The sequence below is a fragment of the Ciconia boyciana genome, chromosome 2 (genome assembly GCF_034638445.1).
Source record: "Ciconia boyciana chromosome 2, ASM3463844v1, whole genome shotgun sequence".
Classification (NCBI taxonomy): Eukaryota; Metazoa; Chordata; class Aves; order Ciconiiformes; family Ciconiidae; genus Ciconia; species Ciconia boyciana.
Genome location: NC_132935.1, coordinates 166,222,819 through 166,366,997, shown reverse-complemented (window position 1 = coordinate 166,366,997; position 144,179 = coordinate 166,222,819). Strand labels below are relative to the sequence as shown.

General features: G+C 45.4%; 1 protein-coding gene and 1 long non-coding RNA gene across 2 annotated transcripts; both read right to left on the bottom strand.

The window, feature by feature from the left end:
- Positions 1–35,521: 35,521 nt before the first annotated feature.
- LOC140647201 (uncharacterized) lies at positions 35,522–38,413 on the bottom strand. Its single transcript, XR_012040696.1, has 4 exons — positions 38,136–38,413; positions 37,674–37,840; positions 36,464–36,550; positions 35,522–36,344 (listed from the first exon to the last, which is right to left on the bottom strand). It is a non-coding gene; the product is annotated as an uncharacterized lncRNA (long non-coding RNA).
- A 36,624-nt stretch (positions 38,414–75,037) lies between these two features.
- WNT9A (Wnt family member 9A) lies at positions 75,038–136,648 on the bottom strand. Its single transcript, XM_072854877.1, has 4 exons — positions 136,519–136,648; positions 99,101–99,360; positions 94,867–95,129; positions 75,038–81,924 (listed from the first exon to the last, which is right to left on the bottom strand). The coding sequence occupies exons 1-4, from the start codon at positions 136,611–136,613 to the stop codon at positions 81,451–81,453; spliced, it is 1,092 nt and encodes a 363-aa protein (XP_072710978.1). The 5' UTR covers positions 136,614–136,648; the 3' UTR covers positions 75,038–81,450.
- Between the last annotated feature and the right edge of the window lie 7,531 nt (positions 136,649–144,179).

Sequence of the window (144,179 nt, the reverse complement as noted above, 5' to 3'; positions counted from 1 at the left end):
ACAAGAAAGTTTTCTAGAAGAAGGACATAATTCACAATTTGGGATTTTTTTTCATGTTGCTGTTATTCTACTGGGGAAATAAAGTCCCTCCAGTCTGGGACTCTGTAAGTCTCATGAAGGAAGAAGGGGCGGGGGGAACATGTAGAAATTAATAATATTTTTAGAGTAAGAAGAAAAAAAAAATCTCAAACACAGATCAAAGCTAGTGACTTTTTTGTGAAATGCTGGTACATGTGTGCAAATGGACTGCGGTATGGTGCCATTTAATATTTGGAGGTGTTCTAGGTCCATGAAGGAGTGTATGTGGGGACTCACAGTGGTATCCACAGCGACTGGGCTCTTCTGAGGTAGATTCCTTCACAGTTAGTATTCAGTAGAAACTTCCAGGGATCAGATCCTCAGCTGGTGGGAACCAGAAGTTCTGCCACCTGTCCAAAGCCCATTTTCCATTGTCTGGTCCTACCAGATCACTGAATATTGGTAGTTGAATTTCTTACTGCTTTAGAATCGGAGACAGCATTTGCTCAAGTAATTGCAATGTTTTATCATCCCCCAAAGGGGACTTTAATTTCAACAATTTAAATGTAAGCACTATGTCTGTAGTCCTTAAAACAAAAGTAATCCCGCTCAGTGCTACCTGTGTGGTGCAGCTATTACTCACACATGGATATCATTTGTGCAAAGACTGTGGATCCCATCCTGAGCTTCAGGTCACTCTGGGGAGGAAAAGGTGGAGAGGGCTTTATCTGGGAAAGCTGAGAGGAAAGAGCAGTAACTTAAATATTTCCCCAGCCAATGTGCTGCTCAAAGGCTGAGATGTAAGAGGGCTTGTCAGTCTAGAGAAGATGGATTAGCGAGCTCATGTAAGTGAAGTTGCATAATAAATGCAATTTATCCCTGGATCCGCAATCTGCATGGGATTGACCCTCCAGGGCTGCCTGTCTCTCTGCACGGTGCATCAATGCACACACATACCCCTGTAGAGAATGCATTTAGGTGTCAAAGGGTTGCGGTCAATCAATCACTCCTTTGGCCACCACCTCTCTTCCCCTCCCCTCAGGGGGGCAACGTTCTGTGTTTTATTCTTTCCAGTCATCATTTATTTCTTTTGAAAGAACAAGCCTTCTTTGTTTGGGGCTCTTACAAGTTGCACTAGATGGGAAGGGTGGGGGGATTCTCTCACAGGGTCTCTGAGGCAAACCTCACAGCTGATTTCTGAGTACACCACGTACCATGGTGTCACAAAGATACCACAAACAGAGAAAAGTCATGCAGCCATATGTTATGGGAGCTGGCCCCATATTCATGCCAAGATTCTGGATTTCCTGGCGCTCTAAAGCTCTTTGGACCATAGGGATTATACATTGCACAAGGTATCAGATGCCAAACACTGACTTTTAAAAAAGCACATGAGAAACAAATCAAAATGACCTCTTAAAAAAAGGATCTTATAGATACGTTTTTAACAACAACAGAGCAGGAAACTTTGCCTTATTAGATATTTACCCATCTTTTCTCCCTGCTGGCATTCCTCAAGTACACTTGAACACATGCTGGGCCACCTAGGTCTGGGATCCTCTCTGATTTCACAAATCAAGCAAGGTCAGCTGAGGGCAGAGGTTGGATAAGATTCCTCTTATTGAAACCACATTATCCATCACAAATGGTGCTATTCCATCAATTGGCAATGAACTTCTTTTTCAGTCAAAGATTATTCCAGAGCTGGGAACAGCTGGAGCTGTTCTTCTGAAAAAAAGGTCAAATCCTTGTCCTTCTGACTGCCCGTCCATTGAAGACTTGGTACACTTTGCACAACACTGAAAATTTTCACCCCAAATGGACTGGTCAAAGTTATTTTTAACTTACTTTCCACCACTCAGCAATGCCTTTGATTGATAAATAAAATGCTACACACAGTATCCATCTTACTGACCACTTTGAGAGGGAGGAGATACAGTAACCCTGGATACAGTTTCCTGGCCAGCAAAACCCTTGCACACTTGCTCTGCTTTCAGCACGTGAGTAATGCTATTAAACTCGATTGCTGAATTCGAACCACACATTTGTGGCAACATCCACACAGGTATTTCAGGTCTTGAACTGTATTCAATGGGATTCAAGTCACATAAATATAGATGGCTACAGTATAGAAAGCTGCCTGAGCTTGTAACCCTCAGCTCTTCTTAGATTCCACAGGAAAAAAGGGCTTCTTAGGACATGATCCATATAATCTAGTGAATGCATACACTTTAGGATGAATAAAATGTGGAAAAGTGTTTGAATGAATTCAGTAAGTTTGTTTTTGGGAGTCAGTAAGCTGCAGCATTTTTTGTTCAGCGCTGGGAGCCCTGAAGTTTGTTTTAGCATATTCTCAAGCAGTGGCATCAGGCTGTGCGTTTGTTCTGGTTTTGGCTGGGATAGAGTTAATTTTCTTCCTAGTAGCTGGTATAGTGCTGTGTTTTGGATTTAGTATGAGAATAATGTTGGTAACACATTGATGTTTTAGTTGTTGCTAAGCGGTGTTTACACTAGCCAAGGACTTTTCAGCTTCCCATGCTCTGCCAGGTGCACAAGAAGCTGGGAGGGGGCACAGCCAGGACAGCTGACCCACACTGGCCAAAGGGCTATTCCATACCATATGATGTCATGCTCAGTATATAAACTGGGGGGAGTTGGCCGGGGGGTAGCAATCACTGCTCGGGGACTGGCTGGGCATCGGTCAGCGGGTGGTGAGCAGTTGCATCACTTGTTTTTTTGCTGTTTTTCCCTGAGTTTAGTTCCCCTCTCTCTCTCACACGCATTGTTTTCCTTTTCATTACAATATATTATTCTTATTCTTATTACTTTTTAAAATTTCAATTATTAAACTGTTCTTATCTCAACCCACGAGTTTTGTTACTTTTGCTCTTCAGATTCTCTCCCCCATACAACCAGGGGAGGGGGCGGAGGGTGAGCAAGTGGCTGTGTGGTGCTTAGTTGCTGACTGAAGCTAAACCATGACAGGGTTGATTAACATTTTAAACCTGCACTGTCCATGAAGGATTCAGTCCCATTCACCCTTGTCCTGTGCTATCCATTCTCTCTAAAGTCACCAAAAGGACTCTCCATCCCAATAACTCAGAACATGAAGAAGAATTAACTACTCATTTTGGGTTTAAGCAAGGAAAACTCAGACTGGGTGAGATTAGAAACAAAAAGTGTTGTAAACAAATCTCTCCACCAGCCCTTTCTGGTCCTACTTGCCCGATGAATTCTTATGCACAAGCTTGCTTTCAGTCCAGCAACTGTCAGCAGCATCCTGGATTGCAAACCAGTCCATACAGTCCCCTTTGGCACCCTAGGGGATTTGTCACACTGGAAGCCTGCACTCTTGTTCTCACCAGTCTTCTCAGCCAGGACCCTGCTCTTTCTGCGGGCTCCATTCTGTTCATGTCTGTATCTCACCCTCTACCTGCTCTCATAAATGTCTTTTTCCTAGGGAGGCGTTGCTGCTATCAGAAGGGTTATAATTTCCATTTCCTCTATTTGGCCCAAAGAGTAGCATCCAATACAAGACAAACAAGCAGTCTTGTCTCCTGCTGCTCATCTACAGCTTTTGTAAAGGACTGTCAGTTATAGCACATCTATAGTTCAATTTCCACCCTTTTTAAAAACTGTTAATTTTTCAGCTGGCCTGTTTGTTTGAATGGATTTATCCTTAGGCTGCTGCCTGACATTAACAGTGCAAGAAAGAGAAGGGAACCCATAGTCCGTAAAAGACATGATTGCAGTCACCTTGACTTGGGTCAGCCCATGCTGTTGATCTACGTTCCAGGCCTCAAATTTGTGATTTTTGTTCAAGGTCAGAATCTACATTAATTACAATCAGAACCCTACTAGACAAAAATGTTTACAAAAAAGATCCAGAATCCTATTAGAGGAGGGTGATTTATTTTGCTAGGCACTCTTTAACATCTGTTGCCTGAAATCTTATTTTCATGCCTGCCTTGGAAGAATACAGACTGTGAAGTTCAGGGTTTCATTGGAGCATCACCACCAGGAACAGTCAAGGTTATGATGACAGCTCGAGCCATCTCAGCATAAGGACCACTCGTACTGAACTACACCATAGTGCCATAGACCAAACAAACATAAAATCTAGATCCAGATTCTCCTTTACCCTTGGACACAACCAGAAATCCCACAGAATGGGGGAAACTCATGGAGACAGACTACAAATGACAGCTTTGGCTGCAATTGGATTAAAGAGAGAGAAATTATTATGGTATCTGCAAATACCTGAATAACTGCAGCAGCAGCAAGTGAGAAGGTTGCTACAGCAGTGATTTGTGTTATGCAAGACCCTGTATCCTTGATAGAGAGTGCAGGGAAGGGCAGGGATCTGGGAAAGGGAGGGGATGTGGGAAGCCAGATGAAAAGTTTTATTAGGTGATTATTAAACTATTCTGCAGTGCCAAGCACAGCGCAAGGCTGCCAGCTTGTCTCACTGCAAAACCAAAATTAAAATAATGAGAGGGGCCCTAATCACGGGGTGTCTAATGGCTGATTTTCTATCTGTGCTGGCTGACAAGCTTCACCACCGTCATCAGTCTGAGAGAGAAACCCAGAGGTGGCAGAGAAGCTTCCCCCAAGGGCAATACTCCTTCAGTTCACTGTGGTGCCCTTCGTAGATACAGGCTCCTAATCTGCTAATGAAAAGTGTGATGAGAACCCAAACTACCCAGCAGCCAGGGCTACCAGAGGCTGGCTCCTTTCCCAGTGAATGGAGAGAAGATGGGACTGTCTTTCGACCACCTACTCGTGGAGCCTAATTCTTTTGTCATGACTGCTTCATTCCATAGACCCAGGGGCAACATCTAGGAGCCTTGAGAGTGGGTGGTCTGGATTATTCATCACTGCCACGTAATGAAATACCATCTGGGGCATCTTCATCCATTTAGGCACCTTAATAGGTGGTCTGAATATAATCCACTCTTCACGTATGGGATACAGACGTCTACCATGGAAAGGAAAACTTTCTCCTGAGAGGTGGAAGTAGACACCTTTTCCATTGTCCTCGGCTTCAGTCCTCAGGGGAGGTAGTCAGGGTCATGTCAAGAGCATCAGAGTTATAAACATGGGTTCACAATATCTGCATCTAGACCTAATGACAACTGCAAACAGCATGTGGATATTGAGTAAAAAAGATCCAGGTCTTGATTCAGCAAAGCATTTTATCACACATTTTGAATGTGACTGTGTTTGCTGGGTCACAAGCATGCGTTTGGCAGGGGCTTGTCCAAGAGAGGTCTCAGACAGAAAAATGTACTGCGACTCAGCAGCAATGTGGCCCAGATCCTGAGACACGCATGGGCTGGATGGACCCACACCATCCACCTGGGAACATCGTACGGATCAGGATAAGGCCTTCTTCAATATGAATGGATCTTGTCTCTCCAAAGGGCTGGTAGAAGGTTCCCTTTCTCTGACAACATCAACCTTATGATTCTGCATGCTGTGGCCAGCCTATTTTTAAATAACACAGGCAATACAGCCCTGGCTACATCACATCTCCGGGGACATTTCTGCCATTTTAACTGAACTTCTTCTCTCTTGAAAGAAGCTTTCTCCACATCTAGCTTTCATTTGCCTTGACCTCCTTTTCATCTCATTACTATGGTGATGGTGACCTTCTCAAGTCCCTGCACCTAGTCCAGGGACCTGAGAAGGTCACCGTCACCATTTCAGGTTGGCACAGAGGAGGCAGTACAAGACAGACTTCCTTGACCTATGATGTTGTCCACCTATCTGAACACAAGTATTCTGTGGGATGTGTTAGCTGGCTTTAGGATCTGGCAGCAGATTTCCTTGCCTAGAACTAGCGGTTCTGGTAATTCTCCAAGAGACGAAAGGGAGGAATATATAGCGCTGAGCAGAAAGGCAGTGCTGTTCTTAGAGAACTGTGTGGGGCTGATGTAATGTTCTGTGCTATATTCCCAATAGGAACATATGACTTTGGGTCACAGGTTTGCGGGTAGCCATCTTGTTAACGTAATGGCAGCTCAGAGCAATCCAGCCTCCGTTTTTCCACTGCGTGTGCATATGTGCATCCATGTGGTTTCGCCTGCAAGCACGGAATCAATATGACTGGCGCTGCCTTTTATAAAATCCATGCTTTGTCTTGGTCCCTTCCCAGTAAACTATTGGCTCACCATTAGTGGATCTGGTAAGCTTCCCCTGTACAATTAATGGCTGGACGAGTTTGTGGGGTGGATGGAGAAAGAGACCTCAGGGCTTCAGCACTTGTAAATCCCACAGCAAGTTCCTATCTACTCCCACTCCTGTAGGAACACCATGGCAACGAGCTCAAACTGTGCAAATTGGCTGCAAAGTGTTTTTCTTCAGTCAGTAACACAATACTTTTTCTTTCTCCACTGTACGCTTGCACCCCCCAAACACCCCTTACCAGCTCCCAATGTGATAAGCAATTAATTTGGCTAAGGCTTCCTTTTTTAGGAGCTAAAGCTGTTAGAGTTGCTGGTCTTGGAGGAGATGTTAAATCTGCTCTCTCTCCTACCAGACCATTCATGCAGAACACCACCACCTCGCCTCTTGGACACTAAGATCCAAGTGATGTGAGAGCAGCTGTTGAGCTTGCAAAGCCTATTGAACCTGCCTGCCATGCCTGAGAAGCCTTTTCTGCATTGAAGGTATTTCTTCTACTGATCTTTAGAGCAGGAAAAGATTTGGGTAGGCAGGTGATTTGGACCCTACCCTACAAAGCCCTTTTCTGAGGAGCCATAACACTGCAGATCCATTTCCACTGTGATTCAAATCCTCTTTCTCACAACAGGTTAAAAAGAAAACGCCAAAATGTGCCTCGGCTCAGTAAAACACAGCAAGGGTTGCTAATTTCCTGCCTGGTGCTCCTATTCCACATTCTCAGCGCAAATTCTGGGCTCCCCTTTAATTCAGTCTAAGGTGTTCGGTCTCAAAAAGATATCCAACTGTACTGTAGATTCAGGACAAACTAATGCTTAGCCTGTCTGCTTTCTCCACCAGAAAGCCATCATGGGCTTGGTAGCTGGCATGCCCTCGTTCAGACATACTTTTCCTATCTTTTGCAATCCCTCAGGTGTATTGCAATTTGTATTACAGAAGTACTGAGATGTCCTCTGTAAAATGAGGGCCCATTTGGAAAAAAAACCAAAACAAAACAACCAACTAATAAAACATAGTCTCCACGATGAGGAGCTTTCAAAAACAATACAAGTAGGTAAACTAGGAGGTGAAGGAAATGAGACATGGTGGGGTGAAGCAATTTGTTTAAGGACACATAGTCTCTGCTGCATCTTCTTGCTCAGATCCTCAAGGTGGCTGAGATGATTCGATACTCCCAGTGCTTTTTTCTGAAATTAAAAGGAAAAAAGGCCAACATCACAGCACATACCAAGGGCATGATGCACAGAGGTTCAGGGTTTGTATTGGGAAAGAAAGATTATGATAAACACATGATGTTGAAAGGCTTTGATTTAGGGTGATGGGAAGGGAGGAGAGAGGGACAATTGCAGTTAGAGCACAGAATAAGGTATAAAGCCAAATGGAACAGAGAAAGAAAGGGACAAATAGAAGTAGTAGGACAGATCAGCAGCATCGATGGAGATGTTATTGTCTTTGAACAGCAACAGGGTGCCTCTAGACAGAAAAAAAATCATAAACGATGAAAGTTGTGTCAGCAGCAAAAAGTTGGCAGGAACTAGTGCCTGCACTGAGTGGTGCTGGGCTGCACAAGAAAAGCTGATTATCATGCAGAATCACTTACTGGGCCCTCAAATTTGATTCCCTCACTCCTACTACAGCAGCCTTTCTCTGACCTGAAAGGGTGACAGTCCCATGATGCCTTTTAGGTTTCTTTTTCCACCAGGCTCAATGATTCTCCATTTTGAATGCAGAACTGGTGCACCTAATCCAAATCAGGAAGGTCCGGTCATGAGTAGACTCACTTATTTCTTCATTGGCAAAGTCCGAAAGGCATCGAAGTAAATGGGACAAAGAAGATCAAGTAGTCTGGGGACAAAGTCCCTGAACTGGGACTTCTTGTACAATATTGGGCAGGTCTTTAACACATGTAATCAGTTACACTAACTGTGCCTCACTCCTTGACTTAGAAATAAGAGATAAAGACATTTCTGTTTGTTTGGATAGCAAGCTTTGATTGCAGCTGAGTTCCTAGATGCTCCCTTGGACATAACATTTACCTTTCCAGGAGGCAGTGTTTGCTTGGTTGTGCTCAGAGAGAGCATCCATTTTCTTCCTGGGACCATTTTTCACCCTGGAGAGGAGTCTCACACATTGCTCTCCTGCTCCTTGTGCTTGCGCTCATTCTTGTTCATTCCTCTCAGATAAAGTAACGTTTACTTAAGACTGGAAAATCTTACTTTATGAACCTTTTACTTCATGGCTTGGGCTCGGCTCAGCTGAAAAATTAGAGGCCACATCCTCACGTAGTATAAAACGGGAATCGGGCCAGTTTCCACCAGGGGAGAATCCAGCCTTCCCTGGCAAGAACAACACTGCTCGGATTGACCAGCGAGGGTTAACGGGCTGTCATGCTTCACTTTTAACATCATCTCTAACAAAAGGAGAACACAGGAGACATAGAAAGGGAGTGAGAGATTTTCTGAGGGAGCATAAATATAATTGCAGTCAGAGGCCAATATTTTCCATGGTTTGCAGCAGAGTCATTCACAAGCCTCAGACATCAATAAATGAACCTTTAACTTGCCTCCTAGCTCTGTTATCCATTCCACACAGTGCTTTAATTACTTGGTGCCTAAGAAGCATTTTGGACATTGAAGTCTGTCACCCCTTAAGCTGTCTGCCCGACTCTTCATTTCACGAACAAGATACACACAACCTCGTTTAGCCAATGGCAGGCTGGTCACACAAGTATTATGTTTTTCCTCTCGCTGTCTACTGTTTCACCACTGTAGGAATTACACAGCCAAGAGCACAGTAGGAATAAAGGCTCTATTCATTTCCCCCTGGGACTAATTCTTACAGATGGCAAGCACTGCAATGGGGCAAATTAGCTTCTTATTTCATTTGGAGGCTTAAAGTTATAAGCTCATTTTGTTGTTGTTTACGGGATAGCTCACTGCAGGACGGTGCAACCCTGTACATTGCTGTTAGAAGGAAAGGAGGTAAATCCTCTACCAACAGTAGTCAGGGGGTAGGAAAGGGGATGCTAGGAGGACCCTGTGACTGCTGAGCCCATACTCATCGTGTGCTCAGATCTGCAGCCAGAGGAAAGCTTTCTGGCTGCCTGGACTCCCAGTCAGGTGCTGATACGAATGGGAGGCTTAGCAATGCTGCAGTCCAGGATCACGGCCACGGCAGTTTGGGAAATCAGGATTTGTGAGTGCTCCTGGGGAGAAGCGGTAGAAAAATAAGCAGTTTCCACAAACAGGCTTGGCTGCTGTTAAATTACTTGGAAAAGTGCTACAGATGAAAAAGCGGGAGATCCTTGTTTACCTATAAAGACTGACAAACAGACGTACACATGAATGTTTTCTTTCACAGTCATTTTCCTCTCGAGACACACGAGAGAGCAGCAGTTTCAAAACTCAACAGAAGATCCTTGCAAAGGGAAGGCCATCTTTTTCCCTTCGGTAATCACTGTGTGGTTTGTGATTACCCACTGAACTATGGCCATGTGCACCACCGTACCTTTACCAGATGGCATTTCCAGACAGGGCTGGGCCTTCACGTACATCGTCGTTTGTCTAATTTTCCAAGCAGAAAATAGAAGGATATATCCTCAGTTTTGAGTGAATCAGCACCTCTCTGGAGATTTTAATTTATACCAGTCACTAATCTGGCCCATAATGTCACTTTTTATGGGAGATTTAATGGTCAAAGTCTCTTCTCATGAGTAGTAATGTACCACGAGTAGTAATAGAAGATGTTGGATGGGATTTTATTTGCTTGCAAAAACCATGTATTTGTGTCTCAGACAGAAATTGTCAGTGAAACGAGTAACCATTGTCCATCAGAGATGTTATTTAGAGATGCTTTCTTGCAACTGCTGGCCAAAATAAAGGGTTTATTTTCTGCAGTGTCTCAGAAGATCATAAGAGATGTCTAAGCTCTCCTTGGAGAACCTGAAGGAGAGTAAGTTCAGCCTCACATCAGAGAGGTACTGACTTGAATCATACCAGTGAGATGGTTTGAAATGCATGACAGATTCAAGCCTCAGATTCCTATCCTCTTTAGTCTTTATCAACACTGTAAAGAGCTCTGTGAATTTTCAGTATTTCAGCTAAAATTGCATTTTGGCTAAAATTACATTTCAGCAACTGCTGAAGCTGGAATACACATGACTCTCAATTCTGTTCCATCTAGAGGTCTATCAACATCACTGTTCATGTGTCTTGATTTCTTATCTCCCTTACCTTTCCATCTCTCCCAAAAGTTACCTCTGCTCTGGCTTATTCCGCATTACCTATTCCTGTGTCTATCTCCTACTTAAACCTTTCTGTTTTATCCAGGAGAAATATGAGAATAGGAACTTGCCTCCCTTCACTTTCAGTGTTTACATCTCCATCTGAATTGGTCTCCCTCAACCGTTTTTATAGTCTTGGAGAGAAAAAGGTACTTTCAGAGCATGATCCATCTGATCTATTTTTAGGGATGAATTGCACTCTAGATGCTACCTGTTGTATTGACTAGATCTCTGCTCATTATAAAAGACCTTGGTATGTCTTGCTCAGACATGCACATCTACATTATGGATGATCTTCACATCCTTTCAAGCATCCTCATGCACTGAAAAGTTCTTTGTTCCCTTCCCACCATATTCCTTATGCCCTTTCTACCATTCAGCTATGTCCACCGGACATCTATTGCAGCCCCATGCTCCTGACATCCATGGTAATTTCTCTTCCTTAAGATGCACAATACAGCATTCCACAGTCATCAGACACCGAGCCTTTTTTCCACAGTATCACATGTCCCAGAAGGCACAAAACAACATTTGGACATGATCAAGTGGAATTTAGTTTTTCAGGTTCTTCACTCTCACAGTCCCTCATTGACCCTGAGTCCTTATTCTGCTGTTCTTCAGGATGGAAACTGGGATGGAAACTGGGAGATGTCTTCATGACACAAGGCAGAAGAAGTCCACTATGGCAGAAAGCCACATTTAGATAATCACCTTGCTTCTGGTCCCTTAACTAGACCAGGATTTCCATATGCCACAACCTTGCTTGACTTTGCTCCTTCTCCATACCCTGTGACCTTACTCTATACATTCTACAGCTCTGGTAATGTTCTACCATTCAGTTAAAGCTTACTTCCTATTGCATATTTTTTCTGTAGAATGCATGGAGCAATTGCTGGCCATTGACTCTACTACTTCATGCTGCTGAGAGTTAGAAAGACCTCATAGCTCATAGGTTTGATATCAGCAGTATTCACATAAGGCTTTTATTGTGCACGTGGCAAAAGTGCACAGTCTTAGATCATGTCGAGTAATTTCCACCCAACTGTTAATGAGGTTTTGATGGTCACCATAAGCAGCAAAGTGGCATATATCTTGTCTACATCTGAGGTGTTTCTAGGTCTGCATAAGAATATGAACTTTTCTGAAATAGTTCAAAATATTCAAAATGAAAATCACTGTCAACACTATCAAAATAATCTGAAAATGACTTTTTGGGGGAAGAGTACACAACAATTTGGATTAAAATCAAAAACTTCCACATGTATGAAATAAATATAGCCTATTATAATAATTTAAAAATTTATAATGACTCTTACAGCATATAAAACAATCTTCAAAATGAAAAGTCACGACGATGTGAAAATTCATAATTCTCTTTTCTGACAAGATTAAGACAGAATGTTTCCATCCTACAAAATGGTACATTTGCATATGTACAGACACACACATATGTTTGCAGAATGCAGCCTGCTAGCAGACACAGGAGTTTTTTTCTGAAAGTTTTATTTGTGGAAAAAGAAAAATAAATCCTATTTTCCACACAGAAACAATCTCTTCAGAAAGCTTCCAGCCACAAGTGAATAAATTGGTAGAAAAGCAAACCTGATGGTTCTGTAAAGCCACCATACCATGACGTAATATCCTAGATGGTTTAAACTACCCCAAAACTGTAGGTAGCCTGGAGTAAGTATGGACGATTAAAGTCATGTGTGAGGCAACATCTCCTCCATAGCTTTTCTATACATATCCACCACCAGCACCTTGGCTTTAGAGAAAAGGTAGCCTACCTGTTCCTTAGGCCCATGGTTTTGTTGGCTCTACTGTACAAGTGGGATGTATTTTTTGAGCAATCCTGAGCTTGGCTGCACTCATGCTATAAATCTCTGATCTGCTGCTTTCCCTGCTGTGGCAGGATGGAGCTTTGTCGCAGTTTGCCCTCGGCTCTGCAGAGAGATCTCGCTCTCCGTTGTAGGGTGACCACTTCCATTTTCTTCCAAGACAGAAAAAAAGAAGAAAAAACCCACACATTGATTGTATTGAATCACAAAACCAATATCATGCTGTGGTGGAAATTCCTTCCTCACCCTGATGCCTCCCCCACTGGGTTTCTGTCTTCACTCGGAGCCAGTGGTTACTGGAACCACCAAGTCCTACATGTCGCCGGGCCAAGTCCTCGCCTGAGTCCACAATCACTCAGTCCCAAGCCCTTGAGGGGGAAGCCCAGGCTAGCAAAGCCATGCAAGCACACTGATGAAAGCCCATATCAGCAACGTACACATACAGCCCTCCCTACCTTGCTGGATTAATGATTTCTATGGCAGACTCATTGCTGGTTTTACAAGCGTAGACTCAAGGCAGGAAAGGGGAGGAGGGGCGGGCTGAGAGACGAGGCATCAAAGTTTAATGACAAAATCATGGCTGGCTTTGCCAGGGCATTTCATTATATAAGTTGAGCGGTAAGATCGTTTCCTACGCCCCTGTGACCAAAGGAATGCAGGGAGCACGCGGCTCGAACCAGCCGGTGAAATGGATAGCTTACTGAGTCCAGGAACACGCGTAGGCTGTCCCAGCCACCGCAGTGTAGAAGTGCAGCCTCGCCAGTGAATGAACAAGCTGCTCCAACATTTCTCTAACTCCGGTCCAGGGGATTAAACGATTCACTCCAGGGTTTGCAAGGAAAAGCCTGGGTAAGCCAGCCAAAGGCAGAGTGCAGTAAGCATGCAAGGAGTTCAACTAAGGATTCCTTATTAAAGGAATAGAAATGAACAACAATAAAGTAAAATTCCATCAGCTAAAAAGCAAAAGGTTCCATCTTTCTGAAGACTCCAGGCTGAAGGGCTTGTAATGCAATGCTGCTGCTTTCTGTGTTATTTCATTTTTCCAAATCCATCCCCCCCATCACACACACAAACTCTCTCTCTTCCTTCTCCTAACCTTGCACACTGAGGTGTCTGAAGCTAAATTGGCATTATTACCTATGCATGTACTGCCCAGTGTCCTTAGTTCACTGAATTATAAATTGCAAGTGATAACAGCAAATATTAACAGACTGTTCAAAACCTATTTTCCTCCTTAAGGCAAGAAAAGAGACGTATCAGCACTTATCTCCCCAGAGGTACCTCTCCAGGTAGGGGCCAGCTTACTCGGATCAAGCTGTTTTCAAAGACCACTGTAGAGGTCAACAAGCTTCCATGACTAATGTCAAACTTGTGGACTAGCATCTGCACAACCTAGAACAGCACCCTAAAAGTTAAGCTGTAGCCTGGAAGTCTACACATATCTTCCCTCCTGTTAATGTTGCATCAGGCTTGCAAGATTCATGGGGCTTGAAGAACAGGCAGCAAAGGGGAGTCTGGCTTTATAATCTAGTGGTTAGTGGTCTCTGCTCAAGGCTGCTGGTGTCTAAAATAACATATGAATACCCTTTGCATAAATCTCCCAGAAAGCTACTCAGAGCAGGAAAATGTTTTATGACCTGTCTTTTTTAGTAGTTATAGCCCTAAAACAGCACCGATGACCTCCCAGTATCCCTCCCTTTATTATTTCAATTTGATAAGGGCAGATATCTCATCACCTGTAATTCTGGCTTTGGGAATTTAATTCTAGGGACTTAACTCTCCTCATCACCCATTATAGAGGCAAGCAAGGTGTTGAAATCAGCCATGTGCATCTCACTTGCAATGGTTGCTGATGTTTCAGCAACCAGATGTTTCACCACGTTTGTGGAAAGACAATCTTGCTGCAACAGTGCAATCAGCAAAGATTGCAGGGAGAGGCAGTGTTTTTTATTAGATTGGGCACACAGAGCTGAGGAAAAACTAAAACTAGAAAGGCAAGTAACAGACAAGTTCCTTGGTAGGCAAGCCTTTCTTTGAGGGTGAAACAGGACCAGCAAGTTTGTGCTTGGGTTCTAAAGTATACTTCACTTGAGCAGTTGGTTCACATCCAAACTGCTGAAAAGAAATGTTTGGCATCATATCACGAACCATTAGCTGTTCACGGGTGATGGGGCAGGAGCAAGAAAACACTGCTCCTGCTCTTGACATAAAGTTAGGAGTAACTAAACAGAGACCTCTTGTTTTAGGTAATGATACATCTACTGTCAGTCCCTTTTATTTGTATATGCATCATTTTTAAAAAAGATTTAATACAATTATCAATGGAGGTATACATTATACAAAGCCATATCTGAACTTTGGAGAAGCTTAGATCTCAACACAAATTCTAAACCGACCTCCCACATCTAGAGTCCCCATACTCTTAAGGCAAGTCTCATGTGTTAACTGAATAGATGGTGACCCAGTGTCATTCCCTAGAGGCCTCCAAAAGTGCTTAAAATAAGCAGAGGCTATATAATTTTATTTTTCCTAGATATTCTTTTTATCCAGAGTTGCTTGCTTCTGTTGGGTTATGAGGGTTTCTCGTTGCTTTTGCTGCCTTGTTTGCAAATGCTCCTGAGGATTTTCATCCAGAATATGACTGCCACTATGAACAGACAAAGATGTGCAGGAAAGATATCACCTGAAATCCAGGGCTGTTCAGTATTCACCTTGTTTAGGCATAGAGGACAGAATCTGGTTTAGACTCCACAGTCTTGGACATTTGAACCAGCCTTCGTTGACTGAGGAATTATTGACCAGGACATGTAAGTGATAAGCTGTTCTTTTCAAAATGTGCTCTGAGTTTTATTTTCTTCCTGAATCGACCCCAGAAATGGGAGACCTATTTCTGACAGAATCACCCCTCTGAGGTCAAGCAGCATCCATGACTCACTTTGCCCTGCTGAACCCTACTTTTCATCCTGCCTCAGCCCAACAATTATTATTATGACTGTTAATTCATAACGAAACCATTAACATCATCCTTCCTGGTATTATGACTACCAGTTTGCAGAATTTCCTTTAATCTCAGAATACTTTGAGTTTGAGAGGACTGCTGCATTAAGAAAAATGTCTCAAAGGTTTTGGGGCCCCCAAAAAGGAATAGAAATGCCCAAATCATGGAAATGACCCTTCATGGCTGGTACAGAGGCCCCAGAAACCCGGTGACAAACAATTTTCTGTTACTCCATTCTCTGTGTTAGTAAGAGGAGCTGCATTATGCAACATCAGCTATGAAGGGCTATGCATGAAAAAATATAAAGACAGTTTCAGGGAACTTCTTCTATCCAAATATGGATAATCTTTCTCTGTGAGCTTCTATTCTAAAAACTGCATCTAGTCCCAGCATATTGCATCCCTCCTAGGAAAGCAAGCTCAGCCCAGAGTACCTCAGAAGCCTTTATTTTATATTACTGCTACACTTGCATGGAAAGTCCCAGCGAATAATGAAGTCTTGCTATGCCAGCTGGTAAATAAATGTTAGAGGTAAGTGAACTGCAGGATTTCTGCAATATTGCATATCAGTTTATCAAACCTGGCTGCAGCGGTTATTTTCAGATCAAGTGAAAATCAATTTTCTCCTTTTTTGGTACTATATTCTGAAAGTCCTAGTCCCTCTTTTTCTCCTCTGAGCCAAGTTCATGCACCAGTGATTCATCCACTCACCTGTTTTACCTGGTTTTCAGATGGAGAAAAGCATGTTGCTTTCTAGAGAAAAGGAAAGTCCCAATAGGCAGGCCAATTTCAAGCTGAGATAAAAATGCAGCTTAATATGCTGTCAAAAATGGTTTGAAACAGACGTCTTTCTGCCAGCAGATAAAACTGAAATGTCTGCTTTGGGCTGAGCCACCCCAGGTTGGAAGCTGACATTTTAACCTTTTCTAATGAAAAAAAACCCCAAAAAACAAAAAAACCAACACACTTCTTTTGGGCAAAGTAAAAAAAAAAGTCAATATTCAAGTCCTGCCTTGAAGCATTTATAAAACTACCGACATGAGACAAAGCAGTGGAGTATGTAAGGCCCGTGTCAGAACCAAGAAGACAAGGCAGGGCTCCTGGGTATGACTCTGCTGACGCCCGATGCCTTGGTTTTGATGCCGTAGCTACTGCAGCAGACTACCACACATCTCAGTCATGGTTTGCAGGAATTCATCCAACCACAGCCTGACGTGCACAAGCATGCAAGAGCAACCTACAGCCACAACAATGTAGTTGTGCGTTCAGCTCCTCGATCTGCCCTTTGTGCTGACTGACAAAAAGGATGAGCTGCGCGGTAAGCAGATATCCTCGTTTGATTTATCTTAAGCCGATAACTTATTCCACTTATGCTACAGCATCAAGGTTTAAAAAGAGATGACCTAGCTGACCTCCAGCAACATCCACCCAGCCCCTCTCCCTGTTGGCTCTCGTCAAAGTCCTGTCTGTCAAGCACTTGCAGACTTTCAGCTTCTGCAATCTCGGTATCGCGGGCAGCAAGAGTTTGTATACAAAGCTGTCACCACTCTCATGAGTGGATGGATTTTCCAGCTCATCTGTAACCTGAGTGGCACTTCAGCCCTGGGATCTTTCTTCCTAGTGTCAACAGCATGCAGCGCTGCGCTATCCCGTTACACATTATCTTCGATCAAGTTGATGGGCAGGAGGGAACAGAGCCAGAAGTAATTGTGACAGGCTGGGTGTTTTTACAGGCACAATAGTTAATGGGCTGGTTAATGTAAAGGATTAGCCCCTTCATCCCTGGGACATATAAGAGGGAAGGAAGGGGGTGGTGCTACTCAGTGAGCCCCAGTAGGAAACACCACGATCAGCTTGTAATCAGATAGAAGCAAATCAGAAAAATCCTTTAGAGTATCTTGTTGTTGGTACAAGGGCTGGCATTTCGAGGCCCTGATGCTCATGGAGTACACACAGCATCCAACACAAAAACGAGAGCCTTAATACAAGTCATGCTTCAGGGGAGCAGGGAAGGAACGAGAAGGCTAAACAGATGCTCTCCATCCTCAGCCAGCAGATAACAGGAGGAGGCAAGGGGAAAGCTCTCAGCTGTACTGCAAGGACATCAGGCCTCCTCTCCCAGAAACTCCTCCCAGCAGACAATGCAGTGTTATGTCTCTGTGTCGGGGGGTTCGATAAGCAGTTGCCCAGAGGTATTGCTGCATGCTGGAGCTGGCTGTGTGTACGGTGGACATTTGCCACATTGCCTAAGACGGCAAAGCCCGTAGATCCGACCCTGAGGCTCCAGTCTCTCCCTGCTGCATCCACCTTACATTACACCAGCATTACCCAGAGGAGTCCATCAAGTGCTATTGTATCACCACTAAGTGCCCAAGCTTATAGGATTTATGGCCATATGCTCGTATGGCTTATGCATCGAGAAGTTTAGAGACCCGTCCTCCAAATTCTTCAGGCAGGCTAAAACCTCCTGCCTGACGGCTGGATCAGCTTACAGCACAGAGACAGTCCTAGTGAGACACTCCCCAGAAAAGCTGCTAAACACCAGAAGAAAAGAGACTGCCGTCGGAAGAAATCTGGGAGGAGTTAGAGCTGGCTTGATAACATCCCAGTGAGAAAGGTAAATCACAAGGAGGTAGAAATCTGGCGCAGTAGACAAGACTGTTTTCCCTTGTGTCACTAAGCCATGGAGATATGAATTTGTCTGTGGCCAAATACTTTTCAGGTATGCTTTATCATATAATTATTCGAGTTTTGCATTAGGCTACTGGGATTTAACCATGTCCACAGGCCAAATCGCTATCATCTGCATAGCAAAGTGATGTTTAGCATCTTCCTTTACCACAGTAACTTTCGCTGTGTCACGTGGTCCCAACTGCTTCAAATTTAGTTTAAGTTGGTGAAAACTCAGGAAAAAATCATCTCCTTCCTTCACCTCTCACCCCAAATCGCATCCTAATTTCAGCAGCAAGAAATATAGGAAACAAAAGAAATAATTTCTACTTAGCTGCTTTTCTTTTCCTTTTTTGATATAATTTAATTATTATTCCATATTCTGATATTTAGGTGGAGGAGAAAATATACAGGAAAAGGTTTAAAAGTAAGCTAGTGATTTTGATTGGCCAGTTCACATTAACTTCAGCAGCATCGTGTTACTGTCATTATTACCATTAGCACCCAGTTAATTCCAAGGATCCAGTCACTGTGCTACCTTCTGTACAATCACTGTCTTCCCTTGTATAAGTATCTGTAATTAGGATTAGGGTATATGCTAAGATTAGGGTATGTCATTATATTATGTCTGCACAGATCTTCAGAGCCCGATGCCACAGAGGACTGCAAGTTGGCTGGTGGACCAATCCCTCACACATTTTTCAGTCAAATGGGGACTGGGTTAAGGGGAGGTGGAACAGCAGAAAGTTCACATGACACCAGTTCAAGTGACCTGGTTTAGAAACCATCTGAGGTCCTTTGAGGCTGATAGTCTCAAACCACTCTGAGGAGGGCAGGTTCTTGGTCACTACAAAAAAAGCATCTCAGGAACTGTACATCAGAGCAGAAATTAATTCACCAAATTCTATGAGGGTCCAAAATTCAGGTGAAAGGGCTGTTACTGCTCCATCATTGCACCAAAGTCATTCCCACCAGCCTCACTGAACATGGAAGGCACCAAGAACCTCACAAGAGATCAGGTCCTCTCTGAGCCAACCACCCACTTCATTGCAGCCTTCAAAAAGCAATCAGCACCGTCATACTGTTGAAAAGATCTGGCTGCCCTTGGGTCAGATATTTGCTCTCCATCATATCTCCTCCTCCAATGACACTTCTCTTATACTTTAGCAGGGTTTTTTCCAGCAGACTGGCTCCTGTGGGAATTGCTTATGGAGTCTCACAGCCTGCTCTGGTAAGTGAAATAAAGATGGACTTGCACCAGCACACTTCATCTGAATACCCTCGGGATTTGATGGCAGCAGGGATTTGAGTGCAGGCAGGGGAGCTGATGAAGCCTGGAGTATGATTTTGGAGTTGAGAGACAGCAGCTCAGCTGAAGCAGTCTACTCTATAGATACATAAATTGAGAAGAGATTAATCCAACCCTGTTAGTATAATTTACTAATTATAAGAGAGGATTGCAGAATTTGTATTATTATATTTTTGCTATTATTTTGTAATGATGGTCTGTAGTGACACCTGCTAAGAAACAGCCCTTCGTTTCTCCACTGGGGACGCTTCTTCCTCTTTCCCAAACACGCATGTAAATTCTGTAGAAAGTCAAACATGGTTTCTGATTCTGGTTCACGTGCACAAAAAGATCCAAGTTAACAGAACTAAATTTTCTGCTCAGGGCATGCTCCAGCTTAGGAAATTTTCCATATGTCCACATACGCAAAAAGGTTGAAAGCAACCACATTACTGTTGTGAAATATGAGTGTCACAGAGAAGTCAAAAAGGAAAGTGATTGTTCTGTTCTCAGATCAAGGCTTGAGCAGCTTTCAGAAAATTAGCCAGGGGCAAAACCCCAAACGTGTCAATAATATATAACATTGAATAGCCAGTTTCTAAGAGGGACCCATTCATTTTTGGACACCGAATGGTCCAGGAGTTGTACTTACAGGCAAGTACATAGTTTCACAATACCAGTTAGAGATTAGACATATGCTGTGGTTTAGGAAATAGTGAGTGTTGTAGTAGGTCCAACAAAGAACAAGGTCCTCACTCAGCAAGGGACTCCCAAAAGCAATGGAGCTGGAAACCACCCTGCATCAAAGAGCTTAGAGACAAAGCAAGTACTATCATGGTCATTACAGATCAAGGCATCAAGAGATTAAAGGCTTGATTCTTTTTTATATATATATATATAAATGTGTACGCTATTCTGGCATTGTAAAGGGACCCTTAAGTGACACCCAACTACAGATAGCTATTATAAAGCATGTACTAAATCTGCCCTGCAGAATGGCCAGTGTTGAGAGATAAGACAAGGGGACTTTTTCATATTTTCCACCAATTCATAAATAAGGTAAAGAGGTAACATAACATGCCCAAGTTACAGAGGAAATTTGTGGCAAAGCTGTTAATGAAGCCTAAATAACCAAGTTCTGATCAAAGACTTGTACTTTTCAGGGGTTATTTTTGTTATTTTTTTTCTGTAGAAGTCTTTTAAACAAATATATATTTTAGCAAAGATTAGAGCTGTTTCAGCTGGAAGTGGACTTTTTAAATGGCCTTTCTATAGAAAAATAATGTCCCAACTCTCAGTATAAGTGGGGAAAAGAAAACAAAGATCTTCAGGAAATAGTTGCAGCAAATTTGTCACCAATAAAGCAGTCAGTAGTTTAGATTAGGCACACCTCATTTATAGATCTATGTTGATTTCACCTGTGAAGGCAAGAAACAAAAGAGAAGAAAAAATCACGTAGAGATCACACACAGTTTTCAGCAACCTTTGCAATACCTTGTTTTGCCAAGCAAAACCCACTTCAGTTCTTTGTCAGACCAAAAGCAAATCTATACTGCATGAATCAAGATAATGTTTTAATTTAACAAAGGAGCAGGGGGTGGGGGGACAAAAAAGAAGGAGAACAGCTAAGAAGCACAGTTAATAACAAAGTTACGAATTTGACCGGATCAATCCACATGTTCGTTTCAAGCTACTAAGCTTTGGGCTTCTGCACCTGGACCATTCAGGTTGCCTTCCACACTAACAAAACAGCAAACCTGATTCAACATAAACAGTGTTCCGTAACACAGACAAATGACGTCAATTTAGGATTTATTTATACAAGGCAAGCTTAGATTAGAAGTAGCAGATGAGAAAAGGGATGAGAAAGGATGAGGGGGAAACAAAAAAATAATTGAGATCAAAGCCTTCGTTCAGTCAAAGAATCTAAGAATGTGCTGCATGTTAAGCATATGCTTAAGTCCTTCTGGAAAAAAACACATGCAAGTCAAGTGTGATCCTTAATTCCAGAAGAAAACCACATTTATTCCAACAGAACTGAAATAATTGTTGTTCTTGATTAAGAAAACAATTTATTTATTTTTTTAGCAGCTTCCATGTGGTTGAGAGATGTCTAAACATGCAGAGAAAATTATATACACTTACATGGTGTTAACTTACGGTGTCGTAGAAAAAAGAAATAGGAAAATTACTATCGGACAGCCATACCTGCCCAGCTCAGATATCTGTTTTCCCCGGCATCATGTCTCCTACAGCTGCCATAGTCGTAGAGCCTGAGCCCACGGCAAGCACTGAGTGATGTAGCTCAAAGATGCTCTCCCACTACACAGGGATTTGTACCTCAAAGGTTTCAAGAGCTCTGAGACTGTCTGCCAGGATGCCCAAACTAATGACCATTTCCACTGAGAAAGCACCTGAGTCAGAAGCCTCAACCCCCTCCATGGAGACCCCAGCTTGGATCTAGTAAAGAATCACGGGATATTGGTGCTCTCTCCTGCTCTCACAATCACATTATTATTACAGCTTTTGGTCTTTGCTAGTAGGTCTTATGTGTATTGTGGTACACTGGGAAGTGTCTTCTAGCAAGGCAGTATAAAGGCAGCCTGCTGTGATCAGGCTAGACTGAGACACCTGTCTTTCAAACATCTAAGATTTGAAGACACAAATCCAAAACAGGGTCATTAAACAGTCAATTTCAGACTCAGACAGTGCTTCCCAAACATGGTGCAAGATTTGATTTCTACCCAGACAAGTTATTAACCTCTTATAAATTCAACAATGAGTATCACATGGATTTTCCAATGCCCTCCATAGCACACATCCAATGAGCTCAGATTCATGACAACAAGACAACAATCTCTCACTGGCTGAGCAGGACAAACTTCATGGTCTGAATTTCCCCCTTCCTTCATGTGGAAAGTGGTGATGTCACTCGATGGGATGGGAGCTCTGCGTGAGTCAAGACAACAGAAAGCCAGAACCAAGTACTGTACTTATAAAACCACCTGTCATGTCGAGGGATTTGTATGTCCTTTATGAAGCTATTTAAGGAAGATATGAAGACAGCATGCAAATACCACTAAGGGGAAATTGAATTTAAAATGAGATTAATCCAGAGCAGTATCATTAATGTAACCTATTGGAAAGTGCATCTTACAGATTCCAAACATATTTGTCTTCAAGTACCACGTGAGCAAACAGATTCAACAAAGTAAAATGCAGGAACATAGAAATTAGCATATAAAGGCCAAAACAGCAGGCCATGTAGTCTCTTCCTCTCAAATAGTAGCTACCTTAGAATAATACAGGACAAGATATGGGTATACATAAACATATGTGCATGCACCTATCCAGATATAACCATATGCAAAGACACACATCACAGCTGAGAAGGTGTGAGGACTTACAAGGTGCTGTAGCTCCAAGAAGATGAAGATTTAGCAGGTAGAGGAACAAATATCCAAGCAGCATGGGATTAGGTGACGCTCATCTCTTAACTGCCTGTGGCTGTTACAGATACTTTTGTGCAACTCTGCATGGGAAAGTGAGCAAGGGTTCACTAGCCTCATTCTAAACCCATCGATGCCAGCTGTTTCTTTTCCAGAAAAACTCATAACTAGGCAGACAAGATCAGTCTGAAATGTAATGTTTCTGTTGGAAAGCTCAAATGGAGTGAAATCCTCCCAGATGCGGGTCTGATCTGCATTTCATGATGAAGAATCAGAGTGAATCCTGAAGATAATGCTCTGGATTTGTAAAATTATTCATTGACTCACTGGGAAAAAAGTGGTATTCCATGGTTAAACATTGTAAACTAAAACAAAATAAAATGAAGATCATTAAATGGTTAATTCCCAACCTTTTGCCAATAATCACCTGAAAAACCACTTTTTTCTGGCTAGCCCGCATAGTTGTCTAGACAACCAACACCTGCTCTTAATTAATGACTAATATCCCAAACCGGAAACAGTGCTCCCTTGTAACACAGACATGACCTCTGATCATCTCCTTCTACCAGCAAATGTTCAAAACAGCTGAAGACGGCCAAGCCCAGTTAACATTGCCCACCTGCTGCTGCAGCTACTGAAGCCTGGACCGCTCTGCTGTGCTGAGTTCCTTAGGGTTTTTGTTTTGTTTTTTCTGCTGTGCTGTGTGCAGTGACCTGAATTGGCACAAATCCGGCACTCACACACTCACAAAATTGGAAAGAAAGAGAAAAAAATATCCAGGGTGTTTGCTGTATGTTTTCTTTCCAGAGGAAGGCATGCCTCCTGCATTCCACTAGCACAGCTGACAGTAGCTTGTCTCCTGAGACCCTCGGATGACTGGGAGCCCTTGATTCACAGTGGTCTACAACAAGAGATATCAGGGTCTCCCTCCAGGGACCATCTCCAGAGAGCCAGTGCAATAATTATTTTAAAGTTGACCAGACTCTGCCACCAGCCCAACAACCCAGGAGAATCCTGATAGCCAAGATCTGGGTGAATCTGGCTGTCAGACTGGGAGGAAAAGCTCCTCCTTCAGGAAAAGTGAGCAACAAATCTGGTCACCTCCAATGAAACTTGTCTTTTTAGCTCTAATCACAGGGATGTGTCAAAAGAAGTCAAGCTTTGCCTAGCCATTATACAGAGGAGCACAGACCATTGAGGTCCTACCTCCAGTGATGCTGATGCTGACATTGGTGCTGATGACTGAGTGATGTTGCTTTCCTAAAGAAAAAGGCAAAGTCTTTTGTGGAGGCCAAATGCACAGAGGGTAGCTAATGATGACCTTGCTCCCTGATAAAATGGGCCAAATGTAAGACCACAATGTGAGAAAGCCTCAGCTGACATTTTTTATCTAATAAACTGTCCATTTATTTCCAGTCTAAAGCCTGTATCTCCAAGTCTGTTTAATTAGCACTGAATATTAAGAAGTTACAACTTTAACTGAGGGAGCTACCATTTACACAAAGCTTTACCTCTGCTTCCCAGTATCTCAGACTCCCACTAGCAGCAAAATAAAGAGTTAAAAGACTGTCTCTGGAGGCTGGGAGTTGGTTGTCCATAGAACTCTTTTATTAACACTGACCACAGGACAATATTAGCCCAGATGAAGCAACAAACATGTAAGTAACCCTTGGGTGCTGTTTAGGAGTTAGCATGGAAAGGAAGCATTTCCAGGAGGTAGTTTCCATGCAGCCAAGCAGTTTTGAAGGGTAAGAGTGTCTACCAGTATATACAGAAGTTATTCCATCACAACTTGTCCCTATGCCAGACTATGAGCATAAATGTAACCTGAGGGTCATAACAAAGAACCCACTGGATCCATCTAAGACAGATTTTGATGCTTCCTGTGATATCTCAGTTCAAGAAAGCTTTGACTCAGACATCCTGTCCAGCACTGCCGAACACTGGCTTCTCATGCTGTCCCCACGCTGCTGTCATAAGCCCTCCACAGGGCAACTAGCATGGGGCAACTATGATCCCAACTTTTCTTGTACAAACTGTTCATCCTTTTTTTGACATCAGTCATCTAGGTCTGTTCAAACAACACCATGCTAGGCATTCCTTGGTAATAAGAGAAGGGAATGGGCATATAATTACCCAAATAAGTGAAAGTTAGCTTGTTAGCTCATATGGACCCATGTAACTGTAGATTTCACACCAAGCAGAGATGTGACCTGTAATTCAATCTAGTGCCTGTGAGCAGCAGAACTCTTCTCCCTAAGGGAAAAAAAACATAACTGAATGCAAAGAGCCGGGGTGGAGATTGAAATAAAAAATTAAATGAACTGAAAACTTGCAGTTGTTCCCATTCCCAGACGGATTTCCTCCCAAGCTCTCCACCCCTTCTGCAACAAGATGCAAACCTTGATGCAAACGCAGTGTTTTCACACATGCGCACATGCATTTGCACATGTGTGTGCGCACATATACTTTCTCATTTCTAGTTGCATGCTGTGAACAAGGCTCAAGCTTATACGACTGGTTAACAGCCTGGGGAAAGGACATTATTTTTTTCTGGGCTGGGAGGGTGTGGGGGTGGTTTGTGAGGTGAGTGGTGAAGAGCAGCAGAAGAGAGATGAGATGGGAAGGCAAAAAGAGGAAAGAAGAGGAATTTGCAGGATTTGTTCAAGTTCATCCACCTATTAATAAAGGGAAAATGGGGAGTGACAGGGAGATAACACTGAGCAGGCCTCCGCCACTTCACAAACCATTGCCTATAATTTCAGGGAGTAGGAACTCCGGCTGACATATTTTTGGAGTCAGCTACAGTGCTGTCATGGGGCTGGGGAGAGGAAGAAGAGGGGGGTGACTGGAAAGGGGCAGAGCTTGCAGAGAGGAGAGGGAGGCAAGCAAGGCTGAGGTCAACGGCGAGGTGTTGGTGGCAGCTCATGTTCTGTGGTCTCCGGTCGCAAGCACAGTTTGGATGCACTCGGAGAAGGAGCACTTCATAAACTCTGTGCTCAACCGTGGCAGAGCTGGGAAAAGCCGACCAGCTAGTCTCCTCTGGGTTGGCTGCTTACGCTGCATTACCTGACATTTTCCCCGACCCAACTTTACATGACTGAAGTGCCAGAGGTTGCATTAAGGAGGTGTGAACATCATGAGTCTGGATACCAGCCAAAGCTCATGAAGGTCAAGAGAGGATTATTTCCACCAACTTCAACTGGACTTTCAATCAGTTCCAGGTTCAGCCTGAGACTTTCCCTGCATGTACCCAAGAAAATGAGGTGACGTGCCATGTAATGAGTGGGACCACACAGGGGTGACTCACTTGGGGTTTCTCTCTCATGGCAAGTTTGCCAAAGACATCTGGGAACATTCCTGTTTGGGGTGCATGGAAAACAGGTGTCCTAGCAGGTTTTTTGCTATTGTCTCAGAAGAAGAAGTGGCAAGACAACCTAACTGGCAGGAAGATGTTCAAAATATGGAGACAACATGCAAAATTAGGGCTGGAAAGGTAATAAGGTGATTAGCAAATCTTGGGATGAGTTCCTTGCTTTGGGGACCTTTTCAACCACCAAGGACAGACTGCTCAGCCAGCCAGGAAGTCAAACCTCAGCTGCTGCTCCTTCACTTACAAATATAGGACCAGAGCAAGTTTCTAACCCAACAAGGGGTGCTGGGAGGGTAAAGGCATTGAAGTCAATGAGGCAATTCAATGTTGAGATTGAAAAGGAGTTGCTCCATTAGCTTGGTAGGTCCTCATCTGGTTTAACTGCCTTTGCAGATCTCACCCAATGTGCTGAAATGCATCTTCAGTTTTGCCATCAGCCCTCAAATAAATTACCATCGAGAGGTGTTTAGAGACCCCATAGTTAGCAATGTGTTTTGAGAAAAGCACTAAAGAATGATGAAGAGTTGGTGAAATTTTATGTTACAAATATTTTTACAGCTTTAGCCCTATTTTTAGTTAACAAATCATCTATGGACCAATTATAATTTCCTTCACACATATTAAGTACACACAAGAATTTGCCAAACACACTGGTGCTAACCCCAAACATTCAAAAAACATGAGTCAGCCCTCTCTCTGCCTTCTCCCCTCCCATCCCAGTCATATTATCAGCTTAAACTTCATCAGACTCTTACAAAAATAAATGTAGGCTCTTTTTATTTGCCTTCTCGTACTGGAATTTTTTCCATTTTGACTTTTTAAGGTTTCTTCTGCACTTCTGAGCATTATTACTTTATTTTCTTTTTAAAAGAAGCCTGATATTTTCTCATAATTACTTGTCTTTCAGAGTGAAGGATGCATAAAAAACTCTCCAAGTAAAGACTGGGACAAAAGCACATGCAATCTTTGGATTTCCCCATTCTAGTTGTACCCATGTGGTCTTAGCTGTTCTTAATTCATTATGTGGAACACGCAAGTAAGCCAATGCTATGATTACTGCTTTGTCTTCCCAGCTGGGATGGCAGTTGGATTGAGGTCATGGTCAGACCCTCATAAGTGTATGTTGGAGCAATCTGAAAGCTTTCAGCCTTTTTAAAGGGAGACTCATTCCCCCTTCCTCCAAGCTAGCCATGATGATTAAAGGCCATTACTAATTTGCCTAAACATAGGCGTCCAATGCCATCTGAGATGCTCTAGGGTATTCCAGCTGGTCTCCAGCATGTGGAGGGCCATGAGTCTTCTGCAAGACCTGTCTGGTATCCACCAGTGGATGTCTTAGACTCCCAAGAGCCTCGAATGGCACTAGACATCTATTTTTGGGGAACTGTGTGCCCTTTTTCCAGTGTAGTGAGGTCCATGTAAATGGTCTCTGAAGATGGCTTAAGCAAATTAGTACTTTGCATTATAGTAGACTTGTGGTCAAGTTACCACTGTTCATCTGACAGCATGACAACTTACTAAACCATTTACAATCCTCTGCCCCCCGACCCCAGGAAACCATGGTTGCTGGAGTGGTGGTTTTGGCCAAATAATCATATCTATTTCAATTTGTGAAACTTCTGTGACACAGTCATCTCCCCCTCTCCCATGTGTCAAAACAAAGGAGATGTCTCTCTCTTGTTTATGGAAACACTGCAAAGCCCCTTTGGACAGATTTGGGAGCTTTCCTCTGCTGCTGCCCATGTAGCTTGTGTTAGACAAGTACTTTAACCATAAGTTTCTCAGCAGAGGGACTACAGTTGTGTACAGTCATGTTCTCTTGGTTGCAGAACACAAGATGTGCTGCTTTTATTCTTCCCCAAACCCTGCTCAATACAGCCTTTTATTTTTTTATGTAGATTAGAGTATCTCCTAGACTGTTCAGACTGATGGCTGCTCAGAGCTACAGTTTGCCACAGACTTCCCATCCATTAACCATTTTGAAAGCAAGACCCATCAGAGGGCTCCATCACACGGTGAGCTGGACCATCGTTTTTGAATGACAATAATATATGCCAAATTTTGTTCTTAGAGGTCTTTGGAGTAGATTATACATTCAGCTCGCTGTCAAACTTGTCTGACAAGACTGCAGATGTATCAGTTAATATTAACTATTTTAGTAGGGTTTTGTGTATTAAATAGTGTAAACTATCATTGAAAAAAATGCAAGAAAGCAATCAGAACATGAATAAAAATAATAGAGGTGCATGCTTAGATTTTCTTTAGATATGGTAGTAGGAAATGTTAGATGAAACTGTTAAGTAAAATATATAAGTAAAAGTAAAATATATGTTATAGTAAAATATAAGTAAAATATATGTTAAGTAAAAGATATAAGATAAAGATAATTAAATAAATAATTGGCCAACAACACATCTTTAAGGAAAATATTGTTAGTATTTCCCTGGCAGAGATTAGAAAGCTAGCTTGTTCAAAACAGCAAAGTATATATTTTCTCTTATATCAAATAAAAGAATTATTTTAGCAGTAGATATACATGCTTATCTAATACAAGTTATATATGCTAGTAGTAATACTATCCCGGCGTTTTATATTAGTGATGAGATAGTGAGAGAAAGTCCCCATTTCACTGCAGTGCTCCTCAAGTCCTGAACCTGTGCTCACCATGAACTTTCATCTACCATCTCCCCAAAGCTTTCTTTGTACCTTGTTACTCAACTAAAGTTACAGAGCATTTTGCATATCCCCTAAAACACCAATCACATCTTACTTTTCTGGAAAGCCAATCTTTAATTTTGGACATCAGCATTTACTTTTTTATTTGTGTTGTACTTCTTTCTAAACATCAAATATCCATAAATGAATTCTCCATGAGTTTCCATTTTGCTGATGGGATCATGAAGGAAAAATGCTCAAGAAATCCTTGTCCCCTTTGCTGTCCCCTATTCCAGAGGACCACAGTTTGTAGATGCCTATACCAGAGGAAAAGTCACAGCCTCATCAGCCATCACTAAGAGAAGTGGAGCAAAACCCTACCAGGATCCCAGCCCTCTTTACTAGTGTGCACCCAAACACTTTGACAAGCAGGAGCAGTGAACTGGATGAGTGCTTCTGGATAACCAGGTCCAGGACCATGCACGCGTGGGGAAGGACCAGATGCGTTGCAGGAAGAGAAGAGCCCAAGAGGCAAAGGGGAACAGGATGGGTCTCACAGCTCCAAATCAAGAGGAGCTGTTCCTGTCCAACTGACTAACTTTACAAGGATATGTAGAGGCTTGACTCTCATTTTAAGGTCATAACTTAAATATATGTTTAACTACCAATATAGACAGAGATATGCATGAACTGCAGTCTGGCTTTCTACATGGCTGAAGCTTTAGAAAAGCATGTTTGGTGCTCTTTGCACTTCAAGACTTTCTTTCTCATCTAATTGAACAGGGCCACAGAAATGCTCAGCACATATAACATCATCTGTAAAAAGCTTCTTTTTGGACCAGTGTTCATTACCGTGCACTGTGGCAGACACTGAAGTAAATCCCTCCTGGCCTGTGTGGTTTTGTGAGAATCCAGGAAAAAAAAAATGAAAAAGCAAAATTCACCAGATCAGCTTTCTAAGCAGTGTCTTTCCTTGCGCTTTCCTAGAAACCCTGCTCTGCTTTTCCCATCTCCTGCCAAGCTGTATAGAATTGGATGAGCATAATTTTTCTTTTTCTCCTTCTACATGAGCTAGTGCCAGTGCAAGTAAGTTTATTATTGTAACTTAACCCTCTCTTGCAAAGTGCATTTAAAGCACCTGGCTTTACATTTTGAATAAAACCGGAACTGCCCTACTTTGCTGAAAATTTAGCTGCTCTTTATTTGACTTGCAGGCGTTTAAGTCAGCTGCAATGGATTGGGGTTAAGAGGGTCTCTGGTGAGAAAAACCTATGAGAGGAGAGAGCAGCTGGAGGTAAAATAGACTTACGAAATCCTTGAGAGACTCAGAGATAGTACTGTCTGGCAGTCTTCAAATTCTACCTGTCCTGCTGCAAAGGAAGACCCATTTGGGGGCTTGGGGTTTTTTGTTTGTTTTGCTTTTTTCTTTTAAACAGGATTATAGAAGCCTTTAATGAAATTGAACCTGGAGGCCAGGGAGTGAATGGGTGTCTGGAGGCTGCCTTCACTATAAAGAAAGAATTGACTAGCACAGACTTAAATAATTTGCAGACATCTGATATTAAAATGAGAGAAATCCCACCCCCACGTCTACTGACTGGGAACTGTGCCCTGCAGACATTTTTAATGGTTAATGTGGCTCCATGCACCCTAACCTTCCAGGAATGCTTTTTGCTGGGATATTTATTGATTTTGCTGGATCTAAACAAAAGCAGAGGAAAGAAAAAAAAAAGAATAATAATAATTAAAAAGCCAGATCAGATGGAAAACAGCTGATAGTCCAGCTTTAGAGAAATCCCTAGAGGAGCTGTCTGCAAAGTCATCCTGAAGATGTGGCAGCTTTGTAGATCTGGTACAACCAGGTCAGGACATCAAGCTGAGTTAGGGAAGTTAGAAAAATCACTGAGAAGGAGTCATTAAGGATACCCATCACACTAAGCCTGGTAAACACTTCTGCAGTGTCCTCTGCCCCCAGCGAGGAGCCTGTGATCAAGAGCAGTGAACAGAATTTGCAAGTTTCAAAGTTTTTCATTGGCAAATAGGGTTATATGAGAATCTAGAGTGTCCAAGGACTACTAAAATAATAAACTAATTTGGAGGCTTATGTAGTTGTTATTATTACTGAATGCATTAATCCTTTAATGTTGAAATAGGAATTACAAGCAAAACAGGTCTTTCAAATCAGAGGCAATGTTTGGAAACGATGTATTTAGCTCACTTTGCATCATCCCCCTTCCATTTAGTTCTGATCATCGGAATGATCCTCTGACAAAGTCTGACAAGGATTCATCTAAGACAGATTCCTGTGAAATCAGTTAATTTGTCCTCTAAATATGTGTATCTAGCTTCAGCTTCTGCAGAAAGAGTTGAAATGACCAACTTAGACAAGATATCAAGTTTTAGATTGCTAATATTGGCCGAAATGAATCCTACTCTTTCCTTTATACCGTCCCCAGTTTCCACTTGGAAAATGAGGATATTAGCATTGCCACAATTCACATGGTGTACTGGAAGGTTGCAAGCCATAAAAAATAACGCAGTGGTTATTTTTTACCACTTAATGCAATGAGCCTTTAGTTCAACAAGGCTCAGTGCAAGGTCCTGCACTTGGGCCACAGCAACCTCATGCAACGCTACAGGCTTGGGGAAGAGTGGCTGGAGAGCTGCCCAGCAGAAAAGGACCTGGGGGTATTGGTCGACAGCCGCCTGAACATGAGCCAGCAGTGTGCCCAGGTGGCCAAGAAAGCCAATGGCATCCTGGCTTGTATCAAAAACAGTGTGGCCACCAGGAGCAGGGCAGTGATTGTGTCCCTGTACTCGGCACTGGTGAGGCCGCACCTCGAATGCTGTGTTCAGTGTTGGGCCCCTCACTACAAGAGAGACATTGAGGGGCTGGAGTGTGTCCAGAGAAGGACAACGAAGCTGGTGAAGGGTCTGGAGCACAAGGCTGATGGGGAGCGGCTGAGGGACCTGGGGTTGTTCAGCCTGGAGAAAAGGAGGCTGAGGGAAGACCTTATCGCTCTCTACAGCTACCTGAAAGGAGGTTGTAGTGAGGTGGGGGTTGGTCTCTTCTCCCACGTAACAAGTGATAGGACGAGAGGAAATGGCCTCAAGTTGTGCCAGGGGAGGTTTAGACTGGATATTAGGAAATTTTACTTCACTGAAAGGGTTATCAAGCATTGGCACAGGCTGCCCAGGGAAGTGGTTGAGTCGCCATCCCTGGAGGTATTTAAAAGACATGTGGATGAGGTGCTTAGGGCCATGGTGTAGTGGTGGTCTTGGTAGTGTTAGGTTTACGGTTGGACTTGATGATCTTAAAGGTCTTTTCCAACCTATACGATTCTGTGATTCTGTGGCCGTGGAGACCTTGAAAATACTTTCTCTAGCAGCCAGGCTTAAGCACTGTTGTCTTCATGTTAACTCTGTTCTAGATCTTTCATTCTGCTTGCAGAGGTCCATTTTTTTATTTCATTGTCTGTAAATGGGGAATGATAGCCAATTCAGATTAATCCCTGAAACCAGGAAAACAAGGGCTGTTCTTCACAGCTTTGGTTCATTTTTAAATCAGTGGCTTTTTCAGTGTTTGAAAGGGTCTTCTGGCCGGAACACGAATGCTGCCAGATTGACGTCGTCATTTGTCACAGCATTGGGGATGAAAAGCAAAATGCCATCCCCCTTGATTCATGAAAGGCTGTCCTTCATGTCAGCTGCTAGAGAAGGTTCATTGCCCTTTCTGAAGCACTGAGCTTAAGGTGAGAGCTCATGTCACCCAACCTCTCACTAGCAGTGGGTTGTCCCCATCTCTGATGCTGCTTTGAGCAAGAGGTTGGACAAGGTGACCTGCAGTCTCCTCTGACCTGAATTTGCCTATGATATAGTATGGCTTTCAGGGAAAAGGATGTCTTGGAAGTGAGGAGGAAAGGGAGACCATCACCACAGGAGACTGAGGCTCACACATGCAGTGATTTGGCAGGGAGCCTGACAAACCAAGCAAGCTCCCATCAGTAATCCAGCAAAGCTTACCTTGGTAAGACTGAACCCCAAGGGGACAAACCCCATTCCAGTTCCTGCGAGGAACAACTGTGCATGGATGAGTCACTCCAATTGCTGCATTTGAGTCTTGCTACTGCAGCTGCTGATCCCATTGCTAACTTCATAACCTTTGTCCTGCCTCAAAACTTTCCATTTGGTGTCTGCACCACGATTCCTGACCTTTGGCTGCTGCACCAAATTTTTCTCCTACTCTATCACTCCATATCTGAGATGCAAACCTCAACCACAGCATGGTCCCCTGCTTGAAATTCATCAAGAGAACATATGGCAGACCTGCTTTTTATATTTGGCCACCAGCAATAACCTCAAAAGTTTACCACATGCTAAGACGAGACAGCATTCATTTTCTGAAGCCATCTTTCCTGTCCTTATTTAGAGAGATATTTCACCATTGGCTTGTTGCTTTCTTGGTCAGTACTTGAGTAGTCAGGTCATTTAGTGCCATCAGGCTCATAGGGCAAGCAGTCAAGGCTGTCAAACTTTCTTTGCACATCATTGTTAATCAGAGGTGCATGATCTCTTTACAACACCAAAGGTGCTGTGAACAGTGCTGGCAAGTTTTAATTATGTACTGACCCTTAGAAACACTAGTCCCTAGGGAAGGCTAGAACTGCCCTCTTTATATCTGTTCACTCATCAAGATTTAAAAAAAAAAGGAAGGGGAGGGAAGGAGTGAAAAGCATTCGTGACAGTTTTGCTAGGAATATCCCAGCAGAGGAAAAGGCCAAGTTCAAATTTTTTAATGTATTTTCCTTTTTAAAAGATCAGAAATGCAAGGCAGCTTCTATCCAGAAGGAAAATAAGCTATCTATGGCAGCAGGTTGAAGGGGACTTACAGCAAAGATGGTCCCATAGTCTAGTTTACTAAAATAAACAGCAAAATCTGGAAAACCAAGGCAGCTGCTTCTGAGAGAGGGGATGGGTCTTTGCATGCTGATCCCTGAGAAGGAAAGGCACATTTCCCACCCCAGGCATAACTGAGCTTGCTTAGAGTAGAGATAGAATAGATTGACAGATAGATAGATAGATAGCCAGACAGACAGACACTTTGTTCATAGAAGAAATCGCAGCACTACAATCTTCTGCCAGAAATCTATGAGGCCAACATGTTCCAAGTACTGCTGAGCAAAGCCCTACAAAATAAGAAGTAGAAATGACCACAAATATGCCTGTGTTTTAAATTCTAGAGGAGTTGGCACTGCCTGGTAGTCTGCTGGTTGGAAAAGGAGCAGCCAAACCTATACAATTGCAGCGAGGCACCCTTGCGTTCTCTGCAAGGGGTGAATTTGCTGCGCAATGCCTGGCATCCAAGCCAATGCTGCAGAAAGCCATTTGCAAAAGTGATCTTCCTTTTACAAAGCAACTTGGAAAAGCTGTGCATGTCACTTCAAAGAACAAAAACCACTGCTGTGTGACTCGGGCACCCAACCAAAGCTGCTCACCCGCAGGGACTGCTGAACCCCGTATAACCAACGTCTCACTAACAAGTGCTCACTCTCAATCTATTGAGACTCAAAGCTGGAGCATCAATTCAAGGAAATCATAACCCATGGAGACAGAAAGTGATGAAAGGCAGCCAATAGGTTATTCACCACAGAATGTTTTCCTAGATCTAATTTCTTCCCTTGTCTTTAAATACAAAGAGTTTGGGGAAAAAATGGGCCACTTTTCTTGGGCATTTAATTCTGAGGCTAACACCAAGCACACCAAGTAGGGCACTTCCACACAGCAGTGAGGATTGCTGGTTTGGTTGGGTTTTTTTTAGTAAGGATGCTTACATATGGAGAACAAACAGTCATATTTCAGCCCCCAGCTGCAGCACGTAAGATAGACACAGGCCCCATAAACTCAGGAGAGTAATTCCCTGCTCCTTTAGTTGTCCATCCTTCCTCAGAGTCTGGATTTAGAGCTGACTCCCAAAAGGAGCATCAAAGCCCTTGATTAGGTGTCTGTTTATATACACCGCGCCTAATTGAACATGTCTTTCTCCAACCATTTTAACCCTGTAAGAAGCACCTACCACACCATTTTCTGGCTAGGGAGTGAGAGGACCCACTGATGCTTCCCACTTCCACACTACAAAGTCTACAGTTAGTATCTTCAGTGGGTAGGCCAAATTCAGAGAAATACTCTTTCTACACGGGCCACCACAGAGAGGTAACATAGCAGTGGTCAGGCTGAACTTAGGTTTCTATTTCCACCAGCGCTGAAAGACATGAAGAAAGAGCAGGTCTTTGATGAACTCCTTGAGCATTTAACATCATTTTATGCTCATATATTTCCATGAGGGCTGGGAGTGAAACTTCACCATGGGGGAAGGGTGGAAGGGTTGCATGTGCCTTTTACTAAATTTGGGAAGTGGGCATTTTAGTCATGACTAATATTTTTTCTTCTCTCTGCTTCCTGTCTCCTAACCTCAAGAGCATCAACCTTTTTACTCACCACTCGCCTGTGGAAAGAGCTGAAAACCCATTTGTACTAGATAACATACTTTGGATTGTTTGATACTACATTGCTGTGTTTCCAATTAGGTTTCCTTGCTTTTATCTTCTTTGTGTAATCTCCTCAGTCCCTCCCACTAATTAGAACCTTATTTGCCTTCTTCCCCCTTTCAACAGTGTTTATCCTTCGCATTGTTCCTTACATCTCTGCTTAGAAAGATTGACTTCTGTTATCTTTGTTTTTTAAATGTATGTTTAGATTTTATTGGCACAGATGCTTGTTAAAGCGATCCAACTATTCATTACAGACCTTATGATTTTCCATTGTAAATTTTCTAGACAATCAACTCAGATCAACGTTATTTTTTGTCTCATTCTACTTTCTTTCAGAGAGTTATGTTTTATGAAAAGCCCAATACTTCAGATTATTACCTTTCATACATAACATTCCCTCAGAATCAGTGGATATCTGATGATATTCTGATGGCTAGACCTCCAGATGTTTTATTTTCTTTATCATACTTGGCTTGTTTTCTAGGACCAAGTCCAAAACAGCCTCTAATCTCAGGGGTTGCTCAACAAATTCTGTGAGGGGCTGTGAAAAGTTATTAAGGGGGAAAAAAGTCTTTACACAACAAATAATTCTGCAAATCCTAGTGTTGTCCTTAGGTACTTAAAACACATGTTGATCAATAATGACCTTGTAACAAGATTAATAAGGAATTGTAACATATACTTTTGGGAGGGCATGGAAACTCTCAGAATAAACTGATTTCTTGCTAACGCAAGTCAGGAAGAACTTTCCAAGGGCAGCTTTCCATAATTGTTGATTAGGAGGTTTTCGTGCTTTTTTCGTGCTTTTTTTCTGTTGCAGATGGCACTTGGCAGTGCTCAAGATTCAGAACAGGTTCTGGATCTGTAGTCTGAGCCAGGATAGCAGTCTCCATGTCCAGAAAACAAATAGAACAAAGATGAGAGGAACCGAATGTGTAACATGCTGCAATGCTCTCCTGCCTCTGTGGAGCTTCGCAAGGCTCAGAACCAAAGAGCACCTTTCTGGAAGGACAGACCACAGCCACCTCAGCTAAGGGGCATGCCTAGAGGTAAACAAAAGGTAAGTGAAGACCAGGAGTCCCAAATTAGAAGAAGTGAGCCAGTAAGTTTGCAATTAACAATTTTGGTTCAGTGGGTAAAGACATTAACAGATTTAACTTACTGATAGGTAAGAGGTGTATTTCCATAATAAAATGGTCTCTGGGAAGCAGCCATTTTCAGTCCACCCTATTTTCCCTGTAGTTCCAGCCTGGTTTTGGTAGCAGAGACAGATGAGAGAACTCAGAGGCTGAGATTTAAGCATTTGCATTCAGGTGGAGGGCTCCCATGTCCAGTAACATCAAGCCTTCTTCCACTGGACAAATTAGCCAACCCTACTAATGACTGATGCTATCAAAAGAACTTAGTGGTGTCGTTATCCTGAGTGAACCTACATTGCTTGGCAGTGCTATCGAGGCACCATCCCATTCCCTGGAGCTAATGCTACCTACACCATGGGCTGTGAATCTCCCCAGATAGTGCTTCTCCTTCTCCTGCCCATGACAGTACCAGAAAAGGGTATCTGCAGCCAGTTCAGGGCTAGGAGGAAAGTCTGTGGTGGTGCTGCCTTACCAGTTGTCCAGGCCCAGGTAGGAGGGAAAGAAAAATGATAGGACAAAGGGTAATGGTTTTAAACTAAAAGAGGGCAGATATAAGGAAGAAATTTTTTACCCTGAGGGTGGTGAGACACTGGCCCAGGTTGCCCACAGAGGTGGGAGATGCCCCATCCCTGGAAACATTCAAGGTCAGGTTGGATGGGGCTCTGAGCAACCTGGTCTAGCTGAAGATGTCTCTGCTCATTGCAGGGGGGTTGAACTAGATGACCTTGAAAGGTCCCTTCTAACCCAAACCGTTCTATGATTCTATGATTTTATGAAAAAGGGGTCTTATGGCTTCCCATGCCATCTCTCGCCAATGCCATCACTGTGAGACGAAAGCTTCTCTGAACAGGTCCCACACTCCAGGTGAGGTCAGAGAAAAGAGAGAGCAAAAGAGAGTTTTTCCACTCTAATTTCACCCAAGCATTGTGTTAAACTTCAGCTTTTATGAGATCTCTAGGCTAATTAAGTGAATAAGAAGTTTTGCAGCAACATGCATTAAATAGCAGAATGGCCTTTGCTATTCTGTTCAATCCATTTTACAGAAAGATTTATCAGAAGAAACAGATGAGGTTTCACTTTTCCAGTTCTTAATACAATCTTTAGATAGTCTCAGGCCACTATTTTTTTTTATCTGTCTTTCCTTCTACTCTGTTTCCTTCAATAATTGATACTTCAGTGGAAATCACAAGTTCAGTGTCCCAGGCAAATCTCTGTTCACCTGCAAGTATATACCTTTCTTGATTCCTATAGATCTTCAGCTGAAGTCCCAAAGCATGAAGGCAAGCTGAACTGCATAACTAAGCACACAGTCTAGTCTTGTCAAGTCACTCTGAAATTCCTCTCGTCACGTTTTGTATCCTTGATTTCTTGCAGACGGGCTCTCCAATATCAGCAGTGCTCTTGGGAAAGGCAGTAACGGGACAAACAAGACAAAACCAATCAGAATTTTTTTGAGATTTCAAGGAAGTTTTGAAACCTTTTTTTCTGTCTTAAGGCTCCCCCCCAGTTTCATGTAAATTTGTTTTCTTTCAAATCAAGTTCAAAACTGACAGGCTGAAATTCAGAATACAAAAAAAAAAAAAAAAGAAGTAGGAAATTTGAGGATTTTCCCACCCCACCCCACTTTCAACAGTTTCCAAACCTTTTTACTACGACAGTCTGAGAGGGCTCTTTATTTTTACAGCTGCTGCATACCTAGTTCTCCTCGCTGGAAGACGCACACGCAGCTCCAGCGATTCTAATCTTTTCATTCCAGGAAAGGAACCAGCTGTAAATCCACTGAAGCAAGATCAGGATACAGCACCAGGACTGTTGTTCTGGCCTCCTGCTGGTTAAGACTTCCCTTGAACTGCTCTCACACTCAGTCCTGTCGTGGGTCCAGGAGCCTCTGTTTTAAGAATCCTTTCCCACCTCCCAGTTCTGACCTCAGTAAGCCTCTAAAGGCAGTGGTATTATGATTTTCATGATCTGGTGAGACACCCCTGCAAAGCAACAGTTGAGTCAGATTTGGAGGAGCGGGGGGGTGCTTGGTTTCTCCCATCCTGAAAGCACCCGAGAGAGGTGCTATGTTTGCATCCACTCCCAATTTCCAAACAAATGGTAGGGATAAAGTTACTCCATGCACACTCCCTGTCCCTGGGTGATGCTGTAAATGAATTTGTGTGATGATAGCGCAGCTCCTTCCCTCTTTTACTCCAAGCAGGGCTGCCACTATCCCTGTTGACATCATATCCCTGCTGACATCAGATCAGCTTTCCACTATATGGTAGGCGATAAGAACAGCAAAAATTTTGGCACTGTTTAAAACAAATCAGATCAATATTTGCAAAGAGTGACAATTTCCCTGCACCCGTGGAAAACTACTCGGGGAGTCACCTCATGGTGGTGAGAATGTCACCTCCAGGACGGGTCTTTCCCAAATCTTTTTGGTAACCTAGTGCCGGAGTGTATACAAACACTCACAATGACTGCTTAGCAACATCTCCTGCCAACCCAGGCAGTGGCAGAGCGAACAAAAATGTGTGCCGCATGCTCCAGCTATTCCTGCAATGAAAATATATCATCAAGGAACAGTAAAATCTATGTTGGGCTGACAGGGATGAGGTGAAGCAGGACCTCCCGCCCCTCTTTCCATACCGCTAACACAAATCTGACTCTGTCTTCTTGGACTTGGCAAGTCTCATTTGGGCTCCAGCGAGCCTCGTGTCCCCAGTAAAAGCTGGCACATGTGAAAGGTATATATATTTATATCTGTTGTGTGAAGGTTGGGGGAGGACGAGGCAGTTCTGCAGTAGAAGCCAGCAGCCATTCCTATAGCCCAAAGGTCAAGAGATCTCCAGGATTTTTCCAGATGTGTGCTGTCCCTTCTTATCCTGTCTAGATCAAGGGTGACCCAGCAAGGGGGAATGTGGCCATTTGGCATGGAAAGACACTATTGCTCTTAGGGCCAGGGAATGAATAGATCCTGAGACCAAAGGCCACTATACACTCCCCATAGCAACCTTGTGACCTTCTGCAGTTTGTCCTTCAGTACTGTTCAATGTATGGCAGGACAGGTCACCACTGAAGGCTGGCCATGACTTAGCTCAGGCTTTCCACCTTTGGAGTATCCATCATGATTGATTTTGGTGAGTTTTGGAGGTGGGGGTGCCTATGCCAGCCATGAAAGAACAATCCAGAGGGGCCTGAGCTAACACGGGGGTGAGCTTCCATGTAATACAGCCCTTTGCTATGCAAAGGTATGCAAAGATATTGACTCCAGTCTAAAAACCTACTGGCCACTTTGTGGGGACGCTACTAATCAACCACATTGAAAGGAAATAAAGTGCCTTGTTCCAAACCCTGTTGACATTGTCACATCATTCCTAGCTTGGAGGCAACCCTGTACATTGCTGAGCCTTTCATCCTCACACCATACCTCACCATAAAAAGGTGTTTCTTTGGTTTTCTGAGAGGCCAGGCAGAAGACTTTCCTCACTAGAGGACAGCTATGGGATATGGGCATGTGTGTCAATAGGATAGTCTCCATTTGCCACCAGCTTAGCTGACAGTGGGCTGCAGGTCTGTTCTTTCCTAGACTCTCCTGAATACATTAAACTGGCTTAAAATCCAGGGCCTAGTATGTGAAACCCTGCTGAGTGGGTGTTAATGAGTCCTAGTCAAAATTCAAAAACAAGGCATCATGCAGTTTCTTAACAAGGATTTAATAAGCATAGAAAACCTTGAAAGTCACGTTTGGAAAAAACCTCAAATTTTTGGGACTTGCAATAAATTTTAAATGACTACTATTGGGTAACTCCTCCAGACATCCTTCTTTCTATTGCTGTTAAATATATACCACCGATGATCCTTCAGCGGTAACTTCCCCAAATCGAGAGCGTGACTGTAGGACACCCTCAGAGCTGGAGAAGAATGGCAGGATCTCAGATGTTCACCTGTTGAAAGGTGGACACCTCTAGCAGAACCTATAATAGTATCCTTTTGTGGAACAGTTTAGCTGAAGACATTTAAATTTATTCCCATTGCTAGCAGCATTTCAGTCTTGGGTTTAATACCTGCCTTAGCTTCATGTAGATAATATGACATAAATCTATAAAAACACAACCTGGACCACACAACACGTATTTCCTGGTCCTGCATCCACCAACTCTTTGTCCATAATTTGTATTTCCTGCTTCTGCATGTGCTGTATGTGTTTCAGTTTTACGAATGTCAGCTGAAAGTGACACCAGCTGCTCTACAAGCTTCAGAGGTAATTTCTAAGCACAGCTCATAAATACCATTTCTTACATTTGGCTACGTCTGAGCCTTTCTAGCCATGATACGCAGCCCTGCTCTCCACGTCTGCGAGAATTAAAGCTCCCCAAAACCCCTGCCCCTCCCTATGTCTTTGATCCTTTTGTCTGGACTAAAGAAATCCAAGCTGATATATAAAGCATGTGTGATACATCAGCCTGGTAGAAAGCTCCTTCGTGTATTAGCCCTCTTCTGGAGGAGTGAGATTCTTGTGGTATGATGCACAGAGCCAAACCTGCCAGCATTCCCTGGAAAGCAGGAATAAGGGGGAAAAAAATCTGAGCTCATTATTTGAGATCTGGTCATATTATTATACATATATATCTTAATTATTAAGCAAAACATCCACCCAGCTAATTTCCTCTTTGCCACCCTGGCAAAGGCACCCTGGGAACTGAGTATTGGAGTGGGGGAATATTGATCCATTGGGAGGATAAGGGCTGGGTTTGTCCGTGCCAGTGAGCAGGAACATCTGGAGGGAAAGGAGGGTGTGTTCCTGAGCGGAGCAACAGCTGGCTGCCCTGTGCATCCACCCCAGCCACAGCTGGCACAGGCACAGCAGCACCGCTGCAGAGCTTCAGCCTCCCTGCATCGGCACTGCTGCCACATGCTATTGCCCTCGCATCGTATCCTCAGCCGCTCCGTGTGCTACTTGTCACTTAGACCATCCCCACATGGCAGTGGCACAGCGCAGCCCTGGCCTCTGGCCCTATGAAGCGTAAGGATACGGGGTGATGGGGGAGCCAGGAGTTGTATTATTTGCATCCCGGAGGCATGAGTAAGACTGTTTCCAAATACAGCAGCAACTTGCTGTCAAGGGTTGCAGGACCATTCATACCAGAAGCAGATGATTTGTGTATACTGTCATACGACATTACTAATGCTGTTGGGTTCCCTCCCAAGTGGAATACCTCCCCCTTTGAGGCAAAGCCCAGCTGGTATTTAACCGCACAAAGGATCCCTATCAACTATCCCTTCTGCTAAAGCTCTGACAAATCACTTTCCTCTCCCCATGCAAGTCACAACAGGCTTGTCAACCTCCTCCTCCCAACAGCATCCCAGAAACCCTTCTCCCACCAGTCAACCACCGGTGGTCAGAGCCAGCCCATAAAACCAGCTCCCCTGGGATGTGCAGATGACTTCTCTCTGAAAGAATCCCCATCCCACCACCATGCCACAGAGGAGGGGGTCAGGTCTCCAACCCGTGAATCAAGACCCTCCTGTACTTGCTAGAAAGCCACAGGGCTATTTGATAATACAAAGATTTCCTTAATTAAAACTAGAAATCAAATTCTCAAAATAGATATGATTCTATTTTGGACTGAGTCCTGGGTTTGATTTTGATCTTCCTAGTCAAACTATCTCCTTCCCTTCCACTGGAAATCACTGGCTGGAAGCCTTTGGCACCCAGTGGAGCAGGCTTATTATGAAAGTGCTAAACAGCAGACCAATAATTCCTGAAATCTGAAGTGATGGGACAGGAATCAGTTAAATTGCTGATTTTAGTGCTCTTACTTAGCTTGATAGATGTGTTTGTCACCATGAAGTGTGGAAAGCTGGTGTACTGCTGAGGTGCTAAAGCACTTCGTGCCCACTGAAACACCATGCAAGTTGCTAAGGACAATAAAGCAAAGTCTTTAAAGCCATGGACAATATTACAAAGCAAGGCTGACAGCACATGCCTTTTTTTTTCATGTTGGGGAAACTGAGGCAAGACAACTGACTTATCAGAAGGGTGTGGTGCCAGTTTGACAAGCTAAAAATCTCTCCAATGCACTAAATCCTTCAGCTTCATTATAAACCAAATGAGAAATGGATGAGCAGGAATATTACTAACATTTACTTCTTCTAATTTCACCATTGGAACGGCCCCTGGGAAAATCTGGGCCAAAGAAAAGATGTTCCCAACATCTGCCTTTACAAGGCAGCAGGTTGAGGAGTACAAAGCCCGCCAAGATGTATGCAATAAAGACAGGTCATGTAAGTCTTGTGGTTGACCTAATAACCGACCACAATCTGGAAGTGGCCTGAGCATCTCAGCTGTTAACTACATCACCCGTCCAAAGAACCAGGGGCTAAAATCTAGTCTCAGGTGTCCTGGGGGTAAACCTAGGGCAAATCTTGCTGATGACAAAAGACTCACTCCTGGCTGGGCTGAGAACCAAAACTGGGCTTGAACAGCTACATTCCAGCTCTACAGCCACCCTATCCTTAGGGTGGAAGGTCAGTGGAAGAGTCAAGGAAGGCATCAGGAGCTGCTGGCCGTCTCTTAGCATGACTTCCAGGTGGGTAGCTCCCCACTCCATCCTCCCAGTGCCAGTGTTTAATTTAGCCCATGACTCTTACACTTACACCAGATCAACCTTCAGCTCCTAGGTTACATGAAAATTTTGGAGCATTTTTTTTTTTCAAAAGTAGATATTGGCCCCTCTTGCTCCAGTTAATGATCAAAGTTGTGACAAAACTGTCACATGTCACATGGGTTGATCTGTAAGTGGGAATGGGAGAAGGGGAAAGGAAAGGTACTTAGGCATTGATGTAGTAAAAAAAGACACCACAAGACAATAAAATCTTTTTCCATTCTTTGTGTTGACTCTCAAGTCCCCTTAGAGCCTTATGGAACACATACCAAAGGAGCTCTTCTTGCCTGGGGAGCCTAGGCCATAGATGGCTTTCTACCTCCATGGCCTTTGACATATCTGGAGAACTGCTCATTGACTTCACTGAGCTTCACCTAAGACTTGAAGTTCTGAGTGTCCATGGGCATCCATGGATATAGCACACATGTTGAGCTGAGGACTGGCAGACAAGCAGAAATTAAGTTTCTGCTGGTTCTGGGCTAATGGCTGCCTTATCTTGGGAAGCATTTTCAGACTCTGATGGTAAATTCTGCATTCTACAAATTTCTCTTACAGAGATTATTTTAATTTTTAAAGCAGTGACTTTACCCATGGTTTCTCTTTGCTTTGTTTTATTTGGTTTGCCTTGGTTTTCCTAGAGGTTCAGAAATGGAGATGGCTTTATCCACAAACCCACACTTAATCAGGGTCAGAGCACTGTACCTCTTCCCACTTCCCAAACACTGCGTCTTCCTTTGCAAAGACCATTAATTAACCCCCTACACAGAGCAGGGTTTGGCTTCTCTGCCGAATACCCTGACAATTCGTGCCAGCTGTTAAGGATGACACAGCCCCTGAGTGTACAGAGAAATGGGCTGAGACCACAAATTCATTTCATGTCAGTCACCACTAGCACAGTAGAGCCTTTGACCACTGCAGCCAAAATAGACTACTCTCAAACTAGCCGTCTGGAAGAAATAGGAGAGGGGTATTTTACATTACATTTTCCATAAGACAAGTGGATCCAACTTCTTAGGTGGTAACGGTTGGATGTCAATATTGGGACCCTTTCTCAGAAGCTCTACAGATGGTATAACAGCAAATGCTGGCCTTTGCTTTCTGGCCAATGATAATCCAGACACAGGACAGGATGTATTTAGCTGCTGGACTCCATGCACTGCCTTCACAGCCATCTCTCCAAGGCAAATGCAGCAGGTTAGAGGGAATTGTCCTGGTGGCCAGATCCAACCCTCGAATCCCCAGCTGGGTTTCCAGCTCACTAACATTGCATGTGTGATCAAGCCAATTTATCCAAGGTAGTAACCAGGCCTCTGGAGCTGTGCAAAAAACCCCAAAGGTGATCCTTTCTGTTTGTCTAGTGGGCTGGAACAAAAATATACCAAAGGAGCAAAACAACAAATCCACAAGAAAGGCTAAGACCAGACTTAGAGCTGGTTCTTGAGAGTTGGTTCTTAAATTCCATGTTTTCTGGGAAGCATGGGACCAATTGGGATGATAGCAAAGGTTTCACCTCACTTTTTCCATTATCAACAACGACACTGCTTGGCCTATGGTAAGTTCCATGTAAACTGATCAGAGAACAACGTAAATTACCTCATTCGATTGCGTTGTGCTCTGTGCACTGATGTACTCAGCTGCATTTGGGAACTGCAGTAATAGTAAACGTATATGGAGTTTGGAGCTGATCTGGAGAACGCAGAAGGAGAACAGGCCCTTGATGGAAACTGCCTGATGAGCCATTTCTGCTCATATTCTTGGACATTTCATTTTGACCCTCCTTTCCTTCTCCATTTGGGATTGTTCCATACCCTTTCTCTTCAAATACAGATATTCCATGCCTAAAATCATCCCAGACAAAGCATATCTATCATCACCAGGATGTGCTGCACAAAGTCATCCTTTCCTGAGATCTCCCAGTGCTGGTAACTCCCTAACACATTCAATATACCTCTCATCTTCTTTACACTCTTATACAATTCCTATATGCTGCAGTTTTATGGGAATCAATTCCAGATTCACACGTCCCCTAAAAATGCATGAACCATGTCCAGAAAAAAAAAAACACTGCAAAATTTGCTGCAAAGACAAAACACGGTGTCTTCTGTCTTCTTCCTTTTACAGGACTCACCTTGGTCCATCACATATTTGTACGTGTCTTCAGTAGCCCCTGTCAAATGAACTAGTAAATTCCCAAGGAGAAAACCAGTCAATAACCCACATTAGGTCTTATGTCAAATCCAGGACCTAGATAGATGAAATATATGGAGGAAAATTCTGCTCTCTGTAGATAAGTAGCAACCTTTTAGTTACTAGTAGCCCAATTAGTAACCCTGACAGGATCTGACTGGTGCCCTTGCCAGGGAATCCAAGCAGACAGGCAACAGTAGAACAAACTAAGAAACATAATATGATTTTTGCCTGCAGTTCAGGTGTCCCTGCAGCAGGACTGAATCAGCCACAGTGGGGGAGGATGGAGGAGAGCTCCTTTGCTGCTGCTATGGTCTATTAGTCCTGTGGCTAATCAGAGGGTTTAAGGTCTCCAAGCCATCAGTACAGGCTTGGTATCACATTACAGGCTATAATATCACATTACGAATAGCATCAAACTCACAAATGTACACTGCACACAACATTCATGGAAACAAGTAATTCTCCCAGACTAATAACCATTCCATCATTCCTTCGGGTCTTGACATGCCATGGCCTCAGGCTCAGGTTAGTTCATGTTCATTTGGCTTCTTTGTGGCCCTGTGTGAGGTCTTTCTGGAGTTTAAGCTGGAGGACAGCCAAGGTGTCAAAGGGACACCTTTCCTCCGAGCTGTTGAGTGGAATGTCCTAAGTTTATGAACACTGGAGTAATTCTAGGTATATGGCCCTCGTGAGCACCATCAATCGCGGATTTTCATTTCAAACTCTCCCTACTTTTTATGGCACTTCCCATGGCTGGGTAGAAGAAATGCTGTCACTCCCACCAGATCACTGCAGCTTACTGAAGCTGCTGAGCTGGGTGCTAAGTTATTTTTAATACCCAGAGCGGAGACTCTAGCAGATTCCTGATGAGGATTGTAGAAATCTGAGAATGAAAAAGAACTTCTCAAATATTCCAGCTCAGTCCAGCTTTAGTGTAAAACTAACTGTCCTGGTGCCTGCTGGGACAGGACTTGTGTAACTAAGTATGACTGTGGACATTTCTCATGGAGAAATATATGTACATATTCCACAAAAACACAGGGTAGTGATAGATGGGAGTCTGTGGGACATGGTGCTAACATCTCGGGCACTTTTAAGTATACTGCTTTATCTATCTACTGATTTATCTATCATTTACAGAGCTCTAGAAATCAGTGCTGGGGTTACTGATTATCTCAAGGAATATTCTCCACGTTAAAATACTGTAACCAAGAAAAGAAACAAGGAAAAAGCCTGAAATATCAGTTTAAGGTTTTTCCAAACACCTACTATTATTTATTCTCACACTTTACTGAACATATTCAGATAGATGTGGATCACTTATAGACATCTTTCTGAGAATATTACAGGAATTCAAATAACCAAACAGGCGTGAGGGGTACCTAGTCCAGAGCAGGAGTAAGGATTGTTCTTATTTTATGAAACTACTCATGAAATAACCAGAGCAGACTGAACTACTTTATGTTTTGGAGATATTATCATTTATTGGAGATATTCCCCTTCAATTTCTGGCCTGGCAGAATCCAAACTTCCCAGTAGACCATGTCAATCCTGCTCAAACTCAGGGGCAATTAACAAGACAGGTAGACAACATGTAAATGCTTTCTCCTGTTTGCCACTCAGATAGGGTTGTTTGGGAACTTGCTGGTGGGGCACCTCTTGGTTTCAAAGGGCTGCTTGATTATTTGTTTTTAATGGGAAAATGTCATTTCATTGCAAAAAAACCCTTTGGTTTCCTGGCAGATACTGTCTAAGAGTCTCTCAGGTTCAGGATAAAATTTCCCATCAGAGCCTGAAAAAGCTTCTCAAGAAGTTAGCTGTAGGTTGATGCTTGGGAAAACAGATCAGATGAGAAAACCAGAGCCAGTGACCAATTTCTGAGATTTATCATGAAGCAGAATTTTTATTCCATAGCCAGCTCTCCTTCCTACCTTCTGGCCTGTGCAGCTCTTTGGCTTCCTGCAAGGTTCAGCTGACCAGCTCCTTAGACAAAGAAATATATAATTTCTCAATTTTACAGGTACGACACAAAAACACACTGAAAGCATCTATTTGACAGCTATGGAATTTAAGGAAAAAGCTGAACTCAGACCTGCATTTCCTTCCTATGATTCAGACCAGCATGCTAACTCCAAATTCAACCTGCTTCATTTTAACATGTGGCTCAGACAGGGGTATGAAGACATGCTTCTTTCCAAAGAGCACATGCAACTGTAGTCCTCAGTCCTAAGAGTGAGCTCCTTTTCAGAGGTGAGGATTAATGAGCAGAGCAGGGCTAAGGAATCCTCCATCCCAGCCTTGAGTGCAATAAGCTGCATCAGCAGCAGGGAAGCATGAGACCGCACATCCCTCCTAGGTGCTCTGGAGAGCCTTAGCCTTCCCAGGACACCCAGGGAACAAGAATATGAACCTCACCAGCTTAGACTCACCTCCCCATGCCAAGACCTATCCTTGCCAGTCCAGAGCCCTCCAGAATCAAGTCCCTGAGTTACCGTGCAAGGTGGCTTCAACAGTGTGGCTTCTTAGGCTTTCCCACCCTCCTCTTTACAACATGATCTCTTTCCTCCCCCCCTCTGCCTTCTGCTTAAGCCTGCCTTGAACTGTGGCCAATGACAGATGAAATGACAGAGGATTAGTTTCCCCCCAACAGGGAGGGGGCCAATGCTGGGCCAAGGTGCAGACAGGAATTTTCCCTAAAAGTGCTGCTACTCCTCCAGGCTTACCAGACATCCAGAGGCTCAGCAGCCTCCATCTCCCAAGGCTACAGCCCAAGGAGCCAGCGGCTTTGTCCAGCTACTCTGCTGCCTTGAGGGAAACAAGGAGGGTATTTTCTTTGCTTGTCCCTTAATTCAGTCAGCAAACATTCCCCACACAAAAAAACTGGGCTGGGAAGAATTGATCTATGCACCATCTTGCATTTGCCAAATGGATTAGCTAGTAATTGCTGGGTGTCTCAAATGCAAAAAGGCTCCTGACTCCTATGTATGGCAGGACAGGGCTTGGTCTTTATTTAATTTATTTATCATTATTATTTCCCTCCCCCTTTATCACCCTTGACAAGACAAGACCCTGACCTGTTTCCTAAATCCTTTTTTGGGGGGGAGAAGGGGGCGAGCAGGGGAGGGGTATGGGGTTCTTTCATTAGCAAAGCCTGTGAGCCTAAAAGTGACTTTGGAAGACAGGATATTAACCTTTATGGCTCCTAATGCCGCATTACAACTTCTAATCCTGCATTCCAGGGCAGGCTGAAAAATGAGGAAAGGATGGGTAGAAGAGAAAATATCACTCATTGTGCAAAATGCATTCACTCCAAAGGAAACAGAGGTCATTGTAAGGGAGATAAATAGAAAGGACAAAAATGGAAGCAAAATAGATTTGGGTGGATTTTTCTGGGGAGGTACAGAAATTTCCAAAGAGCAGAGGGGTTCTGGAGTGATTTATTGAAATTATAATTCCATCTCCTCTCCTTGGTTTCAAACCACTCCCCATGCCCTCTCAAAAGTTATCTGCTCATGACTGTTATCAAGCATTTATCACCCAGATGGTGGGTTCAGGGCAATAGCTGTCCCCATCAGAGCCAGGGAGGAGCTGGAAACGAGGAGGGCAGCAATATGGTTGTGTGGTGGGGTGGGAAAGTCCCACAGAATGGAGAGAGCAATGGGGCTTCACAATGGCTCTCAACAGCCCTTCCCTCTGGACGAAGCGTGGGGTGACCAAAACTATTTTTCCCTGTGGGATGACTGATAATGCTGTAAGACAGGTAAAGCTCTCCCTCTGTCCATGTTACCTTGCCAGCGGGCTCGACCCACCATTTCATCTCAAAGGGTGACAGTGTCTAGGACAAGCCAGCTCTGTCCCTATAATCTCCCTGCTGAAATATTTCACTCTTTGTACATTGTATGGATGCTAGAGTCTGATTTCGTGAGACCATACGTGTCTGAGCCATAACATCATTAGACAATATAAGTCTTACTTCAGGGTATTGCCACGCATGCACACAATGACGTGGGAATAGGAGGGATCTTGGAAGAGGAAGGAGAAACAGGTAACCCTGAGTAACAACGAAACATCAACCACAAAAGGAAAAAGAGAGAAGAAAGGAGGGTCGGCACTTGAAAATATCTGCATTTGAAAGTTAACATTGATAGCTGTGACCTGAAGAACATCTCAAGGCTTTGGTGTGTACCAAAATAGAACATGAGCTTGAGTCAGTGATGCCTTCAGCACAGTCTTTTCCAGTGGTGCAGAGTGGGGCACTACAACACTGTCTGACAATGGTGTGGTTGGTTTTACCAGTGCTTTTTAACCAGCAGCAGTGACAAAGCAAGGAATGGTGCCAAGAATTTGTTAGGACCTGGATAGCTGTTGAGCCTCTGGGAGGTTTTACTCTGGAATATTCGTTTTCAGAAGAAGAGATGGAAATATCACATGGGAATAAATTGATTTTGATAACATTTTGTTCCAGAAAAAAAAAGAAAATTAATGCTTTAAGATGAAAATTTCCTTCTCTGACACGTACAGGGTGGAATGATTCATGTTATTTGGGCGATCTGGGGGAGAGAGAGTAAGGAAGGGGATTAGCTTCTTGGTAAAGTTTACAGTGTTTTTTAAGTTACAGAATTCTCTTCAAAGCCGAAGTCAGATCCCACACATTTTGTGTGCCTTCCGGTCTGCGTCTCTGCAGCTGAATGCACTGATACATACCCACCTATAAACCCAGACATCTAACTAGTAGTTAGATTTCATTACTGTAGTCTCAAGAAAGCTCCTCGCATCTTGCTCAGAGTCCTGACTCCCCATCAAGTCTGATGGCAAGTGAGAAAACAGAGGTCCTGGCTTGAGATCTGAGAGCTGCGTACAAACACATCCTGAACGATCACCACCAGCTGCTGTAAAATTGCTCTCTATTCACGTTCCTTGATCACATTCTTGCTTGTCTGCTCAGACACTCCACTTCCAAACCTTTTTTCTCTTGGTTTACATTCACATGAATTAAACAAAATAAACCAAAGCAAATCAGCCCTGACTAGCTTTGGGTTTGCTCCCTTTCTGCAAGACACACACCAGGGCTTTGCTTACAGCATAGCCAAAACCAAAGGACAATTAGACTCCAGGTTCCCTTTTAAACTAAATGTTCCCATCCAGGTTGTGGGTTCTGCTCCAAACCAGAATACACCAAAGGGTAGGTAAAAGACTTCAGCATTGTGGCACTCAGTTGCACAGCTCCTTGCAAATCACCATCATGCTACGGACTTCAGGGATGCTGACCTGATGAACTTCTGGTTCAGGATCTGAACATCCTACTTTTTCACCTAGGTCTGCAGACAGGGAAAGCATGTTTGTTATTCTTGAGGACAGATTTTTTTTTTTTTCCTGGATTCACAACAGCTAGCAAGGAGCAAAGAGGGTTGGAGAAGCTCATTGCCTTGCTAATGTGTGGTTTGCAACAAGAGCTGCGGAAAGGCTTCTTGAAGGAAAACCAAACTGGCTTCAGGAATGAGCCAAACCCAAGTGTTTGGGAGGGATCCAGGGTAGAGGATGAAGAGTGGGGAGGGGGAGAGGTAAAGGAGGGTAATAAGAGCTGTGTGTGGTACTTCCACATAGAAAAAAAGTCTTGAGGAATGGGTTTGGGATTCCTCCCTCTGGAAACAGTTGAAAAAAGGGAGCAGAAGCCTGCATTTAAGAAGAGGTTAGAAATGTTTAAAAAACAAATAGACCAAAAAAACCCAAAACCATGTCCTTGAGGGTTTCTCTCCCATCAGCACTCCCATTCCAGGAGAGCACAGTGGGTAAGGCTACGTGACCAGTGGATGCATCCTGACCCCAAACGCACCACAAGAATAATAGATCTTACATTGCGCTTTCCTTTGGTAGAGTTCAGAACACTTTATGGGAAAAGTTGTGTTTTCCACAAAAAAAGTTTTCCAACAGGAACCGGAAAAAAACCCAACAAAAATCCCAACTTTTAGACATTTTCCATCTAAAATATAAAATCTAGAGAGAAAAACCTATTGGGGAGGGGGAGGGGGGGGGGGGGCGAGTTTTGTTTAAAACCAAAACATTTCATTTCTGAGAAGAAAGCCAAGGCATGGGGAGGTTAAAGTGGCTTGTCCAGAAACCCACTCGGGACTTGCACCTAGATCTCCTAAGCCACAAGCCAGTCTGTCTTCAGTTAAACTGTAATGTCAACAGAGATTTCAGGCAAACATCGAAAAAAGAGTGCGGTATTACTGGTAAAGTTGCTGGGCTATAAACCAGCCTCTTTAGAGATCTCTGTGCCCACACACGTACTATTCATCACTGGCGTATAACAGAAAAGCAAGGCAGGCTGGTCCCAGAGAGACCATTTACCCCTCTTATTCCCCTGTAATAACCAACCCACTAAAAGTGCCTACAGCATTCCTTGCGCAAACTGCTCATCTGCTTTGTATAATATCACACGTACTATGTACATAAGGTCAAGCTGAACACGCACAAGCCATTCCCAAGGCTCTGAAAATCCTGTATGCTCCACTCAGGCAACTTCTGTGAGTGAATTCCCCTGAATGACACTGAGTTTCAGTCTCTCCAAGACCTTGAGATTTTCTCCTAAGCAAACAGCATGTTAATCCTGCATGGAGTTTTTACAGAGCACACGGATCATGTCACGTATGGAGACTCAAGATGTCATCTGCCACTTAAGAGGTACTAAGAGAGCCAAGAATAGCAGAAACCCAGAGCAGTGCATACCCTTGGGTGCTCTACAGCTGTGCTTGAGTCTGGAAGACATGTAATTTTCACACCATTTCTCACCAACATACATTCAATCAACTCCATTTTCCCAGCTCTGTGGTCTAAACACACAGATCTCCAATTTTCACTTTGTCTTCTCATTCAAAAGAGTTGGCAGTGCCTGTAGGCAAAATGCTCTCAGTCCACTGCGTTTCTGTGCTCTGATTTACATTGGCTTCTGGAATTGGCTCCTCTATTTAATAACTATTTCATTAAGCAGAGAGTGGTGAAAAAAAACAAACAACCAAACCTACCTGCATGGATTGATCAACACTGGTTGATGGCTTTACTGCACCACATTTGGGAGTGAGAATGAGGTGGGACGCTGAGAACTGGAGATGAAAGAAACCACAGCACAGTGAAGCAGAAAATGTGCCACTCTACCTCCTTCTCACCTCCTCCTTCTGTGGTTGAAGAAGTCTTTGCAACTTTCAGCTCTTACCCATCTCTTCAACCTAACCATACACACTCCTCTAGCTAATAGAGGTAGAGAGGCTTTACCAAGGAGGTCATTCATGTCATCAGAAAAAGGAGGAATTCATTATTTGGGAGGTAAATTTGTAAATTGGCTATTGTCTGTCATTAGTCACCATATGCACGGTGACTAGCATAACTGGCTCTTCCCTCAGCCGGAACTAGTCACATACCATCAATACCCTCTCCATAAATGAAGCAAATCTGTTCCAGATGAATGGAGAGATTTTCATGAATTTACACCTAAAAACAGCATTAAGTGTAACCACTCTAAATTATCATCAAATTTGATAGTAGAAGATACAGAAAAACACCTTGTAAGGTGGATTTCTTTTCCTGACTTTGTGGGAATTGGAACAGAAATGTTGGATCTGCAATAAAACCTAGACACAAATCCAAGACTTGATCTCCACAGGAGAATATTGTTGCACTGGGTTGAGCGTGTATTGTACAGCCACACCACCACTGTGTGATCCTGCCAGTAGGTCCAGTCTCCAAGGCTTTCAAACCAAACTGGGCTTAGATATTTAGGCTTGACTTTTTTCCTGGGACCTAAGCAAGTTATGTGCTGAACTCTCACTGAATGCCCTTTCTACACCTCTTGTGGACCTCTGGAAGCCCTAGCTTTCTATTGCTGCTATGCTGTCCAACTAGCTAGTGTCCAGCTTGTGCTGACAGTGCTGAAATACAGCCTAACAACAAAAGGGTTAACACAATACCTAAAGCATGCTTTCAACAGATGAACAGATTCAAAGTTAGACTTCTGTGTGATTTACTGGTACTCAGAGAAATATCATCCTTTACCAGTCCCAATGGCCAATAACTCATTACACTCAAATCCTCCCAGGTTCAAGAATTTCATATATCAGATTCTTGATGCATTTATCTGCTTTTTTTAAAGGATGGGCCTACCATATAAGCCTTAAAACAAACTCCACATGAGGAAGAAACCTGTCAGCAACTGACAGCAAAGAGATAAACTGTAGATTAGTCCCTGACAGTCACCACGTCTGTCAGATATGCCTTTTCCAAACACCAGGTGATCAGGGTCAAGAGATCCTCTGTCTCCCATGATAAACCTGGCTCACAACAGAGGGGCCCATCCAAATCTGTCCTCTGGCTAACAGCCCCTGGGAGGCATGAGGGATGAAAGTCAAGTCCAAGGACCCCTATATCAGAGGAGGAACAAGTTGATACCACTCTGGCAGCCAAAATGCTTACTGCTGCTGGAGCCCTCTGTGGAGACATGGGGCAGGGATTTGCTGTGGATCTGTTGGCTCCTGCCTTTCTTCTCATACTTTTGGAGTAGAAGAGCTGGCTGAGAGGGACTGCACATCCAGCATTGTGTCTCTCTCTGCAAGGCACTTCACAAAAGGGCTCTTGCCTGCCAGCCCAAAGATGCCCATTGAAGTCAGTGGAAGAGCACCTGTTGAGACAATAGATGTTGGGTCAAAATCTAAGACAATTGGACTTCACTCTTAAAGATCCTGTATCTATCCATAAAGCACTATGTCATGTGTCAGCTACGAACAGAATACATAGGGTAGATGTGAAGAATAACATTTCATGAGAGAGGGTCCCAGAGATTGGAATAAAAAAAATTGCATTAATTTAAATTGGGACCAGACTTGCCCAGGAAAATTAAAGAAACAATGAAATCAATCTAGACACATATGTACTTTTCTCTAAACCTTAAAAAAAAGAAAAAAAAAAAAAATCCCAGTTTGGCTTGGATTGAACTGAGTTGAGTATGAAGACCAAAACCAGTCACTAATTAATGGTGTCTGGTTTTCTGGTATTTATGCACCATAAAAATTAATAAGGGACTTCTATGAGAAAATAAATGGTTAGCTGGAAAGCCAGTTTTGGCCTTTGTTTTCTTCTGTTAGTCATAGCCTCTCAGTGAGATTCCTTGAAACTTCAAGCCGGTTACTTCCCAGGAACTTTTAGTGATTTCCTGAAGCCAACATTTCAAACAAGGAATTGATGTAGTCTCACAGATATCAGCATACAGAGACTGGGTGTAAAATTTAACTGTTCATGCCGATTCCCAGACCTCATATTCTCAAGGTACACATATGCAGGAAGAGCAGGCACAAAACTTTAAAAAGCTACATGTATTTTTAGATGCATCTATATATATAATTTCATGGCTATCAAGATTTAGGCACCAAAGCCTCCATTCTTAGCAGTGGTAACCACCTGTAGTGGTCATATGGAGGTCAGCAGGGGTTTTTGTCTACATAAGAAGCTCCAAAGCTAGGGAACGTTTAGAGTGAGACGTAGAGTATGGTGTAGAGTCTTGCACTAAGTTCCAGCTAGTCTCCTCATATAATTCAGTCTGGTACCATGTACAGATACCACCTTAGTCATTTAAACAACATAGTACATGACTATGGTATTAAATATCATACCTGAGCTGAAAATTTCTGCTTTCCAGTAGGTTTAGCTGGTGCAGAGCCATGGAAGCGATAGGAGAAAGCTACTCAGACAGCAAACAGCAGATTTAGAGCACAAGCAAATTTTGCTTTGGCCTCACCAAAGTCTTGGATATCTGATATTACCCAGCTTCCTGGTGGAGTTCCCATACTCCTTATCAGCCCCCCAGTTTCTCAAGAGGCAAATCCATTGCACCATCCCCATCCCCACCCATGGAAACAACATATAGCAGCCTGGGTGGGCTGGCAAAGGGAAAGCGAGTGCATTGCTTTCTGCTGAGCAGACCTTGGTGCGGATCAGCGGAGCTCAGTGGACATGGAGAAAATGAACCCAAGAGCCGATGTTTAGGTCTTCATGAGAAAAAGCAGTGCTGACACCACATCCTTGCACAGCCACTGGGAGCCTCATATTGAAGATCCCAGGCCAAATCTTCAGCTGGAGTAAATCAGAATAGCTTTTGACGTTGACAGAGCTCTCCTAATTGACATCAGCTGAGGATCTGGCCCTCTTCTTTGTTTTTTGTTGTGGGTTTTATTTTCTTCCTCTTTGCAGTTCTCCTGGAATCTGTGACTTGAGTTTTTCCCCTTAATGAATCCACTTCTTGCAGCAGCATAGCATTGGAGAAGAAGTCCTGTTTGGGCATTTCTAGGCAGAGAGGTCTTCTTTGAGGCCTGTGGAGAGCTGCAGGTGTTTGGCTTTGGATGAAAGGAGGAACTAACAATGCTGTTTTTTTCCTGACATAAGTCTTGATATTTTGCTGAAGTATTTCAGTGATGTCAGAGCCAAACCTTAGGAAAAAAATATGTATGTAGTACACGGGGTTGGGAACAGTGGATGGATTAAAAGAACATGATTATTTTGATTACCTTGATTTAGAGTGCCAGCAGTGCTGAATCATGTTCAGCCAAAGAAATATCACAGAGACAAAATTTACTTCTCTATATGCAGAAAAGCAGAAGAGGAGGAAGGCAGAGAGGAGGGAGGAAAGAAAAATTACTCTGAATCAAAAGATGAAAATATACACCAGTTCTACATTTTCTTCTTGTAATGATTCTCTTTCTTAAGAAGGCAACCACAAAACACAGAGATGTTTAATCCATTAAAAGTGTAGTTTTCTGGACAGAATAATCTGAGTTTAGTCAACCTACCAGCCTGCTTCTCACTGGGTGGGCTCTGGCTGGGGAGGGGATAGTCTTTCACTTGACTCCCTCAGAACAGGTCAATGTGCCACAGGCTTTATAGATGGTATCTAATAACCTTTGCTGGTGGATTGTCAACATGAGCACTATGGGAAAATAGATCTTCATCGGAGAGTAACACAGATCTGAATGTCATCTGGTACCATGGTGGCAAGGGGGAGGATGACTTCAGGTGAGAGCATATACCTTGGGGAAGAATTAAATTCTGGTTCTCTTTTGATGGTTTCCTTCACCAGCCATTCAGCTCGTCCCATTTTCCTGAAAGGTTGGAAAGGCAGAAAGATTCCCCACTTTTTGCAAGGCACAGATGGGCGGAGAGAAGTTTCGAAAATCTGGCTTGAGCCAGAGCAAATGTAAAGCACCTCTGGAGAAAGAGTGACTTTCCTTAAGTATTAGCACAGGCAAGGGCAATGAAAGGATACAGAACTCTCCTGTCCCTTGCTCCTCTCCTCTGAAACAGGAAGGACAACACCAGGACCATTAAGTTACAGAAATCACATACAATCACTGAGGACCTGTTTGGCAGATAACCTGGGAAGATGAAGCAAAAAGCAAAGGCTTAGCTGTTATGGCACGAGCACCATCAGACAGTCACCTTCCCTCCAGCAGCTGTCATGTATGGGGCTGGCTGCACGTTGTCTTGGACATGGGAGGTCTATATTCAAATTTCAATATAGCTTTGGTCACTCTTAAATGTACCAGGTCTTTGGATGTTCTGCCATGGGGCTGCATGTGTCTCTTATTTTGTCACAAGAGCTCAGGGAGCTCAGCTTTGTCTTGAGGTAGAGTAAAAAAATACCTGAAAGCTCACAAAAAAGTAGCACATCTCTGGTATTTGAAAGAAAAATGGTTTCCTGCTCATATTATTTATATTCACTCTGCTTCCATTTATACGTAGGCTCACACAAACATGCAGGTCAGGTCTTGATGGCACAGAGCTGGAAGAAAGGTTGTGTCTGTGGTCCTGTTTCTGCTGAGTTTTCTGTGCACTGAGCAGAGCTCCATCCATATAGGGTATTTTTACATCAGAAAGCTGAGCTACTGTAGTATCAGTGACAAAGCCTAAGCAAATCTAGCTGTGATAAAGTGACAAGTCTAAGTACCTTCTTTCTTAAATGTACGTTTGCTTGCTTGTTTTAATGAAAAGAATGGGCTATAGAGTAATAGGAAAAATACACACACTCTCTTTTTCATTTGTTCAGTTAAAGAAATGTGGGGACTAGGTCTTTAGAAAAGCAAAAGAGGTTTTGCCCCTCTCTGCTCTGGCAAAAAGAGGGAAATACACTTTCTATCCCTTCACTTAATGATGATTTCCCAATTAAAAATTATTTTGTTCTCATCAAAGAGATCATTTGTACTCAAAAAACCAGCAAAGGCAACCCTTATATCCAACAAGCCCTGAACCAGCAGATAGGTGGGGAAATGTGGGCCAATATAGAAATGCTACATCTATAGGTCCCAAGAGGTCTCCACACTGAATCCAGTCCTGACACCTTCACATCTCTGGAGTGAGCAGACACCCAGCAAAGCCCCTACGTTGCTGCATCCTGCTCTGGCAAGGGTGATGCGTTAAGGGGGAAAGTAAAAAGGATCAACTGACAGAGGCTGAAGGCTGGGATTCCCTGTAAGGAAATTCAAGGAAAATCCCTTGCCTGAATCTCAGCCTGGTCTCAGGATCCTTCCTCACCAAAGTCATCCTAACCCTCTGCCCTGCATTTCTGCCTGCCTTTGGGCATGGGAGGGACGAGGCTTGTCCCACCCTGGAATGAACACAGAAAAACAGCCAGTTCCTTCTGTTTTCAAGGGTTTGAGGTTCAGCATTGCCCCTCACCTTAGCTGCAATAATGCTTTGAGTGAATGGACACCTTACTGGACTTAGTCAGCCATTACTGATAAGGTAAAATACGTGCAGGCCTAGGACCATCATGTACAGGCATAAACCTTGTGAGGTAGTCCCAAAACCACACCTGAGCATGGGGCTTTTCGGAGATGGAGCATATCTTGCAGTGCCAGTTAGACACCATGGGAAAGAGGTCTTCTTCACTGAGGATTTTCCCAGAAAGGCTACAACTGCCCCAAAAGCCCTGTGCATTACCCAGGCACTAAACCACCCACAAACTGAGTGCCAGAGGACACGGAGTTAACTGCTCATTTCCCAGAACCTTCAGGCAGTTTGTCACAGGCTAATAAAAAAAATAATGGATCATGCGGGAAAATCATAATTAGGCTTAGAAAACATAGTCTAGGCTTCTGGTTTTGTTTCAAATGTCAGTCCCACAAAAGAAGGAGTATTTTGTGTTTCTTAGACTTCCTGACTAAAACCGGGAGGAAATCATAAAATGCAAAAAACACCCACAAATGAAAAGTCCTTATCTTGACATGAAAATATTATTCAGAATCTCTGTGGATTGTTTTGCTAATTTCCAAAATGGATGATCAAATACTGAGTGATCCTTCTTTGACTGCCAATATTTTTAATAGGCATCTTAGTCAATGTTAGTACAGCTGTCCTTTCAAATCAACTCTTCTGATGACTCACACTTGGATTCAGAGATTTCCCGAGGTTTTATCTGCTCCCCTAATGCTCTTGGTGGACCCATCCTTGAATCCCATCACATGAGAGAGCAGGAGGTGCCTCCTCATCCAAAACACACAACCCACTGGACAGTGAAAAGGACACTCACAATTAAAAGAGGCAGGAAAGGAAAGGGGAAAAAAAAAAAAAGAGGGGAAAAAAAAAGGGAAAAAAAAATAGACCAGCAGGGCCATTTCATGCTCCAGCAGATCGGCATTTATATATAAAGCTCTTGGAACGCCGTACTTCACAGCCACCCTCCAGTCTTACTCATGTTGAGTTCACATCACCTGTTTCCCCTTTGAGTCGACATTTCCAAGGACTTTGGCTTCCTGACATGCAGTTGGAAAACTGAAAGGCAAGAAAGTCTTCACATTCTGAAGAAAACACGGCTGCTGCAAAGCCCCAGGGAAATGTCAACAGCCAACGGAAACGAAGAAGAGGAAGCCATGAGACACTATCCTTATTGTAGAAAACAACCGATGAATTAATAGTCATTTGAGGAATTTTATTTCTCCCTGATTAAACTTTTCCCATGTCAATTTGACTGAAGGTTGAAGGAGATTCAATAGTGTGGTTGTGAAGGGGAGAAAACATTGCCCTATAAAAGCTCATTCTTCAGGTAGAAAAGTGCTTTGTGGCCCAAAGTGTAACATGAGAAAGGTTTTGTGCAGATAACTGTAGTTTTGTTACTGCCCAGATTGCTCTTGGTCCTCCTGAAAAAAAAAAATATGGAGAACTCTCTGGGCTGAATACTTTAATTTTGAAGTCTCCAGTAGCTTGAAATATCTCCAAACCTATTAAACCCTGAAACCAAAATAAACATTTTGTCCTCCCTTCATGGAAGCATAAAGAATGTTTTAAGTCAACCTGTCCACTTGCCTGCCAATACCAAATTGCCCTCAAGAACATATTCTCCAGAGCTTTGTCAAATCAGCTTTAGCATTCCTCAAGCAACAGGGGGTTCTACCACATTCCTGGAAAGTCTATTCCACAATCTGTTCCCGTATCCTTTTTAAAAAGCACCATAAAGTGCCTGTTACCTGCAAGCACCATAGCTGGAGACGAATCAAATTTTCCGTTCTGTGGTAAATCCCATGCTTTCAAATATCTTTCCAGTCTGGATCCAAAGGAAAGCAAAATATTTTTTTAAATTTCCTACTAAACACAATTCTGAGACAAAGGGACACTTGCAGTTGATAAAACTGTTCATCTCAATAAATACAAATTTTTTGACTGAGTTTGAGGTTTATTGCTTCTATACAACCAATATGCTACGGCACCTAGAGTAAAAAATGGAAATGAAAATACATTCTGAAACTGAAAACCAAAACTTTTTTTAAATGAAAGTTCATCAGAATTAACAGTTGCAAACCATTTCAGTTTTATCAAATTGGCTTTTTCCAATAGGAAAACATTCCTTCAGAAAATTTCCCATTGGCTCTCAGACAGGTCCTTGCAATATCAAGGTCAGAAAGAGTGCTTTTTGTTTCTGCTCTCCAAGAATTTAAACTGCCCAACTATTCCTTTCCCAGAAGATGCATTTCACAGAAGATGATTATAGTGCAATTGAAGAATTCCTTTTAAATTGAAGGAATTTAAATATTTTAATCAGTGCATTTGGAAACAGTTCAGGATCTAAGGCTAAATTCAAACAGTCCTTAGGTAGAGCCAATTCTTTTTTATTTTCTCAGAATTTTAATTCTTGTAGCCTTTGTTTTCTAACCAAGTTTATCCAGTTAAGAACCTAAATGTTCCTTAAATTAAAGAAAGTGTCAATATAAAATTTGAGCTACTCCAGAGCTTAAAATTAACTCTAGGCTTGATGTGAATTGTCAAATATTGAAGAAGGGGGGGGGATCAAGAAAACAAAACAAGAGAAACCAAATGAAACCAAACAACTAAACAAAAAAACTCATCAAACCCCCCCCAAAAAAAACCAGAAGGAACTTTTCCCATTCAACAGTGGCACAAGTGACATCAGGTCCTGGGTCCCAACACAGGGCAGCGTTCATCCCTCTGCTCTCGAGATCATGCGAGCATATACCTGACAAACACATATCCCCTCTGCCAAAACCCAATTCATGCAACCTCCCATTCACTCCCATCTCAAAGACTTACTGCATACCCTTTGCCACCAAAGCCCCCCAACATTGATTAATAATTGTTTGCAGAGGGAAGCTGCTTGCACTGTCAGCCATTTAGTATTGATTAAGAAGCACTCTGCAAGGAAAGACTGGGTGGCTCCAGCTCTGGAAAGTGCCAACGAAAATAAAGCTGGTATTAGTGGTCTTCAGCTTCTTTGCTGGGCTGAGAAAAAGGCAGTATTGTGGGCTGGGAGACTGCTCACCAAGATGTCAATCTTTGCCAGTTACCTAACAACAATAATAAGCATTGCATAAATAGGTGGGATACTCACTAGGGCAACCAACAGAAGGAATTAAAAAATGAATAAAGAAAAAGGAGAGGAAAAAAAGGAAGGCGTTAGACTTTCCAGCATTCTAAGAGAACAAGGTTTTATCCTCAGTCGGGGGAAAAACAGATTTACTAAACACAGTGACCTCACTTGTTTGCATAGCATTCGGTAACGTGTATTTTATTACCTATGCTACCTCCATGCTAGCTTGCAAAGCCTTTCCAGTGGCCCTGTGAAGGATGCCGAGCATATGGAAAAGAAATAAACCAGCCTGAGGAAGGAATGGCACAGCTGGGTGAAACAAAAAAAATACAGGCTAGAAACACACTGGTTGAGTGTAAATAAAACTGAGCGGATGAACACTCTGGGAGAAAACGTTTCTCTCCTCTGCCCAGTGTCAGCTCACCAGTGAGGGTCATTTGTACTGGTGATGGGGAGGTGCAGATGGTGGTGAGAAGAGACCTCTCACTTCCCCTCCTTACAATGCACGCACCATGGGCATTGCCAGATGGAGGAGACGTGTTAATGGGAAGGGGCCTGGGACCAGGCTGTAGGGTGAGAAGGTCCCATCTAGAGATGCTCCTCTGAGGGATCAGCCTCTGCCTGCAGCACAACTTCTGCTCCAGGAGCAATCATGCCAAGCACTGCCAGCACTGGCTATAGGTGAAGGTGATCCGCCCTGCTTGATGTGTCAGCGCCAAAAAATCGGGGGTCAGGCCATTGCACTGCACTGCAGATGTGAAGCAGAGCCTGTCTGCCAGCTCATGTGAAATACGCTGGTTATTTTTGGTGAAGGAAGTACCATCATATGCAATCAGATGAGAGAGTCCCCCAAATGTGATTTAGTTGAAATCAAAGTTGAGCATTTTTATTACTGCAAAATTTGGACCCTTGGCTGTGGCCACAAGATATGACCATAACGTGTGAAACAGGAAAACTGGTGGTCTGCAGCCCGGAGACAAAGCCCAGGGAAGCCCCAACAGCCATTTCCTGAGCCCAGCTCCACCTTAGAGGTCTCCTTTTCCATCTCTTTGGACTGAGAGCATCTGTGAGCTGGAAGGAAGCAAATGAGAGCTTGTGAACTGAGTACTAAAGTTCAACAGCACTAAAAAATATAACAAAAGGAAAGCAAATCCCTCTGGAATAAAAATAATAATAATAAAAAAAAAAACAGGGAGGGGAACTGTCTAGTATGAGGTGAAGTTAAGAGATCTCAGGGTCAGTCCAGTTTAAAAAAATAAAAACAAGCCATCAAATGACTTGTCTCATTCCATGTGTTACAAGAGCAGAGGCTCTGATTGCTCCTGGAGCAAAGATCACATAGGAACCAGTCCAGGCAAAAAATCACCTATGCTGTTATTTTATATTGAGCCCAGAGTAAAAACAAGAGCAGCAGATGACTAGCAGGTAGGCTGTTGGACCCTGTGTGCCAGACAAATGGCATTTGGTCAGGGTAGGGTCACCCCTATCAGAGAACAGGGCACCAAATTACCCAGGACCTGTGCAGACCAGACCCATGCAACTGTCCGTGCATCACTTCTCCATCAGCTGATGAACCTGCCATGGATTGACCCAGACAGGAATGGAGGTCTGGCTGGGCAGAATATGAATAAGGGAAGAGTGCCTCCTTGAATGATCTCCAACACCTGACCTTGCCTTAGCCACTCTTGCTCCATTACACAAGCAATGTAAGGTCATGAGCTTGTGTAATGTATTTTCTGACCTTTGGTCTGTCCCAGGACCACGGTTTTTCTTTGCCTTCCCCTCTACTATCTCCTTGTCTCATTTCCTGGGGTTTAGTTTAACATGAAAGCCTCCTTCCCTGAAACCTTAGTTTGGTTTCACCCTCAGTTTCTCCAGCTCCTGCCCATGAATGGCCTGGACCACAGCACCACAATCCTGGCTCCAAACGGTAGTCCAACCTGCTGAGCTGCTTGCCCTCCTCCGTCCAATGAACCCCTAACAGCACATACAAGCAATGGACCCATGCTGTGACCTGCTGCAGGTGAATTGGGTCTTTTCTGGGCCTCAAATACTCATGTTACAGAAGATGTGACTCTCGTGGCATGAGCCCTGTTCAGAGGCAGTAGATATTAGCACAAATACAGCATTACGTTCACCTGTTCAAATGGCTTTCAGGTCGTGGTCCATTACGCTCTGACCTTCCCAGCATGGTGCTGGGGCAGACAGATATGAGCTGACTTCATCTGTGGAGACCTGGCAAACCTTGTGCAACAGATCTCCACTGCTGATAATGCATACTAATATTAGGTCTCATTAAGGTTCCTCAACACCAGGATAAAAGTCACAAAGCAGCAGCTCACAACAGTGAACAAGGCCAACAGAGAACGGCCGCATCGGATTTTATTCATGTAAATTGGGCCTGTGTGTGACCATCAGACTGGACAGTAGCACTGTGGTGGGGGTCGAGGGCAAAATATGCAGCCTAGAGAAAGGAGAGGCACAGCAGGATACTTTAAGTGGCTCCTATAAGCTGTTAAGTGGGAGAAGCTGTCTCAGTGTCTACTGTGGTTAAGAGCCTCTTATAGATGGGAGAAGTGCGTCAGTGAAGCATTTCCACGCGCTTCAGCTCAGGGCTGAAATAACAGAAGCAGTCAGCAACACTGCAGCCGTCACCCGACCAGCTACCGAGGGATGAGGGTAGAAGCTCCATGAGACTAGCTTGAACCCAGCCTCGTTCCCAGCAAGGCTGGGTGGGCAGCCCCAACCTACAAGGTGACCACAGGCAGGAGCAAGGAGCCAACCTAGTAATTGTGCATAGGATAAACAGCAACAACAGCGTTGTATTAGCTGTTCCTCCCAGCCAACAGTCAGCCATGCCAAGGTCTAGTCGCAGTGGCCAGATTTACATCTCGGCAGGAGTTCATTCTTTGAAAACGAAACCACACCCAATTCGCCCTTCTTTGATTTTCGGGCGGAAATGTCTCAGTAAGAAAGACATGAATTTCTTGGGCTGGGAGGGCGGGGGAAACAACCAAACAACCAAACAAAAATTCCTCTTTTCGGTTAGCCACAAGGATTGTGCAATCGTCCCAGGGTGTTGTCAGCTGGCCCATTCCAAGGAGCTCTCTCCCAGCTCCACCTGGTGGCAAAAAGGACATTCGGGCTATTGCTGTTGGCATCGGACTGGGCTCCAAGGGACAGAGCTTCAGTTTCTGCTGCTGCCATTTTGCATGAGTGCCTCCAGTTCTGCGTGGCATTGGCTTGCCTCCTCTTGTGCGGTGGGAACGACCCTTCACTGCATAGGTAAGTGTCATGGTTTAACCCCAGTCAGCAACTAAGCACCACACCGGCGCTCGGTCACCCTCCCCTCACCCCCCCCAGTGGGATGGGGGAGAGAATCAGAAAAAAAAAAAAAAAGTAAAACCCGTGGGTTGAGATAAAGACAGTTCAATAAGACAGCAGAGGAAGAGAAAATAATAATAATAATGATGACAAAAGAATGTACAAAACAAGTGATGCACAATGCAATTGCTCACCACCCACTGACCGGTGCCCAGCCTGTCCCCCTGCAGCAATCACTCCCCCCTGGCCAACTTCCCCCAGCTTTATATACTGAACATGACATCATATGGTATAGAATAGCCCTTTGGCCAGTTGGGGTCAGCTGTCCTGGCTGTGCCCCCTCCCAGCTTCTCACTGGCAGGGCATGAGAAGCTGAAAAGTCCTTGGCTAGTGTAAGCACTACTTAGCAACAACTAAAACATCAGTGTGTTATCAACAGTTTTCTTATACTAAACCCAAAACCCAGCACTATACCAGCTACTAGGAAGAAAATTAACTCTCTCCCAGCCGACACCAGGACAGTAAGTAAACCTTGTCTCCTGCACACTCGCGTGGTGAGTGTGGCGTGGTAGGGAAATCCCAGCTGGGAAGAAGGCACTTAGCAAGAAAGCACAGGGAGCCTTGGGCTGGCAGCCAGGCATAGCTGACAGCTGTTTGCAGTATTTGCCTTGGGTCTGAATCACTCCTGACTGTCAAAGATCATGAAAGACCATCAAGAGTCTTGTGTGAGTGTGGTTAGAGCAGTGATATCATCCAGCTTGGCATTTAGGAGGTCCAAGGCTGAACTCAGTTGCCCAGACATAGCCATCTCAAGTCCTTTGAGATGACCTGAAGTGTCTCACCTGCCCTGCTTTCCTTCTCACATGAAGGAGTGGAAGTTGCACCGCTACCTCATGCTGGTAAAGATACCTTCAGGTCTCAGTATATTTGACATGACAGTAATGGTAAGGAGTTGTAAAAAGATAAGATACAGATATAGTCATCTCCAGATAGCACTATATTAGTCCAGGACCCTTCAAAGCCTTGACCCTTTGAGTAAGTCAGATAACAAATCTTGATCAAGATAGCTTCAGGATTTGGTCACCTCCTGGTCCAAAATACAGCTCAGGCCAGGCCACAAGTTTCTCCAGCTACAACAATCAGAACAGCAACAGCAACATCATTGTCTGGTTTGTTTTTTCGCTATGTTACCTTCTGAGAGAAGGAAAGAAAAAGAGAACAAAAAAAAAGAGAAAGAGAGAGAGAGAAAGAAACCAAGAAGAAAGGAAGAAGAAAGCAAAGAAAATCCCAGTAGTTCCAATCAAATGCAGAGCATTCCTCCCCTAAAAGCAGGAATTAATTACAGCTCTTTTTCAAATACTAGAAATTTGATATTTTAAAATATATAACAGAATATATTTCCTGAGAAAACAGAGAGAAAAAAGAATCATGAAAAAGTCTCCATTATTTTCCTAAATATTAAATACCTAATTTCTAAACATTAAAAAATTATCAAAAATCATGAACTAACAAAAAGTCCTGGGACTGGGTTTTAGCTAATTAAGATGCTACAGACCCAAGCATGTAACACTTTGATTTCTAACATAAAGCTGATTACAAATACTGTTATTGATGGTTGCTGAAAATACTCTCGGGAAAGCTGCATGTATCCTTTGGGGATCTTTCCCTAGCTTACAAGTAACAGGCCTGGCTTATACATGCCAGGAGCTGAGGTCACTGGTATGAGAAACATCAGGGTGTGAGAAGTGAAGCTTTTGTAGGAAGTTATAAGAGCTATAGAGGGCTAATGCCAGGTTCAGAAACACTGATGAAGCTGTATAGAGACAATACAGCATAAGGAAGGGGAGGAAAAAAAGGAGAGGCAAAGTCATGCTGCCGGCACTTCCAAAAAGGGTTCATCCTACTGGAATCCTACCTATTCCGTAAATCGCCCGAGTAGATATTAAGCTAAAGCCATATGGAGATCAGCAAAGCAGATGTCCCAATCTAACCTCCACCCATCGGGATCCACAGGGCAGTTTGCTGTGGCTTGGTGTCCTCCACCCACTTGGGCAGATCCCTTTGGGAAGGGAGAGGTGCCGCTGTGAGCAGCAGCAAGGCACCAAGGATGCAACAAGAAATCCACATTTGGCTCTCTCCTGGGGCAGGGGACAGCATAGAGGGCATTTCCAACCCAAAAATGGAAGTACGAGAGCCACACTGTCTCCCCTAACTCCAGAATCAGCCAATATGTTTGGAAATAACCAAGGTGAAGTCAGTAATTGCTCATTAATTCCAAAGCAACTTTGACAGTGGTCATAATAATTCCCATAAGCTCTAGTTGAGTTACAGCTCAGGTGGGAGGCAGGCTTGACAGAGCATTTAGGAGGGAGCATTTAACAAAAAGTTAGCATTTGTTATCTACTCAGATTTTATGTTTTTCACAAGTGCAGTATTTTTTCCCTGAAAGTGATTAGGACTAACTGTATATCACAGCATCTGTTTCCTTCCATTAGTGATTCCTACAACAAATGTACCAGACAGATACTTTTAAATAGTGAACCAAGAGCCCTATGAAAAGCAAGAATGTTCCAAAATGCTTATTTGGGAAGAAAAGAACTGAAAAAAAAAAAAAAGATACTTTTTAAGCCAATGACATAGCTGATTAAAAATAAATAATTCCTAAAATATGGAACATATCTTCAGTTCTAAAACCTTTGAATACTTAAATTAGAAGGTTTTTCACACTGCTGTGTGGTTAGCATTTTAAATAAGTATAATCTGAGAGAAATCCAGAGCCCATTCTATCAGGATTCAACAATAAAGAATCCCAAAATAAAACTGAAGTATGGATTCACATGTAAACAACCTTCACTTTCTAAGAGTGCTCTAGCACATCCCATATGTCAAGTGATATCAGGTGAGTGAGACGTAAAACTGAGGTGGTGTGGGCAAGGTTGGCCTTGTGTTGATCTTGGCAACAGGAGCTAAGAGGTGGAATCAGGAGACTTCAGTATTATAATGATGATCTTCTCTGAGAATCCTCTTATCTGCAGATAACCATGGGTAAAATATTCCCGTAAATACTTGCTTTCAGTGGAGACTTTTGGTTTCAATTCAGTTCAAATATGCTCTGATTTCCACGGAAAATATTGCTATTTTCATCAAATTTCCTCCCTGCCATCCCTTCCTTTGCACTTCCATGCACTGAAAAGATACTTTTTCCCCCGCTCTAGCTTATGAGAGTTATAGTTCAAATGCCTCCTGTCCCTGCTCTGAGATGCAGACCAAGCTCCCTGGCCAATTCATCTCCCACAGTGCTGCCGGGGGGACATGCTGTGCGTCAGGGGAGTCTGGTGTGACCGGGAGGCCAGTTTACAGAGGAGAGTGGGAATAGAAGCAATTGAACTTTGATTTTCACAAGGCATCACAGCTGCATTTTCTAATTTAAAAAAATATCTTTTTGCAGTTTTCCAACAAAAAATTGCTTTTTGCACAGATGAAAAAGAAACTAAACAAAACATTATCCAATCAGCTGTAGTCACTAACACCAGTGGCCTGTTTATGCTGTTGAAATCACCCATTCCACCTCATTTTCTGTCACCAAACCTTGCTGAAGCATCAGGAAACTTCACTTGTGCCTTTTTCTCCCCACGTTTGTAGCTTCAAGCCATGACTGAAAGTGGAAACCTTCCCTCCATCAGGTAATGCAAAGCTTGCTTGTGTCCACCATCTTCTCCACAGCAAAGCCCTCACACTGCAGATCACTCCACTGCACCACTTCCAATTCACAATGCAATTTACTGCCGTAATAAAACAACAGCTGACTTCCCTGCATGGAACCAACCAGGTCTGCACAAAACAGACGTTTGCCATCTTTCCTTTCACTTATCCAGTATTTACAACCATTTCAATTTCACTCAGAGGCACCACTATCCTTGAGGGAATCAACAGCATGAGGCACCCACTGGAGTTCACGGGATTGCTTGACTGAAGATTTCCACCACCTCTAATGTGATGACCCATGAAGGAAAAGCAATTTATGACAAGCATCTTCATGCCAAGTCCATCATATGTGCTGTTATGTGCTGAATGCAGCCTCCATGCACACTTTGCTGTGACCTGGCAATTAGGAAACAAACCACTTGACTGCCTGTAAAGTAATTTCTCTTGATGGTAGATGATGAATAACATTTCAGTGCCATTACAGCTGTAGCAACTGAGATGAGCCAGCCCAGCAGGGAGAGGGAATCATGGAAGAGTCAACAAAGCATGGTTTGGGCAAGACCACAATCAGCCCAGGGCTTTGAGATAGGCTGCCCAGAGCATCCAAAAAACCTAAGAATGGCTTCTTCATGTTTTTTTCCAAATGTCACCCAGTAGAAGTAAGTTTTTTAAAAGAGAGCAAATTCAAAGTTAATAGCCAATGCAATCCAGAAATAAAACTCAGTTATAAATATACCCCCTCCTCACTGTGTCCTTGTACAGCCAGCCCCTGCTTCTGAGCTGGGTACATATCCCAGTGACCTGTCACAAGGAATAAAGAACGGCTAACAGGCACAAGTGAGGTCATTCTCACCTGGGGAAGGGAAAACTTGGTTTTTGTTGAGGTTTCCTTGCCTCAGAAGACAATAAACAGAAGAACAAGGGAGAGGTTGCTCATGGACAACACAATAGCAGACCAGCCTTGATGCTTGGGATAATTTGCCAGTCTGTAAAATTAAACAAAACACCAAATCAGGTAAAGGCCACCACTAATGCCTCAAATGCCTTTTTTATGGTTTGGGGATATTTTTTTTAATTTATTTTTTTTTTTAAGCTGTGTCCAAGACTTCAATTTAAGTGCTACCTTGTTAGGAGTAACTAAGCCCATATTTTTCATCTTTAAGCCTTACAAAAAGCAGTGAAATCTCAGACATGCAGTCCTTCTGTCCGAATTATTGAGTAGGGTTGGCTGGTAGACTTTCCCACCAGCTGTTGGTGGATTCCCTAGGGCTGGAGGTCCCTCCAGTTTACACCTCCGTACCCAACCACCTTTATTTTCTTTTTATTCCCTCAATCCTCCCAGCAGGCTGCCCAGTTCTCCTCGGACATCACTCAGAGAGCCTGGTCCTGCTTTAATAAGCATAATCCCTTGAGGGATTCTTCTGTGCAAGTGAGGGGGAGAAATGAGTGATAATTTATGATGAGTGGCCTTGCAATTAGCACCTTGGAAAATAACGCTGCCTGGGGAAGCTGAGAAGGACATACATGAAAGCATAGCCAGGACAGAAGTGTCATTCTGATGCTAAGTCTAAGTTCTTATTAAAGTCAGTGGGAGCTGGAGGTGGTGGAAGGCAGGAATAGCACAGCCTAGAGATTTGGGGAATGCCCCAGGCAACCAGAGCTCTGAAACTCTTCCCCCTTTGTCTTACCTAATGCAACATCAAGCTCTTTAAGGCAGCAGCTATTGGCCAGAGTGCACTTAGAAAAGTGGGGCTACTATCAGAGACTTTGTATGGGTAGTTCATCATCGAAGGAGAGGTGGGGAATGGACTGAAACACAGGCTCTGAACTTGAATTCTAATATTATAACTGATATTCTAATACCAGTTATGTAGATGTGGGATTTCACACTCTGATCAGAGCCCATTATGGTCTTTCTATTGACTCCAGAAGGCTTTATATCAGCCCCTAGGTTTGGCACTCTTGCAGTGAATGCTGCCAGCCATTAAATTTATAGGATATGTGAATGTAAATGTATGAGCACAAGCACAGATGCATATACACACATAAACAGATAACTCAAGGCATGAACAGTTAATGGAGAAAGAAGCATATGAGAGGTACCACTTACCCTCTCTGTTATTCTCTCGATGTGACTACCTCTCCATCAACTACAGGTGGAGATTGTACTACCTACATTCCTTACATAGGTATCTCGTTAAACAATTAAAGGAAGTAGTGGCTGTTCAGTCCTTGAGCCTGTTGAAGAAGCAGCAGAAGGCTATGCAGGGCCTACAAATAGGCAGGGCCTGCTTTGGTCATCTTTTGGCATGAGGTCTTTTTCAAGGTCTGGCCATGTCTTATCCAAAAAGTGAGGAGTTTTGTGAGGTCTAGTTATAGTTACACTACAGAAATCAGTTCAGGGATATCTGGAGGCTGACGTGCTGGAACAGATGTGATGGACTTCTTGCTTTAGTCCTGGTCAACCAGGAAGTCCAACCTTCCCTGAGATGTGGTTTCCCCACCAGCAGAATGAGAACTGACTAACAAATACTCCAGGCTTAGTGTGTGAGGATTATTTGTGGAGCACTGGAATTTCTGCATCTATTTTAGCAGATTTAAAGAGTGGCAAGGAACATTCCTGGGCACTGGAACTTGGTCGAATATATTGTTAAAATATTAGAAAATCCCCAGCGTGCTTTTGGCTCAGGTAAGAGCACACTCCCAAGCAATTCCTGGGCATGGTTCAAGAGTTAGCATGGGCCAAGGACCATTCCCAGGAGACGTTTTGCATAGAGCCACCTTGTTCTGGAAGGCAAGAGTATTTAACAGGTTGGATGTGGACTGTTTTTTGCCAGGTGGCATCAGCATAAGAGCTATGTTTAATTAACTAGCGGAGATATAGCCAGAAAGCCTAATGCATTCCCTATATTGACAGTGTGACTCTGGGAAGTAGGAGCAGAGATGACCTGGGAGAGGATGTAGACAGTGAAATGGCTCCTCCTCTTTTCCAAGCAACCGGCAGCATCTCCTCTCACTGTCTCTATATCCCAGGTCCTGAGGGAAATGCTCCATTTTGCATTTGACAGCAGCTATACCCTTTATTAGCCTGGCTACAACCCACCAGTACTGTAGCCAACAGTGCACAAGGGAGTCATATGTTTAGCATCATCTCCAGCCAGCTTCGATTCCCACTGTAAGGCTGGTAATTGGCAGAAATGGAGGAGACAGCTTCTAGCATAAGCCTGGAGAGCCAGGCTTGAAGCAAATCCATAGGAAAACACAGGAATCATGCTGCCATCCCGTCTGCTTCCCATTTCAGAAAGGCAGGATATGAACACTGAAGTGTAGCACGATTTGTGCATTTTTCCTGGCCACCAGTGGTACCCTCACATCTCAAATAGTGTTGAGGGCACTTATAATTACCTGGTTCTAGGCCCGGTTCTCAAAATGACCAAGGCATGAGTTTGGGCAAGTCACATCTCCTTTCTAGTCCTCTTTCATCTCCCTGACTCTGTGTCTGTACTTTTATTTAGGCTGAAAGAGAGTAGGCATAGCATTTGTCTCTTAAATAACTTATTTAGGATCTCTACAATGAGATATTCAAAAGCATCTACGCAGCTTGAGCTACGTTAATGATGAAGATGAATCAATATCTGGGACCTGAGTCTCCCATCTCATCTCTTGGTGATTAATTTTATTTTTGTCCAAGTACGAGTCAGATTTTCATCTTTCATGCATATTTAAGGGGAAGCTCTGTATAAAATTTGTCCCCTCATTATTTTTTCTCTCTCTTTCTCCTCATTCGGTTTTTTTGCTCACAAATGCACATGCTCTTCAACATTCTTCTGTGTTCAGTCATTAGTTTCCTAGCTGGATTACACACACAGTTCCACACAAAATACATCCCTCAGATGTGTAGCTAGAAGCTAGAAGCTACACATCTGAGGTTCAGGCAAGTTCTTATTTCTTTCTAAGCTAAGGCACCCTATTTTAGTTCTCATGCTCCCCTGCTGCTCAGCACATCCACAGATGCAGGCTGAAACCACCTTCTTGCAAAGACCTAGCAGTGGCCCTAAGGAAAGCAATGGGAGAAAAGGGGGAAGGAAACCCATTTTATTTTTCTGGAGGTGAAGTCTCTCATTTGATCCTCTTCTTTTTTTTTTTTTTTTAAATCCCAAATTCTTACAATACGCATTCTAGCTTCACCCACTTCCTCTGCGGGAACAGCTGTCAAAACGCTGTTACATCCTAGGCTACTGCGGCTTTACGACACACATTAGCAGCTCTTTAAGGGTCTGGCGGAGGCTGGCTGTGAGGTTTCAAGCCTGCGATTTCTCATTACCCAACTGCCAGGAAGCGTAATGCAAGGTCAGATGGGAAGCTGAAGAAGGCAGGGAGGTATGCTGCAGGGTTTGACAGGAGGTAGACCAGAAGTAACTCCATGGATCCCCCATCTCCAATCCCATCATCTCCAACCATCCACTCTTCTTGCTTAAAACCACCTGGACCAAACATCAGCCAAAGTATCTGCCTGGTTCCTCAGAGCCTGGTGCTGATAATTCTCATCACAACAAGGGGCAAAGCAAAACAAAAGTGGAAGGTACGTTGGTTGTGTAGGGTTCTCACTGATTTAGTAAACTTTTCCTTGAGTGGATGCTGCAGATAATAAGCTGTGAGGAGTGCAACAGTGCGATACAATACTAACATCAGCATTATACTGGATAAAGATACCATCATCTCTGTTTGATGATGGACAGTGCTGATTCTATGTAAAGCACTGAGGAGCCACCTTTAAAGGGTTGGTTAAAGGCCTGGATGTGATTGCTGCACCACAGTGGAAAATGAGATTGGAAGGTAAAATAAATCCAAGAATTTTTCATGCATGGGAAGGAGAGAAATAGATAACCAACTCTAAGTTGTGAAGCATTTTGGATACACAAGCCAGAGTTTTCAAAGTCCTCCAGTACACCATCAAGAACACAGTAGCCCTTGTTTAATAGTCTAACTTGGGAGGTACAGAAGTCGATCAAGGGTACACTGAAAGGACAGCTGTAGCTGAAGCTCTTTCCAAGCTCAGTTTTTCTGTCACATGCCCAGTCAGCCTGCCAAGCAACTTGGGTTGGCCGTCCACTTGTTTGAATCATCTGGACCGCTCTTAGCTGCCTCGACAGGGTGCCGAACTGTTGAGGAGTACCTGGACACATGCATGAAAGCCATTAAGTTACTGCAGGGTAGAAAGTTACCTCTGGCCAGCTGAACTACCATTATTGATTATGTCTTTTTCTTACCCCACCCCACGAAGATGCTTTATGTGAACATGATTACTTCACCATTGAGGGAGATGACAAGGATGCCTGTGCCTGGTTGCCTGCCTCAACAGACAGTAGCCCAGTAATCTAAATAACCTCTTACTTAATAGCCCACCACCTGCTACCCCAGTAAGAACTTTTCTGCCACAAGTTTTGTCTACTCCAGGGCTAGGTTTTGGGTTGGGCTGGTTGTTTGTTTTAAACATCTTGAGCAGTTGGACCTCACGTGGCTGCTGGTTGATTTCTCAGCTTTCCCCTCATCCACATGAAAAAGCAGCATCTGTGAACCATGCCACACCTGCGGTCCAGAGAAGCAGCACTTCACTGCGTGCACGCACGATTGGGGGCACCATGTTGTTTCTCAGAGGCTTTGCAAACCCAAATCATTCATGTTTGAGTCATTAGTAGGTTGTGAGATGAATGTTAACAGGCTCTGGTTATTTAAAGCTCAGCTGAAATGAATTTTACATACCAAATAGCTCCAGGGGGCCATTGTGAAGAAAAAGACATTTGATCAGGCAAGACAATATGTAGCCTGGGATAATGACAATTTTTTTAATTGTTGTCATTCAGCCAGACTAAATTTGGCCACATCCCCCTTATTCTGAGCTCCTGCCAGATACTCGATCAGAGTAACTTTGCAATCACTACATGACAGTGATATTCTGCCAAAGTATCATGACTTCTCCAGCAAAGTATGATGACTAATGCAATCCCATGAAAAGCTGGTGGAGTCCATCAACCTCCAGAGCTTGTTTAACATTGTATTGCTCAAAACACTGGCACAGCAACTGGCCCAAACCAGAACACCCTGTAACAGTCCTGAATCAGATCATACATTGCAAGCTGTTTCACTGGGAGAGTAAAAGATCAGGGGAAGAGAGAAGGAACCTAGGGGTTTTGGCCTTGCTGTAGACAGGTCACTCCGTCATGCCAAATTGGCATAGAGGCATTTCTTTAGCTCATGGCAATACTAGGAGGACAACTACACTCAAACTTCTGAAGCACTGTGCTGCCTGTGATTGGAGGGCCAGCTCAAGGACCTAAGATGGACAGATCTCAGAGTTTGCTTGGCAAGGGTTAACTGTTGCCAACGCTGTGCTTGTTAAGGACCTGTTTCCTGAGCAGTTGACTCTGCTTTCTGAAGGCATAATTACTGCGGAGAGAAAAGGAGAACAGCGCTTTCTCCTATGAAGGTTGTGAGCATCGCTTCCCCCGAAAGCCTGGGGGCTTTCAAAGGGGGGAAGACTGCAATGGGACCAAACAGATGAAGATCTCCACCACCCAAACAATTAATGGGGATCCTTTCACCTCTCCCAAAGCATACTGCAACCTCAGGCTGGAAATACACCATCCTACTCATTTAGGCAACACAATTACCACCCTACTAGGTTTAACAGCCTTTCGAGGCTTACATTAGCCACAGATACAGGCTGGCTCCAGGACCAGAGGTCAGGAGTAGTGCTGAGGGAGGCACAGGGGCTCCCGCAACCACTAAATGTAGGCCTTTTTCAACAGATGTGAAGAAAGAGGAGCACGCTTCAAGTATAATTTAAAATACATTTATTGTTTCATTTGTTCTGGCTTTTTTTGTTATACAAAGATGTTAAATAACTTAAATACATTCTCAACAGTCACTCAGAATCAGATTTATACCTACAAGCTGTACATATGAGGTAGAGAAAAATAACTTAGGCTCCCATAAGACATTGGAAAAAAAAAAAACAAAAAAAAAAACAAAAAAAAGAAAAATATTAATCCTTCATGTTAGTATTCCCACCTCCCTTTAAAAGGAAATGCCATCCCAAGGGTGCAAAACAAATCCTAGACTTTACATTCAGGCCTCAAAAGGCATTGTTAGAGACTGGGGTGGGGTGGGGTGGAACAAGGGAAAATTCCTGTGCTAGTTTGGCGATTGCTGTTTCAGATGGGTCCATGCTCATCTCCAAGGGGAGCTGGCAGGGTTATCCACACATACTTTGATTAGTCCTGTATTCATCCACACCTCTATTAACCTGGGTGTCTATGTCTTTATCCCCTTCTATTATCAGCAGGGAGAAACTGGCACCTCCACATGGGCCAAAACACCTTCTAGAGGTGCCTACACTGATTGCAGACTGTGGGCCCCTTATCTAAAGGGGGATGACTCCAGGCCCATTGCAAATGCCCCACTACACCAAGCGTGTCAGCATTTCTCTCAACTTTCCTGAGCAACCCTGTGATGAAAGAGAGGACTAGGTGAGGGAGGAATCTCCTGTCCCTTTGGGTCACCTTGCCCAATGCTACTGAGAAGGGTTTTGCCCATTTCTGAAAACATTCAGCAAGAACTGGGAAAAATGCGTTATTCAGATGTGTCCCCTAACAGCCTGCTGAATTTTATGTGTCTGAATCATTGATGGTCTTAACTTACACCCTACTCATTCCCTGCCCCTGAAGAAATGTAGTTACAGGAAGCCTACCATGATTCCAGAGCTAAACTGTGCTTGCAATATCCATTTGCTTTTCCTCCCCACCCACAAATACTAGAGATTCCCCTTTTTTTTTGTTCAGAAATATTCTGTTTCCTGGAACATGTAAACAGCTTGGTCAAATCCAATGTTCATCAGTGAAAAACAGATCTAAAAGCTACTCAGTGGTAATATCCATGGTCCTAAGCCTGACTGCTTTAGCAATGACCAGATTTCCACAGGCCTGATCCTGTGCTATACTGAGCCTCCTTCAAGTTACATGGGCAGTAATGGTCATAAAAGGCACTTTCTCTTGCAGGAAAATGTTGCTCTCCAAAAGTCATCACCTAGTTAGCATCCTGAAAACCAAAAGCCAGGACAAGCTGACCACGGAAGCCAGACTCAGCCCAACAGATGTGCACAGAGCTGAATAAACCAGGAACGAAGAGCTTTGCTGCACCTGTTTTATCGAGTACAGAACAGACCTAATTTTACTGCAACATCAACTGAGGAATTTTTCACAGGCACTATAATCCACCAGAAAATTACCTTAAGCAGCATCTACTCCATGAAAGTACCCTTGAGAAATCTGTCCCTTCATCTGGGTTCTCATCCAACCCTACTACAGCCAAACCAACCTAATTTCTCCTCATGTGTTGGCTAAAATAGGGCAGCTGAAAAATGATTAACAAAGAAATTCAAGACCTGGGCTGAAGGAAGGCAGATGTGTACGAGCTGGCCGACCACAAAAAAATCCTCAGAAATTATTTCGCCCCTGCTCCAGTCTCCAAACCAGCAATCCCAAAAGCTCTTTTGAAAACAGATGGTCCATAACTCATCCCCTGCTTCCGAAGGTGAACGACGGGCTTCCTGAACCGCAGCAGACCCAGCAGTTCCCAGCTCCCCAGTTTTACACTGCCCCATTCAAACAGATAAAAATTGCTTCTGTTAGATCAAGCCTGGAATTTGGTCCTCTTCATTTAACCTTCCCATGTACTCAGATTATTTTTTTTTCCCCAACAACCTTTTTAAGAGTCATTCTTCCCAGGCCAACTGAGATCAATAGCAAATACCTAGTTATTGTAAATAGGTTTTGAATTTGCTCCATCCAGAGCCATCTCAAGACCAGGATGCACAACTAAAAAGGGTAAGCTTGAGGTTTCAGGGTAGGTTTTTGTATTTTAATTACAAGCTACTGATTCTTCATAAGTAAGTTTTAGTGTCAGGAATCAAAACAAACAAACAAAAAAGCCTCTTGGATTAAACACTGCTTTTTCACCAACTGGAGTCTTTTGAGAGCTGGAAGACAATGAGAACATAATGTTTAGGACTTGTTTTGCATGTCTCCACATCCGGCATATATGAGTCAGTCACACAGAATAGAAGCTTGTTAAAAAACAGATGACGGGTGCAACAATTATTTGTGTGGGTTTTTATTTCTTTTAATAGAAAATTCTAATATAAAACAGCAAACATTTTCAGTTTGCCTTGTTTACAAAAATATTATATATTTTTTTTATATTTCTGACATAACTAAATGCACTATTCAATAAAAATATTCTTCCATCAGCTAACTTCTCTTTTAAAAAAATTAATAAAAAAGTTATATAAATAATGGTTGCACCCCCCCACCCCAAAACTGATCTCGCAAGTCTTGCTGGATCAGCTTAGGAGAACCAACACTTTGACACTTTTGGGGGGACAGGGGGTGAAAGGGGATCAGAAACCAGAGACCTCCCCTACACCCATGCATCCTTCTCCAGTTACATCTGCTGCAAAAAGCTGTTTCTCTGGGGGCAAGAAAAAGAGAAAAAGTTGCTTTGCACTTTTTTTTTTTTATATGAAATGACACCATGAAAGACTCAGGGACCCAAATTCACTCTTGTAGTAGTTTTACAAAAACAAACAATTTCATTGAATTGCACTGGAGATCCAGTGGTGTGGTGGCAGAATTCGCCTCTCTGGAAAAATCCAATTTCATACAGCTGGAACAAAAAGGGTTTTACAGGACAGTACCCAATGTTTTATAAAGGACTTCAGGGTCTCTTATCTAGGGTTTTTCTGAACTCGTGTGTGGAGTAGCACAAGCAGAAGCTCCTGCTCCATGGGTTAATTCAATTCCAACGCACGTCTGTCACCAGCAGAAAACCCAGGTCAAGCACTTGAGAGGATTTTGAGAGGGTTTGACATCTTTTCTACCAGCTGCTACTTGTTTCATACTACTCAAGCTCCACTGGATTTTTCCAAAATGAGGCTTTTCCCCCCATTCTTTCTTCAAAGATAAGGCAAACATCAGAAAACGCTGGAACTAAACACCCCCCCACCCAAAACACACACAACGTGGTGGGAGGAAGAAGGAAAATAACCCACATATGTTTTACCACCCTAGGTCAAAAGGCCAAGAAGACAAGTTCTCCTGATTTCAGAGTGTTAGTACATTTTATACACTGCCTATACATTTAACACATGTGCCTCGCTACTATTTAGTTATTTATAATTTTTTTTTAACCACAGGAGAATAAACCTTGCTATTTACAATATATAACAGGCAAGTAATATATCCACATTAACATAAATACAATTTGTTTTTTGTGTGTTTTTGTTTTTTTTTTTTAAATACTTACAGAAAGCATCCAGGCTTCAGTGCGTGAGTTATAATACACAGAAGAGCTCTTTCACTCAGTAGTTCATTCACTCTTTGCCTCTTTCTTCTAGTCAAGCTTTGACAGTCTGCCTTATTGCCCACCCATCTCTCTCTCCCCCCCACTGCCAAACACACCAAGCTACCATATCCCATCTGACCTAGGCATTTTCTCTGCAATATCGATGCCAACACTGCCCTCTCTTCTGAATCTAGGGACTCATTCTCCTCTCACACCAGTGCAATGTGGAGTTACTCCAGCGAGGTCAACGGAGACAGAGACACCAGTGAAAAGCAGGAAAATGAGGCCCATGGTTTAAATATAACAATAATAATAATAATTAATAATAATAATAATGCACATAAATTGCAGCCCATTCTTTAATTAACAACAAATATTTTTTTAAAAGAATGGGGCCAGAAATAGTAATTCAGACCCAAAAATCCTCATGTTTTGAGCAGGTTTGGATCCAGCCTTACTTTGGAGGGGAAGAACTATGCTAGCACACACAAAAATGTAACAGTGAGTTTGCACATATGTGTGAGAGAGACAGAGGGAGAAAGAGAATTTAACATAATACCACATTGAAACCATAAGAAGGTCCTTCTGAAGGGCTTTACAATAAATAAATGTTTGTTCAATATTTATATATATATTTTACTTGTCAGCATGTGTGTATATATATACACACATGCACACACTGAATAATAGGTTTCTAGTCAGTTTATTTTTTAAACCATTAGACAAACTGCTCATGGGTGATTTTCAAAGCGGTGCATCTCCCAGAAGCTGCGAGACCTTCCTGCAAACTTTCTGCGTCGAACGCACCACTGTGCATTTGCCGTGGTGGAAGGGACAAACACCATGTGTGGATTCCTCCTTTTCCAGCCCTACCCCAACCTCCAGAATTGTACAGCAAATAAGCAAACATCAAAAAAGAGACAGTACGCTTCACTTTGCAGGACCCATCGTGCTATTAACGGTAACATCCTGTCCCTCCCCATGCCCCCACCTCAAGATTTGATGCCAATGAGTCAGGCTGGACTGCAGGTATTTGTTACCAAGAAAAAAAAAAAAAAAAAAAATCTCTTCTCCTCCCAGTAGATGCACATGAACAGCTTAAATATTAGTGGCTACTATTTGGGGGGAAAAAAAAAAATTAAAAAGACAAAAATTAAGAAAATACAAGAAAAAACACCTTGAAAAATAATGGTCCATCTTGGAAAACTGCTCTCTTTTTGCTTGGCTAACATCTGCTACTGCTTGAAAAACTCCAGCCAGCTTTCCTCTTTTGAGAACCAGATCAATGGCTTACATGAAATTGGTGGAAATTGCTACTACTGGACAAATAAAAAATTGTTACCAAAAATAAAATAAAATGCCCTCTGCTCTCCAGTGTTTCCTTAAGAAAGCGTCGTTAAGGCATTCACTGGCTGCTTCCAATCCACTTTTATGACTGAACGATATTGCCGCATCAAGTCCTGGATTGCAAGTATCCTCTTCAAAGGAAAAACAAAATGCTGAAGGTTGTCATCTGTTTCACAGTGTCAGAGTGATCTACCACTGCAGTCAATTTCTGGCTTCTCTGGCCACTTGATAGTTTGTCTCTTCGTTGATTGGTTGTTCCAAATTCAATAGTTGGTTACCATTTAGCAGTTGTATTTTAAAAAATACAGTTCTCGATCTAGTGGTTAAAAAAAAAAAATCTTAAGGTCATAGGGTTTACATACAGCTTGTGTCATGTACCACTGCCATGGTTTAGAGTAAACGGAATGATGACCTAGTAAAAGCAAAGTCAACTCGTCCAGAGGTCTGATCCAGTCCAAAACGGCTGCTATACAATGCAAGACAGCACTGCGTTCCAAGATGCACTGGAATTTCTCTTGTCCTACTCAGAAACACACATCCAAATTCAGCTGGCATAAGACTAAAAAGTTCCAGTTCAGATTTCTGAAGCAGTTACCACAGGGTGAATTTGATCAGCAAGAGGTGGGAAGAGGAGAGAAAAATAAATCATGCACAAAGTAAAAATAAAACAAAAGTATCTAGTGGTTTAAAAAAAAAAAAAATTAAGACAGCGATAGTGCTAAAGAAACTGCATTTGAAGAAATTGTTTTTTTTTAAAAAAAACCAAAACATGTGATTGGACTGAAAAGGACAGGCACGTCTGGTTTTCTACTGTCTTCCCAACCTCTTTCTTGGATATATTTCTGACTGCAACACGGTGGACCCAACGTTTTTTGAGCTGTATTAGGTGATCAAAGCACATGGATACGGAGCTGTCGTTGAAAAGCTTACCCTCCCAGTGGGTCTCTTTGTCAGAGCCTTGTTTGCTCAATGTGCAGAAACTCCACTAGAGGAACCATCAGGGCTGTTCCTGCTCACCCTACACACCTCTCTCCAGTTTTAGAAGGGGAAATTGACCGCTTCCTGTACCATCGCATTCAAAGCAGAAAGATCTTTCTCTCATATCTGCTTAGTTCTCTAAGCAGTTGGGTAAGCTTCCGGAATAAAATACTATAGGTTATTTATGCCAAAGAGAATATATTAGCCCAGGAGTTCATGGAGGATTGGTGAAACGATCAAGATGTTCCAAGGATGAATGATCCGTCAAACTGCATGGACGACTAAGGTGAAGGTCAACTGGTGTCTAACGCCAGTGTGACAGGCACTTATTTCCACATGGTTGGACCTCATTAAAATTCAGTCTACAGGAAAACAAAACAAAACAAAAAACAAAACAGCAACACAGCTGGGTCACCTGTACCCTAGAAAGTGCTTATGTCTCAACATAGCTTTCAGATCCCAGAAGATCAATCAAACCCTGTTTGTCTCCATATGTAGTTCTCATAGATCGCCATCGCCCGTCACCAAGGGTTGCCATCGAGCAGAAGATGCATCAGTCTTTGCAGGTGTAAACCTCTTCTCTCTGGGTGCACTGCTTGCATTCCACATAGCAGCACCAACGGACCTGGCACTGGCACGGACGGGTGACCACGCGGCTCTGCGTATTGTGCCCTCGCCCACAGCAGATGCTGTCACAGTTCTTGTCTTTGTAACATTTCCTTCCCGAAGTCCCAGGCGAGTATCTACTCATCATACAGAAGCTTGGGGAATCGTCAATGTAGACAAGATCCGTAGTCCTTGGGATTTGATCACTGTGACCAGGGATGGACTTCTTGGGTGGGGAGATGTCTCCTTCCCCTGTGGCCTCGTTGGTAGTGCTGCCCACTTTGAGTGATGTCTCGTACTTTTGCTTCAGCTGCTTCCCTATTTCGTGGAATGGAGAGAGCTGCCTCCAGCACGTTCGGACAGTACAGGATCCAGACACACCGTGGCATTTACAGGTTGTCTCCACTCCAGCTTTGATGACCTGCAGACACACACGGCCCCAAAAGAAAATCAGTTATGGGGAAAAAAATCAAGACACAGAGCAAAAAAAGAACATTTGCTAGAAGACACTCCTGGAACACAAAGTTGATGACAATACAAAAACCATCTGTTGGAAGAGGACAAAAACCACACACTACAGGAAATACTTGCTTTAGAAGGGTCCTAGTTTCCAGGAATACGCCATTTACCTGCCAGAATATTGCTTTATTAGCTAGTTAATGATACTAGTAAGGTGTACAAAGACTGTCCAGTGCTGGCACTCATCTACATAGACAGAGATCTGAAGCTGCGATGCAACTAAGAGATTAATACATATTTTAATATCTATTTATCTGTTTTAGTAAGAACAAGGAGATGAGATGTAACAAAAGTGGAAGGAGTTGGTTTAGTAGAGAAAAGAGGGAGAGTGCTGCTGTAACACACACAAACACACAGGTGGGGTGGTACATGCCCCAGAACATGAGCGTGGACAGTAGGAACCTTCTCCACACCACCACACACAGGATACCACCTTAAAATCACATAGCTCCCAATTAGCAGCACAGGCTCAATGGAAACATGGTTAAGCTGTGCTTTTTCCACCAGTAGCAACTAGGTATAGCATATCACCCAGTTCACTTTGTGACTGAGGAAAAACCTTCATGTAGCTGAAATTATATATAAAGTCCTCAAGAACAACAGCCTGAATCGCCACCACCAAAACCATCAGCTCCAAAAGCATCCAGTTAGCCTCCACCTCTCCAACCTGTGTTCAGAATCCTATTCTGGAGTGTGGCAGCACACCCAAAAGAACATGCCAATTTTTGTCTGCTAGCAATCACAGAATCACATAGGTTGGAAAAGACCTTTAAGATCGAGTCCAACCGTAAACCTAACACTACCAAGACCACCACTACACCATGTCCCTAAGCACCTCATCCACACGTCTTTTAAATACTTCCAGGAATGGTGACTCAACCACTTCCCTGGGCAGCCTGTGCCAATGCTTGATAACCCTTTCAGTGAAGTAAAATTTCCTAATATCCAGTCTAAACCTCCCCTGGTGCAACTTGAGGCCATTTCCTCTTGTCCTATCACTTGTTACCTGGGAGAAGAGACCGACCCCCACCTTGCTACACCCTCCTTTCAGGTAGTTGTAGAAAGCGATGAGGTCTCCCCTCAGCCTCCTTTTCTCCAGGCTGAACAACCCCAGTTCCCTCAGCCGCTCCCCATCAGCCTTGTGCTCCAGACCCTTCACCAGCTTCGTTGCCCTTCTCTGGACACGCTCCAGCCCCTCAATGTCTCTCTTGTAGCGAGGGGCCCAACACTGAACACAGTATTCACGGTGCGGCCTTCATGCAATGAAGTCTGCATGTACTCTTAAAAACAAAGAGGGCCATGGCTTGCTGGCCAAACACATGTTTAATTAAGCACATTTTCATGCAGGGTAAAGCCCAAGGCTGCCTCAGTCTCCTCCATGCCCTCCCTTTCTCTGAAGTAAGATGTGAAGAAATGGAAAACAGACCCCTGTGTGAAGGGTTCAGTAATTCCAGGTGCCTTAATGCAGCCCTCAGGATTTACTCTGCCTGTGGCACCAGCTGTAGGCAGCTTGGAAGGGGAATCTGGCTTCTCACACAGAGAGTTTCAAGGGGAAAAAAAACATGAAATCTGGGTTGATGCTGCAGTGAGAAGCATCCATACCAGTGGGTTCGGCCCTCAGGCAGTGACCCCTGGGGACTACAACAGGGCTGGTGGCTGCAGAGCGGACTAGGGGAGCAGTCTTCAATTTTCAACCAGAGAAAGGATGTGGGACAGCCACTCTGTAGGGAGGTAAGAGGACTTAAAATTTTCAGTTCTGGCCATGGGAACAGACTCCCTGGACTAAAGGCTGTACCACCTGCCCCATCATGAGCAAGCAGGAGCTGGCCCTTGTCAGGATGAGGAACCCCAACCACTGCCTTGATGCTTCAGCAGCACCTTGGGGTGAACGGATCTTGAGATTTGACCAGGCAAGATAGTGAGCAAGGGCACAAGTGTTTACAAAAAGCCTGACCCAGGGGTGGAAAAGCCACTTAGCTAAACACTGTGTAAGGATGCTGGTGAGGGGATAAAGGGAAATGGCGTGACACAGGCATTCAGTGGTTGCTGCACCCAAATGTTGTCTACACAAGCCACCATCGAGGAAGGAACACGCTGCAAGGTTCAAGTCCCAGACTAGCATAAATTCTAGAATGTATTGGCAGAACCTTCTATAAGGTGCCCTCAACTAGGATGGAAATGTATATTTTATTCTCTCCACAAAAAAAGCAGAGCAGTTATGATGAAGATCTTCAAATCTCAAGGTGGAAAAGAAAGGGAAAACATTTAAACCTTTGGAAAGTGAAGTGGATTATGTCCCCTCCACACCAGGACTCACGTTAAACTTTGTGCTGCTTATGTCTCTTGACTGCAGCTATCAATGGCAAGGCTTGGTTTCAAGTCCTTCCTTTATTTTATTTTAATAGTCAAACACTTGCAGAGGGTTTTGTAATGAGACATTAGGCTCATTTCACAGATCCCTAAAGGACAGCAACAACTTGTTCAAGATATCAGAAAGTAAATGTATATGTTTATTGCCAAAGCAAAAGAAAAATCAAGGTCCATACAGGAAGGTGTCCAGATCCTGCCTGGGGAGAGCTTGCATGGGAATAGCTCTCTTCACATCAATACAGAAGGAAAAGCAGAGCCAGTTCATATACAAGATGAAGGGAATGGAAAGAGAAGGTTATTTTCAACAGAAAAAGCAGCATGGGAAGGAGAAGCAGTATCAGGAAGGGAAGAGAAGAAAGGAATGAGAGAATCAATGGTTATTCATCTTGGAGACAAAGGTGGTAAGAGCCCCCCAGGTGCTGTAAAGGACCCCATACCCATAAACTGAGTGATGCTAAACAAAGGATCCTGTCCTTTTTGAATCAGACTGCAATAAAGACGCTTCATGGCACAAAAGCATATCCATCTCCTTATAAATGGCATCTGAATGTTCTCCCCCACTTTCTCCAGAGATAGGTTTACTCTTGGGAATCCTCCGTGGGCAACATGAGAGCAGACACATTATTGGACAGTCACAGATAACCTGCACTTTGTCCACAGATTATAAACTGTATTTATAGTTCTAGTTCTCCCTTCCCCCCCTTCCCCAAAAATAGGTTACATTTTGACTCTAAATGGGTAAGGTATAACCACCCCTTAAAATAGCAAGTTAGAACAGAGTCTGTTTTATAGAGCTGCCTCCTGTCAAGGTACTACTGGAAGTGCCCTTCCTTTGGGCATCTATGGTAAGTGAAAAAGGAAAAAAAAAAATCTTCCCCCCTCTGCCCATTATGGCATCTGCCAACATTATGGCCTCATGACAGCAGAGGACTGGCTCCAGTCCATTTCCTGACCATCCGGTTCTTAATTATTTGGCTGCATGAGTCCTGCTGAGCACCATGTGCAAATGTGCAATAGGTCATGGACTCAGAATTGGGGTCTGGCCCAATCCTGATATTACAGAGACATTTTTAGAAAGACACTATGCATAATACGGCCTTCAGCAAAGCCTGGCCAATGGTCACACTTCATTCCTGCGACAGCCAAGACCTTTTCAAATGCAATCCAATAATACACAGTAGCATTCAAACAAGTGACGGGTTACAGAGAGAGATGTGTTACTGCTTTTAGTACTCAGCTGGGCCGGCTTGGTTAGGGGCTGTCACGCTTCGCATGCCAAAGTGTCTAGCCAACTCTGCAAGAAATCCCACAATGTTAGACAAGAGCGTACAGAACACATTTCAACACTGAGAAAAAAAACCCTCACCCATACTGTCCCTCATGTAAAGTCACATTTCACTGGTTGTCCAGAAGTGAGAGCTGAGTTCATGTGAAACAAAGCTCCTATACCTGATTTCACGCCCAGACCATCAGCAAACTGGGCAAAATTGCTGAGATACTTGCAGAAGGGCTACACACTGCAGTCATTCATCAGTTCAGGCTTTTCTCAACCCTTCCACCTCCCCCAACCCATTCACATCTGCTCCACCTGGAAAAGGAGACGACCACCATTGTACAGGAGATGGGAAAGCAAGAAACCAACAGGAATTGGCTCTGCTGGTAAACACGCTCCTGTGCGTAGGCTTGGCTGGATTTAGAGCTGGTTGAACAAGGCAATGTTCATGAAATGTTCATGAAATGCAGGAAGGGAACCTGGACACAGGGCTGTTCTCATCAGGAGCCACCTCTCCAGAGCTCAGTGGGAGAGCTGACATTGCAGGTGCAGTATATCCAAGGCATCTATACAGGGCTGGTAGATACAGCACAACGAGTGTTGGAAATCCAGACCCTGATGGATTGGCAGCTAGCAGATGGCAGACCTTCAGTCAGGAATAGGCATGTAGGTTTAGGCACCTGAATCACACCATCCAGCCAGGGTTGACCTCACTGAGGCAGATATTTGAGTTTAAATGCCTACATTTGAGAAACACCTCTAAGCTCTCATCTGACTTCGTGGAGCCAAAGCAGGCAGGGGATCCTACAGTGAAGCAGACACCTGCACGTGCTCAGCTGAACAGCTCTCCAGGCTCCAACTGTGCTGACCGCATCTCCACTCATTCACAGGAGCCTAGGGACCCAGCTCACACAGAGGCACCTCAGTTTAGATATCTTAAACTGTGAGCAGAATCCCACCCTCTGGGATGAATTCAGGTGCCTAAATATCAGCATCTAGCATTATTTGAGCTACTGTAAAACATTGCACTTCATCACCAGCTGCCCCTCCAGGAGCACAAAGGTCTCTCAAAGAGTAGTAATGTGTATATTTAGGTAGATGAATCCTATTCTCCTTGTCTGTGTTTAAGCAGTGATGAACAAAGCCCCTAATGAATCCCAGTCTGTTTTTTCCTAACCCACTTCTAGTTCCTTGTTAACCAGTGGCTAGGACAGCTTAGATGTCATGCACTGGTGGACCAAAGCATAAAAGCTTTCCATTGTCCCCGATCTCATGAATGCACCAGTTCATGAAATCCAGCATGTGGATTTTCATATGGCCACTGTGCAAGTGTGGTGCATCCCAACCGCACCATAAACGTTCTCCTTGAAGGGCTGGGAAGGGCTCAAGAATGTTAAGAGGCAGCTATAGTAAAAATCCTAGAAAAATTTCTTCCCCAGCCAGCCTCCCCTGCTGCTGTCAGTCACGATGCAGCTACTCAAGGCGATGCGTGATGGAGAGCTGCTGCCTACGGGCCCCTAACCACCCACAAGCCAAAATGAATCTTGGCAAAGCCCTTCTGTTTCCCATCTCATTCCCCAGCTTCCACAAAGACCTTCCTCCTCTTGTTGCAGGCTCCTGTCACAGACGCTTAAATCCACCTCATTTCTCCACGAAGCAGAGCAAGACTTATCCAAGTCAGCAGGTTGCTTGGAGCAGTGTTGGAGAAACCTTTCCTGGCTGGGTCCTGGGACAAACAGGTAAATGTCTAGATCATGCTTTCAAACCTGAAGGGACTTCCAGGACAGAATAACTTAGCTTTTATTACCAAAAAAGTCTAGGGTACATGAGGCAGAATAAGACTTTAACACAAGCTTATTTCATGAGCCATAGGTAGCTCCTGTTTTCAAGGCACACCACAGTTCAGAGCCTGATCTGCCTCCATCCTACATAGACTTGAACTTCTCTTGAACACATGGCCTCACCCCTTATTTAATAATCATATTTCATCTATACCATGGTAAGTCACCACATGCATGCTTCTATCTTGTCACAGATGTGAAGCAAAATGTATTAGCTTAAATCCAAAGCACAAAACATTTCATGCTCTCCACAGGCTAAACACCATAGCTACCACACAGAGTCATAGTAGCTCAGGAGTAACAACACAAGTGTGCATTTGAATCCTTATTGTGTTATATGAGAGAGCTTCTACCATGAAAACAAAGTTGAAAAGACAATCAGTGGATCAGGGATAGCATCACACATTGAAATTATGTCCTCCCACTCTCCTGTGAACAACCACCTGGTCTTGTAGTTTCACAAATAAGAGAGCAGTTTGGGAGGAAAATAAAGCTCTGAGCAAATTAGTTCATTTGACCTAGGAACACAAACTCTCACTGATCTCATCGTGAGAATACCAAATACCGACAAAGGCACAATGAGGAAAACAATTATGATAGAACAAGACTGAACCGTCTTTATTGGTGCTTGCTGCTGAGACGAAATTAGATAGCACTACAGGACCGCCTGCCCAAATGGCTTTACAAGAGCCATAGGGAAAAGGGATCACAGCAGAGCATTGCTATGCAACATGTAATCCTTCCTCACAACAATGGTTTGCTACGAAGCTCAGACTAAGTGCCCCCGTAATGATCAGTCTCAGACATGCTGCAACACACAATTTCTCAGTGTTTTAGCTGAAACGCTGAGGACAGATTCCCATTCATTCCCAGCTGGGTCACGGGGCTCTGGCGGTGGTTTTCAGACAACTCTTGTCTGGGCAGCAGCAGTCCAAAGCGGACGCGCAGCCGTGGGAATTCCTCGGTTATAGCTCCACGGTCGTCATGGCTGGTCTGCGGCTCCAAGGCTTCAAACCATTCGCTATGGTTTGGGGGAGAGGAGGGAGCAGATGAACCTCCTTAGAGTCAGCTCATCCAGGAAAAAGCCTGCCCTCATCTTGTCTTACTTCGGAAAGGGCTTTGGGATGCTTCTTTGCAAATCACATCTCTTCCATCCTCTATATACATATTCTCCTTCAATTTAAATGAGCTGAGAGAATAACCAAGCCTAAGTATTAATGTTTGTTTGGACAGCAGCCACAGTTCCCATTTCTTCACAGTGCCCAAACAACTAGAAGACCAGACTTGTCCCTTAACACTGGCCATTGCCATTGGTTGAATTGTAAAAGTTTCACAGATTATTTCTTTTCCCTTCCCTTTTTTCTTGTATCTTGTTAAAAGAAGCCCTTCTTTTGAGCCTGTTCTCAAACTGTTTTTTCAGAACAGTTTTCCCTCTCCACTACCTTTCCTTCTTTAAAAATATGAACACTCATATTTTAGTGAAATATGCATTAATACACAAACACTTAAACATAACTTTAAATTGAGAACTTTAAAAGTTTTTTCCCCCTTCAGTATTCCTAGTGTGCTTCACATGCTAAGAAAGCTCCACATAAACTATAAACCACTAACTGCAATTACTTATGGGACATCGTAAGCAATTTTTTCCAGAGTGTTGATTTCGAGGCCTTAGAAAGACTTTGGCTGAGCCAATCTCAGCCTGAAAGAAGGAAGGGAAAATCCAGAGAGCATGCTTATGCATTCCTACCTGTCATAACCTGGAGCAATTAATACTAGTGGTGGCCCTGCAAACTGATCTGTACATACAAAGTCAAGAGCTAGTCTCAGAGAGGCTGCTATTTGCTAGGTTTGATTTGTACCTCGGTAAAAATGTGATGCTAGATTCCTCACTGCAAATGCACCCCCTAAAGAAACTACCTAAAGGATGCATTATGTCTTTTTTTTCCCCCTGCATGCACCAACTGTAGTAGTAAGCTCATATGGATTTGTCTCATCAAAAAGAGCAATTATTACACTTTTTGAGGGTGTAGAAAAACAGAAGGATTAGCATTTAAGCTCACTTGTTCAAACTCTAGAGTTTGACTGGAATCATATTTGCTAGTAGGAACCGTATGAGACGGGATGGGCAGTGCTTATAAACACTGCCTCTGCAACAGGAGACCAGGGTGCAAGTCTCTGCTTTGCTACGCCTGTGTGTGACCTTTAGTAAGTCACTTAATCTTTCTGGGTCTCAATTTCCCCTCTGTAAAAATGGAGATACAGAAATGAAGAGGGTGGTATGCTCTGATAACATGTTATGTGATAGCTCGTGAAGTTCCTCAGACAGATGATAGCTGGGCAAACATCTACCTGATATGGAGAGTCCGTCTCCAGCGCAGGAGGCACGCTCAGCCCTTGAGATAGATCCCTGCCAACACTGCCTAAGGGGAAAAGCCATTCCTTGCATGGGCTTCCAAAACAAGCAAGTCAACAGCAAGGAAAAGTCCATGCACCTCCCACTATCCTCTCCAGAGCATCTCAGTTTGAGACGCAGGCTGAACACGTCTCAGGATGGGTCTGGACTTGAACCCTAGCAACAAGGGTGACAAGGATCCTTCAGAAACATGCAGTCTGCACAGACCAAAACATATGGGTTGATATTGTGCAAAAACAATTAAGGAAGCCTCATGAAGGGAACGAGTTTCAAAGGGAGATATCACCTAAAGAGAGACCTTTTGGGGGTGGGAGGAATTTTCTTGTTTGCCATTTCTGCCCTCCCATAGTTTTGCACTAAACACTCTTGGCTCTCAAAGGAGACTGTGGTTATACCCCTGACTTCAGGGTACTGAAGGCAAAGGATTGCTTGTGTCCCTCCTTCTGGAAGGATAAAGGGAAAAGGGAATGAGAACATGACAATTATTTTTTTTCCTTGGGTAACAGCAGCCCCCTTTAATAGTGCCCCTTGGATCTGTAAGACATGCTTGACCAGACATACCTCTGGAAGAGGTCAGCACTCCTGGGATTAAGAAACTTAGCAACGCTCCAGAGAGGGAGTTGGAAAGTCATGTTTAATGATACTTTGCTGAGAAACTGGGCAAATTTAATTAAAACATCACTTACTCAAGCCCAGTGGAACTAATTGAGTGCTCTAATATTCCGACTTTTCATTAATGGGTTACAAAAGAGTGCTGCACTTGTGTGTACAAGGGGGAAAAAAGGGGGAGGATATAGAGAAGAGAGCTTTAGCAAGGCTGCCTGTGCTTCATTTAATATAACCAAGAAACTTCATTGCTGGCAACAGAGCTTTAATACAGTTGACTTCTCTCAGCACCACCGCCCCCCATCCCCTTGACACATACACACATCTCCCCCCAACACACACCCTCTCCACCCAAGACCCCTCTGAAAGAATAGCTGAATGAGCAAGAGTAGATTTGGCAAAGGAAGGGAAATTGCTTTTTTAATAAGTGGTCTATTCAGAGCTCCTACTTTTCAATAAAGAGAAGGCTGGAGAAGTCCTGGTCTAATTACCTCATCCTCACACTAGACAAGCTTGCCCTTTCATTAGTGATTGAGGTCATATCATATAACTTTGTGAGCCATCGTGGGCACAACATGTTCAGTGATTATTTCACTGGTGGCAGCAAAATTACAGTCGGCCCATCAAGGTTGTAAAAAACAGAAGTAAAATAATTAAATGAGAATGTCTACCAAGAGACACTAAAACTAGGCGGGATAGGATAATGTCACCCTCGCAGAAATACGCAGATTATTTACTAGTGTGACACCATGGAGAAACTGCCATGTTGACCAGAAGGGTATAGAGTTGGTTGCCAGATCAGTCAATTAAGTACAGGTCCATTTTTTTCCTGGGTCTCAAGGGACTATTTATACGTTTTTGCCATGGTTGGGAGTAATTAGATGGGAAGGATTATATGTTGTTAAGCATCAGCGAGAGACCACCAAGCTTGTGCTATATCTTTAATAGATATTCCTCCACTCCCTCAGCGAACACACACATGCACATCCATACATACACTGTAAGTACATCAACATAGGCTAGCACTGCAGCAAGCTCCCATAGCAAAACAAAATACTGGAAAAGAAAGTCTTTGTCCATTCTCAGCCCAGTCCAAAGCAGTCTGTAGTACAGCAGCAAAAGTTTTGCTTCATGCATGTATGGCTTCACTAATAGACAAAGTCTGCAGTTTGGTTAAAGGAAAAATACAGCAGGTGCCGAGCAGGAATTCAGGAGAACCAGCTTCAGTCTCCTGCTCCATCATCAGCTTGGGAAAGGCATTCAGTTTGGATCTCAGCTCCTGCTCAAAATGACCATAATCATCTTTTTAGAACTCATAGGGACATGTAACACATTAGAGGCCATAAGAGCATCTTAGTTATACAATGCGTGCTCTGGTTCAAAATTGTTCAGTTCCAAAATGGCACAAATCAAGGCTACCTGTACTCCTATATTGCCTTTGATTCACATCAAATCAAATACATATGAGTTATTGCCCAAATAACCAAACTAGGTTAGTTCAAAGTGGTTTCAGACTCTCATAGCCACTAGGTCAGCATCTCTTGCTAGTCAATGGTTCAAAAGTCTACAAGGCAGCACTTAGTCAATGGGCAACTTCTTTGGAGAATGACAAGTAGAGGAAACATCCCAAATTTCAAATTTAACCCACTACCTTCATCAAGGAAAATATCAATAAATTCAGTAAGGGAGTCTAGTACTGCCTGCTAGGCAACTCATCCTCCACCAACACTGCACTGGCAGTGGGACCAGGAGGCAGATTGAAGCTGATATTAATCTACATTCAGGTATAAGCAACATCAGACAATCCATCAACCACACCAAGAAGTTCAATGCTCAGGCTTCAAATTAGTTTCAATAATTCAAAGTCTTAAGCAAGCTTTGCAAGTTCTGGCCTTGCAATTACAAAGCCAGCCTGCATCCTCATCTCCGACTCGAACATATCTCAATCTTAATGACACTGTATTGTGCCAATGGTTTAGGTCCACATATCCTGACTATACAGATCAGGATCAGGAGAACACGTAACTACCATCCTCCTAAAAGCTTCCTTCTCAACATACAGTTCACTTGTTCTCTGCCTGGCTTCACAGTGATGTTGTGAATCTGGTGGGCTGCTTGGCTTGCCTTTCAAACAGACTAAGGTACAATTATTCTAGGAGCATAAACAGAGAAGTTGTTTCAACTGCTGCTGCAAATAGGCAAGGAAAGCTGTCAGACAGCAATACCAACTCGACAGACACGGCGTGGGTGGACAAAAATAGGAACACTGGATCACTGACCTGCAGCAAAGGTCTTTGACTTGGATTGCCATGAGGGCTCTCAGTGTCTGGACAACCGTCACAACTGTTACTCAGCTGTTTAGCTGCAGATATTACACTAGTGCTTAGAAACCACTGCCAATGACCAGAGCCTGACCGTGCCAAGTAAAGTGGAGGCAGAGGATGCAAGAGTCCCTGACATCTCCCCTTCCCCTGGGAACTAACTCACAGTGGGATCAGGACAAGAAAGGGCAGGCAGAAAGGGGAGATTCACTCTGTCCAGCTCATCCTTGGAGTTCGTTTCACTCAAAGTCATATAGGCAGCGTAGAGCAGAGATGACAAATAAGGACACCTAACCTAAATCCAAGACTGAGTCTCAGCCTTATGGGCATCCTGACTGCAGCTACTGGGGTGAAGAGCACTAGGAGCTAGGTCAAGTCCCTTGGGCAAGTTTAGCCCCACCACTGCTGGAGGGGAGATATTCATGGAGTTATAAGAACATGTCAATGGCACCTAAAGCCACAGCCTTGTAGGTTTTGACAAGACTATTATATGACTCTGGAAAGGGAGGAGAGCCGGGACATCTCACAGCAATCTCCAGCATGAAGTCACAGCCTCCATGGACCACCACCTCCGTTTTCAGTCCCATCTGCTACACAGCCAACTCCAAAGAGTTGGGACAGGCCCTTGGGAACAACTGACCACAAGGATTAAAACAAATTTCACCACCCTGCAAAGCCTGTTTCACACGCCAAAGAGCTGCAACAGGAGTTCAGAGGCACTGAGCCTTTTAATCCAGAGGCAGAAAAGCTGTGAGCCAAAGCCAGACACAAGCTAAATCCAGGATATTTCTAATCCTGATCTCAGTGCTGTCTAGGAGCATCTGATGGTGGGGAGAGGGGGAGACTTTCTGCTGGCCAGCACTCGCTGATGGCATTCTCCGATGCCCCAACTCTGTCATGAGGAATGACATTTTATGCATACACACAGGAACAACTGAGCTGGGGTGACGATTCCTAGAATGCACAACTGGCTGGGCTGCATTTGCCTGGGAAACTGGAGACCCAGGTCCCCCATCCCAGCCCCAACCCTCCATCCAATCACACTGACAATAACAAGGCTCGAAGGCTATTTATAACTTTACAGTATGTCCCCCTTCGAGGCTGGCGCAATGAAACACTGATCCTAGGCACCTGTGCTGGCCAATCTGAGGGATTTTTGTGTTCAAGCAACTCTAGGCTAGGTACAGCCAAGCAGATTATGGCAGAAGGTGGAAAGCCCCTTCCTTTCCCCTCTCTTGCTGGGATATCCCAGCAATTGCAGACACTTTGTCCTTTACATCAGTCCTGCAGGGAGGCCCCCGGCAGGAGGATAAAGCCTCGTGGAAGGAACATGGGGTAAAGAGCAGAAAGCCTTCCAGCTTAGAGGATAAGGATGGGAAAAGAAATAAGAAAAAAAGAAGGAGGGACTACACAGGCAAGCACTGTCGGCTAAAAACCCAGCAGCTCTAGGTGGAGTGAAAAGCTGCCAAAAAATAAGGCTGAAGGGACTTTTAGGACTGAGGTCAGTCAGAGAGGAATATCTCCACCCTGGTTCCCTGCCAGGTGTTTGTCTGGCCGGTTTTAAAGAAACCAGGCTATGGAAGTGCTACACTGTCCAATGCCCTACTGAACTACTGCAAGAAAAGCATCCCTCAACCTGTCTTGCAGCAGCGTAAATCCCTTCTTCCTTATCCTACCACATGTAAGCCTAGAGAACCTGCCTTTCCATCCCTTTGCAGCGTAAGACCCTCTCCTCCCTGTGGAGAGCCAGCAATCTTTCTCCCCAGCTCATGTTTTCTAGACCTGGACAGTCTTGATTCTTTCCCCTCTGGTTTCCCTCCAATGGTTTTGCACAACTCTTGAAGCACAGTGACAAAAAGAGGGCATAGTCCCATAATTGAGACTTCACCCCTCCAGCAGAAGGATCACGCCATGTGTTTTGCATCCAACACTCCTATTTCCACACCCAAATGCAGTACCTTATTGCCCCCACAAACCCCACAATGGCTCGAACCCCCACCCCGAGCAGTCTGCAACGCACCTTCATGCCCACGAGGTTATTGTGGAAGTCCACCCTGGCTCGCAGGTCCTTGTTGGGCTTCCTCCCCAGGAACTCCTTGACAAACTTGTTGCTGTATTTTAGGTTGTCGCCACAGCCGCCCCACTGCCAAGCCTCACGGTTCTCCAGGTCAGGGGCCTCGTCGCAGGTGCAACGCTCCATCCGCCCTGCACTGCACGCCTTGGCCATGGCATGAGTCAGCCCCGCAGAAGAGATAGCGTACAAGAAGGCTGTCTCCTTAAAACCTGCAGGAGAGAAGAGGAGGTGGCTTTAATTGCAGCTGGAGCAAGGATTAAGAAAAAAAAAATGAGGAAATCAAGGCAAAACCCATTGTGAGAAGAGTTTGGGCAACAAAGCATGCCAAGCTCTACGTGCATCGCTGATTGTGGAGAGCACACAGCAGAGAGCAAGGAATGATGGATAGAGGTGGCACAAGCCAGGATTCAAGAATGCAAATAAAATCTGGCCAGCTCTGTGGCTTTCACTCTGCAGACAGCCTCTGCCTGAAAACAGAAAGAGGTGAGCAAGAGCTGGACAGGCCATGGAGGTACCAACACCGTGGTACAGCAATACTGCTACTAAGGGAACACCAAATAGCAGGAATGCAGCATAGACTTCCAGTCTGATTGTTGGGGTAGAAATCATGAGGGCTCCTTTTAGTTCTCTCCCCACTCAGAAAAAAATCACTGGGTCCCACTCCAGTCCAACAAAATTGTTAACAGGCACCTGAGGGCTGGGAAGAACACAGTAGCTAGCCTGTCACCCAATGCAGCACCTCACTCAAATGCCTCAAAAAGGAGTTTACACCTCAAACCTTTCATGCACAACCCTTTTTTACACCTCCATGCTCACCTGCAGGGATGCAACAGCAACCGCTCCCCCCAGTAGGTAAACTGAGGCCCAGAGAGACCCATGATTTTGATCCAAATGATAAAAGCCAGAAATAAAAAGCAAACATGCCAGTATTTATAGCTCCTCATTCTCCGGCTATGGAAGCTGTAAACGACTGCATATTTGAGATGCAATTCCAGAACAGCTTTGGATCCAACTCAAGAAATCCCCCACTCAAAAATAACACAAGTGGATGGTGACAGTAGTGGATATATCTGTAAGCTGGTGTGTCAACCAAGGACATGCAGAGACACTGCCAGGTCATTTTTGGAACTGTTCCTTGGGAGGTTCATGGTAGTCCAAGCAAGCTCATGGGGTGCTACCCTGGCCCATCCCCAGAGCCTGCCTTCCCAAAGCACTCCCAGGTGCACAATGCTGAACTTCATCAGAACAGATGAAAAACCAGTCCAGAAGACTGAGGTTTGGTCCTCCCAAGGGAGCTGACTCAAATTAGATCATAGTAGGAATTGTCCAACCATTCTACTGCCCACCTGGAAAAGAGCAGGAACCTTTCCCTCACTGGAAGGAAGGTTAAAATAAAAATACCAACTCCACACTCACTGGGGACACCATAAAGAGTGGTCAGGGTTGAGAAACTAAATTTGTTTCCTTTTTCCTCTATTTTCTCCCTGAAGTTAGACCATGTCCTCTGGCACCCCAGAAACATCTTCAGCATTGCAAACTCTCTCATTGGGAGTGGTGGGAGAATTCTTTACTTAATTCACACAACAAAAACTCATGGGTATGCAGACCACCAAACTCCCCTGGGTAGAAAATGCCTTCTAAGCAGCTTTCACCTTTTGTAGGCTCCTTCAGCTTTTTCTAGGTTACACCCTAGGTCAAACTGCCCACACGCCTGTCAGAGGGATGCCACTGCTAAACAGAGATGTTCCCAAGTCTCCACACTCCTGGGCTGTAGAATTGGCCTCTTGCCACCACCACTACTTTTGCTATGAAATGGAGAGGTACTGGTGTGATAACAGAAGGTCCTCGATGGAATAGAGCATGCAAACTCTCCTCTGAAAGTCTGAGACACTGCAATTGGCAACAAACAGCCTGGATGTGGTCCAGTTCAGTAGATAGCCCAGATCTACAGCCTGCCTGAAGGCCTCCTGGTTTAAAGCACTGCATTCAGAGTGGTTGTGAAATCTCAGCAGAAAGTCAGTGCCATGCAACCACAATGCATACCAGGTTTGACAGAAAGCCAGGAGGAATGGTTCAGTTGCCAGGTTCTCCCCCTCCATCAATCTCCCCATCAGCTTCAGCTTTACTCCTCCCATTCTCCATCACCAAAAGCCTCACAAATTCCCAGTGCCCATCAGCACAGGTATCATCTTGCCCACAGGCAGCTCAGGCAGCTTCCAAGCAAGTCCATGTGACATTTGGCTCTGGCCAGATTTAAAGCCATCCCTGCCATGCACTATTTGATTGCACCAAGATATTTTGTAACAAGATAATGAGCTTTAAATCAATGCAGGCATTCTAACCCCCAGTGCATCGACAGCCTGCCGTCCGTGGCTATCTGGTTTCACCCATTTCCAAAATTGTTCGTGAGTATCCAAAGAGGATAACAAGTCCCTTAAACAATCCCCTGTTATTTTAAGAAACGAGCTGCATCAGCCCAAGTTGCAAACCAGCAGCCAGGCTGTTCTGGTGACCAAGTGTAAAAATGGAGGGAGAAACTTTTCTCAAGTGAAATGTGAGGGTTTGGGTTTTTTTTTTCCCCTCTCCTTAAAAAGCTGCAATGGTCCTGGAAGAAGGGAAGCAAGCCCACAACAACATATTTGAATAGCTGTCTTAGGGGGTGATACATGTGCCCCTTTGCCCTGGGATATCACTTGCTGCAATGCTGAACCAGGAACCAGCAGCTCCCAGAGAGGAGGAGAAAGATTTACAGGGCAGTGTGTTATGCCACAGGAACAACATCTGAAGGATTTACAGCATCACTGGAGAGCAGAGATGTTGCAGGGGCATAAAACATGGAAGAATGAGACAGCAGGCAGAGCCTTGCAACCCTCAGAGCTACCATTTATTACACTGGGTCCTGACAAGGTGGTGGTGGGGGGGTGTTCTCGATGGTGTTTTAAGGCAGCTCAACTTCAGGCTGCTTTGAAATACCCCTTGCCGAGGGTTGCCCATGGGGGCAGGCACATCTGAAGGAACAAGCTGTGGCCTCCAGGTGTCAGCATGAGAAAGTGCTTGGCTTTCCCAAGGCACCACTAATCCAGGGACTTCTCTGGCATGCGGGGATATTTTTAAATGTCTTGCAGTTCAAGCTGGTCCTCTTGGGTTTCATAAGGACTTTCCTTGTTTCCACCGCAGCCAGTGACAGTGCATTAGTTAAGACCTAGTGCTTCTGAATTACTCCTTCTCACTAATTAGTGAGGGAAGGTGCTTTGCAAACCTTTGCTCTTATCTTTGAGCAGAACGGGCCCTGGGTTTCTAGTTCCAGCTCCATCGCCGAGTGTGGGACTTTCTGGAAGTCACTAAAACCCTCGAGACCCATGCAAGCTATCTGTAAAATGGTCCTGTTGCATTGTTAGCTTCAGTGCAGAAACAAGAACTGGATTTTACTGGGAGGGTGCAGGAAACTGGACTATATAAGGTAGCACAAAGGAAGGAGATAAATACCACCTGCTCCTTCAATACTCTCTCAGCTTCTGGTCTTCCCCACCTGAGCTCCTGGGAAGGGGTGTGGGAATTACCCACTGTCACATCCAGGGAGCTTTTCCCTGGGAAGAGCAGTAACAGGACACAAACATTTGCAGGTTTTGCCCTGCACTATGAGAGGGCTCCCCTTGTCCCCACTAACAGGACAGCACAGAACAGTCCGTTTTGCCTTATTTCCCTTAACGAGGCATTTTCTCAATTTCTTTCCTGAAAGGTTGACATAAACAGGAAAAAATAAAATAAAAGAGGGGACAGCTTTGGGAACTTCAACACCTTCCCCTCCAGCAACTGTTCAACTTCCAGCAGAAGTGAGGAGCAACCGTAGCTACTGGCTGCAGACACATGCAGGAACATCTCCAGCCTCCAAGGAGAGGAGCCATGGCCAGCAATGGGAGGTGGACAGGGGTTGCTTCACTAGTACAAGCCCATAAATTACTGCCATACAGCACATCCTTTGCCTGCTGTGCAGTTTCATGAATGGAGCTGAGCCTGGCTTTGTCTTTACCTTCTACGAGCTCTTTTTGGACCTCTGGGGAGGTGGTGACCCACTGCTAGCAAAGGATGCACCAGGGTGACCACGCTGCAAAATACCAGGGAAGCCAATGGGTGCAGGGGGTGCCAGCACCCCTGACCAAGACCCCCCCACTCCGCTCACCTCTCTTTAGTAAGCTGGCCCGGTAACGACCCTCAAGGGTGCAGTTCCAGCGCTCAAAGCGAAACTGGTACTGGCACTCCAGCGCACTCATGCTGATCGCCTCCATCAGGGTCTCAGCCACGCCGGGGTCCCGCCGGCACATCCTGCGCTGCTTCTTCTCCAGCTTCAGGCGGTCACAGACTTTGTAGTGGGCTTTGACGGCAGCTTCCTCCATTTCTGAGGTCAGAGGGAGGATGGTCAGGGGTTCGTTCCCCGTCAGCCTGCAGAGGAACAGAGGGGCACAGTGGTGAGGACAGAGAAACACAGCCCATGGTAGAAATGGGGGCTGTGGTGGGATCAGGCTCTCCCTGGCTGAGCACACGTGGATTTGCTGATGCCTGGGCAAGAGTGATTTTACAGCAAGGCTCTCTGCAGTATGTGTGCAAGGAGGGAGCAAGAAGAGAAAGGTAACAAGCAATATTTGGATTTATGTTCTCTACCAGCTCTCACAGAGCTTGCTTGGACATAAGACCTTGGCAATCTCCACCACAGGACCATGTTGAAAACTGAAATAGGGAAGAAATAATTGAAGGTACCTAACTGCATGAACTTAGGCAACTAGCAAAAATACAAGAGCACTACAGTCACTTTCCTATGCATAAACGAAAAGAATCATTTTAGCACATCAAGCAGAGCCAGAACCAGCTTGGGATGGGACAGAGGGTGATTCGTCCCACCAGACCAAGAGACACTGAGAAAGCACATACAGCCACCCTGCACTCAGCAGAATAAATGCTTACATAAAAACTAGCAAGCCACAGCCTGAGGCTTGAGAGCAGGATACACTTTTCAGGCAACACTGCCAAAAGCTTTTACAAGGGAGAACAAGCTCAAAACCTAAAAAATGACCTGAAGAAATAAATACGTGTCCCATTGCCTTCTCCAAGCACAAGGTCCTTGACTCGTACAATGTGCAACAAAAGAAGCCAGAGTACTGTTCCCGGTGTCAAGTGACAAGCTGCTGGAAGAGGACCAGGCTGGCATCGGCCCTGGGGAGCAGAGAGGCTGCAGGAACATCTGCTGGGCTCATGAGTGGTTTGTTGGCTGGGCTGCCCGCACCCCACTCTCCTGGCTCTGCCCTTTTCCGGCCAGGTGCCAGTCCACGCAGTCAATGGGAATCACTATGTAGGGTTTCGAGGGACCTGAAGACACATTTCCCCAGCCAAAAAGGAAGAATTGCTTAAAGCCAGAATTGAAAACATGCTGCAATATTGCAATTCTGCACAGGCAAGGATGGGGATGGGTCACAGGCTCAGACATCCCCATCCGTGCACGACCACCGGGGTAAATGGGGTGGTGGGCACAGGAGGGGAGCACACGCTCACCCTCTTTGCTGAACACAGATGGGTCCTGGAAACCCTTTAAAAGCCCACCTGTCCTACAGGAGCAGTGGTTTGTTGTTGGTTTGGGTTTTTTTAAATGAGGATTTCTCTCTAATCAGTGGGATGCATTGTGCCAGGAGCACAGTCCCAGAGGACAAGCAGCTAGGATGCTTTAACTCCCAAACCTCCTTGCACAAGGGGCACAAAATCCGGACCTAAGCCACAGCCAGCAACGTCCCATACAGATCCAGTCATTACTGATGAATTAACGAGGTGAGAAAAAATTGCTGGGTTTGGTTGGGGGTTTCTTTGTTGTTGGTTTTTTGTTTTGTTTTTTTGGGGTTTTTTTTAGGGGAACAGATATGGGCAGGGAAATGTTCTCCTTCAGTTACCTTCAAAAGTATTAGGATTTCAAGAAAAAACTGCAATAGTAAAAATGAAGTCAGACAGATTTGTGGGAAACATGGAAAGCTAGTGTAACCAGTGCAAATATAAAAAAGTTCTCCCCCCAAATTCTGCTCCCCCAAAGTGATAAAAACATCCAAAAGGCCAAATAGCAAGCTCCATCTGAAGCACTGACAAATGTGAACCTTTACATTTTTGCTCTGTCTGGACTGGGACAGAGTGTGGACTTAGGCTTGACTGCTCCCCAAGGAGACAGGGCATCACCCAGCCCTCCCTGGTGCCTCGTTAACTGAAGCTCTGAGCAAGCTCATTCATGAGAAAGGTGGCTTGGTCTGAGCTTCACAGGAGGAAAGAAAATCTCCAGGACATTCATTCCTGGCCTTCATCAATACTTCTGCTCTGAATGTTCATTCCAGCAAGCTTTCACAGTTGGCGCAAGAGACATCCTCAGCTGGCGAAGGAGAGAGGGAGGCGTAAAAGCATTTTCTACAGCTCCCCCTCCCCGTTTACCTTTCTGACTGAGCAGGTACTGTTCAGCTAAATGTTCTGGAAAACATAAGCTCCAAGTATCATGTAGCAGATGGCTACTGCAGTGAGGAGGGATACAGGAACTGATCCTACGGCCAAGATTTCTGCAGAGCAATTGGTGATTCTGAACCCCTTCCCCACCCTCCCCTTAGGTGCCTGGCTTTGAGATACTTCAAAGTGCAGTTGCTGATAACACAGCCCAACTGCATGGATCCCCAAAGCGGGTCCCAATAAGAGTCACCTAAATAAAAAGACAATAAAGAGCCAGGGATAGGGAGAAGGTAGAAAACAGGATTCATGGTGCTGCACAAAGCCAGGACAGGCTTCCAGCAGCCACTTAGAATTAGTGGATAGAAAGTCCTGGGAAACAGTAGAAAATTGAAGCATTAAACAGACCAGTTGTCAGCAATGTCCATTTTCATGGCTCTGTACAAAAGGCTTAGGTAGAAGTTCACGAGCTCTGATATGTGACAGCCATGTGAGCTGAGAAAGCTGGGCTAGCATGCAGACGGCCACTGCACCCCTTCCTGAGAAAACAACCCAAAGACAAGACACCAACACGATATTCTTACAGGGAAGGCAGAAGACCTTTTTCCACCTCCTGTTTCCTGACCCAGCTCCACCCTGTCCTCACCCATTAGAGAAAGAGACATGAAAATCCAAACTGGTGAAAAACAAGTCATGCAATGCACACACTGAACAGACATATCCATCACTGCCTGGCTTATTGCTCGGACTAATTTCACTGGCTTTCAAGCTGGCCTGAATCAGAGCAAAGCGAGTGAATTAGGAAAGCATCTCCAGAATAAGACAAGGAGTAAAGTTAAGGGAAAGGGGGTTTTCCTAGCCAACAAGCAATGATGCTTTTCCAGGTGAAGACCTCCATGAGCGAAAGCAGCACACGTGCAGGCACACATATGTTTTTTCCCTCCCCAGCGCTGGATGTGTGCCCGTTTCAGCGGGAGGGGACACACAGCGATGCAGCAACCTTAGCTCTGCACACACATTCCAGCAGCCCTGGGAAGAAGGGTGAGGTGGCACTTTTCAGAGTGTGGCATCAATAATAAACAAGCACAGGCAGAGCCAGGGAGAGCCAGTGCCCCCACCTGAAATGCTGCCTTGGAGCTGCCGCTGCATGGAACCTTTATAATCCTATAAAGCCCTTTTATGCAACCTAGGCTGACTGAGGTCCCGTAAGGCAACGGTGTCAGTCGGATGCTTTCTCAGCTCCTCACAAAGATCAAGCTGTTCCTTCCAAGGAAATTTTTCGGGATGGGGGAAAAGGGAGGGTATTTTTTATTTTATACACACCCGATCCACAACTGTTGCGATTAAACTGCCAGCCAGCACTCTGTGTAATTGTATCATTTTGGATTGAGGGGGCTGAGCATGACATGAAGGTATGTTTGTCCACTAAGAACCTGGAGGGAGACCAAACAGTGCATTGCACACAACCCAGAAAGCTTTAACTCTCTGGAAATTAACTCTGGCCTCTATGAGAGCAATATGAATCTGCAAAGTCAAGAGACTGTTTCTGCCTCAGACTTTGACCTAAACTTCTGTGCACCTTGCCAGACTTCTGCTCTGAGTGGCACATTTGCACTGTCCAGACCTCAGGAAGGACCCAGTTGCTCAGTGTCATACCCACCCAGCTGAGAGGAACCTTTGCAACATCATCTGCACTATTAACCTTCCAGTTCAGTCTGTCACTAGTTTGGAGCCAGGAAACCAGAAGGTTTATCACCACCACCTGTAAATAGCAAGACCTATCTGGTTTGCACACACTACTGGTGGCATTCAGCTGCCTTGGTTGTGAACTTCATGTCAAACATTGCTAATTGCTTTGCTCTCCTGGAGTTCAGACTCCAATCACCCAGGCTTGGGAGAGATCCCAAACAGACCCTGCCACAGCACAACTCACACCAACAGCTGCATAGCCAAGTTTTATCTGTAGCACCATGGAATTATTGCCCTTCCAGAAAATAAATTCAAGATGGGTCCTGCTTTCAGCTCATCTCAGAAGTCAAGAGTCTCTATTGCCTCATCAGCTCACTCTTTCATCAGTATCCCTGTATTTTCCCTTGTTTAACTGGGGATTTTCCTGATGAGAATTTGAGGGGGACGAGACAAAAGTAAGGCACCTACATAGACCTGTGAGTGCACTCTTGGTTTTGACACACTCAAGAGTTTCCTTTGCAAGTGCCACCAGAGACTCAAGCCAAGGTGAACTGCTTTCCTGCAAGGAAACACCTCTGCTATACCCGCCTGGAATGACAGGCCTGCTGAAATATTGCATTCCTACCCCAGGGCTTCCTTCTCTGTCAGGAGATTTATCTTTTGTACATCTGTACAACAACTAAATTGATCTTATTTTCACTTTTTACATGAATGTCTTTCCTGCAGTATTGCTACTCTTCCAACCCTTTCTTCTCTTTTCACCACTTCTCTCCTTTCCTTTAATAATTAAAAAAGTTTCTGAAAAGTTGACAACTTGAACACCAACCTTCTTCGCTGCACTACCTAAATTAATGACTCCACGACTCAAGGAATCAGACTGAGTTATGCTGGACACCAGGCTTATACCATTATTTTTTGCATCCAACAACCTTCAGTTGCCTTCTCTCTCCCACCATCACCCTCCCACACTGTGAAGCTTTCCTACATTGATTTACTATGGTCCCCCCATCCCACAAAGGCTAATTGCTATTTGAAGTATATGAAGCCAGAAGTCAAGAAAACTGAGTTTCCATGGTGAGGGATGAAGACTTGATATTTGGAGCAAGAGTTGGCCATTGAAGAATCAACTCTCTCATTCTGCACTGTGTTGTTTGGTTTTAATTGTTCACAGGTACAAGTGCCACCATTGCGCTCACATTAATTCAATATCCTTTGGAGGAAACCATCTGAAGAGCGCTCACCAACCTCAGTTCTGCTCTTCCCAGAGCTGCCAGAAGCATTGGTGTACCCCCAAATCATTGGGATCAGAGAAAGCTTTCTCCTCTTTGCTACTAAATAATTAGTTCTCTGTTTTCTTTCTACCCCTCGAAGTTAGAACTAAGTGTTTTTGCTCCAAGACACATTGTTCACCCTAGCATTCAGGCATTCATGTCTACTGCTGCCTTGCTTAGACCACAAAATCCAAAACCACACATGCTAGTTTCAAAGTGCTCTGCCATTCTCTGAGCTACAAAGCCAAAGGTTTCCTACTTTGGCTAATGTATACACATGCAAAAAAATCCCATATCCCCTTAAGTCCTTACAAAAAAATAATGCAAGGTATTCTCCAAACCTCAGCAAGGATTTCTTGGCTTTCACAATATCCTGCCATCTCAGCAAGCGTTAAGTCTCTTCCTGAAGATTGCTACATTATTCACTTCTACCTCAACCCTTCCTCGGTGTAATTTTTCCACCAATCTCCTCTGGCATGGTACTGTGACATTGTGGGGGTCAAAGAAGGTAACAGGAGGAAAAGTGTTTCTCCCAGCCTGAGAAAGTGTAGACCATCCAGGGCTTTACAGGCCGGAGCTAAACAGCTTACACTCCACCCAGAAATCAAAAACAGCTTTGTTAGAACTCTATCTATCCTGGCACTTCACAAGGCTTCCTCTCCTTGTCATCATCCACAGACCACTGCCCCTTATGCACACGCTAGTTCTTTTCCTTCAAGGTCATTCCCAATCAATTCTCTGCTTTGCGCTCACCTCTCCTTTTTGCTCTCCATGTCATTCTTCATAAACAACCATGTCTTGCTGTTGAAGACCATTAAAGAAAGCAAAAAAACATTTGGAAACTCAAGTAACAAATACCACTATTCTCATCACAAGTATGTCCCAATGGCTATTTTGATCCTTATCTTCCTCTCCATAGCATGGTACACACAACCCAGACCTTTTCTTTAGGTGGCAACCCCTCAAACGTGGTCTTCCTCATTAGTCAATAGTGCCCAAATCTCAGTTGCAGCTTCTACTTGCAAAGAAACAAGTAAAAGCCCCCACCACAGAGACCACTACAATGTTATACACTTCCACCAACATATGGTATGGGCAACAGGGCCTTGCAACCTCACTGCATGCAGGCGGAAAGCAGCCATACCCTATCCTCGTGCTCCAATGGACAGCATGTGTTTCACAGAGGGAAATGCCTTCAGGTCCTTGGTTCTTCTTCCAAGTGGTGGGAATTAAGAGGATAGAGAGCAGAAAAGCTACAGCATAGGGGAATTTCCAACCCAACAGATCCTACTTACCAGGGAAGGAATCAGTCTCCATCAGGCTTCTGATGAAGTACACTCAAATAGATTTTCTTTCCTTTTTTTAGGAGACAAAAAGCTGTAGATTCTTATAGGCTTCAGTCATTCAAATTTTCTTCAATCACTCCTCTGCCTGGATAGATTTACACAGTGGTTTCCCCTGGGCTCTCTTCTCCTCTGAGCATCTTGGACAAGAGGATGGAGGAGTGGGCATGTAAGGATCCTGCTGCACATACCTGCCAGGCTCTCAGGTCCTATTCAAGAGTGACTTCTAGCATCCAGCAAGAAGAGAAATAACAGCTGCTTCTGGAAAAAAGAATTTGCTGGTGCAAATACCCAGCTCTTCCCTTTCCAACACCACTCTCCTGAATGCTTCTAACATTCACAGCAGCCACTCTGATCACAAATCATGAAGCTCTTTTCAGGCCCAGGTGTTACCACAGATAATTTACATCCGAGTTTCCCATTTTAGCCTTAGCTAAAGCTCATACAGAAGTTAGAGGAGCCTTCTCCCAGGCTGCTGAACACAGCGCTCCAAGTGAAACGCTCCCCAGGCCAGCTGTCCTGCACTGAGAAGAGAGCTGGACCCCAACACCCTTACAAAGGAGTTGTCACATCAGTTCAGAAGGAATTTTTCTGTGAATGGGGCAAGGCATGGATGGTTGCCTCATGTATAAATAAGGTTCCATGCAATTTCCTGCCAAAACATGCCCTCAATTTCTCCTGTACAACTTACCAAAAAAAGAGTTTGGCACATAGTATATGAGGGCAAAATTTAGCAACCAAAGGAAAAATACTTCAGTGAATGAGCAGGGAATACGTGACTCAGTTCAGATGTGGAGGGCTGGAGATGTTCTCATTATGGTGCATTCCTGCATAGGACCTATGGGACCAAGGTGCCATGAGGAACAGCTATTTTTGCACTGTGGCAACCAGAAGCACCACAAGCAAATACTTGAAGCTGCTGCAGCATTCCCCACCCATGCAAGGCAGAAGACCTGCATGGGTTATGAATTACAGCTAATAGCACTCCATTGAAGTAAGGAAGCATTGCCTTCCCTTCTGCCTCCCTTCCCCCAGTGAGGAGGGCATAAGCAATCACAGAGAAACCCCATAGCAGAGGAAGGAATCAAACCTGGGTCTTTCAGCCCTTGGTGGTGTGCCTGAACCACAAGGCTGAACTACCTCTCCTCACAACAAACCTTATTCAGGAAGTTTCCAGCCCAGAGAAAAAGACATTTTTATTTTAGGCAAGTATTTCAGAGTTGCAGCATTAAGATTCACCAGCATGGAAACGATACAAGGAGAGGGCAAATATCAGGATCAGCTCTACAAGCTTTTGCAATACTCCCTTGCAATTCCCATGGCTTGTGCTGAACAGTTCCCAGCACCAAACCACCTTCAGAAAACACTGCTGGGTTTTTGAGGAGGGGGTGTTCAGTTTTTACAACTCAATGACTATTAGCTGCCCTTAGCTGGGAGGTCCCAGGTAGCTTGACCCCAAGAGCTGCCTGCAACCTAATTCCACTGGAACAACCCATTTTGTCCATAAGTGAGCAGAGGTGGAGAAAGAGGCAAGGAGGGGGAGAAGAGGAGGGGAAGGTTGTTTCCTCTCCCCTTCATCCTCTCAAGAATGAAACAGCAATCAGCAAGATTTACGGAGGATTTTCAACCCAACTTAAAACCGACCGGTGAACCGCGGTGCCAGTGGAATGCACGGGCCAGGCAGCAACAGAGGCTTTTGCTCCTGATTTAAGACGGCATTAGCTTTGCTCTTGGCAGCCTGTGCCAAGAATTACCCCCTGCTGGCACCCCCCTCCCTGGCTGGACAGCTCCCGGACCCCCGCCCTGTGATCCACTGCTGCTCCTTATCCCAGCCATTGCTTATTTTTATTTAATTTTTTTTTTCCACTTAACATCATTTCTTTTGGCGTGGGTCCCACTAGACCATAGGCAACACATAGCTGTAAGTTTTAGTGCAGGGAAGCAGTAAGTGGGGAGCAATGCGATGGAAGACGATGAAGAAATAAGCTCAGAGAAAAAAAGGCTTACTTTAACCTGTTTAGCTCCCTATTGTGTGGAGGGAGGAAAGAGAGGTTTTCAGAATATTTTCTGATAAATTGGTGAAAGGTGCACATGCACAGCATATCTATGCTCTATAGTAATACCTCCTTGTAGCAGGAAGTCAAAACTACCATACAGTAGGGGTCTGATTGTTGTGGGGTTTGTTTTTTTCATTTGTTTGGGGGTTTTTGTGGGCTGGGTGGTTTTTTTTTGGGGGGGACTTGTTTGGTTTTTTACACTGATGAAAATCCTGCCATCCCAGGATCTCAGATCCCTGCTGCAGTAAAAAAACAACTCGGCTCCATCCCTGACATGGGATTAGAGTAGTTCATTTTAATCTAGAATTGGGCCTAAGAGCTCTCCATGATGTAGAAAACAAGGGACATTTCTTGATCACACTTAAGCAAATATACATAACCACCACCCCCCCACCTTGCTTTTGAATTGTTTCTGGTGGGGTTGAGGACCAGGAGAAGACCAGATGTAATGGATCACACAAGGGAATGCAGCAAAAGAATTTATACCAGATTTTAAAGACAGCAGACCAAAGGAAACAGGCCAGGTGCTCAATGGCACAATTTTCTTGAAAGGGAGTTGAGCCACATGCAAACTGTTACATCTGCTCCTACCATAAAGCCCAAATTCCTAAAAGCCAGAAAGTCCTCTGTGATATAAACCTGCAGCAATAGTTTTGGTTTTCCATTCCAAGCAAAGGAAATCCAACCTCAGTCTTTCTCAGTAGCTTCCCTTCTCTGGGGAGAGTTGCACATAGCAAAGGATATTTAGCATTTGAAATCTAAACAAAGAGGACCAAAAACCCCATAGTTGTCTGTTTGTTGTGCTTTTTGCACTGCTGCTGCTTTATATTTATTTCAGCAGGTTTACAAAGAAGGCATCAGAAAGCATCACACATGGGGTAAGGGCACTCCTAGTTCCCAAAACACCTCCTGTCTGTCCTTCTGGTTTTCTGCAGCTCAAGCTACGGACATCAAGGCTAACCAAGCCCTGCAGATCTGCCCAAGGCTGGGGTCTCCACAGGGAGCACTTTCCTCAGGGTGATGCAAGGACCAAACCTGCTCACTCAGACCAGGAGCAGCATTAAAAAATAAGTGCTAGACACTGAGAACGGAGCCTTTCTTCCAAACAGTGCATCATTAAACTGCAAGGCTCACTGCCACCCGACGTTGTGAAGCCCAAAAATATGAATAGAATCTAAAAGGAATTAGACAAATTCGGGAAAGGGAGGTTCACCCAGGTGAGTGATGAAAACTAAGGGCTTGAATGCAGCCTCTGGCTTAGGAAGCCTCTAAACCACTGACTGCCAGGAGCAAGCAGGACGCACCAAGAGACACATCACTTGTCCCACTTCTCCTTGGCTTCCCCAGATGTCCATGCCCAGCTCAAGAAACCTTTGGTTTGACCCCGTATGGCAGTTACGTTCTCAGCACTGAGACAGGCGCCTGTACGATGCACTGCAGGACCTTGCTTCAGCTGCAGCATTTAACCCACCTGCACTCTCCAACCCTTTAGATGACAGCAAGAACCGACCCAGACACGTCAAGCACACACCACACACTCACACTTTGCAACACCAGTTTCACGGATTCATACAGCCAGAGCACCCTGCTCTTTCCTCGGAGAGGCTATTGCTACCGCACTCACTTTCGGCAACCCCACCTCCACGGTCCCGGCAGCAATCCTGCCACGTCCCCAGCAAGCCTCCCACCCACGGCAGCCCTCAGCGCGCTGGGACATGGGCATGCCTCGCGCTGCTCCAGCGACAGCACAGCCAGCCATGTGTTAGTGTCAGTCTCTCCCACCCGTCCCTGCCAGGGAACGCATCTGACTTTGTAATGAATCGCCTATTTGTCTCCCTAACACCTCAGCCAGCTCTTTTGTTAAGCCTTTATCTCCCAAATTTAACAGCTCCGCAGCACGCATCATACAGCAGGACTTGGCCTCTTGCTTTCCTGCTCCCCATCCCGTCTGTCGGATAAATCGTGCTGTCCCTCCCAAACACTGCCCGGTCTGTTCTCGGCAGATGCTGCAGTTACATAGCTGCCCTTGCCCAGACCACAGAGATTGGCAGCCAGGGAAGAAACTCCTTGTAGCCAACGCAGCAGCTTCCCTCGCTTCCTGGAGATATCCCTATGTGCACACACACAAGCAGCACAGCAGCTAAAGAGAAAATAAAGGTTACTCTCCAGACAACATAAATCTCAGAAGCTGGGGGGGTTGCAATTGAACCTTTCAGGGAAGAACAGTGAATGCAAAGAGCTCCTCGAGTTTGTTGGGACAGGAAGACAACTGGAGAATGAGCTTCCTCCTCCTTCCCCAGCCCTAGCTTTTATATTCAGGACCTGGAGGTCCCAGCTGGAAGAAGAGACTGGCTCCTAATCAACTTCTGGACAAATGACAACTTCTAGAAACAAGCGTGCAGATTTAGGCAGAAGGGGGTTTTCACCTCCCCCTCCCCTCAAAACATTTTACCCAGCCCCTATTTTATATCGCACGGAGGTCAGCTCGTGGAGTATTTAGATGGTTGGGCGGTTTGACACATCATCTGATCTATTTTGGGAGCAGTTTACAGCTCTGCAATTCCTCCTCTGCACAACAGCGATAGCTTTTCCACTCTAATGTCATATTATCCTCGTGGCAGGTTTAAAAACTAAACAGGTGAAAAAACAAACTTTCTGGGCACTGGAGAGAGCAGGATGCATGAGAGAGATTATGGTGATGGGATGGTACAAGTTTATCCTCGTTCCAAGCTGCAACAGAATGAACTGTGAACATAGAGGCTGGTTCCTTACAAAACTTAACAGGTGGATACTCAAAGGCTCTTGCATAAAGGTCATCCCATGACAAAAGGTGTCTCATGAATGTCTTTCCGAAGGAAACCTCCGAAGGAGGTTTTACAAGCCTCAAAATGCAACTTCAATGGTCAGATCTCCAGCTAAGCAAACGAGCTCTGGCCAAGGTTTCAAACTCATCAGATAAGGGTAAGCCACCAGTGCAGGAGATGACGTTCTCACTGATATATCCTAGAACAGGCTCCCATTAACCCAACCAACATCACAAACCTTACTGTCTTCTGCTCTAGGTGCAAGGGCACTGCATGGTCCTTCCGTCACTGCCATCCATTGGACAACATTGCTGTCTTTCCCTTGATCTCCCCCAGCACCCCAAAACACCACCCCTTCACACCACAATTTATCCCAGCAAGAGGAAGAGGGAAAGAACAAACAATGTGAACATCTGCCATCAATCTCCCAATGTCCGTTCTCCACCATCAAGAAAGGCCCAGGTCCCACACCATTATAGGAACAGTCTGACCCTTCCTCAAAGGATTGAACCCATGCACAGTTTTGTGGAAGGGAAGCAGATGCTGTAACAGTGGCTAATCACAGGTGATGAACAAATTGATACCAATAGCCAAGATGTTTAACAGACATGTGCTGCTGGCAGGACCCTCACTTACCTTTTGAAGGTGACTGGACTACAGAATATCAGCAAGGACTTCAGCCAGACCTACCTGTGCCAACGCTTCAGGTGAATACCCTCAGAATATTTGGTGACTTCAGCATATACATTTTTATGATACTGTATAGTGTTCATATGAACTAAGAGTCATATTCACCAAAAGTTCTGTAGCCCAGGGAGACCCAGTGCTTTATTCCAAGTGCTGCTTAGCAGACGGGACTGCATATCATCTGTTTTCAAAGCAATGCATTTAGTGCTCAGTAACTAAAAAAATCCTTTATGCATTGTATTAAAAAGGTATGTGGGGCACACTCAACCAACCAGTATTAAGGAAAGCATTTCCTTCCTGTATTGATCATCCATCCAACTAAGTTGCATTAAAAAGGCAGGAGGGAGGACAACAAGCCAAGTGTTATACATAGCAAATTCTGATTAGATTACGAAACTTTAAGAAGATCTTAAGTGGACAGTGTGCATTTTACATAATTAGCTTGTTACTTATAAATGCCTCCCATAGTGCCAATGGCAGATTTTCACCACCTAAAATAGCCTAAAGCTGTTGGATTCAAGAAATCCTACCATCCCAATTTAGATCAACCGAAATACAGAAACCACGAGGTGGTTTCGTTACACCAAGATTAAGAATTGAATCGGCTCTTGTGTGCCTGGATGTTGAAAGGGGTAAAAGATTACAGAGGGCAAAGACATTATGTCACACTGCACCTCACCAGCCTAATCCTTACCAAATGTGAAAGCTGTTCTTCACGTTTTGACAGTTTTCAAGTTACTCTGGGGGGGGGATAAAGCTTCAGTTTAAGACTGGACATAAAGATGCAGCATTGTGGGATGCCACGGTTGTATCCATATTCATTTAGCAGAGAACGGTTCCCCAGCTCCATGAGACATATGCTTCGTGAAGCTGGGACTGTTTTACCTCGACTCCAAGAAGCTCAGAGCAGGCCTCAAGTTACAACCACTGCCTGTAAAATACAACCTCAGAAGTAGCAAACCAGGTGAGGAAGCCATTTGATTTTCAAGTTGCTCATGCTTGACAAGGAAGTCCCAGCAAATGCAGAGCTACACAATGTTATTCCTATGCCAATCCCTACACCACTTTCCCAGCGCCTGCAGACATCTAAAGGGAGAAACATTTTCAATTCTAAGTAAAAAGTGCAAGAAAACATGCTAGAAAGCATCTTGAGGAAAAATTGTCTCATGGGAAGAGGATCCACAGGCTTAGTTATCCCCGCATGCAAACATCATCCAAGACCCCATCAACCAATTTGTGCAAGTTCCCGTTTTCTAAACCACACACCAAGAGCTGGCAAAACAAGCAGAGCAGACAGTCCTTAAATCATTGGTTACCCAAAAATACCTTGGAGGTAAGCTATGAGCTCTGTGCGTGCATACTACATGATACCTTATCTCCAACTACTGAACAGCATTAAGAGATATATAAAAATGCCATGGTGCAACACTGAGTATGCCACTTCAATATGTCATATAATGGCCATTTACGAGGACTGAAGGGGAAGATGGCAGCCATCTAATGCAGCAAACAGCCCCAAAGAACTTGAAGAAAAAGGAAAATACTTCCCATTTCCCTTTGTCTTAATAGTTTTACTCCGTAGACCCCAGAAATATAATTGGGTCCACTCTCATCAACAAGTCTACAGTGCAGAATTTGAATTTTTTTCCTTTAGAAAGATTATCAAGTTACAATGAATGGCATATGGTTTCAGCTGACTGAGAAACTATAGCAAGGTCAGATGCTCCAACTGAGAGACAACCCATTAATCTACACATTTGGGAGAAACCAAAAGGGAAGAACAAAAACCCAACCAGTGCACTTTCTGCACTCAACTCTACAAGAATGACCCAGGTTGATACTCTGTCTCACAGAATAAATTGTGTGGTCAATAAATTGTGTAAATTGTCTGAAAATACATGATCCAACTCCCAGTCCAGGGCTGGATGATCAGTTTTTCCCAGATTCAAAAGGCATTTAGCTGACGTGTCATTTGAAATAACTATGATCTATATCCCTAAACTCCTCTAGAATTCAGAATTGCTTTAGAGTCCATAGGTGAAACAGACAAAGAAGAGATTTGAAAGTTTTGTATCTAAATTATTCCTTGTGAACTCCTTTGAGAACAAGAAGTGGAAGTAGTGAAAAGAACAGAATTGTTATATACAAATGACTTGCAATTCAGCCACTCAAGGGCCAGGAAACATCAGCATAATTATGCATACACATTAGGAAATCAATTCTATCTAAAAAGGTTATGCGACCACATTCTGCAAAGGACCACTGCATGAGATAAATATTCTTATCCAAATTCCCATCTTGTCTTCATTCCCTCAGGACAACTAGATGGAAAGGAGGCAGAGGACCACAGGAAGAGCCAACTATGATCTTATGAGTATCATGTTGAAGAATTAAAATCCATTCTAGCAGGGCCACAATAGAAGGCAAATTCAGTCAAGCAGCTTTTACAGTTGTTCACAAGCCATTAGCATGTCTCATTTTCCAGGTACTGAGTCTTTGGGTTTCCCTAGTGATGATAACTAAACATGGGATGACCTATAATAATTTTAAGTACTCAGAAGTAATGAAAAGAAAGCTGACTTTCAGCATCAGAAGGGATACTGTAGATAAGTGGACTCTTGATAGCTTTCTCTGAGCTCTGTGTCTGACAGAATCTTAAACACACCCATGAGGAACCAAACATGTTTTCCATCAAGTACAGAACCTGGATAATGTGTTCTAAATAAGCCTTGGGGCCACACCGTTAATGAGAACAGTAGAGAAAAATATGTAGTAATTACCCATTCACTGAAAGAGGCAAGGATTTTGCAGAACAAAACTTGCATGCAATCATGAAACAAAATTCCATTGCAGTGTGCATGCACAAAGGAGATTATTTAGGTTACTCACACAGCTCACCTCTGAAGTTTCCCAAGTTAAACTGTGAAGCCTTACATTAGCAGTAATTGTGCATTAAAAGGTATCTCCAGGTGCTTTAGCTGCTGGCATTAAAATCACACTGCTTCTGGATTCACTTGCAGATGCACTTCAGTAGTTATGCTCAGTTTTCACATGCATTTGCCAGAAACTGTTCAGCGCTACAAGAGATGAGCAAATTCCAGGGACTCCAGCCTATAGTGGAGGGGGTATATGCATCCGGGAAATCCTGTGGCATTATAAACAATCAGATAATAAATCTACTTGTGACAATGCTTTAGTGCAGGTGGAATTTGTCTGACATGGAAATACTACAAACAGGAAAAGTTTAAAAAAAATTGGGCATATATTCTGTAAGCTTTGCTGTAAGTCTTCATGAACAACCTGTATCTTCCTTTTCAGTTTAGCCCTTCATATCCTAACATGATGAGTAATAAAGAACACTGAGAACCCCCTCCCTGGACTACTCCATCAACAGATGCTCATTAGAGCTACTCACAACCAGAGCAGCTCCAGCCTGAAATGAAGTTTTCATCTGTCTTCAAAATGCACGTGGGCTTGCTTTACAATTCCCACATCCCACCTCTTTCAGTGGATCTGGAGACTAAGTCATCATTCCCAGGATGATACAGGGCACAACTACGTGGAACCTATCAGAATCAGAGCCAATAGGCTAAAAAAAAACCACTCGGATCTAACTTAATTTCCAAGTGTCACAAAGGTGCTCAGCTATACAGTGAAATCTCAAAAACTATAACAGTGATACTGGAGCAAGGGTACAGGCCTATCTTTCCAAGAAAAGAAACAACTTGCCTATGAATAACCAGCAGGTTTTCTCACCATACGCAAGAAGCAGGACCAGAGCTGTCCGCTCAACGCTAAGTAACATGCAGAAGACAAAAGTCAGGGCAAATGAAGTTAAAAGCTGGCTGAACCAACAACTCTACACCTCTTGCACTCCAATTTAGGGTTATGTTTTCCCTTGAATCCTGTGGCAAAGCATATATGAAAGGAGGGGTATGAATGCAAGTTAAAGGGAAATAATTAGGAGATTCAAGGAAGTTTTAAGTTTAAACAGATACATAAGCCAAGATGAGATATCTCTTTGGCCTCTTCTACAAGCTTGAAGTAAAATTCCCAGCGCTTTAAGCAAATCACTGCATTGCTGAAGCAGCAGCTGAAATCCTATAGCACTGCAACAAAACTTGGCTACGTCCTGCTCTCGGGTTTTACGTCCTTCCCTAGTAGACAGTATCACATTCCCCTTCCCCTTTCTTCATCTGCGCTTGAGACTTTCCAGTTGGCCCCATGTCAAGAAAACTGTCCCACCCCCAGCCTTGGTTTCTCATACCTGCAAGAGCATGTGCCTTCTGCCAAGCCTTCCACCGACCTCCCCGGCTCCCTCCAGCCCTCCCTGAGGTTACGGAGGCATCCAGCATCCCCTAACCTGCATCCCCAAGGGACACTAACCCACAAGTCTCACACCTCAGTTCCTTCAAACCCTGCAAGCATGGGTTACACTTGCAATTCTGCAGGCTGAACCACAGGAACAAGAGTGGCAGGATCTCACTTGCCTTGCCAGCTTTCTTTCCACCACGTTCCCCAGAGTGACATTTGTTTTCTCGGTGGTGGAGAAAGGAATCCCTCTAGTTTACCCCTCTCCAGCCCCAAAATAGCAGTGGTTGAAAGTGCCCCAACAGCATATAACTTGCATATGCAGCTGGAGCAATAAGCAATACTGAAAATAAAATCTTTCCCTGATTTTATTTTATAGCAAAGGAACAACCAGGAGCCATTCACTTTTTTTTGTTGTTATAGGCTGACTAACAGGTCTCAGGACAGAAGGGAGCAAGAATAACCCATCCTAGCACACAACTATTGCTATTACTTATCAAACCACTATTTGTATAACCTTATATCAATTCATTTCTTCCACCCTTTGCCAAAGAGTTTAAGTACTCAAGACTAGTTTCCCATGGCCGTCTTTCTGCTGAAGGATATCCGTGTTGATAGTCTTGACATTTCAATAACAAACTCTGATCTATCCTGGAGCTGTTAAGAAGCAAAGTCAACTTTATCAAAGCAAATGGCAGCTTCAGGGAGGACAGTTAGGCCCAAATAACAAAGATGAGAGGAAACCTTTCTACTGGAGCTCTGTAACATAATTTCTTTGTGAATCAAAAGCATTCTTCACACTGGAATTTTCCTCCAAGTTAGAGGTCTTGCAACTAATTAAAAAAGCCCTCCAAGTTTCCAAAGCATTTCAAGTGATAAAACCAAAGTTACAGCCTGAAAATAAATCATAACAGTAATATGCACACACTTGAGAAAAAAAAACAGATATAAACCTACACTGGAAAAATCTTACACTTAGTGCAGCCAAAATGCCAGTTGATACAAGTCACATTTGGGCGCTCTAGGCAACGCTATCACAATGGCTAACACAGGCAGGCAGAGCTCCAAGATGAATGTCCAAAGCCCAAGAGGACACACAGATGCTCCCTGGAGCTTAGAGAACAGTGATGGCATCTCAGGCCTTTTGCTGAAGCTTTCACGCACATTCAGCATCTCGAGCAGGAGAGCAAGTCAAAGCAAGGCTACGACCTTTCAGACGCTGTTACCAGCTAATCCTTCTTGAAGGAGGGCCTCAGAAAACATTTAGATTGAAGTATCCATGAGATTAAGATGTTTATCCGTCTTGTATTTTGCACATTTGTGATTTTAGTGTCTCCTGGCTACAAGAGCTCAGGAGGACCAAGGGCCAAGAAAGAAAGAGAATGACTCAGGCAAAGGGAAAGGATAGCAATGCTAACAAATGCTTTGTATGTTTGCTAGAAACCTGTCATAGGTCTGCAACTAAGAGTAAAACAAAATTAGGGGAGGTTCTTCCCCAGATGGAAATACCTTGTACAGCTGAGTTGACAGATCTATTGGGCATAATGAGAACTAAGAGTTATTAATGTGAGAGGTGCTCCCTGCTAAGACTTTCCAGGTGTTTATATCTGGCTTCAGCCAGAAGTGCCATGAACCCCCTAAGATCACCCCAGCCTATCAACAGCCCAAAGCCACCTCAGCACAAATGCTAAGAAGGAGGTCAATTAAATCCCACTGTGGCTGGAGATACTGCACTAGCAACTGCATGCAGAGATGAGGGTCTTCCCTTCTCCCACCCCAAACTGGAAGGGAGTTTGACACTAGAGTCCCCATGGCAAAACCTCATGGAGACACTCAAATCCCTGGAGGATAATGCTGACCCTTTCCAAACACAGCTCACAGCATGGGAACAGAGGTCTCCAAAGCAGCTTTGGCCATGTACCACAGAAAAACATGCTTTATGTGACCGCAAAGTGGAGAAGAGTTTAGGTAATAAAACAAGAGGGAGGATGAAGACACAGCAGTAAGGCAAGAAGGATCGTCACAGTGCACATGGAGCGAGGAGGACAGGGGTTTATGGCAAGACAAGTAAAAGCCCTTGTAACTCAGTTTGCCACCTTCATCCTAGAATAATTATTTGCAGAGTGAACATAACACAGCTTACAAACTCCAGGCTTAGGAAGCTCACACCAGACACCTTTGGCCACAGACAATGATATACACTTTGCTCCACCACAGCCAAGCCACACCAAGCTATAACTGTGCTACAGTCATGCCTTTGAGTAGGATGCTGCAGGAGGTGCATGAGGGTAGGGGACAAGTTATCCAGTGATTCTGTAAAGTTTCTGGGCTAAATGCCTATTGTGCATCATTTAGGATTTTGGAGAGCTGGTCCCTGATAGTTTTATGTTCCTACACATTTGGTCATATCAAATGAGCGAGTTGATCAATGGAGGGAGAGAATTTCAGGACACCACTGGACATCCCCCGGGCAAGTCTTTACAGTCTCCCCAAAATAGTCTTCATTGGTTTCACACTGAAGGTCCCAGAGCTTGTGAGGCAGGTTTAATTTTAGAGCACACTCATCGGATTTGCTTACATAATTTTCTTGATTTGGAAGGATTTTTATTTTCCTTAGTGAGAAAAGCTGTCCAAATTTATCACATTAAGCAGGGTGTTGCTTGCCCATAAGAATCTTAAAATACATTGGCTGGGATTTTCCTTTTAAAATTTGCATATCACAATTAGGGCGATATGGAATTAGAGCAGCTTTAAAAAGCAAGGTGGGCAAGAAATCATTAAAAAGGACAAATCCTTACCAAATTATACTGGCATCTAAATGCAATGGCCCACAGGGTTTCCAGAGGCTGTTGAAAACAGGGCAGCAAGAGATCAAGAAATAGTTCCAGTCTGAACCCATTAAGCAGGATGTATAAAAATCCCACAACAGGGATTTTTATTGATTTTAAGAGTTTTCAGTTATTTTAAGAGAACACCATCATTCTGTTAAAGGTACATTTATAACTACCAGAGAAGATGTTGGCCTCATCTAACTGGACAAGAGCTTAGTCTGCAAAGAAATCTCTCCTTTGGGTATCCTGTAAACCAGTCCTCGTAGCCACAGAGACAGGACTTGGTAGCAGCCTAGATACTACTCCAGATTTAGTTTTGTTCAGCTCCTCCACCCAGTCCTCCTCCTAGACTCACTTGATTACAGCAAGAATTCAGCTCCTGAGGTTTGTACTTACCAACCTGAAATCACAAAAAGCCATAAAACCTTACACCAATATCTCACTTGATCTGTTAGTCCCAATTTTGACACTGCTTAGTTCATTTTTGTAGATGGAAGTCAGGCATCTTCTACAGCAGATACTTTCCAACCCTATGGACAAGTTGCAGGAGTAGAAAGAAAGTGTCAATTTACACAGCCTGAAAACAAAGCAAGGAAACCCCACAGACCTCATGAACGCCACAGGCCAGCATCCCTCAGACTGCAAGCTCACAGGAGGGAGAATTCAGTTCAGATGTTGCCAGATTTCTTCCACCTACTGAAAACCCATTTTAAGGGCCACTCCAGCAGGTCCTTTACCATTCTGCCCAAGGGTTGTAGCAATGCACAATGGAAGAAGGCACATCTCAAGCAGAATCATTTCATTTGGGTCCAAAATGCAGCTCACAGGTCTATGCAGGTCTCACATTTAGGTTTCCAGCACTCCTGACTACTTACAAGAGTAGTCCTGGAGCTCCCTGCCACCACTCTGGGAAGCTCCAAGGCTTGGGAAGCCACACTCTTGGGTTGCTCTTTGATGTGAGCAATTCCCACTTCACAAAGGCAATTAATTAGCCTCCCTCCTTTAGGTGATGGTTACAAACTCAATCAAATGCCAGCTGCCCTCAATCACTGAGGTCTGTTGGCCACAAGCTTTGAATAAGGGTGACACCCCCAAGATAGAGGCAGGAGACCAATTAGCTAAAGCAGATCCTCACCTCCAACGTGCTGCAGAGGGATGGCAGTTCCTCAGGGGAGCTGACCTCTTATCTACTGGGGTACCTTTTCTCCCAGCCCCTGCAACCCTACTTGTTTTCTACTGAAAAGCCTACTTCATACAAGCACAGCCTTAACAGAGAGACCTTCAAAGAGCTGTCCTGGAAAGGTCACCCAGGCTTGTCCAGGCATCCCTAGGAGAGGAGGTGGTCTTGCAGATGGCACAGTTAGTAGGATGTATTAATGCACCTCTTCATAGATCATAAGGTTGAAAGACAGCATCATCCCAAGGAAAAAATTGCACCTAGGTGAAATATCTCCTTTCAGTAAGATCTTGGTGTTTTCTCAGGAGTGAAGTTACAAGTTTGCTGCTTACACAAGAAGTGATGTGTGCTCAGTACTCATTCTTTTCAGGACTGCCCAGAGCAATAGCCCCCAGAAAATCTTAAGAGATGCTAAAGATGAGGTTAATGGCCTTACATCTTAAAGGAGGAAACAACAACACCGTGGTGCTAAACTCATTAGGGCTTGCTACCAAAACCTAGCAAGACAGAGGTCTTGGCTCAGGTAATTAAAAATCTAAGGATATAATAAATTTGTAGGACTAGGTTTTTTCTCCACACCAGTAGATAATACTCTTGAGTGTTCCTGTTTGGGGGTATTCTTTGAGCAAGAATAAGAGAAAACCCTCCCAGGACCTAGCCGCTGATGTACATTACTGCTCCAGGAAACTTAGCCAGAGAAACCAGGTTTAATGCATAACTACATCAGCAAACACCCATGTTGTCATTGTGCTCACCTCATAACCAAACCTGAAGGAGGCCAGGGACTGAATAGCAACATGTTCATGTTCTTCAGCCATGCACAAACTGCTACAGAGAGGGAAGGAAGAGTTCCTTGGTGTTCAGAAAATAAGGTGAACACAGCTTATGGTTCAGCCACAGAAATTTCCATCACCTGTTAGAGGAAAACCTTTATTGCTAGGAAGCAAAGCATTGATGAAAGCAGCCAGGTTCACAGCAGAGCATCTTTCATGAAGCATTTAAAAGGTTGGTGTGGGAAAGCATCTGCCAGCAATCATTCAGACACTTGCAAATAGGGGCCTTTCCAGATCCATTTTATAATCCAGCCACGGTGGGCTGCTGTGTCTTTTCACCTCTGCTCCTTGAAATAAAACCCAACAGACCCTGAACATCTCTGAACACCTGGTTAGAAAGGGACCGCTGGCAGCTTTGGGCATGCCTCTCCTCCACCATCCCCATGGCCGTAAGCGAGATGCAGGCTTTGCACAGTGGCACAGTGGGTCCTTTGAGGAATTTCAGAGCTGCAGCGTTGAAGCACAGAGCTGCCTCACAGCCCCGGCGCAGCAGGGCAGCAGCATCCACCTCCCGTTTGTGTGCAACGCCTGTTCCCTTCTCCGCAGCCTGCAGGGCACAGGGGACTTTTCATGAGAGCCATGAAAAACCCAAGCTAAAGAAACTGAAAGTTTGTTTCCCCCTGCCCCCCCCCCAAAAAAAGCTCATATAGCTGCCAGCTGCTCCTGTGACCACCCAAACTGCTCACCTATTTCTTAAGTGATGCTAAACTAAGTAGAGGAGCTGAAATACCATAAGCACAGGGAGACACAAGGAAGGGAGAGTGAAGTTAGAGGGCTGTTAGTAAAATAAACCTTCACTCTGGCAGGCTGAAGAAGCAGCACCAAGAGCAATGTTGGCACTCATTTCAGTCATTGGGTTTAACCCTTCCTTTCCTCAGCTACCATCCCTGTGAAAGATGGCAAAGCTGTGCCAAATAGCCATCCCCTCCCCAATGGGCTGGCAGCCACTCAGCAGGGATTAAATTTAAGCCCAGAGCAGCAAAACAGGGGTCTCAGGTAAAGCCCAAGGGGTTAGGATGGTATTAAATCAGTTAATGGACTGCAGGGATACAGGCAAGGGGATGGAGAACCTCATCTGCAGAGAGGGTCAGTGCTACCACCTCTCCCCTTTGGAAAGGGGAACCAAAATGTTTACAGTTAGTATGAAGGAAAAAGGTTATGTTGTGATCATTTTTCCACCCTGCTCATGGATCTCCCCCTCTTGGTGCTGCCAGGATTCTCCTCTTCTCCCCAATACACACATCATCTGACACTTAAAACACAGAAGAAAACCCCTGTCCTGCCCAACTCTCTCCAAAGCATTAATTATCCTGCCCACTTGCCCAGGGCATCACAGATGTAATGACTATTTTTCACTCAAGCTTCAGGGAAACAGAGGCCAATCTTTCACAACCACAGTTCACCTTCAACTGGAGAGTTAAATTACTGAGCTAAGAGGATGAGTGCATTGTTGATGAAGTACTCCCATTTTATCCAGTGAGTTAAGGACAGCAGAGAAAAACTGGTGTGTGACTCACTGCCCTGCATTAAGTGAAAAAGCAAAGAGCTTGGTTTGAAGAATTAAAAAAGCAAGAAGTGGAAAAGAAAAAAAAGACTGAAAAAAACAAGAGAGCAAACACCTCAAATACCCCATTTTTACGCAATTTTAGGCACTGAATCAGCACATGCAGGAGCTCTTCACAGGAGCTGGTTCACACATTAGCCTAGGTAATGTGTTTGCAGCTTTATATCTGAGAGGCTGCCTATATTAGTCATCTGTAAGGGGACACTTCAGCAATGCTAACTGGAATGAATTGAGCACAGGAATGCAAAGTGAGGTGGTTAAACCACATCAATTTTGAAGGAGTGCCTCCATACTAGGCTCTAAAGTACCCTTAATTCAGTTTAGCCTGATTTGCATTGAAATCAAGTATGTTAAAGTGAATTAAGGATCTTTAATCCCCAAGGAGAGTGTTTCCACCAGGGCTAGTTAAGAGTAATTGAACTAATCCACTTTAAAAGTCAGGTCAGATTAGTTGTGCTAAGTGGCTGTGCAGATGAGGCCTGGGAGCACAGGGACTGTCTCTAGCATGCAATAATCACATCAATCTGCCTCTGGGAGGACAGCTACAGCAGGGCTATTTTGCTATCCAGAGCCTGGGAGTGGTCCAAGACACTCAAATGAGAACACTAATAGAAATGTCTACTTGTGCTTGACAGGTGCCATCTGGTTGCAACTGAAGGCATTTTCCACATGTATTTTCTGTACATACCATATATGCTGGGTATGGCCAAGGGGAAAGCTGTTTTTATGGGCAGCTCAGGGACCAGGTTACTGGTCCAAAAAGTGCTGGCAGCATCTCCCATTCAAGCCATGCTTGAAGCTCACATCCCCTCACTGAAATATGTAATACAAGTTTGCAGGTCTCCATTCCCTCTGTCCCAGAGATGTCAGGAGATATATCGTGGGCTCAGTAGAGGACTGAAGAGACCATCTCCACCATACACTAACGGCTGGAGATGGTTGGTTTCCCCATTTCGTGCTATCACATCCACCCCACTCTTCTGCAAGCTCCCAAGGTGTTACCCACTTCCCCCTGGTTTCCACAGCAGCTTTTCAACTGGACTCAACAGGTTAAAGGAAAACCAGTTCAGCTCCACACAATTCCCATAGAAATAGGGAAAGGGAAGCTAAGAAGGGGCAAGAGAAGTCAGAGAGAGGGCTAACAACCACCCCAAACCCCATCCTGCCCCAGTTTCTACTGCAGGTCCCCCCCAGACCAGGCAGCAGCACAGAGCAGGCACAGCACAGGTTTTGCCTTTCTAGGAAAGCACCAAGCCCCTGTTTGATCCAAACGAGTTCTTCCCCAGCTAAGAATAATCCCCCCAGCTGCTGTTTGATTTACACATTACCATGGCCACACAGTGTTTTTTATCTGGTAGATATACAGGGGGAGAGGGAGCAAGTCTGCGTGTGTTCGTTCTAGTTAATGTTTCCTGTGCGGTTCAGGCCGTTATGCCTACAGGTATGTTTATTCCACTACTTTAGCAAACCAGCAGACTTTTTAATGGAACTGTTGATATTTTTCCTGGCTGATCCTCCTGGAGAGGCGAGGCAGTGTACAAATGAAGTTCATTCCTAGCTCCAGCCTGAAGCTACTCTTCTCCTCCTGGGACCGCAGGGAATTGAAGGTTTCCATTGCACTGGTCAGATTTCTTCCTTCTCCAGCCTTCAAGTTTTAGATACATAAACAGAGGCGCTCAGGCAGCTGACAGTAGCAAGAGCAATGCGTGGCTGGTGCTTTATGCAAGGGCAGCAGCTGCACTGAAAATCCAGCCGTGCATCTTCCAGCAAGGCTCTGGAAAAGGATAGTGGGTGCAACACTGCACCCTTAAAATGAAGGCTCAACTACACAGCTTGTTTTGAAGTCAGACTTTGCAGGCTGAAGCTAGGAGTTTCCTGCTTATTAGCATTTCAGAGCTCACTAAGCCATCAGTAGATCCCCCATACATTTGTCTTTGAAACCCCTTTATTGTTGCAATGGGAGCAGTAACTCCAATCCCAGAGGGCTCTGCTTCATCAGGCACCTATAGAAGACACTTTCAGACCCTGGTCTATAATCTAACAGCCCTTGGGGGTCCTGAGAAGAGCCAAGGGATGTGCACCAAGTCCCTGACCCAGCTCACAGCCTGCTCCCCCTGAAGACAGCCCTGTTTTACAAGCTGAAGTACCCTGAGGTTAAAGGATGTGCCCAAAGTCATGCAGATGCCTGGCAATCTGTTCCCTTCACCCTCATGGAGCAACAAGGTAAAACTTACCCTGGCCTCTGAACACATCCAGACAGATCAGACACCAGCTCTAGAGTCACTTCAACTGAAAGCACTTGAAAGGAGTGCTCCAAAGAGCTCTGGTGACAGAGTAAACAGCCCCACGCAAGCAGGCGAGAGCACCTGTTTGAACAAGGCTACCCAACTGCCCCTGCCTCTGACCCTGCGCTGCTGATCTGTCCAACAGCAACTGAAGCACAGCATCCCTGAGAGCAGCTCACCAGCCTCATACCACACAGTGCTGGAGCAGTCAGCCTCTGGGAGCAGATGGGGTCACCACCTACCTCCCCATCACAAGGTGCCCCCCTGCCTACAGCATGGTCTGCAAGGGAGAGCATCCAACCCCAGCCAGCTGCTGGGGGACATGGTAAAATTATGGCCAGCGTCTCCACGTAACAGGGTCATCAAGCCTGGTGCAGTCCCAAACTCCAATGAGTCAGAAAAGTCCAAGCCTTCAAGCTCACCTCCCCCTCCCAGTGCCAGGTCCAGCTCTCAGATTTTCCATGAGCCTTGCAGCAGCCCAAGCAAGTGCCTCAAGAGATGCAGTGCTGAGGGAGGATGCCCTTCTCTTACCCTGGTACCTCCCACAAGGCACTGTCTGGGACAACCCAGTCCATGCACTGGGGAAGACTGGGACTACAAGCTCCCCAGAGACAAACTGCAGTCAGTTTTAAGGCATCCCCACTGCATCAAGTGACACTTGTTTCTGCATGGCTGTTGATCCCTCTGCAAGCTCAGGAGACAAATGCAGGATTATGCCTGCTCCCACTCCCCTCCAAATGCTATCTCTTTGGCCCAGCATCTGTCTTGCACCTTGCAGAGACAGGTCTCCACCTATGAACACATTTTGATCAGCTACAAAAACCAGCATGGAGATTATGGCTTCAATCAGGCAAAGCAAAGAATAGCCATGTAACACTGACCACGGGAACTGCTCAAAGCCTTGTTTAGTCCAATTCACACTCTCCCAAGAGCAGCTCTTCAGCTTCAGTCCTCTCTTCAAACTCATTCTAAGCCTCTGGATTTCCAGAGTCAACATGGGACAAGCCAGAAGATAGAAATAGTCACCAGGGATGCAACACAGCCGTGCTAATGAGCCAAAGGAAGTGTTGGATCTTTGGTTAGACCCTGTAATTCAGCTCAAGTGGCTGTTTCACCTCTAGCCTGTCAGATCAACTTGCTAACCACAGACTGGGAAATAGCTCCCTGCTAGCTCCCAGCAGGAGATTTATCTTTGGCAGGGGCTGAAAACATCCCTACCCCCCCTCACCTTTGATTACAGAGAGGCCCAGAGATGCAGAAAGAGAGCTATGCTATAAGTTTGCCAGGTATTTCAAGATCTCACCTTACACTGGAAGAGGATTAGGGCTAGAAAAGAATTTTGTCAAGATTAAGCAAAACAAGTCAGTTCTTTTAAATAAAGTATCAGTTCTGGTGAACTGTCCCCAGAGGGGTTTGGGCTCCAGGATAGGGTTTCTTGTCAGAGGAGATGGGCAGCCCTGGAGAGCTGAAGCACAGCAGGGCTTGCAGCAGAGCAGTAAGCTGAACTCCATCACTGAGCTGGGCAAGCTCCACTGAAGTCATTGATTGCTCTGGGAGAGGTCCCTGTAGCCAACACCAATGGAGCCAGCCCAAAAGGACTTGCCCAGGTTGGCTCCTCATCCTAAGTGCAGTCACACTCAGCTGTTTCCCAGGTACCCAGTCCCACCAGTTGCCCTGGCTCCCAGGTGAATACCCCACCCTGAACTGAACTTGGCTTCCAGCCACTCTGATGTCATAGCACACGTCATAGCCCATTCATTCACATCATAACTCTTACCTGAGCAAGACGAAAGCTGGTTCCATACAACCGAGAAGCTCAGCTCTACAAGTAGTGCCACCACAAGGGCACTTGTGGTGCTGCGACATGCCCCAGGTCAGTGGGGTACAGATGCTCCCATACCTGAGGGGACACTAGAAGTCTCCTTTGAGACTAGTGAAGGAGGTATCCAGGCCTCCTCTGACCTGGGTGGGTTGGGATACTTGCACTTGAGGCTAGAGAGCAGTAGGATGTAGAGAAGCTGAGAAGCACCAAAATACACAGTGGCTAAATAGGCTAAACTGAAGTGGAAGCACATTTTCTTTGCTTGCCTGTATTTTGCAGTGCTTTGTCTGATGTGCCCTCACCCACACTTGCCAATGCTGAAAGGCACTGCCTTAGAAGAGGCTCTGCACCCACAGGAGACAGGACTAACTGGTTTTCCATGGGAATCAGGAGACACAGACAAAGCAAGATTTGGGGGAAGCAAGCCATCTGGGAAAGGATCTAGCAGATCTCCTGCAGGTAAGACACCTACCCTTCCTGCAGGCAGAGTGAGGAGCTTTGGCCTTAAGGCCAAGGAGGGCATATCCCCACCAAAAAACACCCCACCGGCAGTCAACTACCAGAGGTCTTAGCACTGATCCAAGGCATTGTATCGGTCACCAGCTCAGCTTCAGGCATAGCCAAGGAGCACTATCTCAACATCCAGACAATTGAACACTTCACCTTGGAAACTTCAGGGAGCAAGGTGCTTACTGACGGTAATTCTAGAAGATGGAGCTGGAAAACCCCACAAGAGGTCCTCTGCAACATGCAAAACCAGCTTCACCTACAATCTTCAGTTGCAATCTAACAGAAATGCAGTTATGCCCCCCAGGGCTGCCTGGCTTTGTTTTGGTGCAATACCAAGCATGAGATCACCAGTCTTTAAAAAAATAATCAACCTCCAGAGAAGATATTACAATGAGGATATTTAAAAGCCTGAGCTCACCATAATAGTGAAAACCAGTCAACGCACCCAACTCAGCAGGGGTTCACACAGCAAGATCTACATTAACTGTAGGCAGATCATGAGGACTAGGGCAATGCAATGCCTCTGTGCAGTTTTGTTTAAGCAATCGGGTGGGGAAGTCTACAAAGATCACAGCGAACAAGTCATGAGAGCAACCTGCCAGGCTGTGCATGCCAGAGCTCAGCAGATGGGCACTTCTCTGTAACATGAGCACTTGGTGATCCTGCAGCCTTCCACCAACGGCCCCTCCAGCCAAGCCTACGGAGGGGTCAGCTAGCACCAGTGCACTCCTGCACACGCTGTAGCAACACACAGCACACTCCCACATGCAGAGCTGGGGAAGCTGTCACATACTGCTGATTGATGACAGCAGGGAAAACACAGCACTTTGTGGAGGTGGAATTGAAAGGGTAATAACTTGCTCTGACTGGACATTAGAACAGGTATTCTTGAAGGCATGGGTGAGCCTACCTCAGTAGATGCTCATCTGGCAGTGCTGATGCTTTTGGAGCAGAGTCATGACCAGCTCCTTTTCAGAAGTCAAGAGGTGCTTAAGATACAGAAGCAGGAAACCCAGTGTCAAGCCATGGGCTCTGTGCATCAAAGTAATTCATCTTGGCAGCCTGTCTCACCTACCTGTATGTTACACATGAAGGTGTCACCCAGGCATCAGACTCAAGACACACCCTTGTGTATCTCAAAGGAAGCTTAATTTTGCTGGACTAACAACGAAGAAAAAATTAAGTAGACCAAGAGCAGATGGAAGCTAATCCTTTTGCTCATCAGCTGACCTCTTCCAAAAGGACTTCATCTTGAAAGCAAGAGTTGCTTGACCCTACTTGCTTTGGGAGGCTGCTCTACAATTTGGTTTCAGATAAGTTCAACAGCAGACCAAGGTTCTGGCTAAACTTCTGCCCATTCCTCCCAGGACTGCCTTAGCCAGACAGGGCCATTTGACAGGTTTAAGCAAAGCTCAGATATTCCTATGGGCATCTCAGTACTTCATTCACATCTAGGGGAAATCACATGTTGCTCCACAGCACAAGAAGCTACCTCCTACTATGCACAGTAAATGGCCAATTATGCTATTCAGTTCTCTGGAAGACTCAGAACAGTTTTTCCAAGAAAGGAAACTTTTGCTACAATTGTGAAACTTGTCCATCCAGCACACAGCAAATGCAGAAGTCAGAGCAAACTGTTTTTTCCCCCAAACTGCATAAGCATCTGGCTATCCAATTAATGCTATTTTAATGAGCTAGGCCAAATGAATCCACTCATAAAATTCATGCCAAGTCCCATACAGCATGACATCCCATCAACATGAACTGCATGCTCCATGCTACCTTCCAAGCCAGCACAGACTCAGCATTAATGTCAGATACTGTTGAGTTTGCATGTTCTACAGTGGATGTATGGAAGAGCTGTTTTGCTCTGTGTTCTTTCCAAAGGAAGAGTTCAAGTTTTTTTAACCTGTCATTTCCCCTTCCCCCAAAAGAAATCCTTCAGCAACTGAATTAACAAAATACTCCCCACACCTTACAGAAGAATGATTTAAGGTCACAAGCAGATTGGAAGACCGCATAGCACACGCAAGAGCTGCTCGACCCATTTGAAATAGAGTTCTGTGCAACAGCTAAGGGAAAAAGTCAGAATAGATTTTTCTATCAGCTAGAGCAAATCCCGTAACTTCTATGTTTATCCATGTAGTCAAAATACTCCCTGTTCCACTTAGCACAGTGCAAACACACATTACAATAAAACGTAAAGCTTACTGAGCTGATAAACTTCATAAGTGTATTTTATGACAGTATCTCAAGAGATAAGACTCATTAGCACTTACAGCCACAATCTGAGGGAAGCTTAAAAAGCACAGTTAAAAACAGGAGAAGAAACATTTGCAACCAGATGCCAAGAAAAGGGCTTCTAAAGAGTTAACCCTTTCCACCCAGCATCATAATTTCTAGCTCCTACTCAACTTGACCTGAGCTGGCTCCTCAGCTCCAGGTCCAGTAAGTCAGGAAAACATATCCTACCTGTCCTGCCTGCAGCCAGACCGTGTGCTGGTCCAGGACCTGCAGTACCAGTCTTCCTGCAGCCACATTCTGCAGGAGCAGCAGTAGCCTCCCATCAGCATTTAACAGTGCAAGCAACAGGCCCTCTGCTTGAGAGCTGCTTAGATTGAGAAACCAATTGCATTAACACACTACAAGCCACCAGAGAGCTTTTCTGGCTGCAGAGAGAAAGGCTGCTTCGTTATGGAGGGAAGCCAGAGGCTCAGCATGTTTGCAATCTGGAAAGCCAGGTACGTGAGACTTCTTGGATTGCTTCAACACACACCCCCAGAGAAGCACGGGGAAGCTGGAAGGTTGCTACCTGGGCAGTCAGGGAATTTGGGGTAAAGAAGTTTGTGTCTAACATAGGCTTTTAGTATGAACTAAGCAAGTGCCATCCCACCCAAGAGTGCTTTCTCCAGGAGGTAGCTGTAGCTGCATGGTTAAGCAGAGGGAACCTTTACATACAGCAGATCAAGACAGTTTTACTGCACTGAGCCCTCTCAAATGCCTCAGGCAGCAAACATTAGGGTAAGAGCTGTCCCATTTGTACTCAACAGGACTCAAGTGACCAGAGAACCCAAGCCCTGAAGCTGCCACATTGCTCTATGTAACTGGGACAAAGGATCAATACGAAGCTTCTGGCAGCAGAAGTCCCTACGCCTCTGGTGGCCTGACCTAGGAGACCATGTTCAAGACAGTCTCCCCCATGGGGATATGCCAATGTAGCATCTCCTCAGCAGTCTCCAAAAAAGCTTCAAAATCCCTATCAACCTAAGTCCCTCTTCTTAGAGAGCAGCTATGCACAGACACATAAGAGGGAGACAGGGCAGGCAAGTCTAGCCTTCAGCTCTTCTGAGCTGAGCTTTCCAGGTCCCACCACCCCTGTGCAGCTCTACATCAGAAACTGCCTCATGCAGTGGATGGTGATGCTCACTGGTTCAGTACCTCCTCTGGCTACTGAGACTCCTCCAAGAATACAGATAGATTAGTTCAGCAGTGTCTTCTGGCTTGGCTTTTCCACCAAAAAAATCTCAAGGAGCCTTTAAATATCAACATTTCACCAAGGAAAACACCAGGAATAAACACACTGTCAGCATCTCCCTAAATGAAGGGAATGGAATATCCATGGGACAGGAACATCTTCTCCAGGAGGCAATTACACCAAGTCTGCAAGCACAGTGTTCTGCAGACAGAAAAATGAAGAAAGCAGCAGAGACTGACAAAACCCAGTCTGGGAGGTTTTGTCAGTCTCTGACAAAACTAAGGAGCATCACATCGGCTTCTCTGTGCAGTCTTCCAGACCTTCCACTTAACCCTCCCCCTTCCCAGTCCCACAACCTAATTCAATTACCTACCACTGAATAAGCCTTAAGGCGATTCTCATTACCCTGCAATAAAGCACAAGGCCTTTAATTATTAAACACTCATGGGCTTTTTGTGTTGGGGTTGTGGGGCTGGACTCCCTTTTATTCTTGTTAGCAGCTTCCAGAAAGCTAGTTAATCATTGACCAGGCCTTTCACCAGGAGACCAGAGTCCTATAGATTCCTGGTCTAGTTCTGCATCACCAGTCACACTAAAGAAAGTCTCCGGCCTTCTCCTGCTTTGCCAAGTTATCACTTAATATTCTCCTAAGAAGCCATCTTCTCTCCCTAGGGAGTCACCTGTAGCACTGGTGACCCTTGCCAATAAAACACACAGTATTTGGTGAGCACCGTATGCAGCCACCATGTCCATTAACAAGTTGAGTTCAGAGAAAGATGGCCCCGACATCTTCCCAAGTAAGGGAAACTGAGGCACAAGGTAGTGGTTCCCAAGTCTCAAGCAACACGGTCAGTCCAGTACAAGACATACTAATCCGTGTCTGAATAAAGTTTTGCTCCATCCTCTGAGCACACTGCAGATGTAAGAAGCTTTCAGGTACTTCCCAACCTAATTTGGGACAGATCTGGGTCCCCAGGACTGAAGATGCAGGTCTGGTGAACCTTAGCTGCATGCACAGTTATTTTTCCAAATGCTCCTGGGTTTGTCACCACCCTTATGGCACTTCAACTCCAGTAGTGCCTTCAAGGATCTACAAAGCAAATGCTGCTTCTGGGCATGGGATTCCTTTTCACAAAGGAATGGAGGTTAAACACCGCTTTCAACTGACCCAGAGAGGCCAACTTTGGGAGAGAAGCCAGCCAGGACTCAGATCAGTCTCTACATGACAATTCACCCAGCTCAAAAGGAGCAGAAAAAAAACCAGCCAGGCAAACCCTTCTTATTCCAAGGAAAACCAGAAATCCAGCACCTTAAAAACCAGCATCACCATCTAGAAAAAGCAGAACGCCACAGGGTGGGATGGCAAAGCTGCCCTCCCAGCCCCAGGAGCTGCCTCCTTACGCTCCAGCTGTGTTTGCCTGCGTGCTGCATTCCTCCCTCACCACCCGAGTCCAGGTTTTGTTTTTTTGGGTTGTGCTGAGAACCAGCTGCTCCATCTCACACATGCCAGAGACGACCAGCGCGTCTGGAAAGCCAACACGCTGTGGCCTGGCTACGCAACAGCTTCCCGAGAAGTTCACACGCCTTCGGCCGAAGCTGCAAACGCGAACATGTGGCCCCACACTACCATCAAGTGACAGGTACAGAAATGCTTGATATGCAACAGCCATGTTAGCACCTAGCATATCCCGCAGGCTGGAAAAAACAGGCAGCAAAGCCTGCCAGCACCAGTGGGCTTGCTTTTATTGGAGATGACATTCAAGCTGATGCCGCACACTTGTAGCAATGGAGTTCAGAAACTCACACTAACTCAGTCTCCTTAAAAGCCCACCCCATCGGGTGGTCACAACCCCTGAATAGCCCTTCAAGCCCAGTATTCAGATCTTTTCTAAGTAATTTTTGCAGAATCACAGCCTAAATTGCAGGGCATGTAATATTTCTACCCCAGCAGCACCTAAAGCATAATAGGGTACCTATTCTGCACCCGCCAATGGGAACAAAAATATATTGCACTTCCCACACCAAAAAACCCCACCATGCAGTAAGGAACCTGCTCTCGCTAGCGATGTGTTGGTAAATTAGGGCAAGCTATGCTTCCCCTCCCTCCCTCTCCCCCACGCAAGCATTTAAGGGTTCCTGTTGCCTGCGTGCAGTGTACAGATCAGTTACATTTATGAAGAACATTGCAATCTGTCAATATAAACACTATGTAAGCATGAGCCACTTGTAACATTACTACTGTCCTGACAAGTGTTTGCAGAGGGGGCAGAGCTGCTCAGCTCCTGCTGCTGCTGGAGGAAAACAGAGCAAACTCCAAGCTGCGGAAACCAACACTACTTCTAGCAAGAAAAAGGAGGAGGTGCATCAAAACGGAGTCAGACTATAAATCAGAACACCCAGAAAGAAATAGAGGGGGGTTGATTTATGGCCTGGACAAGCTGCAACGTCGGAGCCACAGACCAGGCAGCTCAGGAAAGCAGCAAGCTCCTACAGGCTGGTTTGCCATCCCGCTAGCACTGGGGCACAGCAGGACTGAAGTTAATCAGCCTGCCTGTCACCCCAGCATGGCTAATCTTGTCATCTGCCACTTCCAAAGCCCAGTAGTGCAAGACCCAACACAAATCCCAGATGCCGCTATGGCATTTCCACCACCCCCTAGCTGCTTTTGAGAGAGGAAGGGGAGGGAAGGGAGGTACCCACACCCAAAGCTTGTAAGGCACAAGAAAAGCAGAGAGGGGAAGAAACTGAAATGCAATGCTTTCTCAGGGATCCTGGCAGTTTGGGGCTGCTCCAAGCTACCCCTATCAGCCAGTTGTAATATGGTGCAAATTAGTTTTCAGACAGCCCAGCTGCAGAGGAGGTGGCTGAACATAAAAGCAGGCTCACTTTTAGAACAGCCAGTGTATCTCAGCAAGCCAGTATCAGCTGACGCTTATCTCAAGGCAATGCTCCCCCCTCTGGTGTAGACCCAGCCAGTAACAGTCTCCCATACGTACTCCTACCCTAAAATGCCCCCTTCATCATCAGGCATCCTGATGGGTGACTAAACCTACCACAAGCCATCAGGTCCTGCTCAGTTTTGCAGGCATGCTTTTTCCTCTCTAGCATCAAGAAGTCTCATATCAGACAAGGTTTAGGAGCTGTAGCACCACCACATCCCCGAAGCCAGCCTTTCAGCTGCTTTCCAGTAATTAGCACTAACAGCCCCATCCTGAGTAGGTGCCTACAGGGACTCAGCTCTGCTCCCTGCTACACATCAGCATCACTTCAGGTCCTGCCTTCGCTGTGTACCAGCTCCAGGTCAAGCTGGCACCTGCTTCTCTCCTGCACCAGGGAGGAGGTGAGCAACACCCAGGGAGCAGCGCTGAGGCTGCCAGCGTAATCCTGGGCAAGGGACAAGCACTATCCCTCCCTTCATCCCAGACAGTGAACCGTCACTTTCAGCACATGTCCTAACCAGGCAGCTTGGGGACGGAGCAAGACAGTAGCAAGGGCTTCATCTGCACCAACATTTTCTCTCACGTACACCAAGCTCTACTTCCAGAGGGCATTTATCCTTTTTGGCTGCTTCTGCAACCCTCTAAGACACCAGAGCCAGACATACAGAGAAGCAGTGGCCCCTAGCCATGGCCTTCCCACCCCAGCATCCCCCCCCCACTCACTAGCCGCCCTTGTGGGGCAGACAGACATAACTACATGCTGACACAATCTTGTTATCATGTAACCATGCCCAATTTCTGTCCCCCTGCACTAATTCCCCGCCAGGCCACACATTTGGAGACACTGAATTCTTTCCCTGAAATAAGACATTGGGGATGGGGTAGAAGGGATCATCCACAGCTGTCCCTATCCCCCACCAGACTGCGGAACAGAGCAGCTAAGCTGCAGCTACAGCGTGACATCTGTTTAACACAGCCGCCTGCTGCGCTCTCTGCCCCACCACCTCCTCTGACAAGGATGTTAGCACCCGGAGCAGAGGGTCTAGCAGGCCACCAAAAAGTGTCATGGTGGCTTTGATGATGCCTTGGACTGGGAAGGGATGTCCCTTCCCCTGCCTAGAAAGGGTGTTCCATTAACTGAGCCCACTTCGCTTCAGCTCAGCCCCTGAGCAAAAGGGTGATGCATCCAGGTTTTTAGGAAAAATTTATATTAGAATACAGATGTGCTTCCTCACCTGGAGGAGTTCCTCCATGCACCTTTCTAGGCATAGCAAGAAGGGCTAATACCAACCATTACAGGGCACTTGCAGAGGCACCAAGAGCTCTGCCAGAACATACAGCTTTTACCAGGTAAGATTTCTTTCCTTATCGATACACAGAAGCCCTCAGCAAGGAGGGCTCAGCTCTTCCACACACACTTGTTAGATCACATATCACTGGGGATTAGCAGGGACCCTGGACCTCAGCACTCACTATTCCCCTGTGTCCCCAGCAGCTCAGCAAGTGCAATCACTGCTTTAGGCCTCTCAGAAGAACAAAGAGGAGATTAGCAGCAGATGCTGCTCCTTCGCTGTGGTTTTAACCAGACAGCACGATGCTTTGCATAAGTAAACTTCGCTGTGCGCTGCAGCAGCCCTGGAGTGCTTGGAGTGCGCATCTGGCTGGGTGCACATCTGGCAGCATCTCCTCTCCCCTCCTTATTGCCAGAGAGGGAGTCTCAAATCAGAAACAGCAGCCGCACTGAGACAGAGGGAATAACCCAGAGTGGTCAGGACAGACCTAGCAGCACGCTTCCCTCGGCTCAAGATGTTTGCTCTGAAGTTAAAATCTACACCAGCCACACGAGGCCAGAAGAGAAATCCCAGAAGCAAGCAACTGGAATGAGTTACCTGCTGCACTGCAGCAGATACCAGCACCGCATGGATTAACGGGAGAGTTACAGCCAAACTCCTTACAAGCCCTGGCAGTCCCTGAGGCACAGTACAACTGCACAGTGCCGGTGGTCTTCGGCAGACACACGAGCTAACGGGCTCGGTACAGCCCTCTGTGTGCTGTTGGGGAAAGAAGAGAGCTTTTCCTAAAACCCTACGCACACAGGACAGGCTGTTTCCTCGCAAACCCAGCCCCAGCAGCAGGAAGTTAAATGGTTCTCGAGTTGGAAACAGAAGATGTAAGTAGCAGTGTTTGGAAAACTTTGCCAGACCACAAGCAATGGACAAGCCTCAACACCAGGATTTGTTTTACTGGAAAGAGGGGGGAAAACCTCAAGTCTGCTAAAACATTCTCCAGGGCCGGTCCAGTGGCTCCTACCAGCGGCCACAACACAACATCCCAAAAAGAAGCAAGAACCATCACTCTTGAGGAAACTCACACCAAAACCTCTTAATCAAGCGCTCGCATCCCACTCCCCCTCACAAAACGACGCCATTTCGGGACAGGTCTTTAAAAAAAAAAGACGAGGCAGGTACAAAGCGTGCCTACTGACACCCCAAAAAAGCAAAGGGGGGCTGCGCAGACAGAAAGCCAGCGGACCCTTTGTTGCGGGCTGAAGCCTCGCAACGCGGCTGCAGGGCGGGGGGCTTTAAAGAGAGGGGGTGAGGGGGTTTATTGGGCTCCTCCAGCTCAGCCCCCCCCAAGGAAGGGGGATGAGGGGGTCGGGGGGAGGCGAGGGGAGGGAGCGGGATCCACCTGCGCGGCGCGGAGCGGGCGCGGACCGGGCCGGTAGCGCCCCCTGCCGGCTGCGCCCATGCACCGCGTACAGGTGAGCGCCGCGGGATGCGGCCGCTCCGCACCTCTCCGCACCCAGCCCGGAGGGGACCCTCACTTCTGTGGGGAATAAGCTTTGGCACCAGGCAGGTGACAGCAGCATGCCACCCGCCCCACAAAAAAAATAATAAAAAACAATAAAAAACTAACGGCGACGGGGTGATGCCGGGACTCGCTTGCCAGCACCTGGTGCTGAAGCATGCGCTCAAATTAGGGGGAAAAAAAAAAAGAGTTTTTTCGGGGCTGTGCCATGCTGGTGGAGGTTACAGCACGCACCTGGAGCTGAGCTCCCCGGCCACCCCGCTACGGGTCCCCTCCGTGCGGGCCACCGCCGCCCACCCCGTCGGGGAAGGGCAGAACGAGACGCTCCCTCGCCCGCAGAGTTTCTGCCTGCGGCCCCTGGGAAAAGCACGGCAGCCCCCCGGGAGGCAGCAACCTGCAGCTCCCGGAGGGCCCGGCCGTGCCAGGCAGCACGCCGAGGGGATTCGGGGTCGCCCGGCTCCGAGCGGCGGGACGGGAGAGAGACACGGGGCTGCCCCTCCCCGTACCCCTCTCCCGGGGCGGCTGTCAGCGCCGGCGGAGGGGATGCCCGCCCCCAGCGAGGGAAGGAGGCTGCCGGCAGCATCCCCACCTCGGGCGGGACGCATAAGGTGCAAACCGCCCCCCCTCCTCATTGCAAAAACAAACCAAAAAAAAAAAACCCAACCCCAAACTAAAATACAAGTTAAGAAGGAGGAGCGGCGGTGCGGGCGCGTCCGCGCTGAGCACCTACCCGAAGTAGGCGGCGGAGGGCCGCGGGGCGCAGGCGAGCAGCCCTAGGAGCGCGCAGGAGGAGAGCCATCCCAGCAGGACGTGTCCATCCAGCATCTTGCAGCGGCGCCGGCGCTGCTCATCTCGTTCCCCCGCCGCGCCCGCTGCGGCCCCGCCGCCCGCGCCGCTTCTTATAGCGCGGCCGGCGGCGAGCGCCCGGCCGGCGGCGGGGCGGGGCCGGGGCGGGGCCGGCGCGGAGGGGCGGGGCTGCGGCGGAGGGGCGGGGCGGGAGGCGGTGGGGACACGCCCCCGGGAGGCGGGCGCTGGGGGGGGGGGGCGGAGCGGCGCGGCGCGGCGCGGAGCGGCGGGACGGGACGGGGAGGGGCTGGGTGTCCCCGGCCAGGGAGTCCCCGGCCAGGGTGTCCCGGGGCTGGGTGTGACACGGCCGGGCAGGAAAGGGCTGGGTGCGCAAGGGCTGGATGTGCCCGGGATGGGCAGCTGTGCAAGGGTCAGGCAGTTGTGCAAGGGCTGGGTGCACAAGGGCTGGATGTGCCCGGGATGGGCAGTTGTGCAAGGGCCGGGTGTGCAAGGGGTGGGTATGCCACATCTGGACAGCTGTGCAAGGGCTGGGCAGCCACGTAAGGGCTGGATGTGCCCGGGATGGGCAGTTGTGCAAGGGCCAGATGTGCGAGGGGTGGATATGACACATCTGGACAGCTGTGCAAGGGCTGGGCGTGCATGCACTGGACATGCCAGGGCAGGGCAGTTGTGCAAGGTCTGAATGTGTCAGGGATTGGGCAGCTGTGCAAGGATCGGGCAGCTGTGCAAGGATCAGGCAGTTGTGCAAGGGCTGGGCGGTCACGCAAGGGCTGGATGTGCCCAGGACAGGCAGCTGTGCAAGGGCCAGGTGTGCAAGGGGTGGCCGTGCCAGCGCTGGGCGTGCAAGAGCGGGACGTGCCATGGCAGGGCAGTCATGCAAGGGCTGAATGTGCCAAGGATGGGCAGCTATGCAAGGGTCGGGCAGTTGTGCAAGGGGTAGATATGCCACAGCTGGACAGCTGGGCAGTCGTGCAAGGGTTGGGTGTGCAAGGGCTAGATGTGCCAGAGCAGGGCAGTCACGTAAGGGCTGGATGTGCCCGGGATGGGCAGCTGTGCAAGGGCCAGGCGTGCAAGGGCTGGACTGCCGTGCCAGGACTGGGCATGCAAGGGTTGGATGTGCAAGGGCTGATCAGCCGTGCGTGGGCCAGGCGTGCACGGGCCAATCAGTCATGCCAAGCGTGCAATGGCTGGGTGGTCACGCAAGGGCTGCAGTTGCAAGGGCTGACCCATCACGCAAGAACTAGGCAGTTGTGCAAGGGCCGGACAGTTGTCCGAGGATTAAACATGCCGCTCAATATTTCAAGGGCTAGACAGGCACGGAAAGGCAAGATGGGCAAGGGCTGAGCCAGCATGAAAGAGCTGATCAAAGGTGCAAAGGCTGGACGTGGAAAGGCACAGGCATCACATGCTCCTGTGCACACACTCCCGTGCGCACACTCGCAGCCCTGTGCAAGAGCGATGCACCCCAGCGATTGCCGGTACAGTGGAGGGGAGCACAGAGACCCCAATGCATGGACAGGATGATGACATCCCCGGCTGGGAAGTAGTTAATGCCCTAAATGTCAGCCCTTGGGGCCGGTGCTCGGTGGCAGGTGGCAACGTTTTTCCAGGTCGGTCAACGTCACTCTCACCGTCATCCTCGAGGCAATTTCTGCACCTACTGCCACCCAAGAACAAAAAGGTTTCCCTCCTGAGCGTGCATGTGTGTCATGCTGCGGAACCGTCCACCCCGTGTCCCCGCGGGGACAGAGACAGGAGGACACGCAGGTACTTGGCGCTGGATTCTCATCTCAAAAGCCACCATCCGCAGGGGTTTAAGGTGTTCAGCTCCACAGCGTTGTGTCCAGGAGGTGACAATTGGGCACGTGACGATACAGAGAGACCCTCGGATAACCGCGGTGGGGTTTGTCTGTGTTTCTGACCCCAATAGTTTGCGGACAAACCAATTCAGGAACCACGCAGGGGGGTGGGTTAATGGGGATGAACCTTTTGTCGTGGAATAGCCCCTGGAGCAACACTAGGAGCTTGGTGAATTTATTGTCACGCTGGCCATGCACTCGGGAATTTCCAGCCTTCCCAGCACTGTGCAAACTATTTAGGTTCTGCTTATTTTCAGAATAAAAGCATGGGGGGGACAGGCCGGGGGGGGCGGGGGAGTTGCTTTAATTTTTAACGTGTAAAACATCCCAGCCCAGTCCCTGACTGAACTTTTGCAAAATAGACTTGTGGAAAAGCAGCCCGCTTTGCACCACACAAAGCTTTGCACATCCACGTGCACACACCCGTGCATAAGGTTTGGGGGTTCCCACTGCGGCTCCACATCACAAGCCTCAGCACCCCTTGGGGTGGGGGCTGAAACATGCTGGGGGGAGGGGGAGAAGGTTTCAAATCCAATCCAGCAAATGGCTTCCTCAAACCCGCGTGGTTCTCCAGGGTCTGGGAATATCTCCGTTCTCTTATCCCAATGGTTGGGGTGAAGTGGCATCGTGCCACCACCCCGTGTGCCCCCGCAGGTGCTGGAAGGTGAGCGGCCCCTGGGCTCTGCGGGCGATCGCAGCCCTGCAGAGGCCGGCAGCAATATTGCATTAAAGCCCCATCTAGAGGCCTTTCATTAAGGAGAGTTTGGGAGATGAGGACCAGCTCTGGCATCATGTTGGGTGTCCTTATCCTCCCACCCGAGCTCTTCCACCTTAAGAAAAGGAAATAAAGGACTGCGGATGGAGGAGAGGACAGCAAGGTTATATATATATATCATTGGGAGGCTTTGCCTGAGTGTTTCTCTGCTGGAAAAGACTATTTAAGAGTCATTCTTCATGCACGTCCCCAAGAAGCTGGTGTGCCCAGCACGTGGAAGGAAACTCCAGTTACGCCAGGCAGCCCTGAGGCAGAGCTCCGGGGCACGCAGCCGGGGCTGGGTCACGCAAAGGCAGCGCGACCCTCGCCGTTACTCATTTCCTCTGCCCAGAGCAAGGTGCCATAGCTAGGGTGATGCTCTGGGGCATGCACGACTCTTTCCGAAGTGAGACAGCACCAAAAATAATCACCACTTCTGCTTTCAGCTGGGGGAAAGGGGAAGCCCAAATGGGCGCTGACTCCTCCAGGGCTTTGCTGCCCTCGGATGCTGCTTGTCGTGCCCAGGGAACCATGCACCAGTCCCGGGCGCAGCATCCTCCTGGGGCAGCTTTGTGGCTTTCCAGGTCCTCCAGCAGTCCCCAGGGTGACACAAAAGCTGGGTGTTTCTACTCAGCGGCGGTGGCCTTGGCCAGTGTCCCCATAGCCACCGACAGCAGAGGGCAGTGCCACATAGGCGCAGTGCTGTGCTGTCATGGGCAGCGTGGACATGCTGGCGTGTGCTTGGCTTTTTACGTGGGCATTTTTCAGCAGGGTGTTTTATATCCAGGATGAAGGGGACACACCACAGCCAGAGTGAAGCAGCCAAGCGGCATCAGAGTTTGGCATTTCAAGTGACAATTTCAAAGGGCCATAACCGCACCAGGGAATGGTGCCGCTGCCAGCACCGTACCGACTTTTTTAGGATCGAAAGAAGATGCCAGGGTGCAATGCTAATGCTGGGCAAGGAGCCCCAGAGCAGTTGTTACCGGACCTGCCTCTGCTTTGGCATCAGCAGAAAACCTGTATCCTCCCCCTAACCCCCAACCCATCCTTGTGCTTCTGTAACATGCTGCTGTGTGCCAGGCAGTTGGGGAGCAACCTGCGAGGATCCCAGCAAAGGGTCTGGCACCCTGCGCCTGCTGCTGGGGCGAGCCCTGCCTCCCAGCCCCACAGGTGACACCGACCCGTGACAGCCAGCGATCAGAGTCAACGGGACATCCTCAGACAGCACAAGGCTGCTGCGGCCGCCCCGTCAGGCTCTTCCCAGGCACGTTAGACCACAGGGGGATCTGGAGAGTGACTTCAAGTTTTCCTTCTCCATGACTCAGCTCTCGAGCAGTTCCCGGGGCTCAGCCTGCCTGCGTCGCTCCAGAGGCTTCCCCACCCCAGAGGAGCCCTCACCACCATCCCTGTTACGGTTTTTGCAGGAAACCTGGTGCCTCTTTTGCTCGGGGTTCCCCTTCCCTCCCTATGGCTTTGCTCTGGGTGCTTTTCTCTGCAGCACAGAGCCAGGCTCCACCTGCCCTCCTAGCAGCTCCCGTTAGAGAGGCCAGGACTTTGCCCAGCTCACTGAGGTCTTGCTGCACGAACCCAACCTCTCCAGGGCAGCAACTCCAGCTCAGCGGGGCGGTTGAGTCATAGGAGTGCGAGAGGGAAGGAAAATACCCATGAGGTCATCTCGTTCATCCCTCGCTGCCAGTCCTGCATGGGTTCCCCACCAGATACTTGGCACTCACTCCCAGGTCGGAGTAACTCAAGCAAGGCGGCAAGAGGTGGGGACCTCACCAGGCTCGGTCTGGGCTGGGTATCCAAGGCTGTGCCTGGGATAGCTGAGAAGCCTTCAGCTGTGTTTCCTCCCGACAAATCGCCTCCGAGACAAGCCACTCACATTTCCCTTCCTCAGTTTCCTTAATTAGAAGTGGGCCTGGCATTTATCTGCCCTCCGGATACAGTCTGAAATAACAGACAAGACCCGGGAACACCGCCTGCCCACGGGACGTCGTTTATTCCACCGTCTCAGGGATCACACCGTGCAAGTCCCCCCTGCCGCCACCTCCTTCATTTCCAGTTACTCTTTTTTCGCCGTCACGTGGACTTCCAGGGTGTTTCCTCCCTCTGAGTGATCACACGTGGGCTCAAAGCCAGATTCTCGCTTCTTTTCCATCGGGCTTGAATGCAGTTAGAGTCACCCCGGGGACAGCTCTGTGCTTCAGGCAACGTGGTGTTGTGTTATACCTCCATCCCTTCCCTCCATCCTGCCAGCACCCAGCCCTCTGGCCAGGGTCAATGATTTTGAGGGGCAGAAATGTGGTCAAAATATGCCTGTTGCTTTCAGCCAGGCTGCTGAGAGCCAGGCTGAGGGCATCCCTGCATCCCCAGGGCTCTGGATAGTGCAAATCACTGCAAATAAGGAGCAGCATGGTCCTGATCGCCCTTGTCCCCCCTCCTGCCCTGTGTCTCCCCACCTTTCCGAATGAAGAAAAGGCACTGAAGCCACCTGCAGTCCATTACTTCAATGTTATTGAAGGCAAAAAGCAAATGAGAACCTATCATACTGTGATGGTCTGCAAGCAGTTCTCCATCATGGAGCCCCCTTTCCATCCAGGGCAGAGCTGGATGCAGGGACATGGGGGTACTGTAAGGCTGTGTGTCTCCACCTGCAGAAGGTGCAGGGCCACCAGCTTTGTCCCGGCATCTGTGGGCACCATGCTGGACTCGGAGCCATAGCTCATTGGGCTACACATGTTGAGTTTTTTGCTTGTTCCTCTGTATGTGTCCACCAAAATGAGGCAACCTCATGGAAACAGAATCAGAATCAGGCCAGGGCACCAAGCTGCCATGCGACTGACCCCTAGCAGGGCCCCTCACACCAAATCTCAACAAGCCATAGGTTTCCCTAAACCTCACTCCCATCAGAGATCCCCTCTCTTAACTGATTACAGGACCCATATTAAAATACTTTGAAAGAGACTTAACCAACAAGTCCCAATAGGCATCTGTTACACAGCAGCTAAATCTTATTAAGCATTAGCAAGCACCTTACTCCTGGCCCACGGTAACAGGCTCATGCAGATCCTTTCTGAGCATTGCCAGCTCTCGGTATAATCGGGCAATCTCATAAAATATGTTTACAAGGGGCCTCAGGAGGTCATCTAGTCCAGCCCCCACTCCATTGCAGGAGCTGTTCCTTTATTTGTTTTTTTTTAACGAGTGATCAGTAGGCATTCTGCTCTCCTGTTATGCCACCGAGAGAAAAGAGAGAGGAAACTTTTCAGCTTTCCTAAGGCCCCTCCAAGAATTGTATCTCATGCAAGAAGAGCAAGGGGTGATCTTTATGAGCAGTCACATCTTTCCCTCTAATTTAAGAGGCTATTGCTTGCAAGTTAAGCTGAAGGAAGGGCCAAGTTCATCATCAAGTGAGCTCAAGGTGGCTGCACAGACTTTCCCCGAGAGGCACACAAGCATCGTGCGCAGGTGGAGATGCTTGCAGCTGGACTACCCTTGTGCATCCTTTGCAAGGACTCCTGCATCCCAAGGCACACTGTACCAACCTTGACCCACAGGAGCTGCTGATGTCCTGCTACATTTGCTCTTGGTCTTTGGAGTGATGTGCAATGGCAGTGATAACCCAGCATCTGCATAGGCCTGCGGATCCAGATTAGGGCAGTCCAACCAAAGGAAGTTCAACAGGCTCCAGCAGCAGTCGTGTCTCTCATTTGGGGGGGGCTTTCTGGACTCCTGGACTACAAAGTTCCCATGGTGGTGAAGAATGATGCCTTTGCAGAGCTCTGCATCCATCGATGAGGTGAACCCGTGAGCAAATCATGCCCAGAGGCAGGCAGGGATGCTGCCCTTCAGGCAATGGGGCCTTGCAGCCAGGTGGAGAGCGGAGGGTGACTTGGTGGGACTTCTCCAAATAGCTTTGATGGGCCTAAACCACAGGAAAGCACCATCAGGGGTCCCCCAAACCTCAGGGCTTGCTGATATGATACGTGTGTGTGAAACAAAATGTTTTCAAACTTTTTACTTTTAAATTATTCTCCATCGTTAAAAAAATGAAATTGTAAAATATCTCTCACTCATGGAAAGTCCAGTAAATGCTTCTCTTAAGGTCCAATCATTTCTCTCTGGCAGCAAAGGACATCTCTTTTCACTGATGTTTCCAAGAGCTGGCAAAATTACTTAAAAATGACCTAAAAATGGATATGTTGCCTCCTGCTCCCTTGCACATCTTTCCTGAGTTGCGCCCTGCTCTTGCAAAAGTTTTTCTTCTTAAGTACATGAATACTATCAAAATAGCCCCTCTGAGTAAACCCAGACAGGTTGTCCTTTACATGGACACCTTTCTCCTGGTGATTTCACGGAGAATTGGGGACTTTATAGTCTGGGCCAGAGTGGTTTTTAATGCAATTAGTCCCAGTGCAAAATAGGGTCCTTATTGTCTTTATGACAATCAGGCATGCTAGGAATGAATGTGTTTTTGTTAGGCAGAGCTGCAGGAGGTATTTTTTAGGTCTGAAGAAATAGTGCCAAGCAAGCAGGGACTCTTTTCACATTCTGCTTCAGCCTGTGCTGTAAAACACAGTGATTTACTAGCCATTATTTAAGGACTTTTGGGGACAGTTTGCTTCCATAGAAAAATCAGATAGAAGAGAGAGACCTGAATTGGTGCACGGTGGAGGGAGAGGCCCCTGTGTGAGCTCAGCAGCTCCTTTGAGCTGATTAACGCCACTAACGTGGTGCCAGCCCTGAAGCAGCCCCTGGCTGTGCTGCTCGCGGGCTGACTGGGGAGATACTGGAGGTGATAGAGGAGCAACTGGAGGAGGGAAATTGGGAAATTGGGGTTGTGCATGTGTAGAGGTAGGCATTAGGGGAGCTGAAGGTGAAGCAAGGGTTACTCTGAGGGTAGATGTTGGGATGCCGACCGCAGATCTATAAGAGACCTCATTAGCTCTGCTCCTGTAGGACCTC

Bases quoted from the DNA above. Each gene is read 5' to 3' on its own strand.
- WNT9A (XM_072854877.1), bottom strand. From the start codon at position 136,613: ATGCTGGATGGACACGTCCTGCTGGGATGGCTCTCCTCCTGCGCGCTC. The intron at 95,130-99,100 runs GTGAGCGGAGTG...TCTCTCCTGCAG, and splicing joins GGCCAGCTTACTAAAGAGAG to GTTTTAAGGAGACAGCCTTC. The intron at 81,925-94,866 runs GTGCGTTGCAGA...GTGTGTCTGCAG, and splicing joins ATAACCTCGTGGGCATGAAG to GTCATCAAAGCTGGAGTGGA.